Source organism: Mustela nivalis (genome assembly GCF_964662115.1).
Source record: "Mustela nivalis genome assembly, chromosome: 14".
NCBI lineage: Eukaryota > Metazoa > Chordata > Mammalia > Carnivora > Mustelidae > Mustela > Mustela nivalis.
Window position 1 is genome coordinate 79,080,452 of NC_139033.1, and position 106,392 is coordinate 79,186,843.

The window sequence follows — 106,392 nt, forward strand, 5'->3', positions numbered from 1 at the left end:
TTTTTTTTATTCTTGGCTTCACCACTTTAAAAAAATGCTTTATATATTTAAAAGGAACAAGTCAAATCAACATGTAAATATCTTTTTCAAAGTGCTATAAGATCTGTGAAAAATAGTGGCACATGTTACTCTGAATATGATTTTAATATTCATTGATTTTGTTGCTGCATTTATTAAAAATGGAATCCTTGAAATTTTTTATCTTATATTTACTTATCATTTTTGCAGAATAAATGTACTTCATGCTTCATACTGTGGACATGCTGGCTGAGCTGCTCTGAGTCTTTCAGGGAGCAAGGCCTTCAGGGAGCACAATCTGCCTGTGCAGCCCAAGCTTAATCCAGTCACTCCCAGACAATTGCTCCTAAGAGGCACATTCACCTAGAAAAGTGCACCAAAAAGGAAAAAATAGAACAGCATATTTTTTTCAGTGACATAACCTAAATTTTTATTGCCCACAATTATAATATTTTATAATTTTAAAGTGATAATTTTACATTTTCAAAGTGCTTTCTTCAGTTATACAACCCAAGGTCAAATATTACTATCTCTATCTTACAAATGACAAAATATAGAACTAGTAAATGAATGAGGTAGGACTGAAATCCAGGACTCCTGAACAGCTCAGCTCTTTCTGCTACTTACATCTCTCCACATTTGCATAGAGCAAGAAAAAAGTCCTCACACTTCATTCCTCACTCCAGCAAGCAAGAGTAGTAAAAAGCAGATGCTTTAAATTTGTACATACCACCACAATCAACCAAACTTTTGGTATTTTAAATACCTTGAATGAATGATGCAATGCCCCATCTCCCTCTATTGGTTTTTGTGAGTTCACTGGCATTGAGTTTCACTGTAGCGGTGATCTCCCCATAGTAATTATCTTCAAAGTGATCTATAATAACTCCATCCTCATCAAAGAATTCCAAATTATCACTCCCCTAAGGAGGCTAATTCCATCAACAACCCTAAATGCAGTTTGAAACTCATCTCTTGTAATTTTCATAATCAAACTAAATACTAGCCCCAAATCTTTAAAATTAGTCATGGAAATTAGCATATAACCTCATACATAGAATCAGAAGTACATAGACCAGGTAAGAACACAACAAAACTGGATTCCTTTGATTTGTAAACTTGTAAAAGAATTAAGTTTTGTATCCAATGGCAGAGATATTGAGAAACATTTAGAAGATACTCATGAATGCCTTTTTCTAAGTGGTACCCCAAACCAGTGTTTTCCACAACATATTCATTCTGTAGCATCTAACATATTTAAAATTTACGTATCCTACCTTGATGAGATGAAGTTACATACCCACTGATAAAAACTGAGGAAAGGTAGAGGAACAAGGCAAAATATCTAACAGTAGCATATTAGTATGTTCATGAAGGATTCTGGAAAATACTAGGTCAAACAATAGCCATGTTTCACTGTCATATTTCACTTTATTAATGTGATTCTCCTTTGAAATAATTATTTTCAAACCAACAAGGACAGATGGTCTTCTGATTCTGAATATGAGTGGAATTGTTAGCCCCAATTAGTAAAAAAAAAAGATTCAATTTGGAGAAGACCTAGATCTAAATTTGAGGCCATCCACTATTTTACACTTAATAAAAATACGAGTCTGCAGAGGTTAAATAACTTACCCCAAATTACTGACATTTGCCAAAAGTACTTCAAATATACTTCCTTTAACATAAGCTTTCCAGATCCTGTTTTTTAGCCATATTACCTACTTCTCATCAAATTTCAAGTTAGGATAAGCAGTAGCTTATTTCTTAATTCTAATGGAAAATAGAAAACAATACAAGGCATGAAAATATCTTTATTTGCTAGCAAAATTTTGATGTTTGACAATACTTGCTTGAAAATGTAGAATTCTCAATAAAACTTTTAAGAAACCAGAATTTTAGGTTGTATAAGTTGAAGAGAATTAATGCATTTTCAGATTTAAGTAATACTTTGTTGATGAGACAAATCTAAAATATTTTTCAAACCTCCACAGTAAATTTTTGCTTTGCTTTATACAAAAAATATGGCACTTTCTTATTGTTCAAAAGATTTTTTTTTTTTAACTTAACGTGCCAGTAGAAGTCTGGAGCTTCTCTGGCTCTACTATTCTACTGTGATTCTGTAAAAGGCTCATTTCTCTTCCAAGGTCAATATGTAACTAACACAAAATATGGCTTACTTTAATTCAATTAAATAAGCAATGAAATAAAGCCTTGCTTTGGTACTTTTTGTGGAAGGGTATATAGGTTGGGCTGTACTTATATTTTAGTAGTGCTTTGCCCTCAGGTTTTTCCCTTGAAATATTTTTTTAGCCGGAATTCCTGTGTCCTTTTGATCTTTTCTTGATAGTCATTAATGGAGTACAATATCTTTCTTTCTCTTATTTTCTATGCATGTTCATTTCTCTTGGGAACAGCGAGCATAATCCTTGTTCCTATTTTCTACCTTATAATCATTGCCAAGAGATGTTAGAAAAAAATCATTGACATTAAAATTCACAAAGATGTAACTCCTAGATCTCAACCTAAAGCTATGACATTTTAAACACACCTCCTAAGCAGTTCTTTTAACGGTATAAAATTATTCACTGGGCACCTGGGTGGCTCAGTCGGTTAAGCGTCTGCTCCCAGGGGATCCCAGTCCTGAATCAGGCTCTCTGCTCAGCGGGGAGCTTGCTTCTCCCTTCTCCCTCTGCTATTCTCCCTGCTTGTGCTCTTCTCTCTCTCTTTCTATCTATCTCAAATAAATAAATAAATAAATAAATAAATAAATAAATAAATAAAATCTTTTAAAGATTTTATTTATTTGACAGAGAAAGCAGGGGTTGGGAAATGGCAGGCAGAGAGGGAGAGGGAGAAGCAGACTCCCTGTTGAGCAGAGAGCCTGACATGGGGCTCAATTCCAGGATCCTGAGATCATGACCCTAGCCAAAGGCAGACGCTCAACGGACTGAGCCACCCAGGCACCCTTAATAAAAAATCTTTTTAAAAAATCATTCCCTTGAAAATTTGGTAATTATCTTCCCTCAACTACGATATTGTCCTAATGTCATTGACATTTTCAGTTTTAACTGAATTATATAACGTTCATTATTTTTCTCTGTAGCAGAAGCAATTTTTTAATTTTATTGATTTTGTAGGATTTTAACCCACTGAGCCATCCAGGTGCCCCTGATTTTGTAGGATTTTAAATATTGGGCCAACTTTCCTCAGCTAAAGCAGAGGACTAAAGCAACCATCAAGATAAGTTAGGCCAGGGGCACCTGGATGGCTCAGTGGGTTAAAGCCTCTGCCTTCAGCTCAGGTCATGATCCCAGGGTCCTGGGATTGAGCCCTACATCAGGCTCCCCACTCAGCGCGGAGCCTGCTTCCCCCTCCCTCTGTCTCTGTCTGCCTCTCTGCCTACTTGTTATCTCTGTCAAGTAAATAAATATTTTTTAAAAAAGATAAGTTAGGCCAACTGTTTATGATGTTTACTTGATCAAACACATAAAATAGAAGACATTCATTTATATAACATTCCTATAAGCATATCTAGAGATATTTGAAATTCTCATCCAGTTATGTTTATACTCACGAAAACTTGCCATTATGTGAGAGTGATGAATATGATACAGTTTTTTAAAAGTCCAATAGCATAGTGTTAACACCTTAAATTTGTCTTATTATAAAGTAAATTAATGCATTAATATTTAAAATTCTTTCAAAGCACCTGAAATAACTAAGCGGCCTGCTGCATGCTGGTTAGTAAGTAAGGTAGAATTACAATATTAACCTTTACCTATGCAGGTCACAACACAAAAAGTAGCATTTTTCAGTGATTGAGTACCAAATGATTAGAATCTCTATTACATGTATTTAGAAGAAAAACATATCACATAAAGACATATTTCAAAAAGGCTTAAGCTTATTTTGAAAATGTCTTTGAGGGCGCCTGGGTGGCTCAGTGGGTTAAGCCGCTGCCTTCGGCTCAGGTCATGATCTCAGAGTCCTGGGATCGAGTCCCGCATCGGGCGCTCTGCTCAGCGGAGAGCCTGCTTCCCTCTCTCTCTCTCTCTGGCTGCCTCTCCGTCTACTTGTGATTTCTCTCTGTCAAATTAATAAATAAAATCTTTAAAAAAAAAAAAAAAAAAGAAAATGTCTTTGAAAAAGAACCCAATATTGTCATAGAGTTTTACAAAGAGGTAACTTTTGAGTTAACTTTCTCTATGATATTTAAAACAACCTGTACTTGTAATACAAGTTATTAACTGATTTTTACAATCAGGTATGTTAAAAACCGAAGATTCCAATTTAACATTTTTGAACTAATCTAAAAACATTAAGGTGCCTCGTTAGCGCAGTAGGTAGTGCGTCAGTCTCATAAAAACATTAGTTTTCGTGATGTACTGTCAGACAAAAAGTAATCAAGTTTCGTTTGAAACATTATTTATAACTTTAGCTTAAAAAATTAAAATTCCATATCACTGGAATCAAGCTAGTATAAATCTCAAGCTGATTCTTTTAAGTTTTTTAAGATTTTATTTATTGATTTGAGAGAGAGAGTGAGTTAGAGAGAGAGCATGAAGGGGGAGAAAGTCAGAGGGAAAAGTGGACACCCTGCAGATCTAGGAGCCCGAAGTGGGATTCAATTGCAGGACTCTGGGATCATGACCTAAGCCGAAGGCAGAGGCTTAACCAACTGAGCCACCCAGGTGTCCTGATTTTTGTTAAGATGTATATGAGAAACCCGAGAGCAACCATCAAAAAATAAATAAACTTAAAAATAGTGACATTATTAAAGACATTTACATTTAAATTAGAAATTAAAATTAGAAAATATTTACTTAATGCAAATGAAAGTGGTAAAGGAGAAATAGAGGAAAAAGTATGAAACACAAAACAAAAAGTTAAATGGTAAACATAAACCCAGATATATTAATAAGAACATAAAATGTGAATGGATATAATAACACAGACAAAAGGCAGAGACTCTCAGACTGAGGGGGGAAAAACGATTTGATTTTACACCATCCACAAGAGATACTCTTTGTATTGAAAGATAAGAATTCATTAAAAGTTAAATAATGGAAGAAGATATAATCATGCAGATGGCAGCCACAAGAAAACTATATTAAAATAAAAAAAGCAGACATTACAACAAGAATATTATTAGACATAAAGAGGATTTTTTTATGATAAAAGAATATATACATATAACAATTACAAACATATAACAGAGCACCAAAATACATGGAAAAAAAAACTGATAGGAAGGGAGAAATAATTCAACAGCAATAGTTGGAGGACTTTACTACTCTACTTTCATTAAAAATTGAACAATTAGAATAGAACCATTAATGGATTGATAAAATATTTGAACCCTATAAACCATTAGACCCCACATACAACTACAGAACATTCCACCCAACAATAGAATATACTTTTCTCTGAAGTGCACATGTGAACATTCTCCAGGACAAACTATGTTAATTCCTAAAATAAACATCAATAAATAAATCAATAGCAGGGGGAAAAATTGGGTAATTCACAAACACATGGAAATTAACACATTAACACACTCCTAAATAGCTAATGGGTCAAAGAAGAAATCAAAAGGGACATCAGAAAATACTATGTGATGGAAGAAAAAAAAACATACATACCGAAATCTATGGGATGCATCCAAAGGAGTGCTTAGAGGAAAATTTATAGTTGTAAATGACTATGTTAAGGAAGAGGAAAGATCCAAAATCAGTAAGTTAACCTTCCACCTTAAGATACTAGAAAAAGAAGTACAACTAAACCTAAAGCAAGAAGGAGAGAAATAATAAAGAACAGGGTAGAAATGAATGAAAAAGGAATAGAAAAACAACAAAGAAAAATCAATGAAACAAACCCTAGTTCTTTGGAAAGATCAACAAATTGGGGGGTAAAAGAGAGAGAGAGAGAGAGCAGTCTCCCATTACTAGAATCAGAAATGAAAGAGGAGTTACTACTGACTTTATGAAGAAATACTATGAACAACTGTACAGCAAAATTAGATAACTTAGATGAAATAGATAAATTCCTAGAAAGACACAAAATATCAATACTGCTTCTGGAAGAAACAGACAATCTGGATAGACCTATAATAAGTGAAAAAACTGAGCTAGTAATTAAAAAACTACCTATAAGGGCGCCTGGGTGGCTCAGTGGGTTAGGCCGCTGCCTTCGGCTCAGGTCATGATCTCAGGGTCCTGGGATCGAGTCCCACATCGGGCTCTCTGCTCAGCAGGGATCCTGCTTCCTCCTCTCTCTGCCTACTTGTGATCTCTCTCTGTCAAATAAATAAATAAAATCTTTAAAAAAAAAAAAAAACAACTACCTGTAAAGTAAAGCCCAGGCCCAAAAGATGGTCTCTGAATTTTACCAAAGTGAAAACTGAATCAACTTGGGGCACATGTGTGGCTCCATTGGTTAAGTATCTAACTCTTGATTTTGGCTCAGGTAATGATCTCAGGGTTGTGAAATCAAGCCCTGCACTGGACTCCATACTGGGTGTGGAACATGCTTAAGATTCTTTATCTCTCTCACGCCCACCCCCAACTCATGTGAACTCACTCTCTCTCCCTTCTTCCCTCTCTTAGAAAAAAAAAAAAAAAAAGAAAGAATCAACTTTCCACCAACTCCCAAAAAAACAGCAGCAAGGAACACTTTCCAATTCATTTTGAGACCAGCATTACCCTGATACCAAATCAAAGACATCACAAGAAAAGTAAACTACAAACCAGTATCTCTTATGAATACAGACAGAAAAATCCTCAACAAAATACTACAAACTGAATACAGCAGCCTATAAAAAGAATTACACACCACCAATACAATTTATCCCAGAAATTCAAGATTGGTTTAACACTTGAAAATCAATTTACGTAATACATTATATCAAAAAATCATTTTATCTCAATAGATGCAAAGAGAGCATTTGACAAAAATCCAGCACCCTTTCATGATAAAAATAAAAACTACTAGTATCTAGATGGGAACTTCCTCAACCTAATAAAGGGCATCTATGAGAAAACTAGTTAACATCAGACTTAATGGTGAAAAGAATGATTTCTCTCCAACAGCATGAACAAGACAAGGATATTTGCTCTTACCATTTCCCTTCAATCTTGTCCTGGAGGTATTAGCCAGGGCAATTAGACAGATAAATGAATGATGAATAAATGAATGAATGAATGAATGAATGGGAGATATCTAGATAGGAAATGAAGAAGTAAAAGTACTTCTATTTGCAGGTGTCATGATTGTGCCTAAAGAAAATCCTAAGGAATCCACTAAAAAAACTATTAGAACTATTAAATGAGGTCAGCAAGGTTGCATGATACAAGATCAACATACAAAAATCAATTATATGTCTATACACTTGCAACAAACAATCCAAAAATGAAACTAAGTAAAACAATTCCATTTATAATAGCATCAAAAAAGCTAAAATAGGAATAAATTAACAGAAGTACAAAACTAAAAAATACAAAATGTTGTTGAGGAAAAAATAAAGATTTAAAATAAATGGCAAAATAACCATATTCATGAAGCAAACAATGTAATGTCTTCATCTTAACAATGGTAAGATGACAATACTCCACAATATCAAGACAATCCTTAGAATCCTGATGTTTTATAGAAATCAGCAGGCTGATTCTAAAATTCATATGGAATTGCAAAAGACCCAGAATAGCCAAAACAATTTTGAAAAAGAACACAGATGTAGGACTGTCACAATTTCAAAATGTACAGAAAAGCAATGATAGATAATAAAAATGTGTGGTACAGGAACAAAAAACCAGACTGGCACAATAGGAATACAGAGTCATGACTCTATTCCTACATTTATAATCAAATGACAAGGCTGTCAAGATCATTCAGTGGGGATAGAATAGTCTTCTCAACAAAGGGTGATTAAACACCTGAATAAGCTGGCCTCTTACTGACAACATATACAAAACTTCACTGAAAAAGGATCAAAGGCCTAAGAGATAACACTATAATACTCTTAGAAGAAAACATAGTGATACATCTTCATGACCTTAGATTTGGCAAGGGATTCTTAAACATGACAACAAAACCAACAGCAACAATGAAACAGATACATTGGCCTTTGTCAAAATTAAAAACTTTAGTACTTCAAAAAAAAAACCAAACCAACTTTAGTACTTCAAGGATACAATCATGAAAATGAAAACAATCCACAGAATAGGAAAAAATATCTACAAATCATATGTCTGAAGACTTGTATTTAAAATATATAAAGGACTCTTACAACTCATAATAAAAAGACAACCCAATTTAAAAATGGTGATAGATCCAAATAGACATTTCTTCAAGGAAGATATACAAATGGCCAATAAGCACATGAAAGAATGCTCAATGTCATGAGCCATTAGGGAAATGCAAATAAAAACCACAAAGAGATACCACTTCATACCCAACGGGATGACTAGAATCAGAAGAAGGTCAGATAATAACAAGGTGTTGGCATGATAGTGGAGAAATTAGAAAACTCATCCACTGCTAGTGGGATTAGAAAGTAGTGCACCTGCTTTGGAAATCTATTTGGCATTTCACTAAAATGTTGGTTATCATATGACCTAGCAATTCCTCTTCTAGATATACATCCAAGAGAAATGAAGACACATGCCCACATAAAACCACATAAAAAATATAGCAGCATTATTTATAATAGTAAAAAAGTGAACACAACCAAAATGTCTATTGTAAAAAGGGTAAATAAATAACATATCCATGTAATGGAGTATTATTTACCCTAAAAAGGAATGACATGATACATGCAAGAACCTGGATAAATCTAAGACATTATGCTAAGTGAAAGAAACCTGTCACAGAAGACCATATGTGATTCCATTCATAGGAAAATCCAGAATAGGGAAATCTACATAGAAAGTAGATTAGTGGTTGCTTAGGGCTAGGGAGAAAGGAGGGTAGAGAATAGGGAGATGGGAAAGTAATAGCTAAAGGGTAAAGGGTTTCTTTTGGAGGTGATGAAATGTTCTAATACTGATTGAAGATGGTTGTATGTATCTCTAAATATAATATGAACCACTTAACTGTACACTTTAAAAGTTATTATATATGTGATGAATCATTAAATTCTATTACTAAAACCAATACTACATTAACTAACTTGAATCTAAATTAAAACTTGGAAGAAAAGAAATGGTTAATTGTATGGTAGGCAAATTATGTCAATAAAGCTGAATTGGTGATAAAATATTTGCTTGTGTTTCAAATCAAATAGATTTCTAACTTCTGACAATCATCTTCCAGTTTTATACTACCATTCCTCCTATTCCCTTACTGTATACATTGTGTACAAGGAAACAATTTTGTAAAAATTCAGTAACAACTGGCCAGGTATAATCAACTTGTAAATGGATTTCAGAATGAATACTCTCAAAATACAGACAATATGACTGAAATATTTTCTAGATGCATGTTAGTAGGCACTACCCCTCTACCTCAGTTTACTGAATCTCTTTTGAGTATACAAATAGTTGAATTCTACACCACAATGAATCTCAAGCAGCTCATTGCCCCTTAAGGGCCTCAGCTTCTCTAGGCCATCCTCCCTAAAAGGTAATTCCGGCCTCATGTCAGGGACTTAATGTCCCAAATATTACTGTAATTTTTGACAGGTTATGTGATGAATACCATAAAAGGTGCCTTCCATATCCCTGTGTCTTGGGTAGAACAAGTAAAATGAAAATTTTCCATACTATATTGGATTGTAACTTGGTCATACCTAATAATGCCATGCCCACAGAGAGAAAAACTCACATTGTGCAGACAAAAAGAAGTAAACTCAAAGTCAGAATTTGATTCTAGAACAGGTCTGCTATTAGAGATATGTATCTTTAGACAGGGAACTTCATGGCTCTGGATTTTTATTACTATATAAATTACGTGGACCAGAAGACCTAAGACTTTCAAGCCCCAAATCCCATAATTTCAAGCCATGACATATTAAAATGCATAAAGACAGTTAAAACTCTAGTTTTAAGACAGTTAAAACTCTATTGGCAGTTAAAAGAGACTGCCACTAATAATTACAGAAAAACTACAAAAACAAAACAAAACAAAATCAGTTACCTTCAAAAACACTAGTGAACAACTGTTTTGGAGTATTAGTACCAGTCTAAATTCAGTAGACTCAGAGAAGGAATCTTTCATAAGAATGTATGTGAACTGGGGTGCCTGGGTGGCTCAGTCATTCATTTCAGTTCAAACCCCACATTAGGCTCTGTGTCCAGAAGAGTCTGCTTGAGGATTCTCTGTCTCCCTTTCCCTTTGCCCCACTGCTTGCTCGCTCTCTAAAACAAACAAATCTTTAAAAAATAGAGAATATATGTGAACTAATGACCAGCTAATACACTCCTCTACTTAATATCCATGTCTACTTCAACACTGGTATCATGTAGTTAACTCACAAACCAAATACAAATCAAATGGAATTGCAAGGATATGCCAACCACATCTCAAAAGAAAAATTAAACATTTAATACCCATTTACATGCATTAATGATTATAACAACTTGTGCTTTAAATATAGCATATGCTATAAACAATTTAGGTTTTCAAAATGAGATGGCTTCTATTGTATGTTTAGCTATTTTGTTTTTAATATTTTATATATGCTTTGGCTAATCTTAAATTATTTCTGAACTTCCAACAGCTAGAAACCAATGTTGCCTTCCTTTTCATTGGTTTAAAAGTTAAGGGCATGTTAAAAATCAGATCATCTAATTCCTGTACTTATCTTCTTAAGCAGAAAGGACAAAACTGTTATCTAAGAGTCAAAAAAAAAAAAAAAAAAAAACCCTGCAAAAATTGCCAACTGTAGTCTAACCTAAAATATGTTCTTATTTAGTACAACATGAAATCAAAAGTATGAAAGGGATAGTTTAAGCAATCAATGATTTATAACTAATGCCTTCTGATGGTCAGTTACATGGCACAGAATACTATTTTAACAGTAATAAGTCTTTTCAGATATAAAGCCTACTTTTCATTTGGTTCAAATCTTATCTTTGTTAAGAAGTAGAAAAGTGGGTTTCAAATTTATGTACTTTCCAGAATGGCCAACTTATAGATGTATTTTTGCAGATAATAGAAAAAAATGCATATACTTCAATAATAGAAAAAAAAATGTAAAGGTATCTGGAGTGTTCACTTAGTTTGAACTAAATTTAATACTTTATTCAACAGGCTCATGCTTAAGTAATAAAATTTCTAGGTTTCTGATATTCTTCTACTAAATAAATACACCTATATATTATACACACACATATATATGTATAGAGGACTGTATTAGTGTACATATTGTCAAAAGAACACATTAAAGACATTATATAAAAATTTACATTTTTAATACAAAAACAACTTTTATGACAAATAGACAAGGTAAATTTAATTTTTAAAAAGAAAAAATTCTAGACAAACTATAAGTGACTCTTAATCTCACAAAACAAACTGAGGGTAGCTGGGGGGAGGGGGTTTGGGAGAAGGGGGTGGGATTATGGACATTGGGGAGGGTATGTGCTTTGGTGAGTGCTGTGAAGTGTGTAAACCTGGTGATTCACAGACCTGTACCCCTGGGGATAAAAATATATGATTATAAAAAATAAAAAATTAAAAAAAAAAAAAGAAAAATTTCTGGTAGAGAATTCTAGTGATAAATGCACTGAAAGAATCTTTTGGAATAAACCACCTTTATAGGAAATTATTCACATCAGACTCTATTAAAGTGCAAAAAAGGATATTTATTTTAGAACTCATACCAAAGACGCATTATGAATACATGTGTAACTCTGGTACAACAAGTCAGGAAGATATTACCCAGCCTCAGTGATAAGATAACCTTGATCTTAACATGGTCTGCCTTTTAATATGTGCCCCATGAATAGTTAATTCTAAAAGTTGAACATTACAAGCAATTTTCCCTATTGATAGCTTTATGAGTAATTCCGGTAACAGAGGGAAAAGTCTTAGTTCTTATTTTGCTAATTCTCTAAAGTCAGGTCAGTCTCACAAGAAACATCTGATTACTATCTTCAGTGAAAATTAGGAAGGATATTTTCAGATTTTTTTAAACAAGTTAAATCATAGATATTTATCATATATAAAAATAAGCAAAAGGTAAATTTTAGGGTATCTCTAGGTTTTACTTTTTTAAAAAAACATTAAATCATTTTATTTGCAATGAAGTGATGAAAGGAGTAACCTGTACAGCCAACTGGTATCCTGTTTTTTTTTTTTGGTTTTAAGTAGGTTCCACGCCCAGTGTGGACCCCAGTGTGGGCTGAACTCACAATCCTGAGATTAAGACCTGAGCTGAGATCAACAAGAGTGGGACACTTAACCAACTGAGTCACCCAGGCACCCACACAGTTGCTTTCTTTTCTTTCTTTCTTTTTTTTTTTTTTTAAGATTTTTATTTATTTATTTGACAGACACAGATTACAAGTAGGCAGAGAGGGAGAAGCAGGCTCCCTGCTGAGCAGAGAGCCCGATGTGGGGCTCGATCTCAGGACCCTGGGATCATGACCTGAGCAGAAGGCAGAGGCTTTAACCCACTAAGCCACCCAGGCGCCCCCACAGTTGCTTTCTTAAGACCAATGGATGAACCAGCTGAATTAAGATCTGTGCAAAGATGCTGAGTGGGTAGTTAAATCAACTGTCATGCAGCTCCTTAAAAAACTGCTACAGTTTTTTTAATGGTCACTATTGCTCACTTTTAAAACCAACTTTTAAAACTTGCTCAATTTTAAAGCAAATAGCAGCATGAAGTCCCTCACATATGCTCATTTTTCAATGGCTTCACATAATGATTCTCCAATTTAGAGTAGTTACATATACACTGATCGTTTTAGCACAATGGAAAACAAAAAGGAAGAAAGAAAAACAAATGTGGTTTTATAAGATGAAATCCATGAAGAGGATAGTAATGACTACAGAAAATCAGTAACAGACTGCCAATAATAATCACAGAAACCAGTTTATCGGTGTCACAACAAAAGGGTATGATGAATTTTTTCTAAAATACTCATTTTTGAGGCACCTCAGTGGCTCAGTCAATTAAGTGTCGGTCTTCAGCTCAGGTCATGATCCCAGGGTCCTGGAATATAGCCCTGCATCAGGCTCCCTGCTCAGCGGGTTGCCTGCTTCCCCCTCTCCCTCTGCCATTCCCCTGCTTATGTGTGCTCTCTCTCTCTCAAATAAATAAAGATTTAAACATTTTAAAAATAAAAATAATACTCATTTTATAATGGATCAAACTAGCATATTTATAAATTATTTATGTACTTTTATGTGAGGTTTGTTTTGTTATTAATATTTATGCTTTTCTGCTATTTGTTTTCCTACTCTTGCATCGAAGTCTTCCCATAAATCCCTGGAAAGTCACAAATATCCCATGGCCATGGGTAAACCACAGAAGTGATAATTCATCAAAATGTATTTTCACTTATTTAATAAATATATCTGTTGTGAGGTTAATTTCTAATTATATAAAATAATCCCATTAATCTATGAAAAATAATGATATTGATTTTACTATGGCTCAAACCCTTGGGCAAATAAATATCTCTGATTACCTGTTAATGTAAAGAAAATGAAGTAAATTTTATATTCATATTTAAACTACTGAATACCTGTAAACAAAGTAGCATTTATTAAAATAAAGTATACACTTAATTTATACTAAATTCCACTCAGATTTACACAAGTTTTTTATCCTTAATTTTTAAATACACACATGATGTTTTTCAAACATTATCAGTCAGGTATATACAAAAGTGAAACATGACATCCAAGCCAGAATATGATTCTTAAAATAACAACCTCTAAACAGCTAGTAATGTACAATGTGTAAAATTCCAATAAAACACAGGTATATTCTTATAGAAATGTTAGTCCTATAATACCGAGCGATATTTACAAGCAAACATGATCCAAACAGCACATGCAGATTCAGGGTAAGTAAACACTCGGACACGGACTGCCAGTCGCACCTGGTCTCCACGGCAACAGATTATCTCTTCACAGAAAGGAGACCTATATAAGAAAGAAAGTGAACTTCTAAGTAAGTCAATATTTAAAACATCTTTTAAAAATCCTATCTCTGCTACCAATAGCCCTCTGATTTGGGTTGACCTATTCAAATTATAGAATATTTCCTCAGTCTACAAATTAAAAAAATTACCCTGGACAAGATCAGAAATCCTCAACTGAGACTGCACCAAAATCAGTGGGAAAATTATCCCAACTCCCTAGAGCTACATTTAAGATTTAATGAATCACAATCTGTGGCAAGAAAAATAATAAATCATTACAAAAGTTCACCATGTGATTATAAAATCATTCCCAAATAACCAGCCCAACAGAATGCTAAAATCGCTAGCTTAAGAGGGGCATCTGGGTGGCTCAAGAGGTTGCACATCTTATTCCCGGTTTCGGCTAAGGTCATGACCTCAGGGTCATGAGATTCAGCCCCACACTGGACTCCAGGCTCAGTACAGAGTCTGCTTGTCCCTACTATGCCCCCACCTCATGCTCTCTCTCAAATAAATATCTTTAAATTCCCAAGCCAATAATAACATTTATGAACTCACGAATTCTACCTTACCGAAGACATGTGGCAAATGCACGCCTTGCATTTCTATATACAAAATGTATTGGGAACCCTTTAAAAGTGTGACCATCAGGGACAGCCCTCCTTATGGCATCTTGAAATTCTTCATTGCCTGCAGATATACTTGTTGTACGCTCAAATTCATAAGAAGCCAAAGCTGGTGATAAGAGATAGGAAAGCTGATCTTCCCAAACAGTAGTGAGACCAAGATCCTACAGCAATCAAGATAAAAAGAAAAGGTGAAACACACTAATATTTTAAAAACCAATTATAAGCATTGACTATTTTAATATATGCCAAGAGATTTTTAAAACATCATAACTTTTTAAACTTTCTATTAATAAATTTAAGGACACATGCAAATAAAGGAACTACAAGTATCTGGTTTTACTTCTTAGAGAAAAAAATAAAAAGCTTTCAATACAATGATGTTACTAAAGGCTCCAAAACCTATACTTCCTTAATATGCACTAGAAAAGATTATATGGAAGAGTACTACTATGTAAAACACAACGCCACTGAAATCTGAAATTGTATTTTATTTAACTTTAAAGAGTTTAGTAAGATTCAATCTGCCTAATTTGATTGCTCCAACACAAATTCAACAGTAGTAGAAAAGTCAACAAATGAACTGCATGTATAATTAAACTTAAGTACTTATTTAAAAAAAAAAAAACCACACTAACTTTCATACTGTAGAGATAAAAAGGTGAAAAAGACATGCTATAGGCCTTCAGGGAGCTAAAAACATGTTTCTGTGGAATGTTAAAGGCAATTATGATTTCATCTATAACATCAAATGAACTATAGATATCTAGACACATGATATTTTAAAAACAAACATAAAAAACTGTCAAAATTCAAAATATTTTGATCATAACAGATCTCTACCATATCCTCATTTTGTGTTAAAGGTTTTAACTGGTTCCAAGTAACCCCAGAGGTCTATATCATCTATCTTTTTACTGTGGCAAAAAGTAAATCTCACTTGCTGGTTTATAGGCACAATTACCTTAGTGATCAACACTAGTATCTAGCTCAGTTTTCTTCTGTATAAGTTCTTATAATGTAATAAAATACTGGTCTTGTTTGTAAACAAGATCTAAGAAAATTAAAAGGCAGTATAAGTGATGGAGGGAAAGGGGCAGGAACGAGGGGCTTTCATTCCCAGCAATATAGTGAACTAGGTCCTTGAAACAACCTATTTCTAAGATCAAACTACAAACACCAGATTAAATATTTTCCAAAATATACTTTTAGATGCTTTGGTGAGTTGGCAAGTGAGTACAGCAGATTTTAGAAGCCAAAACTAATAGTAATTGGGGACCCACAAAATATATTTGGTAAATCAGTTTGCCTTTTGATGGCCTCGAGGAACACAAAAAACAGGATTCACCGAAGATGGGGAGTCTATCAGGGAATCCAAAAAGGTGAATTAGAAATAAGTCTTTGGGGATGGGGATTCTAGTCCTTTGACAGTTACATGTGTTACAAAGAACTTTTCCCACTCCAACTGTGCTCTTTTCACTCCCTGACTGGCTTCTTTTGATGAAAAAAATTCTTAAAATATACTAATTTTTTGTTTTTTTAATGTCTTCTTTAATGTACAAAAGAAATCTGAAGGGCTAAGAAATAAGAGGTTTGATTTCATTAGTAATCAGGGAAATGCAAATTAAAGCTAAAATGAGGATATATTTTTACATCCAGCTAAATAAGTGTGATAGGAAGAAATAAACAAAACCAACCTGGAAAAAAATGAATATGAAAAAATATAACCCAATATTTTCAAAGAGAATAGTATCAATAAGTACTTCACAAAAAAATCCAAATTAGTGGTATTTAGCACAAGTTTGAACTAGTTCAACATTCTTCATTTCTAGAAGGAAGTAATGAATTCTAAAAGTATTAGTGAATTTAGAAATGTTTGAGTCTTAGAACCTAACTCTCATGACTTTCAAAACTACAAGCTTCTTAAGGGCAGGAACTAAATTTGCTTTCTTCAGGGCTCGAACAGTGACGGCACTATCCCACCTGTCCCCTCCCCAAATTGTTAAATATATAAACAGATGAAAAAAAATGCACAAAACTACAAATTTCAGTGTTAATTACCTTCCTGTGTTCTGACACTAGCAGCCTTAGCTGCATTTCTATTTCATTACTTGTTACTGAAGCATCAATTGTGGATGCACATAGAGGGGGAAAGGGAGGAAGGGATGTTGTAGCTCCTGGAGCACACACAGATTTGATTGCTTCTTCACTCATGGGTTTCCATTTGGATTCATCATTCAAATCAAATACACAGATTTCTACTGAGTCAGAGGGCTGACAATTTCCCAGGAACATCTGATGATTGAAAACACAACCAATTGTTCGATATGGGTACAATGGTTTGGGCTGTTCAGCAACTGGAGATTCATCAGGATTGGCAGGTTTGTGGATGTACCTAAAAAAAGTAAATCATAACTTTCTATAATAAAAACTTAAAAATTAAAAAAGCAAAACCTAACTGAAAAAGATATTTAAGGCTATAACTATTTCCGGGGTTACAGTTCAATACTTGCTTTTTCTTCTTATATTTCTACAATTTGATTACACTTTAGTAATTGTATGGCACATATTATGATATAAAAATCAACTTTATTCAACATGAAAATATTATTCTATGTATAACCATTAAGATAAAAACTGTTTAGGGTGCCTGGGTGGCACAGTCGTTGGGCATCTGCCTTCAGCTCAGGTCATGATCCCAGAGTCCTGGGATCGAGCCCCATATTGGGCTCTGTGCTCAGCGGGATGCCTGCTTCTCCCTCTCCCACTCCCCCTGCTTGTGTTACTGCTCTCACTGTCTCTCTGACACACACACACACAAAAAATCTTAAAAAAAAAAAAAAAGATAAAAACTGTTTATCTCAGATAACACAATTAAAATAATTTAGCTATACATTAATAGGTACAACTAACTAAAATGAATAGCAACCAGGGAAAAATTCAGAAAACTAAGAAGATGGCCCAGGGCTGTGCCTTTAGTAACTCCAACATTTATAGACAAGATGAAGGAGAAATGAGACAAGCCAGATAGGAATAATTAAAATTGAAAGTGCTATCAAGAAGCTAAAGAAAGAGATGGTCCCAGGAAAGAGGGAGGAGCACTGAACTCCTTCCAAACTGATGGTAGTCAAAAGAAATAAGAAAAGTATACACTGAATTTACCAATGTGGGGTTAGTGACATCAAATTTTCAAAAGAAATCATGACTTACAACCTGAACTGATTTTTAGGTTTGGGGAAAAACATTAGAAAAAGCATATGCCAATTACATGAAATTAAAAATAAATCATTTATTTTTTACCAATATTATGTTGGAAGAATATTTTAGATGTACAAATTTTCTTCAAATTTAATAGCTATTTTAATTGAAGTAATCTTTCACATAGTTATCAAAAAGGCTCTAATAATGAAAATTATCAGTATGTGCCTTTGAGTACCATCAATATAAGAACCTATAATTTAAAACATTTACATCTTCTTTTTTTTTTTTTAAGATTTTTTTATTTACTTATTTGACGGAGAGAGATCACAAGTAGGCAGAGAGGCAGGCAGAGAGAGAGGAGGAAGCAGGCTCCCTGCCAAGCAGAGAGCCCGATGTGGGACTGGATCCCAGGACCCTTAGATCATGACCTGAGCTGAAGGCAGAGACTTAACCCACTGAGCCACCCAGGCGCCCATACATCTTCATTTTAATATCCTCGTAACATAGTTGACAAACCTGTGTCCTGTTAAACTCTCCCAAAAAGTGATAGTTCCATCAGTTCCACAGGTCATCACCCACGCATGAGGTACTCCTTTTGCCTTAGTCCCAACACAGACAAAGGCTTCTAATCCATATCCAAGAAGAAGGCTGCATAGAAGGTTAGCATGATCTTCACAGTCACCCTAGAAAATGAAATCAATTAAATATTTATTCCTTCACAGTTTCTTCACTAAATATCCAAATATACAAAATTATAATTTAAAAAGTATTAATTTTTTCATTAAAAAAAAAATTTTTTTTTTAAAGTAATCTCTAAACCCAACATGGGACTAAAACTCACAATCCTGAGACGGAGAGTAACATGCTTCACTGACTCAGCCAGCTAGGCACCCCTAGTTTTTTTCCTTTTTTTCTTTAAAAGATTTTATTTATTTACTTTAGAGAGAGAGAGAGAAAGAGAGAGCAAAGAGAGAGAAGGAGAAGCCAACTCCCTGCCCAGCAAGAAGCCTAACTTGGGGCTTAATCCCAGGACCCTAAGATCATGACCTGAGCTAAAGACAGGTGCTTAACTGACTGAGCCATCCAGGTGCCCCTAATTTTTTCACTTTTGATCATTAGTCTAGTGTTAAGCTTAAACAACTGGGGACAGGGGTAACAATACGCTAACTTTAGAAGAACCTAATTATTTTACAAAGTCTGTGCTCACAAATCTGATAGTCATAACATATATACTTTAAAAGGGGACATTCAGATTCAAAAGTTTATTAAAAAAACCTATATAGAACAGAAAGAAAAGTAGCAAGATTTTAAATATGAATAGCTAAAGAGCTAAAGGACATGAACAGACAAGATGACAAACGATATATCAAGAAATGCAAATATCAAGATGACAAATGACGTATCAAGAAATGCAAATACAGGGGCGCCTGGGTGGCTCAGATGGTTAAGTCTCTGCCTTTTGCTCAGTTCATGATCCCAGAGGACTCCCTGGGATGGAGTCCTGCATCCAGCTTCCTACTTTGCAGAACCTGCTTCTCCCTCTCCCTCTGCCTGCTGCTTCCCGTGCTTGTGCTTTCTCTCTGTCAAATAAATAAATAAAATCTTTAAATAAAAATAAAAATAAAAAAAAAGAAAAACGCAAATACATGGGAAAATACTCAGACTTAAAACAATCAGTTGAAATATCTGTATGTGATCATTTTTAGGTAACACATACCAGGAAAAATGACTGAAAGAACTAAATGTCAACAATGGCTGTAATTATGGGAGGTTTCGTATCATTTTCCCTTCTATTTTCTAAATTTCCTTTAACAATATTATATTACTTGCACAACTTAAAAATATTATGAAAATTACAAAAACAGAAAATATCTGATAATCCATAAAAAATCAAAATATTTAACTGTAAGGCTACAATTACATGAAGATATGTATTTAAGTGAAGGATACAGGTAACATACAAAAGCAAAAGTAATTATTAGGTTCAGTGGTAGCATAAGGGGCAATTTCTTTCCCCCTAATTTTGTACCAGTGGCTCTACACTGCTGTTTTTTTAACTATACTAGAACGACAGCATTCTAAAATGTCAAATTTGACCTTTGAAAAATAAAATATCCAACCTTTTAGACCTAGTAATTTCTATACTGAGATTTCAAAAGAAAAGTAATAATACTCCCAAAGATATTCAATGAAAAAGTTCACTCACAAAGATATCAACAAATTAGAAGCAAGCTACTGTATCCAAAAGAAACAGTTCCTACAATGTCAATGGTTAGGTAGATTTTATATATCAACTAAAGAAAACTTCATATTTACACACCATTAAAAGATGGAGATCATAGGGGTGCCTGGGTGGCTCAGTGGGTTAAGCCTCTGCCTTCGGCTTGGGTCATGATTTCAGGGTCCTGGGATGGAGTCCCATATGGGGCTCTCTGCTCAGCGGGGAGCCTGCTTCCCCCTCTCTCTCTTCCTGCCTCTCTGCCTACTTGTGATATCTCTCCCTCTCTCTCTCTATCTGTCAAATAAATAAATAAAATCTTTGAAAAAAAAAAGACGGAGATCATAAAAATTGTAGCAATACAAGGGAAAATATTCATAGCATAATGTTAAATTATAAAGCAGAACACAAAATATTATTTATCTCAATTATAATTATGGAAAAATGATAAATACACAGAAGAAAAAACACAAAAATATAAAGAGAGATGAAAAGCTGGCAATAGAATTATGGGTGAAATTTCACCTTTACTGCTGTAATGCTCTTGTTTTGTGCAAGAATAACTTTTTCAATAATTTCACACTTCCGGGGCTCCTGGGTGGCTCAGTTGAAGCAGCTATATTATATTTGGCTCAGGTCATGATCCCAGTATCCTGGGATCAAGTCCCACACTGGGCTCCCTGCTCAGTGGAGAGTGTGTTTCTCCCTCTGACCCTCCCCCATGCTCATGCTCTCAGTCGCTCCCTTTCTCTCTGAATAATTTTTTTTAATTTTTAAAAATTTAATAATTCAAATTTCTAACTTAAGATGTGCTTTCTCTTTAACTCAGGTTAAAAAAATAAAAAAATAATGAATAATAAAGAGTGATTATTTGCTTTAGGAAAGAATTATTTACATAATAATTTTAAATGTGTACCATTCCTGCTATATTTGAAATAAAAAAGCCTAATCCATACATACAACTTTTGGGAACCACAGCTTGAGAATAAATAAAAATAATTTTTTGATAATGTTTAACTGCTTTCTTTTTTTTTTTTTTAAACAGAGAGTGTGGGGAGGTGGAGAGAAGCAGAATGAGAGGGAGAGAGAAGAGAATCTTAAGCAGACTCCAAGCTGAGTGTGGAGCCTGACTTGCAGCTCAACTCCATGATCCTGAGATCACGACTTGGGCCAAAATCAAGAATCAGATGTTTAATTGATGAGCTACCCAGATGACCCTGTTTTCAATTTTTTTTTTTTAAAAGATTTTATTTACTTATTTGAGAGAAAACACAAGCAGGAGGAGGGGGAGAGGGAGAAAGAGACTTCCCACTGAGCAGGAAGCCAGATGCAGGGCTTGACCCCAAGACTTCAGGATCATGACCTGAGCCAAAGGCAGATACCCAAATGATTAAGCCACCTAGGAGCCCCTTCATTTTTTTTTTAAGGTTATTTATTCATTTGAAAGAGAAAGTGTGAGAGAGAGAGAAATAGCATGAGCAGTGTGAGGGGCAGAGGGAGAAACAGATTTCCCACTGAGCAGGGAGCCCAACATGGGCTTGGATCCCAGGTCCCCAGGATCACGACCCAAGCTGAAGACAGACACTTAAACAACCCAGGCACCTCTCCTTCAATTCTTTTTAAAATATAATCTTCCTAAAAAATCAATCTCTAAGCTGAATCGGCTCTTCTGTATAAGCTTTACCTTGTGAATGAATACTCATATTACTAATACAACCTCAGACCAAACAAAATTATTTCAAAACAAATTAAAAAATTTTTTTTTCTATTTCAGAACTGAAATGCTAAAGATAGTCTTGTTTATATATATATATATATATTTTAAATACTTTATTTTATTTATTTGACAGAATGAGAGGGAACACAAGTAGGGGGAGTGGGAGAGGGGAAAGCAGGCTTCCTGACGAGCAGGGAGGCCAACACAGGATCGATCCCAGACCCTGGGATCATGACCTGAGCTGAAGGCAGATGCTTAACAACTGAGCCACCCAGGCACCCCAGTCTTGTTTTTATACTATCAACATTTTTAGGACACAGATGATTGAAAATATCACATAATCTATAAAATTCATTTACTGAAGTGAGTTAACATCAAAAATGTACACAAATTCTTAATTATATACACTTGAAACTGAACAAAATACCATGCAATCCAAGATTTTCTTCCATATCCATCTTGTACTGCCATTTTATCTTTAAAAAAAAAAAATGTATCATCTAAATAGATTTTAAAACATGAATAGTACTAGAAAGACCATGATTCTGGTATAAAGCATCGTCTCCAATTCACTTTTTAATTTACCTCTATATCTTAATTTCTGTTACTACAGTACTTAGCTCCACCTCACAAAAATCACATTATGCTAAATAAGAAACTACACAAGAAAATAAAGATGCTGTTTTTTCTTTATGTATTAAAAAAAAAAGATTGACCTGTTCAGATTGATAATTTACCCACTTTTCTATTTTCAATAGAAAAATAGAAATTCCCATTAACTATGATGTACTGCTTTTTAATTCTATTACATGTGTAGAATACCTTGTTTCTACAGAGAAAGGCCAGCAGAGTGCACCACTGTTCCTGTTTACCTCCTCCTCCAATAACAGGGGCTCTTTCATAACCAAGGACATTAACAAATCTTGCTGCTTGTCTTGGAGTATCCAAAAGCCTCCCAGCTCGAAGTGGCTTAATATAGGAACAAACTGGTCTATTTACTCCATTTTCATCCTAGGGGAAGAGGGGAAAAAACATTAACTGTAAGGATAGATTAATTATTCCCAATTTTAACACTTTTTCTTAGAATATATTACTGTGAGACAAAATAATTCTGGATACCACTTATTGAGTGCTTACCCTGCATCTAACACTAGACAGCTAAGTGCTACGCATACAATTTCTCTTTTAATCCTCTTAACATCTGTTACTGTTCTCATTTCATAAATGAAGAAACTGAAGCTACAGGTATTATACAACAGAACCGGGGTTCAAAACCCTCAGCGGGCCCCAAAACTTGTGACAGTAAGAACTTCAACAACCATGATTCGGCAGTTTCACTCCTGGATATGTATCTGAAGCAACTTCAATCATTATCTCAAAGAGACTTCTGCACAACCATGTTCCCTACAGTAGCATTACTCACAACAGTCAAGATATGGAAACAAGTAAAATGTCCTTTAATGGATGAATGAGTAAAAAAAATGTGGTATTACATACACAATATTATTTAGCTATAAAACAGGAGATCCTGCCATTTGTGACCATACGGATAAATCTGAATTATGCCAAGTGAAATAAGCCAGACAAAGACAAATCCTGTATGGTGTTACATGTGAAATCTTTAAAAAAAAAAAAAAAAAAAAAAAGCCTGATTTCATAGAAATAGAGAAAAGAATGGTGGCTGCCAGGGGTCAGGGAGAGGGAGGACAGGGAAGATGTAGGTCAGAGGGTAAAAATTTTCAATTATAAGGGTAAGTTCTGAGGATCTAATACACAGCATGGTGACTACTTAATACAGTAAACTTGAAAGTTACAGAGAATAGACCTTAAGCATCCTCACCACCTAAGAAAGAGGTAACTATGTGAAGTGATAGATGTGTTCATTATCTTGATCTTGGTAGTCATTCCACAAAGTATACATATATCAAATCATTAGGTTGTACATTTTAAATATATACAATTATATGTGTCAATTACTCCTCAATAAAATTAGAAAAAAAAAAAAAAAAAGAACTCCTCTGAAAATAGAATATGCAGGTAGTTGGGGGATGGAGAGGGGATCTAAGCCAAAGTATCCTTTCATATTTTCAAACAGAACTTAATACTGTATATCCAAACAGAATAACTTTTCTGATTTACTGATCCAACAAATTATCAGAGCTCATTTTTAGTTTGTTTCCATTACACTTGGAGATCTACAGGAAACAAGGATTTGTTAACCAAGCAAACTGAAAGCAGACTTTTAAAAATCATTTAAGGAAAACATCTTTCATTTTAAATATAAGATGTATCCTAGCATTTGAGCTGAATAACTACAGGGCATACAAAAAAAAAAAAATCTCTAATGACTGTCCACCGCTGCGCTTTTAGAGTTAATATTACCAAAGCCCATATTTCTCTTAACTTCATTATTACGGAGATGACAAAGTCAAAGGACTACTTTCTACTCAAAATTCAAAGATAATTTAATAATCTATAATAGCAAGGCTCCTCAGAAACAAGGCTTAACTCAGTCAACAGAAAAATAATTGTTTCGATTATTAGAACCCCAAAAAAACCACCACTCCACTATAATCCCAATCCTTAGTAAGAAAAACAAACCAACCCTATTATTTACATTTAATTATAGAGAAAGATCATGAATTTTTTGATGTAGAGCAATGTATTATTACAATCTGAATTGTAACTAAGGTTCTCAACTCTAAAGGGCACTGAATTTTTTTCTCTGTCCTCTCCCACCCCACTGTTATCTCCCTGGCTCAAACACATCCCCGGAGGTCTCTTACTCTCCATCTCCCCAGGCTAACTTGGGAGTCAGCAATAGAGATAGAACAAAGGGATCAGCTAGGAAAAAGCTCAAATAGAATGAAGAACCAAAGACAATTAAGGAACAGAGACAGGAAGAGAGGAAATTTGAGTAAAGGGTGTTTCAAGGCACTCATTTTGAAAACAGAAAATCATCATTCTGATTTTGGAGGGAAGTAGAAAATTATTTGGATTTCTTTATATTAACTCAGTATTAATTGTTAATCTAGTATAATTTGAGAATATTAAGTCTTAAAATCAAAATCTGAACATTAAAAGGATAGCCTCAATCCTCAAGTGATTGATAACATTTTCTTAAAACTTAATAGACTTAAAGATCAAGTTCTGTAACTTATTTTAAAATTTCTTACATTAGAAAATTTAAAAGCTATCATTAAGTGAATTACTATTGTACTATAGGAAAATAAGCAAGGGAGGAAGAAAAAGTATAACAGATTATTAGGTATAACAACTGATGATTCTGCAGATGTTTGGTTAGGATAAAGGTAATTAACTGAGTTCCTGAGTGGGGCATTTAGTCCTATTCTTACCATTCCACTAACAGAGAGGAAAGGAATAAGGAAAGTGGATGTATTCGCCCTAAATCAATCATCAGTAGTAGCATCTTAGAATATAAGATACATTGGATGTTTCATTACAGCAATATTTCTCAAATTATCTATAATATATCCCCATAAATGAAAATGTCTTGAAAATTTCAGTAATTTCAGTATCTTAGCTTCTAAACTTGCACTGTCCATAAAGGACACCACTAATCCTATGTGGCCTTTTACATTTTAATTAAAATTAAATAAAATTTAAAATTCAGTTCTTTATGCCACATTTTACATGTTAATAGCTCTATGGCTATCATACTGGACAGCACAGAGAACACTTCCATCACTGCAGAAAGATAGTGCTGCTGTAAACTGTTTTCTCTTATGCCTAAAAGCACTGGAAATTCATTTTCAGACCATATATAATAATTTTTTGGCTTAAAACTACAATTTTTGTGGGACGCCTGGGTGGCTCAGTGGGTTAAGCCTCTGCCTTCAGCTCAGGTCATGATCTCAGGGTCCTGGGATAGAGTCCTGCACTGGGCTCCCTGCTCAGCAGGGAGCCTGTTTCCTCTCTGCTTGCCTGCCTCTCTACCTACTTGTGATCGCTCGCTCTCTGTCAAATAACTAAATAAAATCTTAAAAAAAAAAATACATCTTAAAGAAAAACAAACTACAGTTTTTGTGATTAGGTTGACTGCCTTAAATAAATGTTATTGTTCTTAACTTTGTATCTAGTCAAATATAGAACGCAGCAGCGAAAGACCCTTCCGGGAAACTGAAGTAAGATAAACATTTACTCTCTCTATATGTCCAGATGTGGTCCAGTCAAACCTACAACTTAATGGAGTCTCCACGACTAAGCTGCTGTTCAATACTGGGAAAGATTCTTTTCTCTTTTACACTATTTTTTATAAAAAGTGGCAATGCCTGGCCAATTGACAATCTCATATGGTCACCATGAGACTAAGTGACCTTATGTGGTTCAAATCTTCTTATAACGAATTTAAGAGATGGGAACTTACGTAATATGTCCTTAAAAAAATTCCCATTCCCTGATTTGTGTGTACTGCGTATCTCACCCTTTTCCTCCTCCTCTTTCATTTGCCATTTCTCTGATCCATTCCCTCACTCACCCATTCTTCTCTGGTCCCAGATTCCACATGGTAATACATAAAACAGACAGTAGGGAGCCAGTTATATTGTGACTGGTTTCTCTTTTCCCCATTCTGACATTCATTAATGTTCATTAATACCTTGTCTGCCCAGTCAAATAATGCATAGACAATGCTACTGGAAAGTGAGAAGCTGTTTTCCTCACTTCCACTAGTCAACTAGGCTCTCCCACTTCTAAGCTCCTCATCTAGAAACTCAACTACTCCTAGCCCATCCTACTAAGTAGGGCAAAACTAGATGAATGCACAGGATCTAAGACACATTATTCAAAATACCACCACACTCTAACTCTTATAAAAGCATCTATGTAAGGCTGAATAAATATAAAATACAGATCTGATTATATATTTTATTCTGATTTGCTAATGAGAGAAAATAGGCTTGGGATACAGGAAAAATAGAAATAGATACATAGAACTGAAATGCTGCAGTTAAATATTACTATCACTGGCTTAGAGATTTCGGCTATATAGAATTATTACATGGAATAATGTCTTTAAGAAAATAGCCTAACACTCGGGTCATGATCCCAGGGTTCTGGGATCAAGCCCCGCCTGGGGCTCTCTGCTTGGCGGGGAGCCTACTTCCTCCTTCCTCCTCTCTCTCTCTGCCTCCCTCTCTGCCAACTTGTGATCTCTGTCAAATAAGTAAATAAAATCTTAAAAAAAAAAAGAAAAGAAAATAGCCCAACAATGTGTATGTGTGTGTGTGTGTATATGCCCAGAGACCCAATTCTGCACATGAAAGCTGAATTTACATTATCAACTGCAAAGTATCCTAGTATTTAATCATTTAGTACAAAATATCATACTCCAAGTTAAACAAAGTGCGTCTTCATCTATTTTAAATCAAATATATTCAGAAAGGGTTTTAAAAAAATTGAAAACGAAAAGCAAAATAAAACAAAGATATGTATGTTACTTACTCAGTGAAAGTATTACAAAATCATATTTGATTTTTACAAATAAAGTTTCATTTGTCTGGAAAAAATTTTTTTTACAAATTCATGGTAAATGAAATTTACATATACAACAATTAATCTCAAATACAGGTATGAACCTTCTTTACCTGTGCAAAAATCTTAACCAGCCGTGAGTTGTGTGAGGGTCGAATTTGCAAATATTCTCTCCACCACTGCTTTGCATATACAAGAAATAATCGCTCTTTCTCTGCAGTTTTCTGACGTTCCAAAGCAAGCTTGAAATTTAAAAAAACATTTTCTTCAACTTCTACTTTTTCTTAAATATATAACAATTCTACATACTTCTCTCCATCTCTACCACCACCCTAACATAAGCTACCATTTCCACCATCTGTTAGAGCCTCCTGACTGACTTCCCTCTGTCTATACCACTCCATAAACTCATCTCCATATAATGGTTGTGATCTTCTCTCCTAAGACAAACATTTTTCAATAAATCACACCCTCATTCTCTTGCTTAAAACTAGTAAGTGATAATTTTCTTAAAAATAAAGTACTCTCTAGGATCAACAGGTAAATATATTACTATGAAAACAAATGCACAAAGAAGAGACATTCAGGATTATTTACCTGTGTGTTCACTACTTCTTGAGATAATGTTTGATTGAGTGGTGGGTACATCTCAAGTTTTATATTTAAAATTCCCACAGAAACTTTTGATTCTGTGCCTATGAATATAAATAAATATTTAGAACTTCAGAGGTTTCCAAACTATGTATATTTAGTCAACCAAAGTCTATCTAAAATAGAATTTTGTGATTTACCACTTACATGAAATATAAATAATATTCAACATCATCTTTACTCTTCATATTAAAAATGAACCAAATCAAATTAGTTTGTACTTTGCACAAAGACCTATTTTCTGAGTTTGCTTATCACTTTTTAAGGGGCTATTGGGGTCTACAGGATTTGGTATTCTTAATTCTTATCTTCGTTTAACGTATGACAACCAGATTTACATTAAAAACAAAGTAAAGCAACTGTTAACATCTCATTCTCAGAAAATATTTATACTTTGTCACATATAGTAATTCCTATGTATCCCTTCCTATATATATATTTTAAACCCCTTCCCATTTTTCACATCACATTTGACTACAAATTTTTCTTTTTTTAAAGATTTTTTTTTGTCAGAGAGAGAGAGAGAGAGACAGCCAGAGAGATGACAAGCAGGGGTGAATGACAGGTAGAGGGAGAAGCAAGCTCCCCACTGAGCAGGGAGCCCAATGTGGGACTCAATCCCAGGATCCTGGGATCATGATCTGAGCTGAAGGCAGATGCTTAACTGACTAGCCACCTAGGTGTCCCATGAGTACAAATTTTCAATCCACTCCTGGATTTAAAGAATTAGAAAATAAATATACTTTTTACCAGAACTATTAACTATTTCTCTGTTGAATCAGAACATACTTATTTCTTGGGTCACTAGTATGATTATCATGTTAGGCCTGTATCAGAAGACAAATAATGGGTATCTTTTGAAAATAAGTATCCCACATAAAACTTTTTCCCCCTATTTTCTATTTAAGGAAAAACACACTTATCAGAATCTAAAGTACTAAAGCTATACTGTCCACTGGCCAGGTTATAGACTCTGTGACTTAGTTTCAATACCAAAGTAATTCCTTTACATGTTATGCATAAAATATTGGTAGCAAATATCTTATTTTATTAGCAAATATCTTTTATACATCAGATAGTACGCAAGAGTCCAAGGAGATAATAGTAAGATAGGCACCATCTCGGTCCTCAGAAAGATGGGATTCACAGATCCCATCAATGAGCAAGTTAGTCTCTCTTTGAGTCCCACATTCCCACATGTTAAAGGCTGGGAGAATATCATCAACCCCATAACCTGTAAGAGCCACTGTTGCAGGAAGACACTGGTACTAATGGGGATGCACTGTACACTAGAGTATGCTGGAGTAGAGGGTTTTTACATATGCATGTGTGTAAAGAATCTTAATTTTTTTTACAGTCTTATATACAATCAAATAAATTTGAAAAAAGCAAGCATGCTAGCCCCATAAAGTTTTTCTTCCTTAAGGCAAGGTAAGATAGACTGTGAAGCTCTATACTCATAACATGCTTCATGACATCTCCCAAGACTACAATACTAGAATCCAATTGCAATTCTAACAGAATTCCATTTTTTAAAGTATTTTTTAAAAAGATTGTATTTATTAGGGATACAGTGGTTGGTTGGGTTATGGACATTGGGGAGGGTATGTGCTATGGTGAGTGCTGTGAAATGTGTAAGCCTGATGATTCACAGACTTGTACTGGGCAAATAATACATTATATGTTAATAAAAATAATTCTGGGGGCGCCTGGGTGGCTCAGTGGGTTAAGCCGCTGCCTTCGGCTCAGGTCATGCAGGGAGCCTGCTTCCTTCTCTCTCTCTCTGCCTGCCTCTCAGTGTACTTGTAATTTCTCTCTGTCAAATAAATAAATCAAAAATCAAAAAAAAAAAAAAGATTTTAAAAGATTTATTTATTTTAGAGAGAGGGAGAACACACACAAGCACAAGGGAAGGGCAGAGGGAGAGTGATCTTAAGCAGACTCCCTGCTTAGCACAGAGCCTGATGCAGGACTTGGGTCTCACGACTGTGAGATCAATACCTGAGAGGAAACCAAGAGTTGGGCACTTAACCAACTATGCCACCCAGGGATCCCCTAATGAAATTCTTTTTACATGTTTCCTTCTTGAAATTTTTTTTTTACATGTTTCCTTCTTGGTTTATAAAGGTATTCAGAAAACAAAATGTATCAAAGAACAAGCTGTGGCTATAAAAAGGGAACAGTGATTAATCATCATACCTACACCCATAAGTTCCACAGTGAGACTGGTCATTCCATTTTCTGAGCCCAAAACTGATCGCCATTCGAGAAAATAGGATGCTACCAAAGTAGTCTCACCAAATATGTCTGTTTTGATTAGCACCATATGAACTGGATCACTTATTGATAACATTGTTGTTGAGTCAGCCATTCTAGTTCCATCACCTGGGAACATAAACCAAACAAATGCACATTACATATTGTTAGGATAACATAGAAGACTACTTTTATTACAAAGAATACTAATAATAAACTTATATTAAAACAAAAAAAATTATTTGGTTATGCCTCAGAAAGCATGCAACAGATTACTTTATAAAAAAATAGAATCCTAGGGTGCCTGGGTGGCTCTCCTAGTTAAGCCTCTCCCTTGGCTCAGGTCATGATCTCAGGGTCCTGGGATCAAGCCCTTCATCAGGCTCCCTGCTCAGCGGGGAATCTGCTTCTCCCTCTGCCCGCCCCTCCCAGCTTGTGCTTGCCCATGGTCTAATTAATTAATGAATCAGCTAATTAATTAATTAATTGATTAAAAACCCAGTCTTTTTCACTGGGGGCAAAAAAATTTTTCATAATGTATTAACCATCTTAGCAATCTAAAATTCTGAAGGTATAACTCTGTAACTTTGCTAAGTTTACAAATGTAAAGATTTCTATGTTGAAATAACCTATACAATATATTTACAGAAATAATGTAAAACAATTATAGGAATCAAGTATACAATTTTAAAGTTATATAAGAGAGTTACAGATTCCCATCCTAACTTTTATTTTTGAAGGTTATAAATCTAGCTATCTTTCATATATAAGAGGAATTATGTCTCATTCTCCATTATAGCCTCAGCACTTTCCTAGCACAGGATAATGCACCTAACATGCACTTACTGATTCACTGACTTTAGAGAGAGAGAGCATGCACACACAAGTGGCAGGGAGAGAGGAAGAGAGAATATCAAACAGACTCTGTGTTGAATGCAGAGCCCAATGCGGGGCTGGATCCCTCAATGCTTAAATCATGACCTGAGCCAAAACCAAGAGTCGGATACTTAACCAACTGTGTCACCCAGGGCACTCCCCATAGGCATTTAAATGTTTACTACTAATGAATAAACCATTAAGACAGTAAGAAAATAATCTTCACGGAAAATTAATTAGCAGAAAATAAAGAAGGTGGGTGGAAGTAATTCATATAAAAAAGAGCAGTGGAGAAAATAAAAGCAAAGTAGGAAGATCCATTCATTATAAATCTCTCCTTACAGCAAAAGTTGTAATGGTTGTTCTACAATAAAACCTAACAAAGATTTATTCAGTTAAGTGACAATTTATCATCACTCCTTACCTAAGCTTTCTCGGTGTACTTCAAGTAAAAAGCCATCATGAAAATCTGGTTCACAGGCACATGGAACAGGTTTAGAACGAAAACGTTGGTTTCGAAAATGTAAACATAAAGTAAAGGTTGAACAAACTTGTCCTGGTAAAGGCTCAGGTTCTTGTAGATGTTCCAAGAAAGCTTTTCCACCCAAAACCTGAAGGTAAAGATACCTCCGTGTTGGATCAATATTAGCTGTAAAGTGTAGCAATATATATGAGGAAACTGCCAAATAACTTAAGGAATGTGATCAAGACAATAGGAAATAATAACTTAACAGAAATAAAACCAAAGACTAAATAAAGAAAAAGAGTAACAAATTTACTCTGTACCAGGACCATTTACAACCAGGGAAGAAAACAAACATAATATGATATCTTTATCTGAGTTTATATATATCCTGGCTACTTTTTCCCAGCTAGAAAGGAGTCAGAACCAAGGCTTAAGAAACTTTCACTTTTTAGTTGCTTATCCAACCCTCCTTTACCTCCACAAACGAACTCAGACAAGTATAAACTCAGCAAGTGTACTTGTTAGGTAAATAACATTTAAAAAAGCAAGGCTGTAAAATAAATTATTAGAACAGAAGAAACCGGTGATGCTGTTTTTGTTTCCATTCTATGATACATTAAATCTTCTGACATACACACTTCATGCAAAATAGAATCTCGGGTTTTTTTTTTTTTTTTTTTTAATTAACCACAAAAATGTTAAGTATTTCATTTGGGAAAGAAGTAATGTTTACTATCAAATACCAAACAGCACATCAATATGTAATACTGTGCAAAACAAAATCAATGTTAAAAAGAAATATACATACTTTTTTTTAACAACGTTGATTGTCTATCAGTAAAACAAACAGGTTGTTTTGGAGAGGAAGGTAGTTCTTGATCAACACTGTCCTAGAAAAGCAGGAAAAATATTGAAAACAAATTAGAAAACAAAAATTAAAGCTAAGCAAGGAAATGTCAACAATGGGACTAAGAAGTAAATAAAAATAGATAGGATAAAGCCCCCTCAAGGAAACTCTTATTTTCTCAGCATAATTAAAATAATGAAAAGCCTGCAAAAAAAAGATGATGTGACTGGTCACACCTAAAATCTAATAAGGAATTTAACTGTGTTCAATGTCCACAGAACGCAAAAAACAAATCCTTAACATCTTAAACAAGGTTAAACTTTTTCTAAGCCTAATATGACATTTGGCTTATGATTATGAACTGATTATAATAAGGGAATGACATTCACACAGCAAAAACTGTTACTGGGTCAATTTTTAAACAAATGGGTTTATAAACCTCAAAAACCAAAAAAAGAGGCTGTATTAAAATACTTATTCCCCAGTGTATTAGGTAGTCCATCCAATTTTTACATTATATTACCCAGGCATTATTAGGTCACAGTTTCTCATTATTGCCTCATTTTCAAAAGAAGGCCTACTTACTAATTTGTGCACTGAGGCTATCATCCCACTACTGACCTATTTGTATAAAGAGATTTGAAGGTTCTTACACAATTATTTTCTTAAAGAAATGGATAATTTGTTGATCATAGAGAACGGACTTCCAAAAGAATGTGTTTATTTTAAAAATATGCCTAATCTTAAAAAAAAATTATAGAATACTAGTGAAAAAGAACTAGGTTATGGTGAACTAATTTAACTGAAATATATACACTTAAAATTATAGACCTAGAGAATAACAACAGAAAATTCTGTCATTTTAGAGAGAAAAATATAGTATGTAACTCCAATCTCTCTGATAAATAATCCTTGCTACAATCAAGGGTAGAGTTAGCTTATCCTTGAAGTAAGGATATTACTAAACAAAAATGGTCTTGTTTTAAAGTGATTTGACTAAAAAGAAACCCCAAATATGGACCTTATAAGCAGCACTAAGCATGGGAACAAACTCAAAATTTTTCCCTTAACAGATTACTCACAGTAACAAAATTAAGTTCTTTCATCACATCATCAATGATCCCCCGACGTCTAAGGGCTTTGATCAAATCTTCTGTTGATAACTGTTGTTGATCTGGTGCCAATTCTTCCCTTATTGTCTCAGCGAGGATTTCCCTTATTCTGCCATGGACATCCATCTATGTGGAAAACTCGCATTACAATTTACATTCATGAAGCTATCAAACATTGCCAATTAACTAATTTCTTTCTAAAACACCCAAGGGGGGGAAAAAAGAGGGAAAGTGGATAGACAAAATTCAGGAAGGCTTCTCAAGCTAATAGTAAACGTAACATTGTCACTAGAAGTCAATGAGAATAAAGGCAAGACTTTTTAAAAGAAAAAAAATTTTAGGATGAATTTTTTTGGGGGGTACAAATTCTAGGAATAATTTCTGCTGGTTATCTACGTACTACCTTTGTTACCCTTTCCCCACAAGTAACACTCAACAAAAAAAGACCTTTTGAAAGAGGGTAGTATGATCAGGAGAACACAGACTTGGAGCAGGAAATCAAGAGAATGAATTTCAGCCTTGAACTTATTAGAGGTGACACTGAGTCAACTTTTTTACCCTTTATGAATCTGGAAAAAGTAGTGCCCTACCCAGATTACTGTGAGGCTTAGGTAAAAGATGCTAAACACTTACCACAAAGCCTTACATACAGGGGCACAATGAACGGTAGCTTGTATTACTTCAGCTTACCGCATTCAGCCAAGCACCTGAACAATGTCCTTGAACGCCCCACTATCACAAACACTTTCATTACAAAACCTTTAGTAACTTCCCTTTCGTGACTTAAGAACTGCTGATTTGGTTCAACTTCAAAGACACAAGTTTCACCCTTAAAGTAATTCTAATTCCTGAGTTCTGAATATCCACCTGCTCCAAACAACTTGTACTGGATCGGATACCCAGTAACCGCAGGATGAACGCTCCGGCGGCACAGCTGTGCTCTCTCTCTGCCGCGTTCCGTCACCTCAAACTCTCACCAGCACCTGTCCGCATTGTTCTCTTTCACCAAGGCTAGGAAGCAGCCCTGGGCTGCGACCCCGGACCCCGTCCAGCCCGCGCTCTGAGCCCCAGAGCCTGCGCTCGCGTCCCACGCAAACATGCGCCGCCGTCGACCGGATCTCGGGACGCCAGGCTGGGCGCTCAGGACCAAAGGCGGCCAGAGAGGCCCCCGGTGGCCCGGCGCCCGCGGCCCTCACCTTGCTCAGCTGCTGGTGGATGAGCTGCTTCAGCTCCGAGGCTTTCTCCGGAGGCAGCGACATCTTTGGGGCCGGCGCCTCACCGCGCTTCTCCCCGCTTCGGGCGCGTCCCACCCAGCCCCGGAATGCCAGTCGCCGCTGAGGAGAGCCGGCGCGCCTGCTTGGCCTCACGCAGCTCCCGCGGGGGCGCGACGCCGCGTCAGGACCGGCGCTGGGTGGGAGCCGAGGCAGCGGCGGCGCTCAACTGTTGCTTTCAAACGGCGCGGACTACCAGGGCTCGGGCTGCCCCCCTTCCTGCCTGATCGCCTCCGCCTGCCGCATCCTTCTCTGGGGGTCCGCATCCCGCGAGCTCAGCGCTCCCCACCGTCCTGCCCTGCCAACGTCTCCGCGGGCACTGCCCGTCCCCATCTTTCCCCCCGTCGCGGGCCCTTTGCGCCCTGCGGACGGGCAGAGATGTGGACGGACCCTTTAGGACCCCACGCCGAGCGCCTCGGCGGACCCCGCCCCGCCCCGCCCCGCCCCCGTCGCTAGGGGCTCTGGGGACTCCGACGCACCTACGCGGCGCGGCGTTCGCGGTTTCGCTTTTTCGGGACCTTGGTTTCTGCCGGCGCCGAGCTCCCCCGGTTCTCCCACATCTGTGCGACCATGTTCGTTCCCTGCGGAGAATCGGTCCCCGACCTCGCGGGCTACACCTTCCTAATGGTGAGTCTCCGCTTTCGCGAGCACCGCGTGCCGGGCTTGGGGTGCTTCTTCTCGAAAGATTTCTGAGGTGGCTCGCCACCGCGAGTCAAGGTGTTTCACCAGCCCTGGGACAGAGGGCGGTCCTTGCTTCTGTCTCAGGTTTGCAGCCTGCACTGCAGACAGGTGGTCGCTGGATGCGGCGCTATCACCATACGTTTCTGAGACGGGCGCTTGTAGTCTTCGTTGACTGTGAAACATAATGTGTTTGGTTGTTTCAGGTAACGTTGTGCATAGGTACGGGCCATTTTCTTTTCATTATATCCTAGAAAATCTTTCTTCAGCTAGTAGCAGAGCCAGTCGTAAGCTTGCAACACTTGGTCACTAACTAGGAAACTACAAGTGAGGTAATAAAAGTTATCTTCGTCAGCAGCTAACATAACGGTTTTACTGCTCCTAATATTGCCATATTCCGTCACTGTTTCAGTAAAGAGTGTGTAATGTAAAAATATTAAATAAGACTAGGTCTTTGTCCTCAGGAGGTGTGCAGTCTAGTTGGAAACACACGTAAACCAGTAAGGGCAATAAATGCAAGGATAGTACTTTGAAAAGGGTACAGAAGAACCCTAGGACTTATTGGGAGGGGGAGGGACACAAGGACCTGTTAAAAGTTTTATGTGTGGAATCCAGGGGCGGGGCAAGAGGGGGAACCTCATAGACACAGAGAACAAATTGATGGTTGTCAGAGGCGGGTGAGGACAAGGGCTGCTTGAAATGAAATAAAGACAGGGAAAAGGTACAAATCCCCAGTTATAAATAAGTCTTGGGTGTCAATTGTAGGGCGTGGTGTCTATAATAATACTGTATTGTGTGTATTTGAACCTTGCTAAGAGATAGATCTTAAAAGTTCTCATTACAAGAAAAATTTGTAACTGGTTGATTAATGTTAAGTAAACCTATTGTGGTAATCTTTTCACAATATATACATGTATCAAATTGTGTTATATACCTAAGACTGGTAAAAATGTTAATGTCAGTCATATCTCAGGTTTTTAAGTGATGGTAATCACTTTTGGGCAATTTTCACCTTAATGGTGTATTCAAGAAATATGAATGAATATTAAAATTAGTGTATGATAAGGTATTGAAAAGGGAAATTTTATGTAATTTCAAAGTATCTCCCTGAAAAATATTTATTTATCACAAAAGGGAAAGGTATCCTTGCAGGAGATGAAACATGTAAGTACTATATATTCCCATGTTTACTTTGGAGTAGAGACTTGACATCAGAATGAGGCAAAATTGAGTCCCTGATGTCAGGAAGTTATCTTAGGACAAGGAGAAGGGGGTGTGGGCGTGCTCTGAGAACTGGTACAACCTGGATGGGGTCTTAGGCTCGTTCTCTCAGGTAAGGATTTCAGGGTCTTGCCTGTTCATAGGCTGCAACCATATCAGTGGACCTTGAGTCCAGACTTCTCCAGAGACTGCTAGTAAGATACCTGGCAGAAGATTAAAATTTGTAGGGAAAGTAATGTCCAAAGGATTATTGGTGGTAACCTTGACAACAATAGAGCGGTGAAGGAAGGGAAGCCATATTGGAGTAGTTTGAATAAGTGGAAGAAGGGATGGAGACTTGTATATGTACGTATTTGTTGATCAATTCAGAAATAAAGTTCCTGGTTGCCTGGGTGGCTCAGCTGGTTAAGCAACTGCCTTCAGCTCAGGTTATGATCCCAGAGTCCTGGGATCGAGTCCCACATCGGGCTCCCAGCTCCGCGGGGAGTCTGCGTCTCCCTCTGACCTTCTCCTCTCTCATGCTCTCGCTCTCTCTTACTTTGTCTCTCTCAGATAAATGAATAAAATCTTAAAAAGAAAGCACAAAGTTCCTGCTTATGTTTTAGTGGGCAGCTGAGGAATTTTGAGTTCGAAGAGACACCAAGAAGTGAGGTGGTAGCTAGGGGAATATGTGGGATCAAGGGAGGGTATTTTAGAAGAAAAGATTACAACATGTGTGTATATGCTGATGGGAAGAATCCAATAGTGAAGAAAAGGTGGATGATGCAGGAGAGTGAGGGTCTAACTAAAGTAGCAAAATCCTTGAGAAGAGGAAAGGGAATTATAAGAGAAAACCAGGAGATTAATAGATGAGAACAATGAGAAGTGGGAGACCACCCTGAGGGACCCAGAGAAACAAGATGGAGGGGAAAAAAAGCAATTGCTAGAAGAATACAAAAGAAGAGCTACATTAAAGAGATACTTTGTAAATAGAATCAATGAAAATCAGATGAGTATTTGATGTGGTTGGTAAGAGAAAAGGGAGAAGTTTCTTGAGTTAGGTAATTAAATGAGTAATTGTTGCTCTTTTCAAAAATACAAAATGTGAGGACAAGTTTAGGCAGAAGTTTAGTTTTGTACATGTTGAATATGCATTGCCTATGAGATAACCATGTGGAGATACACATTAGGATCTGAAGTTTGGATAAATATTTTGGGCTATAGATAGAGATTTGACAGTTGGACTCTTTGAAGTCATGAGGATAAATATGCATGTGTGTTTAATGTGAAAAAAAGCTGACCCCAACCTTAGGCACTAACAAAGCAGATGGAAAGATGACCCAAGAGGACTTTACACTTGCCTTCCCACTGCTTGAAGTGTTCTTTTCCCTGGTCTTTTTGTGGCTGTCTTCCTTACGTCTTTCAGGTCCATAATTAACTGGTCAGCTAAAGTAATTCTTTTCTTGATCACCCTATTTAAAATTGCAACCAACCACATACATACGAACACTCTCACTTACTTTTTCTCCATAGCAGTTACAACTGTATATAGACATACCTCAGAGATATCAGGGGTTTGGTTTCAAACCACAGCAGTACAGTGGAATACCGCAATAAAGCAAGTCTAATGAATTTTTTGGTTTCCCAGTACATGTGAAAATTATCTTTATACTGTAGTCTGAAGTTTGCAATAGCATTCAGTCTAAAAAAACAATGTGCATACCTTAACTTTAAGATACTTTATTGCTACAGAATGCTGACTATCATCTGAGCTTTCAGTGAGTCACAGTCAATGATTGCAGATCAAATAATAACAAATAATAATAGTGAAAAAGTTTGAAGTGTTGAGAGATTTACCAAAATGTAACAGACACAAAGTGAGCAAATGCTGTTGGGAAAATGGTGCTAATAGACTTCCTTGAATGAGGGTTGCCACAAACCTTCAGTTTGTAAAAAAACACATTATCTGTGAAGCTCAATAAAGTGAAGCCTGCCTCTATTTCACTATTTTATTACATTAAACCACTCCGTCACTTGAATGGAAGCTCTATGAGGGCAGGAACTTTTGTCAGTTTGTCTTACTGCATTCCTAGTGCCTAGAGCAATGATAGACACATGGTAAGTGTTCCACAAATGTTAGATCAGTAGTCTCAAAAGTAGAGGAAGCCTCAGTGGCAGCTAATGAGTCTCCACAGCTATGACGTACCTGAGCATAACCATCCAAAGGCAGTCCTGTGATTAGTGTTTTCTGTCTAAACTTTAAAAAATGCTGGTAATTCAATGACTTAACGAACATTTTTGTGTTTTTATTATTTCAGCCAGCAGTATCTGTTGGAAATGTTGGCCAGCTTGCAATGGATTTGATTATTTCGACACTAAATATGTGTAAGATCGGTTACTTCTATACCGATTGTCTTGTGCCGATGGTTGGAAACAATCCATATGCAACTGCAGAAGGAAATTCAACAGAACTCAGTATAAATGCTGAAAGTATGTAAGACTTAAGCCTGTTTTATTCTGTTCTAAGGGAGAATGGTTTTAAATTAGATATAGATTCTACTGATACTGTTTTATAGCAGATGTGTACTCAGTGCCAGCTTTGTGCAGAATTTATGACCTGGTCACGTCCTGTTCTCTCACATCTGGTTCTTAGCCTTTTTGAAATAGCAGCTCCTATAATGACCATACTTCTTTAACTAGAATTTGAGGTGGTTGGTTTGTTTTTGTTTTTTTTTTTTAGCATTTTTTTTTTCCTTCTTTTATCCTCAGTTTTAATTTCTGTCTTTCTGGCAAGTATAAGCACCACTAATACCAAGAAAGGGGAAAAGAATTCCACCAGGTTCAGTTTATATGTTTAACATGCGCTACCTTACTTTAGCCTCGTAGTCATCCTTTCATATTATTATAGAATCCATAATAATGTAATGTCAATAAGGCTCAGAGAGATTGAGTTGCCTAATAGTACTAGTAGGTGTAGGCTTTTCCTATGCCATAAATCACACAGTTCTTCATTGGACTATCAAGCTTGATTAATTGGGGAACACAGTTGATACTGCACTGACCATTGTGTTTGTAATGTGGTACTACTCTTAGCTAGGAGGGGAAAGCCATTCATCATGAAGCACAGGAGTATCCACTTGCTTTGTCGGCAAGCTGCTCTGTTGGTTGCGCAGTTTTCTGTTTACAATTTTAAGGTGAAAGCCACAGGTGCTAGAATAGCATGAAAGACCATTAATGGGCTAAAAGACAAATGAAGAGCCTTTTTTTTTTGGTCCATCTTATTGATGGTGCCACTAGCTTGCAATAAGGAAATAAACTTATAAAAAGTAACCTTAAGGGGCACCTCGGTGGCTCAGTCAGTTAAGTGGCTGCCTTCAGCTCGGGTCATAATCTCAGGGTCCTGGGATTGAGTCCCATGTTGGGCTCCCTGCTCAGTAGGGAGCCTACTTCTCCCTCTGCCTGCTGCTCTCCCTGCCTGTGTCCTCTCTCTCTCTCACAAATAAATAAAATATTTTTTAAAAAGAAGTCCTTAATATTAAAATTCCTGCAGGAATGATGGCTCTGTTAACACAAGACTGAATTTCAGTTACTGCCTTAAAGGATAAAGGGAGTGTAAATGGTAGAACTAGAATTTATATACTTCCACTAATGATAACAACTATCATTTTATTGAGTATTTCCTATGAGCTGAACACTATGTGTTTATTTATTTTTTTTTTAAAGATTTTATTTATTTATTTGAGAGAGAGACAGTGAGAGAGAGCATGAGCTAGGAGAAGGTCAGAGAGCGAAGCAGACTTCCCATGGAGCTGGGAGCCCGATGCGGGACTCGATCCCGGGACTCCGGGATCATGACCTGAGCCGAAGGCAGTCGTCCAACCAACTGAGCCACCCAGGCGTCCCTGAACACTATGTGTTTAAATATATTAATTCATTTAATCCTCACAGCTACTCTTTGGGTAGTTTTATTGATGAGGAAACCATTGCACAGAGAAGTTAAGGTCACATGACTAATAATTGGTGTAAGTGAGCTTCTAAGCAAGGCTCTGAGATGTGGGCCATTCAGGCCTGTAATACACTTTCACTCTAGTAGAACACCCACTGGGTTTTCTCTGACATAAACATGCATCAAGTCAGTTGGGTAAAGTCCTTTAATCCACTTTATTATTAAGATAAGATATTTTAAAATAAATTATAAACATCATGACATTCTATCTTCAGGTATGCGTCTTTTAAGAACAATTTCTTGTATAGCTAAAATACCATCACGTTTAACAAAATTAGCAATTTCTTAGTGTCTTCATATACCCTATCATATTCTCATTGTTCCAGTGTACCCCAAAATGTCCTTTTTTTAAAATATTTTATTTACTTATTTGACAGAGGGAGAGATCACAAGTAGGCAGAGAGGCAGAGAGGCTTATGCTGAGCAGAGAGCCTGATGCGGGACTCAATCCCAGGACCCTGAGATCATGACCTGAGCTGAAGGCAGACGCTTTAACCCACTGATCCACCCAGGTGCCCCCCAAAAGATCCTTTAAAGTTAGTTTGTCTAAGCAAAGACCTATAGTAGTCATTTGATTATTGTGCCTCCGGAATTTCTTTTACTCTAGAGCAGTCTCTTCTTTTCCCCTTCTTCATGAAACTGACTTATTGAGGAAGAAACTGGACCCATTGTCTTATAGGACGTCTCACTTGCTACATTTGATTATTTGTCATTTGACTTGTCATTTGACTTATACCTGCATATCTGTTCCTCTAGTCTCTGTATTTTCTGTAACAGTACTTAGATCCAAAGGCTTCATTAGATAAAAGCTAAATATTTTGCACCAGAATACATGAAAGGTGATGTTGGTTTCATATTTTATCACTTCAGCAAAGTAATGGGAAGCAGGATCTTAAAAAAGATAAGCATGATGCACTGATGGAGAACATGAGTGTTGCTATTATAGGAGCTGGTGTATCTTAACATTTTACCCATTCCCTACAGATACATCTCTTCCTACTATGTCTGTTGAATTGCAGTGGATGTGTATGTCAGAGATAGATTACAGGCCTGAATGGCCCACATCTCAGTCTCTTTCCCCTAAATTTGTGCTCTTTTCCCTAGTTCCAAACTTTCTTCTCTTGCCTCCTTTGTCCTGAACATAACTGGTAGTCACTAGACTTGCTGATGCACCATAGCCCCTAGTCACACCATACAAGATACTCCCCAAACAAGATACTCCCCAAAAGACCTAAAACTGGAAGGACATGAACTACCAAAGGATTTGCTGAAGGCTGGGTTATTTACTGTAACTAAGAGCTTACTCTTCAGCACAGGAGCCTAATCATGCTTCCAAGAGACTCCATATTTCATTCTTGGTTCATTTCAGAGCTTCTTGTTTTTGGGCAGGGATATGTTAAACATCAGCAAAGTAGGCCCTTTCTAGAATGTGATGAAGGTTATGGATCCTTTTCCCAGAAGAAGAGCACACACATTGACTCACAGAAAATTTTACATTTATTTTGCATGTTCTCTTTCAGAAACTCCTAAAGAACACAAATGTGCCTATTTCAGAGATTTTATCATATGGCTAACATCTTTTGCATTTTATTTTTCTCTTAATCCCAGTGAGTTTTGCTGTTCTCTAACAGAAGAGGGGAGAATATCAGAAACTAAAAACATTCTTAAGAATGATTTTATTTGTCATAATGCCAGAAGTTTCCAGAGGAATACTTCTCTGGTTTTGCAGTCAGAGAAGAAGAATAATTTTTGATATTTTCTTACAGTTATCTTGTCAGGCACGCCTGTGTGGCTCAATCCATTAAACGTCTGACTCTTGATTGCAGCTCAGATCATGATCTCAGGGTTGTGAGATCAAGCCCCACACTGGGTTCTGTACTGGGCATGGAGCTTGCTCAAGGTTTGTTTTCTCTCTTTGGCCCCAACCTATAAAAAAATAAAAATAAAATACATAAACCATTAACTCGACAGAAATGAATCTGTTCTGTAGAATAAAGGTCACAGATGCATTTTAAGGTACTATTAAAATATTTTAACTGAATGATATAGTTCATATGTTTTATATTTATTTATTGAAAATGTTAGGTATAAAAGTTCTTACAATTCAATTTTAGTTTTTATGTTAGTAATTTTATTTGTATGACTCCATCATTTTAAGTATCTTATTTCATTTTTTTGTCTTTGTAGTATATGCATTGCCTTCGAAGAAGCTGGTGGCTCTTCAGTTAAGATCCATTTTTATTAAGGTTAGTGTATTTGTCATTTTAAAGTGATCAAATTTAAATATAATGAGAAAATACTAAGTATTATTGAGAATGAAGATTCAAAACTCAGTTCTGCTCTTTTTACTGTATGTACAATTAAGAAAAGTGTGGTTCTATAGAGAATATTACAAAATTTCAGAGGTGTTACCATTGTTTTATGATTATATTGAAAGGACTTGGGACATACAGGGTAGGTCTTATGTATTCTCTTCAGGTAGCATTGGTGAAAACATTTAAGCATAGGAATATTTTCGGTTTACTCCATTTGTGTTGCATTTCAACCAGTGGCATATACATTTAAATTACGTATGTGTCAGAATAAATTCTGAATCTTCTTTTCCTCTTCCACTGCTACCACTATTGTTCAAACCACTGCTACACGTTCCCACAAATACCTAATATTCTATTTGTAAATAGCACCACCAGTGATCCTTTAAATCTAAATCAAACACATCACTTCTCTCTTCAAACCCTCTGGGGGCTTCCTGTTTGATTCCCAGTGAACTCACAGCCCTTACTTTGGCTTATCCTGGTTCTACCTCTGTCCTGGTGCAGTACCCACTAGCTATATGTAGCTATTTAAATTTTGATTGGTAAGCTAAAAGTAAATAAAATTAAAAACTAGTTTCTCCTTTACACTAGTTACATTTGAAGTTTCCATAGTAACATGTGGCAAGCAGCTGCCATAAAGAGCTCTGCTTTTATTACAGAGCGTTCTCCTTGACAGCTGCTCAACCTGGTCTAACTTAGAGCTCATTGCCTGTTTCCCTCTTGCACTCAGCCATACTAGCTGCTCTGTTGTTCAGACAGATTAAGCTCACTCCTGTCCCAGAGTCTTTACATTGTTCTTCCTGCCTGGAATACTTTTCCCCTAGATACCTAAATGGCTCACTTCCTTCAGTCCTTGCTTAAATGTTACCTCATCAGAAATGCCTTCCCTGACCACCCTTTCTGTGGTCTTATCCTGGGGTGGTTTTCTTCACAGCTTCTCACTACTTGGCATATCATATATTTATCATTTACAACTAGTATAAAGTGAGTTTTCTGAGAGAAGTGACAATGTGTCATTCACTCTTATATCCCCACCTTCCAGAATAGTGCCTAGCATGTAGAGAAGCACTTGGTCAATACTGGTTAAGTGGATTAAATACCATCTTTTGGGAGGTCAGAAATATGTCAGCTGAAACACGGGAAGTTTAAGCATTTTCCCTGAGACACATGGTCTGTGTAGGAGGTAAAGCCAGCATTCTAGACCAGGCAGCTTGACTCCAGAGCCTACTTCTCTTAATCATACTGTACCACCTTACTATTTCAAAAGCTAGCTATTTCTTATCTGCATTTTAAATTCTTTCATATTTTATTAACAGTCTGTGAAGAGTTTCCATAAAGTGAGTTTTTCTCCCCAAAATTTCATAACCCACTTTCCAGATTAACCAGCTGTTAACATCTTGCCATACCTGCTTTTTCTACTCTATTTCCATGTGCATGCACAGTTTCCTTCTGCCAAAGGATCCAAAAGTAGGCTACTGATGTCATCATATTTTACCCAAAAATACTTCACCATGCATCTTTCAAGAATAAGGACATTCTCGGGTGCCTGGTTGTCTCATTGGATTAAGCCTCTGCCTTCAACTCAGGTCGTGGTCTCGGTGTCCTGGGATCGAGCCCCACATTGGGCTCTCTGCTCAGCAGGGAGCCTGCTTCCCCCCTCTCTCTGCCTGCCTCTCTGCTTACTTGTGATCTCTCTCTGTCAAATAAATAAAATCTTAAAAAAAAAAAAAAAAAGAATAAGGACATTCTCTTTCACAATCACAGCAGCATTCTCTAAGAAAATCAGCATTTAATGAATTATTCAGTAGTATCATAAGACATAGTCAAATTTCCCAAGTTGTCCCTAAAATATTCTTCAAATCTGGATCCAATCAAGTTTCACATGTTACATTCGGCTATAATATCTTTTTAGTTGGTAGCCATTGATGTAGAAGTGGCCTTTTTCTGTTCTTCATAATACTGACGCCTTTGAGGATCAGTGCCAGATATTCGGCATCCTAGGTTCACCTGATTATTTTCTAATTATGTTCCGTTAAGAAATTTCTAGCCAGAACATCTCATAGATGTCCATGTGATAGTTTTTAAGTAATTATTACTCAAGTAGAGAACTGAGAAATTTTCCTTTACCAGTCAGAATAGAATTTTTTTGAAATCTAGATTCCTCACGATTTATTTAATTGTAAAGATAGAATAAAAAATTCATTGCTCTGCATCCCTCGTCTTTACTTTAAGGACAGTAAGTGAATCTGAAAATAATTACAATTTTATATATATGAATTATTTATCATCACATAAGGTCGATAAAATATTTTAAAGGATACTATTATATGCTAAGATCTAACTTTTAGACTTTCTTTTTATTCTTTCAATGATATACGAAGTATAAATCAAAACCATTCTGTGAAAAACTGCTTTCCTGGGTGAAAAGTAGTAACTGTGCCAAAGTCATTGTTCTTTCAAGTAGTCATTCATATCACCGGAATGATCTACAGCTTCGCAGGTATGTTTTTGCCTTTGAAAAATTTTGTTATGTTTTACTCTGTATTATTATGGTGTCTCTATTGAAAAGCTAAAATAAGTTTTTAAAACCATGTATATCTTTACCTCCCCTCTCTGGAATTTAGATAGAACAAAGTCAAGAGATAGGAGAGAGTATGGTTAGGTAGTCCTATGATTGGGACCCAAGGAAGGCTTTGGTATAAAGATAGAGATGGTTCTGGAACTGTGCTTAGATTGTTTGGTATTGTCTGTGGCGACATCACAGAGCTCAGCTGATGAAGAAAAAAAGAGAAAGGGTACCTAAGATTTACTGGATGATAATTTTTTGGAAGACTGGATTCACATTTCTATTCATTTCGCCATCACAGAAACCCAGGCATGTCAGACTGAACTCCTAGCTAAATAGAAGGCAAAATATCCAAGAAATAGATTTATTTCATTATTTCATTTTCATTTATGCACCAAAAAATCATGATGAAGGAAACATTAGCCAAGACGAACCTTTCAAAATTGGAGCTAATTTTTAGTAATCTCATGATAGATACAACACATCTAGGAATCTCACAAAAAGCTTCATGGCCAGAAGGGAGCAGAGCTGTGGGAAATAGGTTATCTTCATGATGGCCTTGCCTTAGTTAAAATTGGCCTGTCTTTATACTCTCTCCTCTAAGTATGTAAATAGCAAGCCAGAGCAGTATTTTTACATGTTATTCTTCTGTAGACTGCTGAGCCTTGTGCTTTGCTTTAGCAACAGACTATAGAGAGAACAAACATTTGCTTAAAAAACTTGCCTTAATGTTCATATTTTTTGGTGGGTTTTTAGAAAGTTAATTATATGTTTGCTTCCAGTACTCCCTTCAGGTACCTACTCACACCTTGTGTGCAAAAAAGTATTCAAACTAAAATAACGAGCCTTAACTGGGAAGAAATGGAAAAAAGCCCATGCATTCCTGAAATAAGTGATTCTGAGTTTTGTATTCGTATTCCTGGAGGAGGTATCACAAAAACACTTTATGATGAAGGGTGAGTTTGTTTGTTTGTTCATTTGTTCCCCACCTTATTTAAAAATTAAGAGGAGTACCTGGCTGGCTCAGTCAGAAGGGCATGTGACTCTTGATCCTCAGGGTAGTGAGTTTATTAAATACCCACATTGGGCATGGAGCCTACTTTAAAAAAAAAAAAAGTGAAAGTAAGATAAGTGGGAGAGTGTGTTGGATTCTATTGGAACTTTGAAAATATCTTTATAAAATAGGTACTCTTACATTCAGGGGAAAGATTGAAATTTAGTCTTAGGAGAATTGGTTCTTAAAATACCAAATTTAATGTTTTATAATGTGCAGCATGTTAAGGATCCTGAAACTTACTCTCTGCAACCTCTACAATCAGTCTTTTTTTAAATTATGGTAAAATATATGAAACATTAAAACATTAATGTAACTGTTTTTAAGTGTACAGTTAATTGCCATTTATGAATTCACAGTGTTGTATATCAATCACCAACTATCTGCTTTCAGATCTTTGTCATTGTTCTAAACAGAGCATCTACATTTATCCAATAACAACTCCTATTCAAAATCCATACTAAGGTCTTTACCTTCATTTCTGATTTTAGTAATTTGAGTCTTTTTTTCTTCTCAATTTTCTTGATCTTTTCAAATAACCAACTTTTGGTTTTATTGATTTTTCTCTTATTTTTCTGTTCTCTATTTTATTTATCTCTACTCTAATCTTCATTATTTCCTTTCTTCTGCTAACTCCAGATTTAGTTTGCTTTTATTTTTGTAGATCCTAAGCGTAAACTCTGGTTATTAATCTGTGAAATTTCTTTTTTTAAATGTGCATTTGTAGCTCTTACTTTCCCTCTTAATCTGCCTTAGCTGCATCTCCTAAGTTCAGCATGTTGTTTACATTTTCATTCACCCCTAAATTTTCTAATTTACCTTGTGATTTCTTCTTTGACCAATTAGTTGTTGGATATTGTGTTGTTTAATTTCCACATATTTGTGAATTTTCCAGTTTTTCTTCTGTTATTGATTCTGGGATCATGCTGTTGTGATAAAAAAAAGACATTTTGTGTGATTTTAATCTTTTTCATTTATCAGGTGTTCTTTTGTGCCCTACCAAAGGTCTGTCCTGGAGAATGTTCTGTGTGCACTTGAGAAAAATGTGTATTCTGCTTTTGTAGAGTATTCTGTATGTATCTGTTAGGTCTTAACCAGTGTTGTGTACGTCTTCTCTTTCCTTCTCAGTCTGCATGTAGGCTGTTGAAGTCTCCAGTCATTACTGTAGCACTGTATGTAGTTCTCCCTTCAGTTCTCTCAGTGTTTGCTTCATAATTTGGGGGCTCCTGCTTTGTGAATATGTCTTTATATTTGTTATGTCTTCTTGATGAATTGGCTCTTTTATCAATATATAATGGCCTTCTTGGTCTTTCATAACAGTTCTTGAAGTCTATTTTTTCTGATATTTGTATACCCATGCTGCTCTCTTGGTTACTATTTATATGGAATATCTTTTTCCATCTCTTCACTTTCAAACTGTGTGTATCCTTATATTCAAAGTAAGTCTCTTGTAGACAGTACATAGTAGGATCATGTTTTTTAATCCATTCTGCCAATCTGTCTTTTGATTAGAGAATTTAATCCCATTTGCATTAAAGGTAATTAGTGATGAAGGACTTACATTTTGCTCTTTGTTTTCTATATATCTTATAGCTTTTTTTGTTCTTCATTTGCTGCTTTGCAGCCTTCTTTTGTGCTTAGTTGATTTTTTATAGTGACCTCTTTTGAGTCTCTTCACATTTTCTTTTGTGTATGTTCTATAGATACTTTCTTTGTGGTTTCCATGGTGATTGCATATAACATTCTAAAGTTGTAACAGTCTAATTTGAGTTGATACCAATTTAACTTCAACTGCACACAAAAACTACTCCCATACACACTGCCTCCCCCAACCCATTGTGATACTGTTGTCACAAATCATATCTTTATATATTATGTGCCCAATAACAGATTTATGGTTGTTTTTGTGCATTTTTCTTTTAAATACTCTGCAGTCACTCTTGATTAGTCTTTGGGAATCATGAACTTCTAGAAGGCAAGTGAAAGTAAAGGTGGAAATTAGAAAGAGGTCTTTTTTTTTCTTTTAGCCCCTTTTTCATAAATTGATTTGTATGACTTACATGATGACCCAGCCGGCCATCAGATTTATAGACACTTACACTGTCCCTATTTTTGCCTGCCCTTAGCTTTCTGTCTCATACGACCCGAGGCTAAGTTTGGGGCTAACCAGAAGGCCATGCTGTATGCTTCAACTCCCTCTGACTCTTCCTTGCCGGGAGTTGATGTACCTGGTGGGTTCGTGGATAACAGAGCCAACGGTTATGAAGAGGGGGAGGACAGCATTTAGTGGTCTCAGGAAAGAGGAGCAGGAGTGTCTGGCTCCTGGTCTTTCCAGTTTAGAAAAGGCACTGGGCCAGGTAGGGACCACAGGAGCTGAAGCCCGCCTGCCCTTCTCTTTTTTCCCCTCGGTTCTATGTTACAAGAGTTGCTTGAGACCGTTTCAGATGATTATTTAATTTGTAAATATTGTACAAATTTTTGTACAAAATTGTACAAAGCTCATAGTCTACTCCCTCCTCTCCCTTGAGGAGAGATGAATGAACAGCATCTTTTTGTGCTGTCAGTGGTGGCTTTAGAGGAGCTTTAGAGGTGGCTTTAGAGAGATAACCTAGAAGAAATTTAAATATATCTGTGCCATCATTGCTCGAAGTCAACCAATAAATCTGCCTCCTTACTAAACATAATACATATCGGAGTGTAAACCTAGCCTTAGCAAATAGAACGACTGATTTGCTTGTCCTAAAATCTACATTGTGACTCTTGCATGACCCGAAGAAGTCATAATAGTAACACAAGTAGTAGTCATGGTAATAACTCATTAAGGGCCTGGCACTGTTCTGTGCACTTTATGTGTATTAAATTACTTAATTCTCCTAATAAGCTCATAGGTATATGTTAACCACGTGTTATGAATAAGAAAACTAAAGAGCAACAAGATGAAATACGTGCTAAAAGCCATGTGGGTAATCTGTGGCAGAGCCAGGAGTCAAACGTAGACATCTGGCCTCAGATCCTGCACATCTAACCACTTCATTCTGGAGCTAGCATTCATGGTTCACGATCACATGAGCTTTATTCTTTGTCTAAAAGGTGAATTTGTTCCTTGTTATTTATAATTACTTTTGCCACTGCTCCTTTCCAAAATATTCAAGACTTCTCAGAAAGGATACAGGCATTTCAGGTTGTTTTCCCAGTACAGCTTGTTTTGTCTGTCTCTGGCCATACTTGTGTACCATTTCAGCTTTCTCTTTGTCTCTGAAAATCTACTCTATTCCTATTAAAACCATCATTCCTTCCCATTTTTCTTTTCCTAGTCTGTCATTTCTGTTTTTACTTCTTTTCCTCTCTAGCACATTCCGCATAGTATAAAATATCACTTCAAGTATTCTTTTGGTGGAGGCCCTGGCTACGTAACCATCCTCTGCACCTGCCCTACAGACCACCAGCTAGCTTTCAGTCCTTCTCTTGCTTCATTCAGGCCACATCACATAGTAGCTTAGACTGCTGTTAGTCTGATTGGACTGCCATAACAAAATACCGTCAGCGGGGTTGGTTAAACCCCAAGTTTATTTGCTCACAGTTCTGGAGGCTAGAAGCCTGAGATTGGGGAGCCAGCATGGTTGGATTCTGGTGAGGGCCCTCTTCATGGCTTGCAGAGGGCTACCTTCTGGCCATATCCTCACATGACAGAGAGAGACCTCTCATTTCTTCCCTCCTTATAAGACCACAGTACTGGGCGCCTGGGTGGCTCAGTGGGTTGGGCCACTGCCTTCGGCTCAGGTCGTGATCTCAGGGTCCTGGGATCGAGTCCCGCATTGGGCTCTCTGCACAGCGGGGAGCCTGTTTCCTCCTCTCTCTCTCTCCCTCTCTCTCTCTCTCTGTCTCTCTCTGCCTCTCTGCCTGCTTGTGATCTCTCTCTGTCAAGTAAATAAATAAAATCTTTAAAAAAAAAAAAAAGACCACAGTACTGTCAGATTAGGTCCTTCACTTTATGACTGATTTAATCCTAATTACCTGCACAGATCTTTCTCCAGATATAGTTGCATTGGGGTTTAGGGCTTCAGTTTTGGAGGGACATGGGTTTGGTCTGTAGCAGCTGCTATCAAGATCTTTTGAGTGATTCCCCCTGCTTCCTCCTTACTCGCTCTGTTCCATCTCGAGTGTTGTTAGAATTAAAATTCAAGACTGATCACAACATCCCCTGAGTAAAGTGCATCAGCAGTTTTACTTGCTGTGTGCAGAATCTGGGTCATACTCCCCATATAAGGCCCTGCAGGATTTCCTTGCCTGGCTCATTCCTTGGTGCCTTGGACTCCAACTAAATGACTAGCAGCCAGTTTCCTAAAAGCTGTCTCATTCTTCCTTCCCTTGTCTGGTGTACTTTTCTCTCTTATCTACCTTGCAAAAACTAACCCCGTTTCCAAGAGTCACCTCACAGAGCACTCCTTGTGCCCTCCCTTGCTTCTCCCTTCTGCACAAGGACTCTTTGTATTCTCACAGCTCTCTGCTCCTTCACGCTGACTTGTTAGTTCTTTACAAATCAGATTTGCTATCTTGCCATCAACAACTAGAAATTGGACAAAATTAATGAAACAACTTTTTCAGACATTGGATAGCAAACAGCACACAGTTGTGGTCCCTGAGAGAAGACAAGTAAGTCCTACGGTCGCCCCTGCTTTCTCCTTACAGATACTTTGTGGACTACAGCACAAAGAAGGGGAGGGAACCTGAGCAGAGTGGTCTTGCTGAGTTGAGAAGGCAGATATCATGATTGAGGAATGCTGGGACACCTGGAATGAATGAGGCAGAGAACCAGAAAAGGGCTATTCAAGAAGAGCCTTAGGGGTCTCCCTGAGTCTTTGTCAGAATTCTGAGCCACGTGTGTAGGGCAAAACTCCATGAGACCAAAGAATAACTTCTGGGTAGGTGTAAACTTGCTCACAAAGTTAGTGATGATAGCAAAATATTATAAAAGTTAGACGTACTCATCATAGAACATTTGGAAAATGTAGAATAGCCCAAAGAAATAATATTTATAATACACAGCTCTATCACCCAGAAGTAACTACCATTACTAATTTTTCACTTGTTCTCTTCCCAACTCCTTTAAAATATACTTGAATTGAATGTGTGTGTACCTGCAAGATAAGTCTAACTTAAACTTTAGAGTTCATCCTATTTAAAAATGTTTCTCACAAAATCAGTTTTAATTTTCTAATGCAAATCTTTCATTTATAATCAAACCCATGTTTAATGTTCAGTGCAATTATACATTCACTGCAATATAGAATTTTTGAAATTGAGAAAACTATTTTTGCTAAATTATTTATAACATATATATTAGCCTTCCCATTATGAGAACAAATATGTATTCTGATTTCTGGAAAAGATAATATTTGTTACCCTAATGATAGGTGGTAGCAGTGGTGTGGCTGACCTGAAATCTCTCATATTTAATTGGAATCAAAGTACATTTATAATTTAATAATGGATGTATTTCATGTGCTAGATTTTGATGTCACAGAGAGTAATAAAATTAGCCATTCTCCACTTTCCATTTTTACAGAGAGCACCAGAGGGTGGTATTAAAACTATCATGCTACTCTTCATGTTACAAACTAGTAGTGGAAACATTGTAAATTCAAGACCTACCCCTGCATTTTTGAACTTAGAGGCTTGAAAATGAAGGCACAGCAAGGGAAGCTAGCCTCTCTCTAAGCAGGAGCCATTTCTCAGGCTAACAGAGCATGAATGTTTAGGAACTAGAATCTTCTGAGTCATCATGGCTCACAGTGCTACCATACAAAGCTCAAGAGCCCTAAAGATATTTGAGGATTACAAAGTGAGATGATGTAACTAGTGCTAACAACTTTCGATTTCCTATATTTATTTATTTTAGGGAGAGAGGGAGCATGCAAGCGGGGGTGAGGGGCAGAGGAAAGGGGAGAGAGAGAATCCCAAGCAAACTCCACCCTCAGTGTGGAGTCCAGTGTGAAGCATAATCTCACGACCCTGAGATCCTGACCCAGACTGAAATCAAGAGTTGAACACTTAACTGAGTAAGCCACCAAAGCACCCTGGCCAATTTTTGATACTTAGAGACTGAGATGCAGTGGGAGGCTCTCCTGTACATCTGAGACTTCTGAACCTACTTCTCAGAGTCTTCTCCACATCTGAAATCCCCTGCTTAGAAACCCAACTCACCTTTATTTCTGTCGCTGTCTGTCAGTGAGAACGCATTTTCCTCATAGTCCTTGGTTTTAGAGTATTAAAAATAATTTTTGCTTTTTTTGGCAAACAGGAAGCTTTTTGCATTTATTTATCTCCATCTCATCACTAGCTTAAGGCATTTATAGCTACAGTTAAGAGACCAAAAGACCTTCCAAAAGACCTGGATTCAAGTCCCACCTCTGCCACTGCATAGATAGAGAACTTTGAGTATGTTAACTACATTTCAAACCCTTTAAACTTCAGTTACTTTATTGTCGTTCTTGCGGGCCGAGAGCGACACTTTATTATAATAGCTAGCACATACATGGTACTGACTATGTATTGGGCACTGTTTTAACCACTTTGCCTCCACTGCCTCCTTTATACCTCACAACAACCTGTGAGGGAAGTTCTGTTGTGTTCCCTCTTTTACAAATGATACACACTGAAGCTCTGATTAAGTAACTTGCTCAACATGTCTGGTAAGTGACAGAGCTAGAATTTGAATCCAGGCATTCTGTCCATGTTCCCATTATCCCAAACTGATTCAGTTATAAAATGGAGATAATTATAACTTCCTCAAGAATTGTTGTAGGGATAGAACTATAAAATATGCAGATAGTGCTTAGCACATAATAATCACTTAGTAGATGGAATCTGTAAGAAGTAATAGTAAAGGGGTACCTGGGTGGCTCTGTTGGTTAAGTGTCTGCCTTCAGCTCAGGTCTTAGTCTTGAGGTCCTGGGATCTAGCCCCGTCTTAGGCTCCCTGATCAGTGGGGGGCCTCCTCCCTCTCCCTGTACCGTCCCTCATATTCCCTCTTGCTATCTCTTTCTCTCAAATAAATAAATATCCTTAAAAAAAAAAGTAATAGTAAATTTTTTCCCTTTATTCAGTTCCACAGTTTTCTCTCACTGCTTTAGGTTATTAGTAACAAGGGTGTTATTTTCTTTCAATCTCCCTGCAGTCGTGCTTCTGAAAATCACTATCTTCTACAGCAGATTTAGGAAGTAGAACATACTTCGGTGGGGACAATTTTTCATGCAGGCTTATATGAGACACAAGATGCCCAACGTGGGCATTAAATGGCTTCTAATCCTGTCCCACAAATAGCATATATCTGGAGCAAAGGGGAATAAATAAGTAATCTTATTAGAAGTCTTCCAGAAATCTTCTCCTTGCCTAAAACCTGGCAGATTGTCTTAACTATAAAAATAGACACAGAATAGAATCAGCATCTTGTATCCATAGAAGAATACTTAATTATCCTCTGTATTTGTTGCAGCTGTTCTAAAGAAATTGCAATGGTGATTCTGCTGAAATTTGTTTCAGAAGGAGACAATATCCCAGATGCATTAGGTCTTGTTGAGTATCTTAACGAATGGCTTCAGATACTTAAACCATGTGTAAGTTTTACTATACCTTAAGCCTCTGATTTCTCTATATATTTATAAACATTTTTATTCTATATAAGTAGACCAAATAAGTGAGAATTTGTTAAGTATAGATACATCTTTATATAAAATTTAGTTTAGTTGAACTTTTGAAAAGAGAAGAGCGCATTTAACCAACCAGTTGTCTACAGTTGTTTCATTAACACTGATTTTCCAGAAAGGAAAATCTTAAGTACTTTATTGTGTTAATTGTTCATGTTGCATTAATTAAACTAGGCACATTCTTAGAAGAATAAACAAATGTCTTTAGAATTCAGGACTTTTTTTTTTTAAGGAAAGTGAAACCTGTTTATGTGAGCAATACTATAACTATTGAATATGCATTATAATTAAAATACTGTTCTATATTACGACATAAAAGCATTACACCCAGGAAATCAGTTAGCTTTTAGGCATAATAGAAGTACCATAATGATATGATAGATACTTTTTTATTCATGGTTTTGCTAGGAACAAATTGATATAAATCACAGAGCACTGATTTTTTTTATTATTATTCAACCCCTGTTCCTTTCAAGTATGATTTTACTTGATAGACTCCATAGCCTTTCTGGCATATCTTTATGATTTGGAACTTAAAGAAATTTATCTTCAGTTAACATAAAAAGAAAAAAAAAGAAATATATTGCTTTGTTTTCCCTTACAGTAAAACTCAGCTAAAAATGCCAGGACCAAAAAGAACAAAAACTAAAAAAAAAAAAAAAAACCTAGAGAAGGGAGAGTATTATGCTACTTAACTGCTAAAAGGGAATTTGATGGTAAAATTGAAGGATTAAAGTATTTTGTTCTTCATTTACAGTGTGATGACCCCACAGCATCTGCCTTGCGGTGGAAAATGCCAAGTTCGTGGAGATTGCTCTTTGGCAGTGGTCTTCCCCCTGCACTTTTTTGACCTTTTTTCAGTTTTATACCTTATGTCCCAAGATACTTATTACCAACACAACTATTAACTATATAGAAAGCTACATTATGTAAGAATGTATTAGAAAATAAATCTTTACTTTTCACAAAAAAAAGCTCAAAGAAAATGGATTAACAAAAAAGTTGTTTTGCCATGCTTTTCACTATATACAACAAATGTAAATTTTGTACAATAAAATATTTCCTAAGTAATTTGTCTGAAATACATTTTTTTTTAACTCAGACTTTTATATTAGTTTCCTGTTTCTGCTCTAATAAATTACCACAAACTTAGTGATTTAGAACAGCACAGTTTATATCCTGCAGTTCTGGAAGTCAGAAGTCCAAAAATAGAAGAAAACTTAATAATTCTCTGTATCTGTTGTAACTGTTCTAAAGAAATCCCAGTGGTGGTTCTACTGAGATTTGTTTCAGATGAGACAATATCCCAAATGCATTAGGTCTTGTTGAGGATTTTTTTTTTTTAAAGATTTACTTGTTTAAAATTTTTAGAGAGAGAGAGTGCGAGTGAGGGGAGGGACAAAGGGTGAGGGAAAGAGAGAATCCCCAAGCAGACTCCCTTCTCAGTGTGGAGCCTAATGCAGGGCTTAATCCCAGTATCATGAGATCATGACCTGAGCCAAAATCAAGAGCTGGCAGTTTAACAAACTGAGCCACCCAAGTGCCCCTGGGCTAGAGTATCTTGATGAATGGCTTCAGATAATCCACTGGGCTAAAATAAAATCTCTAGAAACCAATACCAAGGAAATGGAGATCTATTGATTATATGACAATTGAAAATTTCTTAAGGAAGCACAATGATCAAGACAACAGTGAATGAAAAAAATGAGAGAATATCAACGAAGAGACACTAAGAACCATATAGAATTCTGAAAATTTTACTAGAGGGGTTCAACAGATTTGATTGAGCAGAAGAAAGAATTGGCGATTCTGATCATTGAAATTGTCAAAGGAATAAAAAAAAATAATGAAGGAACATGGAGCAAGCCTAAGGGACCTATAAAATAGCACAAAGTGGACCAATATATGCATTATGAGAGTCCCAGAAGGAGAAAAGAGTGAGAATGAGACAAAACATATTTGAAGAAGGGCTGGAAATTTCCCTAATCTTTTTTTTTTTTTTTTTAAGATTTTATTTATTTATTTGTCAGAGAGAGAGCGAGCGAGAGTGAGCACAGGCAGACAGAGTGGAAGGCAGAGTCAGAGGGAGAAGCAGGCTCCCTGCGGAGCAAGGAGCCCGATGTGGGACTCGATCCCAGGATGCTGGGATCATGACCTGAGCCGAAGGCAGCTGCCCAACCAACTGAGCCACCCAGGCGTCCCTGGAAATTTCCCTAATCTGAGGAAGGAAATGGACATTCAAATTTTGAGAAGCTCAAAGGATTCCAAATAGAATGAACCCAAACAGCCCCACATCGAAGACTATAGTAAACAAACAAAACAAAAACAAAAAACCTCAAAAATAGAGGACAGAGAATCTTGAAAAGCAACAGGAAAAATGACTCATATTCAAGTGAGCCCCCACAAGATAATGAGTGGATATCTCAGAAAACTTAGAGCCCAGAAGGGAGTAGAAAATTATATTCAAAATGCTGAAACAAAAAACTGGCCAATCAAGAATACTATCCAGCAAAAGTATTCTTCACAAATGAAGAGAGACTTTTCCACATTAACAAAAGCTGAAGGAGTTCATCATCACTGGATGGCCTTGTAAGAAATGCTAGAGGGAGTCCTACTCATTGAAAAAAGACGTTAGCAATATGAAAGCATACAAAAGTCTAAAACTCTGTGGTAAAAGTAAACAAGCAAATGCAGGGTCCTTTATCAGTGTAATAATGGTATGTTAAGTACTTTTAGTTCTGCTATAGACATTAGAAGACAAGCATTAAAAATTACTATAAAACTATATTAATAGATAATATATAAAGGCATAACTTGTGAATCAAAAAGTGGTAGTGGGTGGGGAGATTGTAAAATAATAGAGTTTTTGTGGGGTACCTGGGTTGCTTGGTTAAGTGCCTGACCCCTGGTTTTGACTCAGGTCAGGATGTCATGGTCATGACATTGACCCCATGTCAGGCTCCATGCTTAGCAGTCTGCTTGATTCTAACCCCTTTCCTTCTCCTTCCCCCTCTATCCCTCCCTCATTCATGCTCTCTCTCAAATAAATAAAAGCTTCCCCCAAAAAGGGAATAGAATTTTTGTATGTGACTGAGATTAGGTTGTAATCAGCATTAAAATAAGTTGTTCTATCAATAAGATTCTTAGGTAACTCCTACAGTAACAACAAAGAAAATGTTACTAAACCCAATTTCAGCTGCCTGTTGCCTGAAAGATCATCACTCATGAGACAAGTTTTGATAGGAAAGGAATTTGAACTTCATTCAGGAGGCCAGCAACCTGGGAAGAATGCAGACTCTTATCCAAAAGCCAAGCCAGGTTTCTGCCTGGCATGGGAGTTTTAAATGGGTTTAGGGTAGTTAATCAGTAAAGAGAGTGCAGCAGCCTGCAACATTTCTTGATTATGTGTAAACCTGATGTTTCCACCTATAAACATCTCAATGCTTTAGAGTTGTGCGAGGGGTTTGCAGTTCTTTGTTTTGTGTTGTGTAGGAATGCTCTGTTCTTCCTGCAAAGGAGGGCAAGGTCTACAGATACACAAAGGGAGGTCAGTAAAATCATCTGTGTAACCTAAAAGAAAAAAAAAAATTGCTGGGCTAATCAGAAAGCTGAGGTGGCTTCAAACAGACTTACAGCCTCTGTGGACTGGGCAGGTTCTGGTTCTTCACTCCTCGAGGCCAATGGTCTGCAAATCTCAAAGTAAATTAGTTCTGTTACAGAACAAGAGTCTTATGTCAGCAAGTACGGAGTGCGTTAACTTGAAGCAAGTTAACTCTTAAGACTAACTGGAGTGCTGTTACAAGAACACCCATAGAACAGACACAAAAGAAAATTGGGGAGGGGGGGTGGGGAATCAAAGCATGTCAACACAAAAACATCAGTGGAACACAAGTCAACAAAAGTAAAAGGGGCAAGAAAAGAAAAAACAAAATGGCAATAGTAAGTGCTATGGATGTTCTGAATGTTTATGTGCCCCCAAATTTGTATGTTGAAATTCTAACCCCCAAAATCCTTAGACAAAAAAAAAAAGACTCAACTAAAATCAAAGATGAAAGAGCAATTACAACTGATGTCGTAGAAATACAATAGATTATAGGAGACTTAGGAAAAATTGTATGCCACAAATTGGATAACCTAAAAGAAATGGATAAATTCCTAGAAACACACAATCTAGTAAGACTCAATAATGAGGAAATAGAAAATCCAAACAGACCTATAACTAGTAAGGAGGTTGAATTAATGATCAATTACTAATCAATAGTCACTAATTCAAAAATTCCCAACAAAGTACCAGTACCAGATGGCGTCATTGGAGTATTTTACCAAATATTTAAGGAATTAACCCCAATCCTTCTCAAAGTCTTCCCCCAAAATTGGGACACCTGGGTAGCTCCATTGATTAGGTGGCTGACTCTTGATTTCAGCTAGAGTTGTGCTCTCAGGGTCATGGGATCAGGCTCACATTGGTCTCCACGCTTAATGTGGACTCTGCTTGTCCCTCTCTCTGATCCTCTTCTTCTCTCTCTTTCAAATAAATAAATATCTTTAAAAAAAAACACACACACACACACACACACACAAAACAACCCTCTTCCCAAAAGTTGAAGAGGAGGGAATACATCCTAACACATGAGTCCAGCATTACTCTGATACCAAAACACAAAATGCAGATCAATATCCCTGGTTAATGTCAATGCAAAACTCTTCAACAAAATACTAGTAATCCAAATGAATAGCACTTTAAAAGGACTATACACCATGAACAAGTAAGATTTATCCCTGGAATTCAGGGACGATTCAACAAAAGAAAATAATATAGCATTAACAGAAAGGACCAAAATTACATGATCATCTTAACTGATAAAAAAAAAAAAAGTCTTGACAAAATTTAACATTCTTTCATAAAAAAATACTCAGGAAACTAGGAATAAAATGAAAGTACCTAAACATAATAAAAGTTGTATGTGAAAAGCCCACAGCTAAAATCATACTCAATGGTGGAAAACTGAAATCTTTTCCTCTAAGATCAGAAACAAGGCAAGGATACCCACTCTTGACACTTATATTCAACATAGTCCTGGAAGTCTTAGCCAGAGAAATTGGGAGATGAAGGAAGGGAGAAACCAAGGGAGGGAGGAAAAGGTACCTGTTAGCAGATGACATGTTCTTACATGTAGGAAACCCAAGAGATTGCACACAAAAAGTGCTAGAACTGTCAAATGAATTCAGCAATGTTGCAGGTTACAAAACCAACACTCAAAAATCAGCTGGATTTCTACATACTAACAACAATCTGAAAAGGAAATTAAGAAAACAATCTCATTTATATCCCAATAATATCAAAAAGAATAAAATACTAATAAACTTAACCAAAGAGGCAAAAGACAGAAGTGAAGACTATAAAACATTGAAACCTAGAAGACAATGCTGATAGAAATTGAAAAAGACATATATAAATGGAAAGGCATCCTGTGTTCATAGGTTGAAATATTTAATATTATTCAATGTCCATATTACCCAAACCAATCTTCAGATTCAATGCAATCCCTATCAAAATCCCAGTGGATTTGGGGGAACAAAAATACCAGAATTCATATTGAATCTCAGAGGACCTCAAATAGCCAAAACAATCTTGAGAAAGAAGAACAAAGAGGCAATCTCACACTTCATGATTTCAAAGTATTATATTATTTGTATTAAAAAGCTACAACAATCAAAAGAGAATGGAACTGTCATAAAGACAGACATATAGACCAATAGAACACAACAGAGAGCCTGGAAATAAGCACACATGTTTATGACCCAGTGATCTTCAATGAAGGTGCAAGGAGTACACAGTGGAGAAGGAATAGTCTCATCCACAAATGGTGTCAGGAAACTGGATATCCACACGTGAAAGAATGAGGATGGACCCTCACCTAGTACCTTATACAAAAATTAACCCAAAATGGATTAAAGAACTAAACCCAAGACCTAAAAGTACAAAATTCTTAGAAAAAATGTTGGAGAAAATGTTCGTGACATGGTAATGGGAAAGAGTTTCTTGGATATGACACAAAAGTCACAGGCAACAAAGGCAAAAATAGACAAATGTGACTACATCAAGCTTAAAACTACTGTGCAACTAAAGAGAATAAAAAGGCAATCTATAGGATAGATGGAAAATATTTGCAAACTATATCAGATAAGAGATTAACATCCAGAATGTATAAAGAACTCCTATAAATCCATATCCAGAAAGCCTAAATAATTAAAAAATGAGCAAAGAACTTGAATACATGTCTCCAAAGAGGATATACAAACAGCTAACAAGCTTATGAAAAGAAACTCAATGTCTCTAAAAATCAGGAAAATACATACCAAAACTACAATGAGATATCACCTCACATCCATTAGGATGGCCACATTAAACACACACATCAGAAAATAACAAGTTTTGGTGAGGATGTAAAGAAATTAGGATCCTTTTGCACTGTTGATGGAATTCTAAAATGGTGCAGCCACTATGGGAAATATTATGGAAGTTCCTAAAAATATTAAAAAAATAGAACCACCATATGATTCAGCAATTTCACTTCTGGGTACATATCTAAAAAAATTGAAAATAGGATCTCAGTTATATATTTCACACCCAGGTTCACTGGAGCATTATTCGCAATGGCCAAGATGTGGAAGCAACCTAAATAGTCCTAAATGGATAGAGGAATGGATAAAGCAAATGTAGACTATATATACACAATGGAATGTTATTCAAACTTAAAAAAGAAGGGACTTGGGGCACCTGGGTGGCTCAGTGGGTTAAAGCCTCTGCTTTAGGCTTAGGTCATGATGTCGGGGTCCTGGGATCGAGCCCCACATCAGGTTCTCTGCTCGGCAGGGAGCCTGCTTCCTCCTCTCTCTCTCTGCCTGCCTCTCCACCTACTTGTGATCTCTGTCAAACAATTAAATAAAATATATATATATATATAAATATATATATATATATATATATATATATATATTTAAAAAAAGGGACTCCTGTCATGTGGTAGAACATGGATGAACCTTGAACGCATTATGCTAAGTGAAATAGGCCAGTCACAAAAAGACAAATACTGCACGATTCCAATTACATGAAGGCATGTAAAGTAATCAAACTCATGCAAGCAGAGAGTAGAACAGAATGCAAACAGAAATACAAACAGAAAGTAGTGCCACCGGTTGGGGAAAGGAACAATCAAGGAGTTTTTGTTCATTAGAGACAGAGTTTCAGTCCCACCATATGAAAAAGCTCTAGAAATCTGTTTACAACAATATGTGTTTTAGGTAAGAAGAGTGTACTACTCAGATATTAACAAGGTAAATGTGTATTATGTCTTTTGCCACAATAAAATAAAGTTTATAGGGGGGAATAAAGTTTTTAGGGAAAATTAAAAGTAATAATTACCGGGCGCCTTGGTGGCTCAGTGGGTTAAGCCTCTGCCTTCGGCTCAGGTCATGGTCTCAGGGTCCTGAGGTCGAGCCCCGCATCAGGCTCTCTGCTCAGCGGGGAGCCTGCTTCCCCACCCCTCTCTCTCTGCCTGCCTCTCTACCTACTTGTAATCTCTCTGTCAAATAAATAAATAAATAAAATATTTTAAAAAAAGTAATAATTACCAAAAAAGGTATAGAGTATAACATGTATATATTGACACCCAACTTTTTGAAATAAAATCTTAAGAATACAAAAAAAAAAAAAAATGGAGAACCACAGAAGTTTTGCAACTCTGATTAAAATGCTTCTTTTGGGGGCACTAGGTGCCAGGTGGTTCAGTTGGTTAAGTGTCTGCCTTTGGCTCAGGTCGTGATCCTGGGATCCTGGGATAGAGTCCCACATCTGGCTCCCTGCTCTGTGGGGAGCCTGCTTCTCCCTCTCCCTCTGCCCCTCCCCTTGCTTGTGCTCTCTCAATTGCTCGCTCTCTCTCTCTCTCAAATAAATAAAATCTTTTTCAAAAAATGCTTCCTTCTGAGGGTGCCTGGGTAGCTCAGTTGGTTAAGTGCCTCTTAACTTAAGACTCTTAATTTTGACTCAGATCATGATCTCAGGGTAATGAGATTGAGCCCCAAGTCAGGCTTTGCACCCGGCCTGCAGCTGCTTAAGATTCTCTCTCTCCCTCTGCCCCTCCCCACCCCCATGCTCATTTACCCTCTCTCTCTCTCTCTCTCTCAAAAAACCTGCTTTTTTTTTTTTAACCTAAGGATTTCCCTTTCTAGTGTATTGATTTTCCTACCACCAGAGATGTCATCTAAATATCTCTCTGACACAGGTCAGAAGGAAGACGAGTTTTGATGATATCTCCCTAAAGACATCCAGGGGCAAAGGAAAGTTCAGACGACGTGCTGCCAGGCTTCATGGGGACTGCAAGCTGAGATCTGCATGGTCTTGTCCAAGTGACACCTGAATCACACCTAACATTCAGCCTGCAGGACAGAGCTCAGCCTGCTTGCTTCTTTCTGCTCCACTAGCGGACTGCTTGCCTCATTCTGGGCTCTGTTTCTGCTTCACATTCCTCTCTACTTCTGGTGACCCACATGCCAACTCCCCAAAAGAAGCAGCTCTGGCCAGGTCCCCTCTATCCACTCTGGCCCAGGGGCGGAAGCCTCTCCCAAGCTTTTGTCCCCCATGCCACCCCACAGGCCATTGGCTCTACAATGATGAGTGTACGAATGGTGACCAGAGGAGGCAGGTTAACTGGCAGGCTGTGGGGCCTTCATAGCCAGTCCAGGTCTCATCGAATGATCAGTGGTCTGTGTTTATGCCAAAATTCATCTGTGTTCCTTTTTAGAAGGTAAATTAGAAAAATCAAATCCTTGAAGCTCAAAGCCTATACCAAAAATAATGTGGTCTACTCTGAGCTTCCCCCACCCTCCCTTTTGGGAGTTCTTTTCAGTTCCCTGTCGCAGATGTAAAGATAAAAATATGCATGTATGATAGGAACAGGGAGGAGATGACCGGTAAATAGCTTGGTTGGGATGGTGTGAGGAAGTGATGTCGGAGTTGAGTGGAAATTAATCATACAGCTAGAGGGAGGGGGAGGGGCACACCTGGCAGCAAGAAGCATGCACAAAGACAATGAGCCAGGGAAGAAACATGGGGGTAGTGTTAGTAGCCTGAGTCTCTCACCACCCACTCTCCACCCTACACTGGATCTTTGCATGCCAGCACCTGATACCTAGTATCTGCTCAGAAATGTTTGTGGAGTGAATAAACAATTGTCTACACAGGGTTTTTTTTTTTTTTTTTTTTAATATGCGAGAGCCCAGTGAAAATTCACAATGAGCAAAATATACTGGGTGTACTGGGGACTCATTATCATCACATGTGTGTGCTCTTTTAATACTGTGGTATTAGGGTTAGAAATCAAAGCAGCTAAATTGCTCTACGCGTTAGAGGACAAATGAGAAGCTGGTCGCTAAGGAGGAGGGGAGGAACCTGGGAGCGACAGATGGGAAGCTTTGTGGCTAGTGCTGCCGGGGAGAACAGACTGAGACAGCCGGTAAGACAGAATTATCAAATTGAACCTTTTTTTCCAGGCTTGTATCTTGTAGACATGTACTTCCATTAATTCCCTTCTCCCCTGGCTGCCCCTGTGGCTCTGCTAACGAACCTGGGTAGTCTCTTGTCTTCCAGTTCCAAACTGCGCTGCACTTGACGCCTGCAGACCTCTCACGTGCAAACAATCCAAATATTCCTGAAAGTCTAGATTTGGTACTGATGCTACCAAATTTCCCAGAACTGGTAATTTTCATGGGATTTTGGAAGCAAAGAATGAATGCGCAGCGATGATGCTTTTAGAAATGAATTGGGGCCCCAGCAGGGCTGCCCAGGCCACTTCGACTCTGGGGTCATGGCTGGTCACGTAGCGACAGCCACAGGACAGGCACTCAGCTGCTGGAGCGATTTGCCAAGCTTGTCCAGAAAGCGCCACACTCCACCTGCGCCAGCCACCCCCCGCCCCGTCCTCCACGCCCTGTGCGCCACGCAGCTCTGCACAGGTGCACACACGTGATACGCGGGGGAGGAAACATTCACTCGGAGCCTCTCTGCGTTGGAGGGAAGTCTGCGCACACCAGAACAGACGTGACAGAAGTAAAATAAGGAGAACTAAATCTATGCCATCCTCCGTGGTCCAGGTTGTTAAAAATACATTCATTTCCGTTGTGTCCTGTGTGTATATATTAGAGAATAAAACACCTGGCCGTCCAATGGGTAGACACGAGGATGAGCTTAAAGAGGACATGAGCTGTTTCATAGAGGTCACTGTCACATCAAACCTCGGGGGGGACAGAGGGAGAGGGAGAGGGAGAAGCAGGCTCCCCGCCAAGCAGGGAACACAACGTGGGGCTCGATCCTAGCATCGCGGGACCATGACCAGAGCAGAAGGCAGACGCCCAACCGACTGAGCCACCCAGGCTCCCCCAAAACCTCCGTTTTCTAAACCTCTTGGATTCATATAACCAGAATAGAATATACACTTCACTTTTAGGAGAAAGACAGAACACACAGCTACCAGAGATTTAGCTAACCGAAAACGCCCAGGATCTGCCTTGGAGTTTGTATGGAAATAGCTCAGGGTCCAGACCTTCCACATTTGCTCAGTTTCTGGGAAGAGAACCCAAGATTGGACAGATGGCCCCCTCCTGGGAGTGCACTGCATTCTTTATTTATTTTTTTTCTTTTAAGATTTTATTTATTTGACAGAGATCACAAGTAGGCAGAGAGGCAGGCGGGGGCGGGGCGGGGTGGGGGCGGGAATGCAGGCTCCCTGCTGAGCAGAGAGCCCAGATGTGGGGCTCGATCCTAGGGCCCTGAGATCAATGACCTGAGCTGAAGGCAGAGGCTTAACCCACTGAGCCACCCAGACGCCCTGAAGAGCATTGCATTCTTAAAAACAGAATTGCATTACATTCTCTATGTTCTATTTAATTACGCAGGAATGCTTTTAGAAAATTCTTAAAAACCAGAGCAATCTCAAGAATAAGCCTTAGGCTACAAACATTAACCAAAATAGCTCACTCATCAAATAGATCATCCATTGGGCCTTTTATTATACGGACCCAACACCATTAATTTCCTCCTACTCCTCGCAAAAGAGAAAAATGATGATCAGGAGTTATAAATTATCCAGTCTCTCTAATTTTGTAATTTATGCATTATAAAATGTACCATTTAAAATATATAGTTCAGTATTTTCCAGTATAGTCATAAAGCTGTGTAACCATCAACTTCAGAACCTTTTTTACCCCCCAAAGGAACCCTTTACTCATACTTAATGAATTTTACAAGCAGTTAAAAAACATTGCCCAGCTTCCCCAACACCTGGTGACAACTGCTCTACTTTCTGTTTCTATGGATTTGCCTCTTCTGAACACATCATATAACTGGAGCCATAGAATATTTGGCCTTTTGTTTATGGTTTCTTTCATTTTGTGTAATTTTTTCAAGGTTCACCCATGTTTTACGATGTATTAGTACTTCATTCTTTTTCATTGCCAAATAATATTCCATTTATTGATTATACCACAATTTCTTTAACCATTCATTAGTTGATGGACATTTGAGTTCTATTTTTTTGCCATTATGAATAATGCTGTTATGAACATCTGCATACAAAATCTTATATGAACGTATGCTTTTATGTGTTTTACATACTATATTATTAGTCTGAGTTCTCTAGAAAAACAAATTATCAGATTTATATATGTCTGTGTGTGTGTATATGTATATATATATATATATATATATATATATATATATAATTGATTTACTGTAAGGAATTGGCTCATATAATTATGGAGGCTCTGAGAAGCCTAAGATCTGCAGTCTGTAGCTGGAGTCTCAGGAAGGCCAAGGGTGTAAGTTACTGTTCAAGTCTACTCTGAAGGCAAGAGAAGACTGATGTCCCAGTTCAAAGAGTCAGGCAGAGATAGTGAATTGAATCTTCCTGTTCCCTTCAGACCTTCAACTGATTGGATGAGGCCCATCCCCATTGGGGAGGGCAATTTGTTTTACTTAGACTATCAATTTATATGCTACTCTCACCCATATACACCTTCACAGACACACCCAGAATGATGTTAAACCTAATATCTGGGCATCTCAGGGCCCAGTCAAATTGACATATAAATCATCGCAGATAAACACTTAGGAATTGGATTGCTGCATCATATGGTAACTCTTTTAACTTTTTTGAAAAACTGCCAAACTGTTTTCCACAGGGTCTGTACCATTTTAGATGATCTCCAGTGAGGGGTGAGGGTTTCAGTTTCTCCACATCTTTGCTGTAGCCATCCTAGTGGGTGGAAATTGGTACCTCGCTGTGGTCTGGATTTGCATTTCCCGAATGATTGATAATGTTGAGCATCTTTGCATATGCTTATTAGCCATTTGTATATCTTTGGAGAAATGTCTATTCAGACCCTGTGCCCATTTTTAATTTGGGTATTTATCTTTTTATTGGTAAATTTTAAAATTCTGGGGATGCCTGGATTGCTCAGTCAGTTTAAGTGTCTACCTTCAGCTCAGGTCATGACCCCAGGGTCCTGGATCAAGTTCCACATCGGGCTCCCTGCCCAGTTGGAGGCCTGCTTCTCTTTCTTGTGCTGTCTCTGTCGCTCTCCCTCTGACACATAAATAAACAAAACCTTAAAAATTTTTAAAAATTCTGCATAATAGACCCTCTTGAGATATTTGATTTGCAAGTATTTTCTCCCATTCTAAGAGTTATCTCTTACTTTCTTTTTTTTTTTTAAGATTTTATTTATTTATTTGTCAGAGAGAGAGCGAGCGAGAGCGAGCACAGGCAGACAGAGTGGAAGGCAGAGTCAGAGGGAGAAACAGGCTCCCTGCGGAGCAAGGAGCCTGATGTGGGACTCGATCCCAGGACGCTGGGATCATGACCTGAGCTAAAAACCAAGAGTCTGCCATGTAACTAACTGAGCCACTCCGGTGTCCCTCCCCTAACAGAATCTTGAGTCATACCCACATTGCAGTAATATGAGTGCACTGTTTTGATCTTTACACAATAAGAAAATAGGTCCCTATGAATTCACAGAAATCTAGAAGCTTGTGTTTCCTTACAGCTCAGTACTGGGGTTTGAAGAACTTTAAATCAGCTTACAGGCCAAGGGTCCCTGCTCTCATGTGGGTTGTACCACTATTAAGGTCATCTTATTTACTATTCTTCATTGCACATGTTGTTTACTACTTTTATTGAAATGAACACACTAGGTTAGCAATACTTTGGGTAAGGTAGACTTGTGTGGGCCAACTTGAGAAGTACATTTAGAGCACTATTCCTATGGTGAAGTGTTTGGAGTTTTAAACAAGCACATGATAAAAACGCACAATCCATAAACAATTTGGGAATTACCTGCATATGATTCCATGACTTATCTCAATCATACAACTTGGTAGATTTTGAGCATTAAATTTCCATATCTTTTTTTTTTTTTAAGATTTTATTTATTTATTTGACAGAGAGAGATCACAAGTAGGCAGAAAGGCAGGCAGAGAGAGAGGAGGAAGCAGGCTCCCTGCTGAGCAGAGAGCCCGATGCGGGGCTCGATTCCAAAACCCTGAGATCGTGACCTGAGCCGAAGGCAGCGGCTTAACCCACTGAGCCACCCAGGTGCCCCGAGAGAATACATTTTTATGTACCTAATATTTAGTAGGGTTTTAAAACTTTTCATTGATAAATGGAATAATTTCCTAATTATAAAATCAGTGCCTGCTTATTATAAAACATTTAGAAAATACAAAAGAGCAGAAAGAAGAAAATAATCCTTACAGCCAAAATTAAAAACAATTGACCTTCTGGTATAATTCTACCCAAATATTTATTTTAAAAAAATGTGTGTGTGTGTGTGTGTGTGTGTGTGTATATATACACACACACATATATGTATATATATATACACACATGTATATATATATATATACACACATATATGTATATATATACACACATGTGTGTATATATATACACACATATGTGCACATATATACATATATATACATTTTAAAAACAAAATTGACATAATTTTTATATAGAATTTTATATTTTAAAAAAAATTCTCAAATTATATAAGTGATGAATATACTGTCACCAAAAAAATTTAAAGGATACAGACGTAAAATGCTTCATCAGCTTGTCCTTTCCCCCCATGCTTCCTCCTCCCCAGAGAGACCACCATGCAAGTTTGTCTAGTACCCTCTCAGACTTTCCTGTGCATTACCATTATGCAGAAATTTACTATGTCTAGCTTTCTATTAAAATATCCAGTAGAGGGAACTGTTAGACTGTTTCTTCTTTAATATGTAAATTATGCCTCTTTCTGATTTACAAAATCTAAGCATCTTAGATGTCATTTACACAATGCAGAATGGTATATCAATTTAGAAATGTATTATTTCTACTGACTAGTTTCTAACCTAAATAAAAATCTGAAATCTTATTTTCTCCCTTCAACTTTCCTGTTGGTTGGCTGGTTTTTGTTTCCTTTGACCTTGAAATTGTGTGATTTCTTAAAAAGATTTTATTTATTTATTTGACAGCGAGAGCAGGAACACAAACTGGGGGAGTGGGAAAGGGAGAAGCAGGCTTCCCGCCAAGCAGGGAGCCCAATGTGTTGCTCAATCCTGGGACCCTGGGATCATGACCTGAGCCAAAGGCAGATGCTTAACAGCTGAGCCACCCAGGGAACCCAAATTTATATGATTTTTAAAGGATACTTCTACTGGGTATATTTATGGGGGGAAAATCCTTTCTGTTGGCAGAAATATGGTTGTTTTCTTTTCCTTTGAGAAGATAAATCAGATACGATATAAAAAGAGGTGCAGATGAAACTTTTGTTTAACATGGCAGTAATTCCATTTAAGATCCTAAGTAGATTAGAATAATTGAATAGTGGCTGTATACATTTAGATACTCTGACAATGTTTTTTTTTCAAGATGAAAAATTCTCTGTATTTCAGTAATACTTTATGTAAATGATATTTATATTTTTAATTTCACAGCAGATCTCAAGAGAACCTGACAAAACTTGCAAGCATATTCCAACTACTGTGCTGATGCTGTGTGTGTGGGGGGGAGGGGTTGTTTTCACAGCTGTTGTTGATTTGCATATTAATTAAAATACCCTGAAAACGGTGGTTAGGCGATGAGGTGTCCTAGTTATGAGAACTTTCCAAATAAACCTACTCTCCTTCAAATGCCAACACTTTTCATTTTTAAGCATAGGAAGGGAACGTTTCCAATGACTATTTTATTGTTCACTCAGCTTTCTAAATAGAGGGTTTTGAACCCAAGTTTTGTTACTTTGAGTATATTGTATTTTTAATCCCTCGGTAGTCATCTCTGCGAACCTTGATTCATTTCTCAATCCTAGCCAGCGAGGCGTATCTTCATAGTGCTAGTACGTATCTTGTGCTTCATGAATATTTGACAAGAAAAAGAACGATCTGAGTGTCCTCCTCCTGTCATTTTGCATGTAACTAACAATTCCTGTCAGGTCTCAGCCCTTCATCCTGTGTCCCCTCCCCACTGCCACCACTCCCATGATTCTCTCACCCCTACCTGCCCCTTCAGCGTCATCTCATCTGTTTGTACAAAAACAAAATAGGCAAGCCTAATTCTTAAAATTGTAGTAAATAACAGTGAATTAACAGCCAGTGGAGCTCAGAATGAAAGCCTAAGGAACTTGACTTTGGAGCTTGCTTTCAGCCACTGCCTTCTTTAAAACACAGATTCATCCTTCTGAAATAATCAGCCTAAGACTGGAGCATTTTGTGAAATCCATGTGTAACGTACCTAGAGTACAGTAGTACAAGGCTTATTTATAACAATGAAAGCTTGAAAACAAATGAAATTGGAGATTGGCTAAATGCAGGGGCGCCTGGGTGGCTCAGTCATTAAGCGTCTGCCTTCAGCTCAGGTCATGATCCCAGGGCCCTGGGATCGAGCCCCACATGGGGCTCCCTGCTCAGCAGAAAGCCTCCTTCTCCTTTTCCCTCTGCCCTTGCTTCTGTTCCCTCTCTCACTGTGTCTCTGTCAAATAAATAAGTAAAATCTTAAAAAAAAAAAAAAAAAAAAAGTAAAGTTGGGTGGGGCACCTGGGTGGCTCAGTGGGTTAAGCTTCTGCCTTCAGCTCAGGTCATTATCTCAGGTCCTGGGATCGAGCCGGCATTGGGCTCTCTGCTCAGCAGGGAGCCTGCTCTCCCCACCCCCACCCCTGCCTGCCTCTCTGCCTACTTGTGATCTCTCTCTCTGTCAAATAAATTAAATTAAATTAAAAAAATGTAAAGTTGGGGACATCTATAAGATAAATATCAAGTACCCTTTAAAAATGGTCTTAGACAATAGTTCACAGTGACCTGATATGAAGAACAAAGGCAAAAGAAATTTAGGGGAAAAAAATTAAATCTCCTTACAACTTAAAGCCTATTGGCAAGTCCTTGAGGCAGGCAGAGTGACCTTCCCTTGGGAATTCAACTGCCTTGACGTTAATAATTTAACTTAACATAAGCCTGATCTCCAGGATCCTTTCAGGCTCCTTTAACATATAAAAATTCCGGGCGCCTGGGTGGCTCAGTGGGTTAAGCCGCTGCCTTCGGCTCAGGTCATGATCTCAGGGTCCTGGGATCGAGTCCCGCATCGGGCTCTTTGCTCAGCAGGGAGCCTGCTTCCTCCTCTCTCTCTCTCTCTGCCTGCTTGTGATCTCTCTCTGTCAAATAAATAAATAAAATCTTTAAAAACAAACAAACAAAAAAAAAACATATAAAAATTCCTTTGGAAACTTCCCTTATTTCTGTCCCACCAAGATACATGTTAGCAATGATCTTCCAAGCATGTGGCCCACTGATACAAATCCGAAGGGACTTATGACTAAGGTTTTACTAAAACAATAGTAAATAACCTTTTCCTAACAACAGCTGGCCCTCAGGGTCCAGGAAACCTTGCATCCAAATTCCTTAGAGACTTCACTATCTCTAACCCACTTCCAACCTAAAAGGATATAATCAGTTACCTTGTCATCAATGGAGGTAATAATTAATAATTATATAATTATTAATAATTAATAATCACTATAATTATTATTATAATCACAGCTCTTTCTGCCTGCAGGTCCTGTCCCTGTGCTTTAATAAAACCTCCCTGTTTGCACTGAAAACATCTTAAGAATTCTTTCCCGACCATTCGCTCCAAATTGCAACATTTTCACACCCACCTACATGGAGAAACCCATGGGAATCTGTTGGAAATGATGTATCTATGAAATGAGTGTCTATTTTATCGCTTATCTGGAATTTTGATGAACCTATATACATTTCTTTAACCAAAAGTTATGGAAGAATATTTAAAGACTTAAAAACATGTTCACTTAATCATATGATTAAATAAAACAGGTTACAAAACACTCTGTCATATAATCTCAATTTAGGGGGAGGAAAGATGTGTACATGCATAACAAAAAGATGGGATTGCTATTTACCAAAATGTTAGGAGCAGTTATTTATGGGTGATTTAAAAAATATTCTTCTATTTGTTTACCCACAGAGCCTAATAGGGTTAACCTATTGTTCTTTTGAAATAAAGGGGAGAAAGGTTATCTCAGACTACTTTGACCTAGAGCACTTTAGTGTCTGAGCCAGCAGGGGGCGCCCTCAACACTAGGCACTCAAGTTCAACCACTAGAAATCAACTTGATGTCATTGTTTCAATATTTTTCACTAAATAGCAAGAGTTACTTGTGCTTTCCATATTTCTTTTTTGAGTCGGGCTGTGGTATCCTCTTCATATTCAAAAGAAGGCAAAATTTTCCAAATTTAGTCTAGGAGAATTGATATTTCAAGGGAATAAAGCAGGCCAATTTCAATTAAAGGGATAATAATTTAAGGGGAAATTTTGAAGTTAATGAGGTTGCCCAGGAAGCAGGTTGTAATGTAATCATAAATTAATTAACCTTTGGTAAAATGTCTCCAAGAAGAGAGTACAAGCCTGGAAACACAGCAAATAGAACATGCTTTGTGTGTTTCTACTTATGAATAAATCATTTTGGATCATTTGCATTGCAAATAGGGTTTAGAACAGTTGATATGTATCAATATGTAATTGAAATGGTAGAGATTTTAAAAAATTCAATATTTAGTATCTTCAGTCTCAAGGCTTAAAATTCCATCTACATGTTGTTGGTTCTCAAATTTATATTTCCAACTCATTTTCTCCCCTGAACTCTAAATGTAAACATCTGACTGCCTACTCAGCATGCCAGATTCATGACATGTAGGAGATACCTTGGCTTCACTATATCCAAAACCAAATTGCTACCATCCTGGTCAAGCCTGTTCCTTACCATTATTCCCTACCTCTGCTAACATCACTGGCTTCCTCCAGTTGCTCAGGCAAAAAACCTGGGCACTCTTCCTGTCTCTAGCCTTTCACAAATGCATTTCCTGTCATGAATCCCCAGAGGCTCCCCTTTCACCATATCTAGAATTGACCATGGCTCACCACTTTCACCATCCCCTGCTGTAAGTCACCATCAACTTTTATCCGAAGAATTATCTCTGTCCCAACTCACTTGTCTGTCCTCCTTTCTCCTGCTGGGGATCCCCAAAGGCTAAACTCCAGGCTGAGTGGCCCCCTGGGAGGGAGACAGGGCAGAGAATGGTGGACAGTGGGCCTGCAGGCTCTAACAGGCACAGTGGGGCTGGTCACTTCATACTTCATACTTGGGTAACTTGACCCATTGAGTGGGACTTTCAACTTACAAAGTATTGTAGGAGAGGAAAAACAATTTTCCCTCCTCCCTTCTAGGTTCCTGGCTGAGGAACACTCCTCCCAATAGCAAAAGATTAACAAGACAAAAATAAACAAGTTAAATTGCATACGAACATACGTGCATACAAGGGCAACACCTCGTATACCTTTCAGAAAAAAAAGATACAATAAATTTGTGAAGAACTGACAAGATAAAGGGGTTTGGGCTAAGGCAAAACCTTTGTCTCACTGAAAGCAGAAGATAAATCTTCCATGTGAAAGATAATCTTCCTATAACAAGAGGGTAGAAAGCATACTTATCATCAGAGACAGGTTCGATCAGAGTGTCCCTTCTGCACCAGCTGTTTCTCAAGTATGTTTAAATCAAAATAATCAATATGCCAAAGTGACATATTCCATATGCCAATATTTCAGAATGACATATTCTGAACCCCAACAGATTCTTATTGCATTAGTTATTTATAAAACATAAATAGTACTATTCATTTGAGGGATACAACATCATTTCCCACTTAAAATGATGCTGAGTATATAGTAACATTACTGGACACATATGAGGTATTTAAATGTACTGTGGCACTGGGGAGAAGGGAAGAAGTTGGTAGAGAAAAATGGGCTCGGTACCCAGTGATCACAAGGGAATTGATGGAGTCAGCTCTTTTACAAATTCATACTGGGGTGGTACAGGGACCTGCCAAGGAAGGAATCATAGTTGACATTCATGACATCCATTGCCAGAGCTAGAAAAATAAGTGCATGTCCCATTGGTGGCAATGAGCAGGCAGCATCTGTCTGTGGGCAGAATATTTTTATTTAAAATAAGTGATGTGTGGGGGCGCCTGGATCTGCCTTTGGCTCAGGTCAGGATCTCAGGGTCCTGGGATTGAGCCCCACATCAGGCTCTCCTCTCCGTGGGGAGCCTCCTTCCCCCTCTCTCTCTGCCTGCCTCTCTGCCTACTTGTGATCTCTCTCTGTCAAATGAATAAAAATAAATAAAATCTTAAAAAAAACAAATGTGGGGCGCCTGGGTGGCTCAGTGGGTTGAGCCGCTGCCTTCGGCTCAGGTCATGATCTCAGGGTCCTGGGATCGAGTCCCGCATCGGGCTCTCTGCTCGGCAGGGAGCCTGCTTCCTCCTCTCTCTCTCTCTCTCTGCTTGCCTCTCTGCCTACTTGTGATCTCTCTCTGTCAAATAAATAAATAAAATCTTTAAAAAAAACAAAAAACAAAAAAAAAAAAAACAAATGTGTGCTTTTGTGTGAGCATGTGTGTGCATATGCTCTCTTAGAGTTAAAATGTAAGATGTTACACTTAACTGTTAGTATTTAGGCATTATTTTTCTTTTTCAAATTAAGTTTTTAATTTTAATTCCAGTTAACATACAGTATTATATTAGTTTCAGGTGTACAGTTTAGTGATTCAGCACTTCCATACAATACCCTGTGCTCATCATGACAAGTGCCCTCCTTAGCTCCCATCACCTATTTTCACCCATTCCCCCCACCTACCTCCCCTCCAGTGACCATCAGTTTGTTCTCTATATTTAAGAGTACGTTTCTTGAGTTGTTTCTTTCTCTTTTCTTTCCCTTTGCTCATTTGTTTTCTTTCTGAAATTCTACATATGAGTGAAAATCATCTGGTATTTGTCATTCTCTGACTGACTGACTGATTTATTTCACTTAGCATAATAGCAATATAGCATAATACTTAGCATAATACTTTCTAGCTCCATCCATGTCATTGCAAATAACAAGATTTTATTCTTTGTCATGGCTGAATAACATTCTATATATACATTCCATATGGAATGTTTACTATATACTATACATAGTATATATATACCACATCTTCTTTATCCATTCATCTACAGATGGACACTTGGGCTGATTTTTTTATTAATTTATGTTATTGAATTTATTTTTGTGTATGGTGAAAACAAGTGGTCCAGTTTCATGCTTTTGCATATAGCTGACCAATTTTCCTGACACTATTTGTCAAAGAGACTGTCTTTTTCCGTTGTATATGTTCTTTCCTCTTTTGTCAAAGATTAATTGACCATATAATCGTGGGTTTTTTTTCAGGTTTTGTATTCTGTTCCATTGATTTCTGTGTCTATTTTTATGCCAATACCACACTATTTTGATTACTATAGTTTCTAGTACAACTTGAAGTCTGAAATCGTGATAATTCCAGTTTTTCTTTTCAAGATTGCCTTGGTTATTTGGGGGTCTTTTGTGGTTCCATACAAATTTTAGGAGTTTTGTTCCAGTTCTGTGAAAAATGCTGTTGGGATTTTGATAGGGTTGCATTAAATCTGTAGATGGCTTTGGGTAGTATAGGCATTTTAACAATATTTGTTCTTCTAGTCCATGAGCATGGAGTGTTTTTCCATTTCTTTGTGTTTTTTTTTCATCAGTGTTTTATTGTTTTCAGAATATAGGTCTTTTACCTCTTTGGTTAGGTTTATTTTTAGGTGTTTTATTATCTTTGGTATAAATGTAAATGAGTTTTTTTTCTTAATTTCTTTCTGATGGTTCATTATTAATGTATAGAAATGCAAGAGATTTCTTTATGTTGATTTTGTATCTTGCCACTTTACTGAATTTGCTTATCAGTTCTAGCAGGGTTTTTTGGTGGAATCTTTAGGGTTTTCTCTACATAGTGTCTTGTCATCTCAAATAGTGGAAGTTTTGCTTCTTTACCAATTTGGATGCCTATTTTCTTTCTGTTGTCTGATTGCTGTGGCTAGGACTTCCAGTACTATGTCAAATAAAAGTAGTGGGAGTGGACATCCTTGTCTTGTTTCTGACCTCAGGGGAGGAGCTCTCAGTTTTTCTGTATTGATATGATGTTTGCTATGGGTTTTTCCTATAAGGCCTTCACTATGTTAAGATATGTTCCCTCTAAACCTACTTTGTTGAAGATTTTTATCATGACTGGTGTTGTACTTTGTCAGATACTTTTTCTGTATCTATTAAAATGATCCTATGGTTTTTATCCTTTTTCTTGTTGATGTGATGCATCATGCTGATTGATTTGTGAATCTAGAACCACACTTGCATCGCAGGAATAAATACCACTTGATAGTGGTAAATGATTTTTTAATCTATCTTTGGATTCATTATCATCGTTTACTGGCATTTTGTTGGGGACTTTTGCATCTATGTTCTTCAGAGATATTGGCCTGTAGTTCTCGTTTTTGGTGGTGTCCTTATCTGGTTTTGTTACCAGAATAAGGCTAGTCTCATAGAATGAATTTGAAACTTTTCCTTCCTCTTCTATTTTTTGGAATAGTTTGAGAAGAATGGGTATTAACTGGCTTTTAAATGTTTGAAAGAATTTTCCTGTGAAGCCTTCCGATCCCAGACTTTTGTTTGTTGGGAGTTTTTTGATTACTGACTCAATTTCATTGCTGGCAATCGGTCTGCTCAAATTTTCTATTTCTCCCTGTTTCTGTTTTGATAGGTTACATGTTTCTAGGAACTTAGCATTTAAACATGTTTTAAGGTATTTTATACAGTGCTGAATGACCCGTGTTCCCAACTAAATTCTATCCTCTGAGTGACAGTTCTTCATTGAATATTTATTTGGGGGAAGTTAATTAGTGGTTCCTAGACTGAAGCCAAAACAGTGATCTCTTCCAACTCCTACTTCTTTCCACCCACAGCATGGTTTCCCACTTCCCTTCCAGTGTAAAATGATTCCTCCCAACATTGCTGTGACCAGCGTTTTCCCAACCAAACCACTGTTTTCTCTGCCGTGGCCTTTTTAAAAAACAAGTCAGGCAGATGAGTTTCATAGAGAGAAATTCACTCTTAACGTTTCAATATCTCACTTTTCAGGACTTGACATTTTGAACATTTTTGGTCTTGAGACAAATTTGAAAATAGGAATTACTCAGTAAATATTTACGGAGCACCCGCTATGTGCCAGACACTGTTCTAGACACTGCAGACCCTTGCCTTCTTGGGAAACTGACATTCTAGATCGACAATAAGTAAGAAGCATAGAAAAAATGTACTCTACCTCACATGCTGAAAGGTGGTAAGTGCTATGAAAAAATAGATTAATCTGGGAGATAGTCACCACTGCCAGATGATTTTTTTTTTTTTAAATGTGACTATCTTGCTCAGAAACGTCTAATGCTTCCCCCAGTGTGTCACCCAAGCCTTTCTGTCTGCTCCCAGTCTACCCTCTTACCTTATTTTGTACCTGGGCAACTACAAAAAATCAGGCTTGGGCTCTCCCTCTTTTCCACCACCCTCCCAGCTCCAAGCCATTACTTAGATGGTCTCTTGACTCTTGTAATGTGTCTGGATGTGGCCTATAAAAAAATGGTGGTCCATTCCCTAAAGTCTTTGGGACCTCTGCAGCACACACCCTGAGCCTACTGATCTCCGAACTTCCTGATATTTGTTCTCTGTCCCTGACATTCAGAGCCTTAATCAAGTCCCTCCTTGAATTGCTACTTAATGATTACTGAACCATGTGTAGGGATTATCTCCCTGTACAGATTATTGACGCCCCAGGGTGGGGAGGCAGACATCATCCTCAGGATTCATCTCCACTGCTTTCTATGTACATGATAAGTCCTTAGAAAAAATCCTGTTGTCGAATGAATGAAGGGTACACTACTAAATAGAGACATTTGTATACAACTTCAGAGTTGATGGACCAGAACTCTTTCCCTGCTCTTAGAGGACGTAAACAAGGAAAGATGAGTGCCGATTTTGTCATTCTATCTCCCAAACACCAGTTTTCAATCTTTGCACAATTGTTTATAAAACTGATTTGACATAAAACGTAGCATTTTCAAGCCGCTTACAATTTCTATGATTACTCTCTGGAAGCATCTGTAAAGGATTTTTTGGTTGCTTGCTTCTAAAATTGTAACTAATGTATGGCCTCCTTGGTTGTTAAGCAATTAGAATCTCATTCTGTCAAGTCCCTGTCGTGGCTGTCCGACAAGTCTCACCTAATTCAGTTTATCTTGCACAACCATCCCCAGGGCCGTAACAAGAAACTCTGAATGCTGTTACAACTCCTTCTTGAGAAGCTCTTTCTCAAGAGGCAGTAAATGTCAACATCTTTGAGGACATTTCTTCCAGGAATTGCTTTTCAGTGACTATGCACGCAAAGGATGGAGAGGAGAGACCACAAAAGGCATTAGGTGTCTTGGCAAATTCGGTAGCCTGCTCTGCGGGAATCTAGGGTTTTGATGAGGGAAACTTAGCCACAGCCACAGGTTTTAGTGACAGCAACCTCTTGAAACTGCTCTGAACCTGAACACACAAACCAAAAATAATTAAAGAACCAATTAATGAGCTTTTTAAAAAAGGTTAAAAATATCATTTGGAAGCCTCTCAGACAAAGAGTATACTACAGGGAAATGCAGTGGTCTTCTCAATATTCTAAGTACAGGCAAACTTGGGACTTTTGCAAATGATGTATGGAATCTTTGAGCCTTTGGATAACCTACAAACAAGGCCATGCACAGTGAAATCATGAAGAGACAGAGCTGTCTTTGGTGGCTTCTATCTCCATGTCTGATCTGTCAGCCTCCTTTTTTTCCTGGAAACTCCTATCTTCTTCTTCTTCTAGGTCTCAGGAAAACCCAGAATATTAGCCATGCTTTTACATAGAGCTGTTGCTTTTTGCAGGAGAATTTGGAGACAGGACTTTGGGACAAAACACGAAGCCTTGAACTTAGGCCTTCAGGGAAAGTCCTCATGCTAATGGCATGAGTGCTTCCCTGGTCAGGCTTTAGGTCTTTCTTCCCCTTTGCTCTGGGAGCACTGGCTTTGGACCTCCAGCCACAAGAGATGGTTCTCACTTCCTGAACTCTTTCAAATGCTTCCTCGCAGTGGGGAGTTTCCAGTCACAGTGGAGTTTGATGGAACAGAGAATGAGAATCCATACTCATGTATGGTGTTGGGAGAACAAAAGTGTCTAATGGAATTGATCATCAATTGCCGATTAAGATTGATATTCAAAAACGATTAGCCAACCATGTAACTTTACACTTCAAAAAAGTGAAGCCCCATAATTCTGCCCTTGCACTCACTAAAAAAATGTGTTTGGCCCACTGCTAGGGACATGTGGTATTCCTAGGCTAAAACAAGCCCAAGATGGAACTCTGCAAGAGGAACAGCTTGCCCAGTTTTGCCCACCCACCTTGTGCTCCAGAACCACAGGAAAATAGAGACCACATGCCAAATCCACACGGAGGGATTCCTTAACTTGGGAGTGAACACATACAACAAGGAGATTTGTTAAGAATGATTGACTCCAAATTCAAGAATGACATTGCATGTAGCATCCTGTATTTTAACTTTGGAATGTGTGTGTGTGTCTGTAGTGTAGTATGATATAGTATAATATAGTATAGTATATTAATAATATAGTATAGTATAATATAATAATATAGTATAGTATAGTATAAATATGACTCTTGTGAATGACAGAGCCTCAAAATGGCTTAAACAGAATAAAAGCAACAATTTTTTGGTTCAAAAATAGTAGAGAGAAGCAGTTTTGCTTCAGGCATACTAATGCTGTCACCTGGACTTGTTCCCTGTCCATTTCTTAACCCTGTTTTCTGCTATGTTGGACTTGCTCTTGATCAGATCCTCTTTGGGGGGCATCCTAGCAACTCCAGGCTTACATCCAAGACTCATGTCCAGTGTACATACTTCCCTTCTCCAAGGGGCCTACTCAACCTCTGGCCCCGAATTGAGGCCATATCCTGCACCAATGTCCATGTCTGGGATTGGCCAGGTAGTACGCTTGAGTCATGGGAAGTGGTAGCAAGCAACCCCACCAAAATGCCTGCATGGAGGATGAAGAGTCATTCCAGGGATCACTGGCTGGCTCAGTCAGTAGAGTATGCAACTCTTGATCTTGGGGTTGTGAGTTTGAACCCCACATTGGGTGTAGGGATTACGTTAAAACACTAAAATCTTAAAAAAAAAAAAAAAAAAAAGTCATACCAGAAAGAAGTGGTAAGCTGCTAAAGTGGCAAAGATAGTGGGGTCACCATATAATATAGCTCTAAGTGCCACTAAGAGGAGCTCTTCCTGGGATTTCCCCCTCTCCTGGATGAGGACACACACAGCACTGGCCACCAGGTAACCTCAGAGGCCTTGACCTCGGGGTGAGTCAAGGCTGTGGATAGGCACACAGAACCAATCTAGAGCCCCATGTGTTAAGACAAAGCTATAATTAACTCGGATCCTGCCCTACAACACTTCGGTAAGATAATATAGTTCTCTTATTATTTAAGAAAGTTCGTGTCAAGTTTGTTGCTCACAATCAAAAACATCCTAGTTCATAGATCTATAATCAAAAGGTAAAAGACAAAGGCACATTAATTTTTTAAAAGTTATATCTTTGTTTTATCCAAAGTTTTCTGAACCTACATATTGAGCCATGTCTCCTACCTCGCAGGCTATTCCGGGATACTTTGCAAATTCTCCTGCTTTCCCTTAGCTCACTGATGGAAACATTTAGAGCAATCCTGGACTCTGAAAACAACTTGTGGATATCTGAAATAATTCGATCAAAGCTAAATGCATGTACATATTTTTGCAGTGGGGGGATCAGCTCACACCTCCTTAAATGAGTGACTTAACATCAAGTGTGGAACTACCAGGTATGGTGTGCAGTAACTAGGACACATACGAAGTATACAGCATCACTCACGAGAACTTGTCAGAGTATTTCACCTGAATTTAAGTAACCCTTTAGATCTAAACCCTGATCTATGGGAAACATAGGGGATAGAGAAATAAGTTAAACACCACCATGAGGAAACAGATGACGCCAAAAGGCAGAACATTTTATAGGAGAAAGTTGTATTAGTCAACTCAGATGACGTGAGATAGTATAGCCTGGAGGGCTCTAACAGCAGACATTTATTTTCTCCCAGTTTTGGAGGCTGGAGGTCCAAGGTCAAAGTGCCAGCAGGGTAGATTTCTGGTGAGGCCTCTCCTCCTAATTCAAAGATAGTCACCTTCTTGCTGTGTCCTCACATGGCCTTTCCTGGACGGATTGGGGGAAGGGGAGGGGTTTCATGTCTCTTCCTCTTATAAGAACACCAATCCTATCAAATCAGGGCCCCACCCTTATGAACTCATTTAACCTTAATAACCCCCTAAAGGCTCTGCCTCCAGATATAACTAGGGATTAGGGCATCAACACATGAGTTTTGGGGAGGCACAATTCAGTCCACTAAACATTCATTGTTCAGTCTCTCCAACAAGTCAACAACGTTAACAAACAAAAACGGTGAGGGGTACCGAGAGACATAATAGCCAAATGCAATGTGGTCCTTGATCAGATCGTAGTTTAAACAAACTAGTTATAAAAGATATTTTGGGGACAAAATTGAAATTTTAGTATGGATTGGGTGTTAGATGTCATTAAGGAATTTTTTTTTTAAAGATTTTATTTATTTATTTGACAGAGAGAGAGATCACAAGTAGGTAGAGAGGCAGGCAGAGAGAGAGAGAGGGAAGCAGGCTCCCCGCTGAGCAGAGAGCCCGATGTAGGACTCGATCTCAGGACCCTGAGATCATGACCTGAGCCGAAGGCAGTGGCCCAATCCACTGAGCCACCCAGGCACCCCTCATTAAGGAATTTTTTTTTTTTTAAAGATTTTATTTATTTATTTATTTGACAGAGAGAAATCACAAGTAGATGGAGAGGCAGGCAGAGAGAGAGAGAGAGGGAAGCAGGCTCCCTGCTGAGCAGAGAGCCTGATGCGGGACTCGATCCCAGGACCCTGCGATCATGACCTGAGCCGAAGGCAGCGGCTTAACCCACTGAGCCACCCAGGCGCCCCTCATTAAGGAATTTTTAATCTTGTTTGATATTATAATGGTGTCGTGACTATGTAGGACATTTCTGCATTTTTTCAGAATTATATAATGAAGCATTTAGGAGTATATGCATGATAGATGTAATTTATTCCACAATGCTTTACAAACAGACATGGAAAATATGGGGGGAAATTCTCCTTTTCTAAGTTTATCTATTTTTTTAGTATTCTCTTCACCAAATACGGGGTTGAAGCCAAGATCAAGAGTCATATATGCTCTTCTGGCTAAGCCCAGGTGCCCCAGGGGAAAAATAATTCTTAAATCTAGCTGATGGGTATATATTTATACATTTCTCTATACTCGACATTTCTATAACTTAAAAAATACACACAATTTTTTTCAGAAATAATTTTCTTATAAAATGCTACCATATCATTTCTATATGAAATTATAAGATATCTTCTATAGACTTAGTAATACTTTTACAATTGAAAAACAGACATTAGGGGCGCCTGGGTGGCTCAGTGGATTAAGCCGCTGCCTTCGGCTCAGGTCATGATCTCAGTGTCCTGGGATCGAGCCCCGCATCAGGCTCTTTGCTCAGCAGGGAGCCTGCTTCCTCCTCTCTCTCTGCCTGACTCTCCGCCTACTTGTGATCTTTCTCTCTGTCAAATAAATTAATAAAATCTTTAAAAAAAAAAAAAAAAGAAAAACAGACATTATACGTTTTCTAAAGCGGCTGAATCAAATTGCCACAAACTGGATGGCTTTAAACAACACAAATGTATCCTCTCACAGCTCTGGGGGTAGAAGTCCAAAAGGTGTGAGTGGGGTCATGTTCTCTCAGAAGGTTCTGGAGGAGGATCTTCCCCTGCTCTTCTAGCTTACGGTGGTGGCTTTCAGTCCTTGGTGTTCCTCAGTGTACAACCTCATCACTCCAGTCTGTCTCTGTCATCACATCGCCCCTCACCGTGGGTGGGCCTCACCTCACCCTGTGTGTCTGTGTCTTTTCTTTTTGTAAGGACACCAGTCATACGGGACTAGGGGTCCAGTCACCAGTGTGAATGTATGACTTCACCTTCACTTCACCAATAACATTGGCAGAGACTCTACTTCTAATTAAGTTTCTGGCAAGAAAATGATTTTTTTTATAGATTTTATTTATTTATCAGAGAGAGAGAGGGGGAGAGAGCGAGCACAGGCAGACAGAATGGCAGGCAGAGGCAGAGGGAGAAGCAGGCTCCCTGCCGAGCAAGGAGCCCGATGTGGGACTCGATCCCAGGACGCTGGGATCATGACCTGAGCCGAAGGCAGCTGCTTAACCAACTGAGCCACCCAGGCGTCCCTGATTTTTTTTTTTTTTTAAAGAATATGATTTTTAGTGGACATTACTCCACCTAGTACATCTTACCTCATGGGTTCTTGTATCTTACATCTTACATCTTACCTCATAGTTTCCTGGACCTATTTGGCCAGGTTGTTCCAGCAGGTCATTCTTGGTTATATTTAGAATTCCTGAAGGGCAAATCTATCCCCAGAAACATTGAAACTAGATGTAAACTGATGGCTTAATGCAGGACCAGAGAGGCCACTTCTAGGTTTGTGTCAGGGGTACCATGAGAATAATCTCTGAGTATGCTTCTTTACCTCTTCATATCAGACGGTGTTTTATTTTTTAATTTTTTTTAATATTTGAGAGAGAGGGAGAGAATGAGAGCGGGGTGGGTCAGAGGGAGAAGCAGACTCCCCGCCGAGCAGGGAGCTGGATGCAGGACTTGATCCCGGGACTCCAGGATCATGACCTGAGCCGAAGGCAGTTCCTTAACCAACTGAGCCACCCAGGCACCCCAGACCGTGTTTTAAAACAAGGAAGTTTAGAGATTTCTATACCTTTGAAAAATGAAGTATTTTGGTTTTAGAATGTATTTGCTTAGCTGCTTGGAAAGGAATTAATATCATGTCATCCCTGGAACCAGGTAAGGCAGAGCAGATTACACATCACACAAATATTTGGTTTTAGGATCAGGAAAAATGTGTCCTATTGTGAAACTGAATAGGAAATGGTTTGTCCTCAAGTACACAAATGTCCTCTGTGAAATAAGATTGCGTGAGTCTATTCTTAGGCCATGATAATTAGAAAATTCTTTCCCTGGATTTGGCATTTGTCACTGACTTTCTCGGTTATTTATTTTATTTCAGATTTATACAGTCCTGGAATTTTATTTAATGCCAAGGATTATCTCTGGTTCTGTGTTAAGTCAAAGCTGAAGGTTAACATGAACACACTGTCAGCAGTGTATATAGCTATGAGCAAACGTTCCTACCTCTTCCCATCTCATCCTCCCCAATGAGTTCCTCTCAATAGAGGAAACCACTGCTAATATTTTGTAGTCTCTCCTTTAAGACATTTAACAGGGATATATAAAAATGACTTACATGTTTCTGTGTATGAGTGAATGTGTATAGTTGTTTATTTACTTCCATAAAAGCTGAATTACATCATATATATTTGGGGACAACTTGGTATTTTTCTCCACCAAGCAATATATCATGAACAATGTTCCATGTCAGTATATAGTAAACCATCATGCATATATAACAGTTTATTTAACCCAGGCCTCTTGATGAATATTTTAAGTTAACTCCAATTTTGAAAGGCCTTATTTGAGCAGAGAATTCTCAGCTGACAATACCCTTTCATGAATAGTAGCTTTAATCCAAGCTCTTTAAAGGAATCTGGAAAAATAAGATAGGAATGTAGCAATCAAGGTCTTACCTAAAGGAACATTTAAAACTTTTAGTAGTTTTTTTTTCTTCACTAAAGCTAACAAAATATTAAAGAGGAATAAAGAAAAGGGGACTTATGATTTCAGGTCCAGTGTGTAAGGAACTTTAAGGTTGTCACTGTGTCTCAGGAAGTGAAAAGCTGAACTGAAAAATTAATAACCCTTCCTAGATCCATCAGAGTAGTGGGGGTCATGGGGAAAACTGTTGCTTTCAAAATTAGGAGTTAAAGCGAATCACAAGTTACCAGAGCAGAGTCCCATGTATAGATACCCTTGGGGAAACCAGTGCCAGGGTAAGAAAACATAAATTATAACTGAAAAACTGCTGGAGGCTCATGGCAGACAAGTCTGAAAGTTAAACACTTCAGGAGACCCCACACGTAGGGAGGGGGAGTCACACTTTTGTGTGAGTTTTACCTCCAGGAGTTCTACCAGTTGCTCACAGTGAATACTGGAGAAAAATATCCTCCTGTTTCTGACAGAGGAAGGGGAAAAGTAATCATTTTAAAATTACTAGAGCATTCCGTTCTTCTTAACAAGGTCTATTCTCAGAAGAAACTATTTGCCAGAGCCAAATCTGCTGGGGTTAACAAGTTCTGTTCTCAGGAGAAACTATTTGCCAGAGCCAAATCTGCTGGGATTTCATCAGAAACTAAACCACCTGGGAGAGGGGAAATATCCAATTCCAGCCCACTCTAGCCACCCTGTTCTAGGAAAGGAGGTGGAGGTGGGTGTGGGGAATGAGAAGTACTTGGAAAGTTCACTAAAAGACTGAGGCACAATAGGGAATGCTTTCCCTCCTCCCACACCTTACCACTACATTATTAAAGACCTATTGGTAGCAGTTCCTTTACTCAGTACACCATACACGGCTATAAAGAAAAAATAAGAAGACCTACCAAAGGCAAAGAACAATTTGAAGAGACAAAGCAAGCATTAGAAGCAGACTCATGGTAACATGATTTATCAGACTAGGAATTTAAAACAACTAGAGTTAATATGATAAGGTCCCTAAAGGAAAAGTAGACTGCATGCAAGAACAGATGGGCAATGCAAGTAGAGAGTTGGAAATTCTAAGAAGGAAACAAAAATTGTAAAGATCAGCAACACCATAAGAGAAATGAAGGATGCTTTTAACAGGCTCATTAGTAGACTAGAAACAGCTGAGGGAAGAATCTCTGAAGTCGAGGATACGTCAATAGAAGAAAAAATGACTAAAAAAAAAACCCCACAAGCAAACAAACCAACAAACAGAACAGAATATCTAATAACTGTGGGATAACTACAAAAGGTGCAACATAGGCATAATGGAAATACCAGAAGGAAAAAAAATACTGAAGGAAACAGAAAAAAGATTTAAGCAATTATAAATAAGAATTTCTGCTCAAATTAATGTTAGATACCAAACTGTAGATCCAGGAATCTCAGAAAACACGAAGTATGTTAATTGCCAAAACAAACAAACAAACAAACAAACAAACAAAATAAAAAAACCTCTCTACTACACCTAGGTATACCATTTTTAAGCCACAGAAAATCAAAGATAAAGAGAAAATCCTTAAAGAACCCAGAGGAGGAAACACCTCATTTATAAAGACGCAAATACAAAATTCACATGTGATGTCTCCTTAGGAAACACACAAGCAAGAAGAGGGTGAAATGAAACATTTAAAGTGTTGAGAGAGAAAAAAAATCTACCAATTAGAATTCTGTAACCTATTAAGTTATCCTTCAAAAGTGAAGCAGAAAAGGATTCTGGGAAGATGGTGAAGGAGGAAGCACCAGGAATCTGTCTCACTATGTAGACAACAGTTACATCAGTAAAAGCTGTCTGGTTTAACTATTTTGGGACTTTAGACTACACTCTGTTTTAAAGATTTTATTTATTTATTTGAGAGAGAAAGAGAGAGCGAAAACACAAGCAGGGGGAGGGGCAGAGGGAAAAGCAGACTCCCAGTTGAATAGACAGCCTGATGCATGCTTCACCCAGGAGCCAAGGATCATGACCTGAGCTAGGCAGACATTTAAGAGACTGAGCCAGCCAGGTGCCCCTGGAGCTCTAGACTGTACTTAACCACTGTAAGACTAAAATGGTAAGTTGTGTTTAATTTCTGTCAATTTCAGCTCTTAGCACAGCAGCTAACTCAGTGGTGCCTGGGTGGCTCAGTCAGGTAAGTGTCTGCCTTTGGCTAAGGTCATGACCCCAGGAGCCTAGGATAGAGTTCTGCATCCAGATCCCTGCTCAGCAGGGAGTCTGCTTCTCCCTCTTCCTCTCCCTCTGCTCGTGTGCTCACACACACACTCTCTCTCTCAAATAAATAAATAAAATCTTAAAACATAATAATAATAGCTACTCATGTCCCAGCATGTAGCAGACAGCTACACACATGTTCCAGGAGGAGCTTGCACACAGTCTGTGGGAGCCAGGGTAGTAAAACAAGACAAGAACAAAACAAAATCCATCTCCTCCAAATATCAGTGATTTGTGCTATGATTTATGATTGGTTTTTCTGATCCCAGAGATACACTCAAAGAAGTGGGCCAAACTATTGTTGCAAATGACATCCACATGATTTAATAGGCCAGTGGATTTTCCCCCTTTAATTTTATTCTTTCTTCCCTTTTGGGAGCCAGGCATTAAAGACCAGGACAATCAGAAGCAACTGCATATATGAGGGGACCTGGAAAATCACTGTGAATGCCAAGAGAAAGGTGCAGACTCAGAAACAGCTGACAGTAATAGAAGAAGAAGAAGGAGGAGAAAGAGATGGAGATGGAGATGGAGATGGAGGAGGAGGAGAGAAAGAGGAGAAAGAGAAGGGGGGAGCAGAGGAAGAAGAAAGACAGAGAAAGAAAGAGGAGGAAGAGGAAAGGAAAAGAAAATAAAGGGAAAAAAAAGAAAATGAAAATCCTGGAAAAAGAGGAAGACTCTAATATCCAGAATTATCATTATTAGATTGAGATGTCTAGTGTTCAACAGAAAAATAAGGCACACAGAAAAACATAAAGTATGGACAATTCAAATAAACAAACCAATAGAACTGTCCTTAAGAAAGACCTGATGGCAGATCTACTACATAAAGACTTTAAAACAATTACCTTAAAGAGCTAAGGAACTAAAGGAAGTTGTGAAGAGAGTTGAGAAAATGACATATGGACAAAACGGAAATAATCAATGAAGAAATAGAAAGCCTAAAATAGATATAAATAAAACAAATTCTGGAGCTGAAAAGTACAATCATCAAAATGAAGAATGCACTTGAGGGATTCACAGGCAAAGAAAAAAAATCAGTGAACTTGAAAGTAGGACAATTAAAATTATTGGGTCTTAAGGGATGCCTGGGTGGCTCAGTGGGTTAAGCCTCTGCCTTCGGCTCAGGTCATGATCCCAGGGTCCTGGGATTGAGCCCTGCATAAGGCTCTCTGCTCAGTGGGGAGCCTGCTTTCCCTTCTCTCTCTGCCTGCCTCTCTGCCTACTTGTGATCTCTGACTGTCAAATAAATAAATAAAATCTTCAAAAAAAATTATTGGGTCTTAATAACGGAAAGAGAAAAAGATTGAAGAAAAAGTAAATAGAGCTGAAGGACCTGTGGGATGCCATCAAGTGGACCAACTTACACATTATGTGAGTCTTGGAAGAAGAAAAAAGAAGGGCAGAGAATATTTGAAGAAATTATTGTCAAAATTTTCCCCAATTTGATGAAAGACATGAATATAAACATTCATGAAGCTCAACAAACAAATAAGATGAACTTAAAGAGACACATAAGATATATTATAATTAAACTGTTGAGAGACAAAAAATAAATTTGAATGTGGCAAGAGAATTGTCATGTACAAGGGGTCCTTAACAAGATTTTCAGCAATTTTTTTTAATGAGAAATGCTGGATACCAGAAGGCAGTGAACTGAAATATATAAGGTTCTTAAAGTTGTGTGTGGGGGGGGTACCTGAGAGCAAAGAATCCTATAGCTGGCGAAACTGTCCTTCATAAGTGAGGGAGAATTTAAGACATTCCCAGATAAACCAAAGGCAAGGAAGTTCATCATCACTAGATCTTCCTTGCAAGAAATGCTACCCACAAAGAAAAAGACTACAGAATAAACACACACACATGCATACACACACACGAGAGAGAGAGAGAGAGAGAGAGAGAGAGAGAGAGAAGGAAATTAAAACACTTTACTACCAAAAAAATCAATAAACATGAAAATAGACAGTAATGCAGAAAATGAAGAACAAAAACCTATATGACATATAGGAAACAAATGACACAGTGATAGAAGTACCTTCTTAATAAGAATTATTTTAAATATAAATGGGTTAAATACTTCAATCAAAAGACACAGACTGGCAGAATGGATAAACAAACATGATCCAAGCATATGCTGTCTCTGAGAGGCACTTTAGATCCAAAAATACAAATTGGTTGAAAGTGAAAGACTGGAAAAGGATATGCCAAACAAATAATAATCAAAAGACAGTGGGAGTTACTGTGCTAGTATCAGACAACATAGGCTTTAAATTTTAGAAGCTTATAAGAAACAAAGAAGTACATTATATATTGATAAGTTTCAATACAGCAAGAGGATAGAACAGTTATAAACAATTGCATACCTAATGACAGGTCATCAAAATATGTGAAACAAAAATTAACATTTGAAGGGAAAAACACACAATTCTAAAATAATTGGTATAGACTCAATATTCCATTCTCAAGGGATAGAACAACCAGACATGAAATGAGTAAACAATAAAATAGAGAACTTAACAGAATAAACCAACCAAGTCCAACAGACAGATGCAGAACACCCCACCCAACAAGAACACATTCTTCTCAAGAGCACAGGGGACATTTTCCAGGATACTCCATTTGTTCTGTCACAAACTAAGTCTCAATAGATTTAAAAAATACAGATGATATCTTGTCTGATCACAATGGGAGAAAGTTAGAAATCAATTACAGAAAGAAACTGGAAAGTTCACAGTTGTGGAAATTAAATAACACATTTTCAACAACCAATACATCAAAGAATAAATCACAAAAGAATTTAGCAAATAAATAGAAATAAATGAAAACAAAAGATATCACAACTAATGTGACACAATGAAAGAAGTGTTAAGGTGGAGATTCATAGCTCTGAGTGCTTATTTTAAAAAACAAGAGGGGTACCTGGGTGGCTCAGTGGGTTAAAGCTTCTGCCTTCAGCTCAAGTCATGATCTCAGGGTCCTGGGATCATAGTTCAGCAGGAAGCCTGCCTCTCCCTTTTCCTGCAGCTCATGCTGTCTCTCAAATAAATAAATAAAATCTTTAAAAAAGAAAGAAAGAAAGAAAAACAGGGGCGCCTGAGTGGCTCAGTGGGTTAAGCCTCTGCCTTCACCTCAGGTCATGATCTCATGGTCCTGGGATCAAGCCCCACATCCCAGGGTGCTGCCCCCGCACCCCCCTCTGCCTGCCTCTCTGCCTACTTGTGATCTCTGTCTGCCAAATAAATAAATAAAATCTTAAAAAAAAAAATAAGAAGGATTTCAAATGAGCAAATGTATCCAGGTAACAGAAAAAGAAGAACAAAACCCAAAGCTACCAGAAGAAAGAGGAAATAGTAAAGATTACAGCAGAGACAAACAAAGTTGAGAATAACAAAACAATGGAGAAAATCAGTGAAATTCAAATTTGATTCTTCAAAAAGATCAACAAAAATGACAAACGTTTAGCTAGGTGGAATAAGAAAAGGAGACTTAAACCACTAAAATCAGAAATGAAAGTGGAGACATTAATACCAATTCTCAGGAAATAAAAGGAATTTTAAGAGAGTACTATGAACTACTATATGCCATCAAATTGTATATCCCAGGTGAAATGGAAAAATTCCTAGAAACACAAAACCTATCAGACTAAATCTGAAGAGATAGAAAATCTGAATAAAACAACCTATAAGTAGTAAGGAGATAGAATCAGTCTCTCAATGGAGAAAAATCCCTGGACACAATGGCTTCACGGATGAATTCTACCAAACATTAAAGAAGAACTAACTTCATTTTTTCTCTCATTTTTCCCAAAAGCTAAAGGAGGGAAAAACTTCATAATTCATTCTCTGAAGGCGGCATTATTCTGTACCAAAGCCAGAAAAACATTACAAGAAAGCTGCAGACCAATATCCCTTATGAACATTGATACAAAAACCCTCAAAAAAATGCAAAATAGCAAATAGAATTCAGCAGCATATTTATAGAATCATACACAATGATTGAATGGGATTTTGTTTTCCTGGAATGTAAGGATGGTTTGACATGAGCAGCTCAGTCAGTGTAATATACCATATTAACAGAATAAAAAACAATAGCCACACAATCATCTCAATTGATGCAGTAAAAGCATCTGACAAAATTCAACATCCTTTCTGATAAAAATATTCAACAAACTAGGAATAGAAGGAAACTACCTCAGTATAATAAAAGCCATATATGAAAAACCCACAGCCATCATACTCTATAGTAAAAGACAGAAAACTTTTTCTCTAAGACCATGAATAAGGCAAGAAGAACACCAGCTTTCAACACTTCTATTCAACACATTAGTGGAAGTTCTAGCCAGAGTGATTAGGCAAGAAAAAGAAATGAAAGGCACCCAAATTAAAAAGGAAGAAATAAAATTATGTCTGTTGGCAGATGATATTTTATGTGTACAAAAACCCTAAAGACTGCACAAAATTGATTAGAACTAATAAGCAAATTCAGCAAAGTAGCAGGGTTCAAAGTCAACACAAAAAAGTCAGTTGTACTTCTATGCACTGATAAAGAACAATTCTGAAAGGAAATTAAGTTGGTTGGTCAAACATCTCAGTTGGCTAAGTCCAGTTGGTTAAGCATCTAAGTTCGACTTAGGTCATGATACCAGTGTCTTGGGATTGAGTTCCACATCGGGCTCCCATCTCAATGGGGAGTTTGCTTCTCTCTCTACTTCCTTCCCCTGCTCGTGATCTCTCTCTCTCAAATAAGTATATAAAATCTTAAAACAAACAAAGAAGACAATTCCCTTACATTAGCATCAAATAGAATAAAATACTTGGTATAAACTTAATCAGGAAGGTGAAAAACTTGCACACTGAACACTATAAAACATTGCTGAAAAATTAAAGAAGAGATAAATAAATGGAAAGACATCCATGTTCATGGGTTGGAAGACTTGATATTATTAGAAAGTCAATACTATCCAAAACAATCTATAGAGTCAGTTCAATCCCTACCAAAATTCCCAGGATGATTTTTCAAATATACAAAAACTTACCTTAAAATTCATGTGGAATCACAAGGGACCTTAAATAGCTCCCCAAAAAATATCTTGAAAAAGAAAGGGAGCCTGAGTGGCTCACTGGACTAAGTGGTTGCCTTCAGCTCAGGTCATGATTCCAGGGTCCTGGGATCGAGCCCTGCATCGGGTTCCCTACTCACCAGAGAGCCTGTTTCTCCCTCTTCCTCTGCCATTGTGCTCTCTAGCTTTCTGTGAAATAAATAAATAAAACCTTAAAAAAATATATTGAAAAAGAAGAACAAAGCTGAAGGTCTTACACTTCATGGTTTCCCAACTTGCTACAAAGCTATAGTAATTAAAACAGTGTGATACTGGCACTGAGGTGATGATAAACCAGTGAAATAGAATAGAGATCCCTGAAGTAAAAGTTTGCGTGAATGGACATATGACCTTTGACAAGGGGGCCAAGACCAAGCAATGGGGAAAGGACAGTCTTTTCAACAAGAACTGAAGTTGGAAGAAATGAACTTGGACCCTTACCTAACACCATAAATAAAAATTAATTCAAAGTGGATCAAAGACCTAAACTTAGACCTGGAACTATAAAGCTCTTACACAAAAACATCAGACAAACAATTATGTGCTCATAATTTGACAATGATGTTTGAAGTCCGGAGAACTGATATACCATTATATTCATAGAAGGTTTTGGATTGTCTTCTTTGCTTCAAGGAAAACCTTTTCTTCCTTGCTTTGAAGTTTTGCAAAACTGTCTCTCAACTTTATCTAAGCTGAAAGATAGTTTATGATTCTTTCTTTTTTGGTATGCTCATTTCCTCCTTAAATTTAGATGGGGCTAGAGATGTTAGTAATGGCCTTTATAACAAGCTACAAAATTGTATTACATGACAAAAGAACAGAAGATACCAAATCAGCTGTTCATTCTTCTTTCTGTGAGCACTGCACTCAAGAATGTGTGTTGGTAAGACAAGAAACAAAAGGTGTTGGAGAGGATGTGGAGAAAAGGGAACCCCCTTACACTGTTGGTGGGAATGCAAGTTGGTGCAGCCACTTTGGAATACAGTGTGGAGATTCCTTAAGACATTAAATATAGAGCTACCCTATGACCCTGCAATTGCACTACTGGGTATTTATCCCAAAGTTACAGATGTAGTGAAAAGAAGGGCCATATGTACCCCAATGTTCATAGTATCAATTTCCACAATCGCCAAAATGTGAAAAGAACCAAGATGTCCTTCAACAGACGAATAGATAAAGAAAATATGGTCCATATATACAATGGAGTATTATGCCTCTGTCAGAAAGGATCCCTGTTTGTATCAACATGGATGGGTCTAAAGGAGATTATGCTGAGTGAAATAAGCAGAGAGTCAATTACCATATGGTTTCACTTACTTGTGGAGCATAAGGAATAATATGGAGGACATTAGGAAAAGGAAAGGAAAAGTGAGTTGGGGGAGAGGAACCATGAGAGACTGTGGACTCTGAGAAACAAACTGAGGGTTTTGGAGGGCGGGGTGGGGGTTTGGGTGAGCCTGGTCGTGGGTATTAAGGAGGGCACATATTGCATGGAGCACTGGGTGGGGTGCATAAACAATGAATCTTGGAACACTGAAAAGAAAAAAAAAAAGAATGTGTGTTGGTAAAACGAATCGTACATGTCCTTTTGTGTCCCCCAGCACCATCCCTGTGCAGACAGCTGGTTAGAACTTGTGGCTGTCCTTCTTTGTCTTTTATGTTGTCTTTGAGAATGGGAAGAAATGTCACCTTGGCTGCAGCCCGTAAACCTCTAGCCCAATGTCACATCACCGAAACAATAAAAGATGACAGAAACCTGTTAGTGCAGTATATTAAGACATGGTCTCCAATGCACAACTATAGATTGATAGCAATGAGAAAGAATAATGAAAAAAATATAAGTGATAGGAAATGTTAAGAAATAGCCTCAGCGTCAATAATTCTGAGCCAAGGCATCAGAATAGATAATATATTTTCTTTTAAAAATCTGCTTTATACCCTATGAAGATTGCAAAAGTTTTCCTTTGAAATGCCTGTGTGTCCCCACGGTCTAAATGTGGTATAAAAATTTTTCTCTGAACTGATAGTTTTTCTGTGAAATGATATTCTAACTTTCTCCGAGTTACCCATTCTCCCTTTGCCTCATTGTCTTTAAACCCTAACCAATCTCATTAAATAATCTGCTATAAAAAATTCTCCAGAATTTTTTAAAACCAAAGCAATTCTTTAAAACAGAATTAAAAAAAATTTTTTTTTTAACTGCAAATTTCTTAAAACTGGGGCAGGGAGGAAAGGACCCCACAAGCTTTCTTAAGGAAATGTGAATTGAAGTTCACGGTTTTGTTCCACTCAAGACCTCTGGGAACACAAGGCATGTTCTCTGTTGGTGACTGTTTAGGCTTTTTTGGTATTACTTCCCATGCATTACTTCACAGCTGAAATTTCTCTGAAGGTAAAGGGTCTGAATCAGCCACAAAACTGTAGCTTAAAATTCTTAATGAAATCTTCCAAATTTAATAGGAAAAGGTCAAACCCAGAATTACTCCCACTGGCAAAATATTTTTGTTAGGAAGCATTTTTAATTGTAAAAGTTAACACATGGTAGTTGCATAAATTCGAAACAGAAAAGATGTGTAGAAACAAAAGGAAGAAAGCCCCGGTTCTACGTCAGTCCCTGGGCTAACATTTTGGAGTGATTCTTTCCAGCTGTGTGTGAGTGAGCCATGAGATGCTCTTACTACATCCACTGTTATTTTTCTCTTTTGAATTCACAATATGTCATGGACATCTTCCATGCCATTAAAAAAAAAAAGATTTTATTTATTTATTTGACAGACAGAGGTCACAGGTAGGCAGAGAGGCAGGCAGAGAGGGAAGGGGAAGCAGGCTCCCTGCGGAGTGAGCCAGATGTGGGGCTCGACCCCAGGACCCTGAGATCATGACCTGAGCCCAAGGCAGAGGCTCAACCCACTGAGCCACCCAGGTGCCCTTCCATGTCATTTTTAGCAGACATTTTGAAGTATCATTTAATGGTGCAGATGCTACTTTTTATGTAATCCATGCTCCCAGTTAAAAAAAAATGTAAATGTATAAAAAGCTGTATGTTACCCCTACATTCCCAGGCTGCTAGCTCCCCTGCCCAGAAGCAGCCATCCTATCTGAGTTTTTCTTCTTGGTGGATCCAACCAAGCTCCTTAAGTAACCCCCAGGCCCTCTGCAAGTTACACGGTGACCATATCCCCACCTTCAGCCAGACATATCCAATGCTTCAGTTTCAGGAAGGATTGTCCTGAGAGGAATGCAACAAGAGAGAGCCCATGCTTTGTGGTGGAATAAATCTAACTCAAATTTAGGTTTCTGAAACCCATCGCGTTGTCATGAAAGCAAAGTTTTTGCTAATAATGGTTGGGCTTCTTTTAAAAAAAATTGAGTAGTAGCATACAGATAGCGAGGCACATAAATCTTAAATTTACAGCTTGGTTAATTTTTAAATTAACTCCCATATAACCCCCTCCATAGTTAAGAAACGTTCCCAGACTTCCAGAAAGGAGTTGGACTTTTGAGAAAGAGATAGAGGTTTTGAGTACCCAAAGGCTAAGAACCCAAAGAGATTAAAACATAGAGTTTCTACATTGAAATGTCCTCAAAAATGAAATCAGAGAGGGAGATGAACCATAAGAGATTCTTAATCCTAGGAAACAAACTGAAGGTTACTGGAGGGGAGAGGGGTGACGGGACAGGGTAACTGGGTGATGGGCATTAAGGAGGGCATGAGATGTAATGAGCACTGCACGGTGTTATAGGAGACTGCTGAATGACTGAATTGTACCTCTGAGACTAGTAATATCTTCTATGGGTTAATTAGCTGAATTTAAATTTTTTAAAAAGGAAAAAAAAAAGTCTTCAAAAAGAGATGACATGTTCTAGGAGAAAAATATTTGTCTCTCAGAAGACAACCTGTACCCTGCTTCCCATTAAAGCCAAGAATGGGGTGTTATGGATGGACTTGTGTGTCCCCCCGCCCGCCTCCCCCCACCGGCCCAAATTCACATGTCGAAGCCCTAACCTCCACTGTTTTGAAGACAGGGCCTTTAAGGAGGTAGTTAAGGTTAGATGAGGTCATTAGAATGGGGCCCTAATCCAACAGGACTGGTGCCTTTACAAGAAGAGGGAGAGAGTGAGGCAGGGGTGGCCGGGGATGGACATTGGGGAGGCTATGGGCTATGGTGAGGGCTGTGAGTTGTGGAAGACTGACGAATCACTGTACCCCTGAAACAAAATACTTTATACGTTAATAAAAAATAAATATAAAAAAATTTAATTTAAAAAAAAAAAAAAAAGAGGAGGGAGAGACTTCAAAGCTTGCCCTTTCTCTGCAGTCACCAAAGAAGGCCATGTGAGGGCACAGAGAGAAGGCGGCGGACATCTGCAAGCCGGGAGGAGAGCTCTAGCCAGAAAGCGAATTCGCGGGCTCACTTGATTCTGGTGCCCCCAGAATGGCGAGAAAATGTCTGTTCTTCGAGCCACATTATCTGGTGTTTTGTAATACTGTGGGCAAGGAACAACAGAAACCCCAGAGAGATGCTGGGGAGTTTGAGAGCCGAAGAGGCCTGGGCCCTCTTTTCGGGGTGCGGCCTGGGGAGCCTGCCAGCCTCCCAGAGGTTCTGGTACCACCGGCCATGGCGGCCGCGCAGAGGGAGCAGGCGAGGAGGGTACGCGACAGCCCTCTGAGCCTCCCAGCCCATGCCCAGGCTTCCTGAGAGGCTGAGAGGGTGTAGGGCCTCCGCGCTGGGGCTGCAGCCCGTGCACCCCAGTCTGCACAAACCAGAGCTTGGGCAGGACCACTGAGTCCTGCAGATGATGCTCCTGGACCACGGCCCCAGCCTGCCCTACCCTCTGTGTGAAGCGGCGAGTGAGGACTCAGGTGCCCCTGTGGACGGAAAGAGGGTAGAGCATTGGTTTTCCATCTTTACCTGCCTTGACTGACCACGTTCACCTGGGGAAGAGTACCTTGATTTTCTGCTTATTAAGCAGATTGATTCCTCAAGGCAAAAATTAAGTTCAACTACAGCAAAATATTGAGTTTTCTATACCCAAGCTGTGATCTGTGAAATGTGTGCTAACACTTGTGTGGATGTGGTGTACACGCACTTGCTCACATGCGTGTGTGTGCGTGTGTACACCTATACATACCCCCAGCTACCTATCTTCAGTTTCCCTAGTTTACAAGTCATTTAGATCTGGGTTCTGGCAGGCCCAGGATAGTGGGTTAGTTAACCAATAGGGGTTGGTTAACAAACCATTAAAAGCCAAAGCACTTCTTACAGTGATTGCAGATTGGACGAGCATTAGGAGCAGGACTATTTAACCAGAGAGTCACTAAGACAAAGTGCTCTGCCCGGCAGAATACTGTTCCTTCCTCCCCAGAATCAGATTAGTGTTAATTGAAGACAGCATGACTTGCAGATTTGTAACACCAGTGCTCGTGGTTTGGGGAAGAGCTTGACCAGTTACAGATACAATTGCTTACCGTAAGTACCGTTGCAAGGGAGGATTCAAAGTAAGTTCTTTCCATTCTCTCCAGAGAGTGGTCTATTTCAGCAGTTTCGTTGATCTGCTTCCGGAAATCCTCTGCGATATCTAATCCTAGTGTACAAATATTAGCAATGCGGTGGCTTTGGAATAGGGCCAGATCTGCTAGGCTCAACTACATTTCCCAGAACTCACACCCTTGTACATTTCCTGTTCATGTGGCCACAAGAGACCCACCACGTACGGGAGATCTGGAGGGCGGGCACGAAATGGTAGGCATTCTATGGCTTGTGCACATTGTCACCTACCAGTGGGCTCACCTGCAGGTGTAGAAAAGCAGTGGGCTGCCCTGTTCCACCTTCCCTGAGCCAAGCCCTGGGTCATGTACGGATGTCAGCTTTGTGACAGATGGCGCCAGGTTCTCCTGCAGGATACTGTACCTTTAGAGGCTGTCAGAGCTGTCAGATTTCAGTCCAGCCTCATGGGTCCAGCTCATGGACCCATGGTCATGCCTGCTCTCTCCCAAGTTGTGGGTCCCAACTTGTCCTTGCTTTCCCATTTTATATCCCGTTATAACCCAACCATTTCAGGTTCTAGTTGCAGATGCTTAGACAATAGCCGTATGGAGCCTCCTTAACCGGCTCCCACCGTTGCATGAGGCCAAATCCCTTAACAAATAGTTTCATTTATACCTGCCTATACCTATACCTCCAAGTGGTTCTGCTGCTCTGACCCCTGACTGATAGCAGGATTTGGTATAGGAAGTGGAGTGGTTCTAGGAAATTTGAATCTTGAAACTGAATTCTCTCAGTTGATTCTGGGCTTTCTGAGATTGGTTGTCTGTTCTGAGTAAAGATATGAATGGCTCTATTTCCAGTGGTAACAGGGACACTGCGGTCTGTGGCAGACTCTGGCAAAACAGTTTACTGTGACTATCCTCTGCAGAAAACCTGCAATCAGATACCTAGGGAAGGCCAGGCTCTCGATGACCAAGTACTTGGGGCCACAGACCACTTTGGTAAAAATAAAGTCTAATGGAGCTGGTTGCTTGTTTCTAAGGGTCCTGGAGAACTTGGAAGAAAGAGAATGACCATCTCAAGGTTGTAAATTCCCCAGCTCGAGGTCCACATGAGGAATCTGAAAACTTCAATGGGTGCCCGAAACAAAACCCCCCTATCTCCTATATACACAGTGAGGGCTGAGATTTCTGAAAAGCACACCCCAGTCAAACCCGAGTGGGGCTGAATGACAAAGCAGCTTGAATCGCCTCCCAGGGTCTGTTGTGTCAACACCAGGGCCTGACTAGAGAGGAATGGGATGCAGACAACTGGAGTAGTGCCATATGGGCAGGTTCTAACAAAACATGCCAAGAACATTTCCTAGAATCTTCTTCCCAGTGTTGCTTCTGTTTTCTAGGTTGCCAAGGAGAGGAATAGCCACAGGGTTTTGAGTGTGGATGTGGATATCCCAAACAAGCAAATTAAGAATGATTTGGTACTTTTGTAACATTAAAAAAAAAAAAAAATCAGTGGGTGTAATTTCTTGATTCATGTAACTTACAAGCGATGATGTCTACAAGAATCAGTTCATAAAAGACACTGGTACGTCTAGATAATAATGGGTGTCAGCTGCATTATTACGTTTACCATACATCTGTTTACGACCCTCCACCAAAATCCTGGCTAGCGTAGTGATAGCCTTTAGGTTCTAATTGCAGAAGGTACAGGTCGTAGAAAACTCGATGCAAAAATCTGAATCTTTACCAAAGGAAATGGTGTTATGTTCGTTCTTCCAGTGCTGCATTCTGGAATTACTGCTTGAGCACCGAAGAAGTGAACTACAAGGACGCTTTCTACATGGATGTGGAAATGCATGGAGTGATTTTCCCCCAAACTAAACATATTTACCAGGCATTCAGCTTCCCACTTGGGTGTCAGCCCTTTTCTAGGGTAATTTATCTTAGAGGGTGACTGCTCTCCTGGAATGTGGCTGTGGTAGCTGGAGCTCCAGCAGCTACCTTAGACCTTTAGGTAATATTGAGAATAGGACCCAGGTATGGTAGAGTAGAAAGGTAGATAGTACATGGATCCCAGAGCTGCCCAACCCATCGTGAACTACGTATATCTGAATTTCTATCCTCTGTAGGCCATACTTTTTCCCAATCTGTTAGTCGTAGCCACAATATTTCTGAACTGATAGACTTTGTGACCCTGAGGTATTTTCCTGTTCCAGGTGAACGAAGTGTACTGGGGCTGTTTTATACAATGGGATAGTCCAAACCCATTCTACGGTCACCTCCACAAAGGGCCGCTGATTTCCTGGGATGAGAAGGTTCTGAGAACTTGGGCTCCTTTCAGGCAGCAGCTGACATCTCCATCTGGAGGCTCATTATTCTGAGCAGCAGCACATCTAAAACTGACTCCCTTTCTCCTCACTTGGCCGCGGGGGAGTGTGACTTCCCCCCACGCCTCATTTTACTTCCTGCTGTCATGACTCTTTCAGCCCACTGAGTCGGGCCCAGACAGGCACTGTAAGCTGCTTCCATGGAGAGAAATGGCAGCCTGGCTTGGCTGGGAGCTCCAGGATGATGGGTCTCCCAAGGCTCATGGAGCCTCCCGGGTCAGGAGGCCTTTCCTTACACCTGCTCCTCTCTCCCAAGCTCTAAGAGGTGGCTGGCCCCTTTATTTCCGCTTCTTCCGGTGCTTCGGTTTGGTCTCTCCAAAAGGTACTCATTTTTCTTGATTACACTAACTTTATACATTCTTTCTAACGAACACCAGTAACTTTTTCTTCTCCAGGATAATTGATTTCATCTTTGTTCCACAATGTCCATAACACCTTTCCATAGCTGTAATAGTCTTCTAGTGTGTGTCCACACTTAATATATCTTTAAAAATTTCTATCTCCCTGTAGAAGGAAGCCCATCCCTGCATTGTAAAGCTAGGGGACAGTTTAACTGTAGAGTTCACTTAATTTGAATAGATCAACAGATTTTCGGTAGAAAGTAGTAGAACTTCCTGACCGCATTGCAATAATCTTATGAGTGAGGTAGCCTCTCTTCCTCAGATTAAAAGCCCTGGACTCAAGCAAAGTTTCCATAAAAATGAAAACTATGCATCTCTCCTTCCACCCCCCAACACTTCTAGGGTGTTACCATCCTTCTGTAGCTCAGCTGCCTATGTTATGGATAAGCAATCCCAAAACACCAGTGGCTTAACACTACCATTCCATTTCTCACTCTCATTACACGTCCCCTGAAGGCTGGCAAGAAACTCCATTCGATCTTACCACTCTTAGGGACTTAGGCCACCAGACTCCGCCACCTTTTAACTAAACCATCAGAACCCTTGGCCTCAGTTGCCTGGGCAGGGAAGTGCCGGGAGAATTGTGCGTGGGTTTTCCCCACCTCACTGCTTTTCACGTCCAACTGTCAGAACTCGTCACATGTCCCATGCAGCTGCTGGGGTGCGGCCGGGAAATGGGAAAAACAGAAGGGTAAACAGAATATTTGGAAGGAGTAAAGTTTCCTGTCCTAAGTTCTACACAGAACTGAACTGAAATCAGATTCAACACTTAAATTGAATCATCTTACAGTCATTTGAATTAAGAATTTTTAGTTTTCTAATTAGATACCATTATTTTCCAAGCATATTAGTTTTTATTCCTTGCTTTAATATCAATTTCTTCTATTAAATCTTTTTTTTGGTTTTTGTTTTTTTTGCCTCGCTCATTTGCTGTGCACAATTTACAAAGCTCTAGCATATATCTTCCCCATCTTCCTGTCAAAACAGCAAGGCTAATTCACACAGGCCAATGTAATTACTACTTAGAGGTAATTCTGCTTTCTTTCCCCTTCCTTGCAATTTGCTTCTGTACCCCTTGGCACAGTCTACCCCAAAAGACATGAAAAGTTACAACATTTCTCAGTTCCATTCTGCCCTCCACACCTAAAGTGGTAGTTTGTTGTTGCTTTTCAAAGATTATTTATTTGACAGAGAGAGAGAACGAACTCGGGAGTGGGCCAAGCGTGGGGGAGAGGCAGAGGAAGAGGGAGAAACAGGCTTCCTGCTGAGCAAGGAGCCCAATGCATGACCTGAGCTGAAGGCAGCTGCTTAACCAACTGAGCCACCCATACACTCCCTAAAATGGTAGTTATCTAACTTCTGCTTGGAATGCCACTGCTGGGAGCCAGAGAGGTGGTCCCTGGGACCTCTCTTATCCCACTGGTCAACTTTCAGCGGGAGCCTTGATAGGAGAAGCTAGGAATTGTGCATTGGGCTACCTTGCTGTTAATGACTTCCTCAAACTGACTTCACCAGGCAATCTGAACCACGGGAACAGCAAGCGGGTTTTGCTATTTGGTTTGCTCTTAGGGTCCCTCAACCACCCAGATGTCACGCCACCTGCCATCTGGTCTCCACCTGGGAAGAGCCAACTCATTCTGTGGGTTTCCCAGTACTCCGTCCAAAGTACAATCGAGGTGGTGTGGCTTTCGCATCAATTCCATTTTGACAGTAGCTGCAGCATTTCAGGTGGGGTAAGAACTGCGGGGGGAAGATCCATCCAAAGACCCACCAGATTACATTAATCCCTGATTCAATTAAGATAAATTTTTATCAAAGGTAAGGTGATCACACAGGCTGGTGGTAGATACAGCTTCCTTTAGAGGAGCTTCCCTTACACCTCAGAAACCTCAGGAGTTATGTGCCTGTGAGGTGAAGGTCTCACCGGGTCTGAAAGCTTTGATTCTGGCCTCGCCACTGCCCTTTCCAAACTGGAGGCTTCCGAAAGAACAGACCACAGCAACCTATGCACTTCCCTTTTGCCTAATGCCTTCAAACACTGGCCTCTCCTTGTCTTGAGCCAAGCTCCTTGTAAGGCCCTATCTTTTTTTTTTTTTTTTTTAAGATTTTATTTATTTATTTGACAGAGAGAAATCACAAGTAGATGGAGAGGCAGGCAGAGAGAGAGAGAGAGAGAGAGGGAAGCAGGCTCCCTGCTGAGCAGAGAGCCCGATGCGGGACTCGATCCCAGGACCCTGAGATCATGACCTGAGCCGAAGGCAGCAGCTTAACCCACTGAGCCACCCAGGCGCCCGTAAGGCCCTATCTTTATCCAAGGAGAACAGCAGAGTGCCCCAGTATCCCTGAACAGTAACTCTGCTTCTAATTTCCCAAATCTGGAAAGCCCATTTCTCCACATCTACATAGGTACTTCTGTTTATCATAGCTCTTTATCGCTAGTTTTAATTGCATATTTGCTTGTTTACATGGTGACTGGTTAGCTCTCCGACAAGATTACAGTATACCACAACCATGTTTCCCTCCCAGTCACTGAACATGCAAGGCCTGCTATAGTGCTCACCACATAAGTGTTCAATAATATTCAACAAATTAATGAGCAAGGAATATTCCATTAATTCCAAATGGTTTGACATAGCTGCCCTTTAGAGTGCCCATTAAGGACAGGCAGTCACACCTATAGCATAAGCAACAAAAGCAAAAATAAACAAGTGGGACTGCATCAAACTAAAAAGTTTCTGCACAGCCAAAGAAACCAACAAAGTGAAAAGATAATCTACAGAGTGGGAAAAAAATGTTTACAAACCATATATCTGATAAAAAGCTAATATCCAAAATAGATCAAGAACTCATACAACTCAACAGCAAAATAATCCAAGTAATTCAATTAAAAAATGGGCAAAGTGCCTAAGCAGATATTTTTTCCAAAGAGGATATATACAAATGGCTAACAGGTACATGAAAAGGAAATACAAATCACAGGTACATCATTAAGGAAATACAAATTAAAACCACCATGAGATCACCTCATGCTTGTTAGAATGGCCACGATCAAAAAGACAAGAGGATGGATGTGGACAGAGGTAACCCTTGCGCACTGTTTGTGGGAATGTACATTGGTACAGTGACTAAGGAAAACAGTATAGGGGCTCCTCAGAAAATTAAGAATAGAACCACTTGTCACCCAGCAACTCCATTTCTGGGAATATATTGAAAAGTAAAAACCCTAACTCAAAAAGGTATCTGCACTCCTGTATTCATAGCAACATTATTTACAATACGCAAAACATGGAAACAACTTAACTGCTCATCAATGGATGAATGGCTAAGGAAGATGTGGTATGTGTGGAATATTACTCAATAATGAAAAAAAATAATCCCACCATTTGTGGCATGGATGGACTTTGAAGGCATTAGGTATGCTATGTGAAAGAAGAGAAACACAAATACTGTATAATCTCCCTTAGTATGTGTAATCCACTCATATGTGTGTGTAAATAAAACAGTAAACTCACTGAAAAAGAGATCAGATTCTTGGTTACTGGAGGTGGATGGTTGTTGGGGGTGGTGAGGGAGAACTGGAAAAAGGTACAAGCTTCCAGTTTTAAGTACTAAGGATGTAATGTACAACGTGATGACTATAGTTAATACTGTCATGTGACACATGAAAAGTTAAGAGAGTAGATCCTAAGAGTTCTCATCACAAGAATTCTTTTCGGTTTATTGTATCTGCATAAGAAGATGGTTATTAACTAAACCTACTATGGTAATCACTTCACAATATATGCACATCACACCATCAATGCTGCACACCTTAAACTGATACAGTGACTATGTCAGTTACTTTTCTGTAAAACCAGGGGAAAAAAAGCAAATAAAGCGGGGGGGGGGGGGGGACAGTCAGGTAACAGCCAAAAGATGAAATGCATAGAGCAGGCTGGGGATTTGGGATTTAAAAAGACAGCAAGTTTTTATAACGCGCCATTAGCTAATTTGAAGGAGGTTAACGCCTCAGATCTTTATTTAAATCACTTGGGAGGCTGTGCAGAGTGGATTGGTACAAACAGGTGTCCACAGGATGCAGGAGAGTTTCCTGCTGTGTTCCCCATCTGTACAGAAACTTGGAAGTAAGATTAACAGAACTTTGTGACCAACTGGATGTGGTGACTAAGCAGAGGGATTTTAAACAATTATCAGGTTTCTGACGGCCACCGAATTAATTAGAAAAGAGGAGGAAGGGGAGTTCGGGATGAGGGAGATAAGTCAACTTTGGGGCTTAAGAAATTTATGCCATTACCATTCATGGAACTGGATATATGGTTTATAGCTCAGAGCTACCACTGGGTGCAGGAATGGAGGATACAGAATATCCTGCGTATAATCAGCACAGAGGAATCAGATAAAGACCTGGGTAAAGATGAGATCATTCAAGGTAAGTATGTTAAAATCAAAGGTCCAAAGATAGAGTCCTTGGGAGCTCCAATATTCAAGAGTCGGAGAGAAGAGAAACCATCAGAGTGAAAAGACAACTTACTAATTAGGAGAAAATATTTATAAACCATGTACCTGATAAAAGGTCAGTCTCTAAAATATATATGAGGAACTCCTACAACTCAATGGCAGAAAAACTCATAAACCAGTTAAAAGGCAAAGAATAGAGAGTTATCCAAAGACATACAAGTGACCAACAGGTGTATCCAAAAATGCTCTCATCAGGGAAATGCACACATGTACACAGACACAAAGATGTCCCCTTATACCTGTCATGGTGGTATTTTCAAAAAACAAACGCTGAAGAGGTGGAGAAACAGGAACCCTTGTGCTCTGTTGGTGAAAATGCAAAATGATGCAGCCACTATGGAGTATGGAGGTTCCTTCAAAAATTAAAAATACATGATCCAGCAACCCCACTCCCAGGTATTTATCCCAAAGAATTAAAAGTCAGGATTTTGAAGAGCTCTTTTGAGAGCTATTAGCTCTCTCATGTTCACTACACCACTATTCACGGTAGTCAAGATGTGGAAGCAACCTAATCCACTGACGGATGAATGGGTAAAGAAAAGTGGTATAAACAGGTGACCCTTGAACAACACAGGTTTGAACTGTGTGGGTCATTTGCAGATTTTTTCCGAATAATATTAGACATAGATTTTGGAGATTTGCAACAATTTGCAAAAAGGCACAGATGAACCATGGTGCCTTGCTGTATCATGTTAATGTTTCCATTACTGTATTATGAATATGACTGTACTGTATGCCACAAAAATTTTATAACAACTCATTCATTAATGTAATGCTAGGCTACCTGGAAGCTATCGTATTAATTACACAAGGCCACTGTGAGGCAACTATATTGATAATACTAGGTTACCATACAGCAATCGTATTGCTGCTTCTGTTATCAATGCATGAATTATTCCTATAAAGAAATTTGAATTTCTTTTCACATTACATTTTCATTTTTGATGTCTAGTGTTAGTAATATGTATCACATCTACAGTATTTTGTATTATGTAAGACAATACTGATACAAGTCCCCACAGATAATTCACCTTATAAACGGAGAACATAAACTTATGGTATCGACTGTATTTTCTCTTCCTTATGATTTTCTGAATAACATTTTCTTTAGCCAACTTTAGGAATGCAGTATAGAATATAGGTAACATACAAAATAGGTGTCAACTGTTTGTTATTGGTAAGCCTTCCAGTTAACAGGACGCTTTTACTAGTTAGGTTTTGGAGAAGTCAAAAGTTACACACAAACTTTTGACTGTGTGGGAGTCAGTGTTCCGAACCCCCATGTTCTTCAAGAGTCAACTGTATACATACAATGGAATACTATTCAGCCTTTAAAAAGAAAATTCTGGGGCGCCTGGGTGGCTCAGTGGTTTAGGCTGCTGCCTTCGGCTCAGGTCATGATCTCAGGGTCCTGGGATCGAGTCCCGCATCGGGCTCTCTGCTCAGCAGGGAGCCTGCTTCCCTCTCTCT

The 106,392-nt window shown here is 38.2% G+C and overlaps 2 protein-coding genes and 1 long non-coding RNA gene across 4 annotated transcripts; 1 reads left to right on the forward strand and 2 right to left on the reverse strand.

Annotated features, from left to right (window-relative positions):
• Nucleotides 1-266: 266 nt before the first annotated feature.
• CEP76 (centrosomal protein 76) lies at nucleotides 267-35,275 on the reverse strand. Of its 2 annotated transcripts, XM_082697412.1 has the most exons (13): nucleotides 34,774-35,275; nucleotides 33,548-33,703; nucleotides 32,427-32,508; nucleotides 31,577-31,801; nucleotides 30,220-30,405; nucleotides 27,967-28,064; nucleotides 27,483-27,611; nucleotides 22,699-22,887; nucleotides 18,458-18,624; nucleotides 16,802-17,135; nucleotides 14,687-14,904; nucleotides 14,000-14,115; nucleotides 267-381 (listed from the first exon to the last, which is right to left on the reverse strand). In XM_082697412.1, exons 1-13 carry the CDS (start codon nucleotides 34,834-34,836, stop codon nucleotides 365-367), a joined length of 1,980 nt encoding a protein of 659 aa, XP_082553538.1. In that variant the 5' UTR covers nucleotides 34,837-35,275; the 3' UTR covers nucleotides 267-364. The 2 variants fall into 2 exon arrangements, with proteins under 2 accessions (XP_082553538.1, XP_082553537.1); XM_082697411.1 differs by lacking the exon at nucleotides 267-381 and having other exon boundaries at nucleotides 13,710-14,115.
• Nucleotides 35,257-55,444, forward strand: PSMG2 (proteasome assembly chaperone 2). The gene is made up of 7 exons (XM_082697421.1): nucleotides 35,257-35,475; nucleotides 39,045-39,216; nucleotides 42,920-42,978; nucleotides 45,429-45,547; nucleotides 46,396-46,569; nucleotides 54,163-54,283; nucleotides 55,131-55,444. The coding sequence occupies exons 1-7, from the start codon at nucleotides 35,419-35,421 to the stop codon at nucleotides 55,221-55,223; spliced, it is 795 nt and encodes a 264-aa protein (XP_082553547.1). The 5' UTR covers nucleotides 35,257-35,418; the 3' UTR covers nucleotides 55,224-55,444.
• On the reverse strand, nucleotides 42,212-97,707 carry LOC309847360. Its single transcript, XR_014302424.1, has 2 exons — nucleotides 97,599-97,707; nucleotides 42,212-42,658 (listed from the first exon to the last, which is right to left on the reverse strand). It is a non-coding gene; the product is annotated as an uncharacterized lncRNA (long non-coding RNA).
• Nucleotides 97,708-106,392: the final 8,685 nt, after the last annotated feature.

Excerpts from the sequence above, each read along its gene's own strand:
- CEP76 (XM_082697411.1), bottom strand. The coding sequence starts at position 34,836 with ATGTCGCTGCCTCCGGAGAAAGCCTCGGAGCTGAAGCAGCTCATCCAC. Across the intron at positions 22,888-27,482 it reads TGGTTAAGATTTTTGCACAG|GATGAAAATGGAGTAAATAG; the intron begins GTAAAGAAGGTT and ends CTCTTCCCCTAG. Across the intron at positions 17,136-18,457 it reads GAGAGTTTAACAGGACACAG|GTACATCCACAAACCTGCCA; the intron begins GTTTGTCAACTA and ends TACTTTTTTTAG.
- PSMG2 (XM_082697421.1), top strand. The coding sequence starts at position 35,419 with ATGTTCGTTCCCTGCGGAGAATCGGTCCCCGACCTCGCGGGCTACACC. Across the intron at positions 46,570-54,162 it reads AAAACACTTTATGATGAAGG|CTGTTCTAAAGAAATTGCAA; the intron begins GTGAGTTTGTTT and ends TATTTGTTGCAG. Across the intron at positions 54,284-55,130 it reads TTCAGATACTTAAACCATGT|TGTGATGACCCCACAGCATC; the intron begins GTAAGTTTTACT and ends CTTCATTTACAG.